The sequence below is a fragment of the Pygocentrus nattereri genome, chromosome 21, assembly GCF_015220715.1.
Source record: "Pygocentrus nattereri isolate fPygNat1 chromosome 21, fPygNat1.pri, whole genome shotgun sequence".
Lineage (NCBI taxonomy): Eukaryota > Metazoa > Chordata > Actinopteri > Characiformes > Serrasalmidae > Pygocentrus > Pygocentrus nattereri.
Genome location: NC_051231.1, coordinates 29899403 through 30043581, shown reverse-complemented (window position 1 = coordinate 30043581; position 144179 = coordinate 29899403). Strand labels below are relative to the sequence as shown.

The 144179-nt window shown below is 41.1% G+C and overlaps 3 protein-coding genes across 4 annotated transcripts in view; 2 read left to right on the top strand and 1 right to left on the bottom strand.

The window, feature by feature from the left end:
• Window positions 1-2857, bottom strand: part of si:dkey-202e22.2 (netrin-4) — a 19993-nt gene extending 17136 nt beyond the window's left edge. For both annotated transcript variants that reach the window (XM_017710491.2, XM_037532414.1), the window contains exon 1: window positions 2453-2857. In XM_017710491.2, the coding sequence (XP_017565980.1) occupies window positions 2453-2510 (58 nt within the window). In that variant the 5' untranslated portion in view covers window positions 2511-2857. The remainder of the gene's footprint in view (window positions 1-2452) is intronic.
• Window positions 2858-24974: 22117 nt separating this feature from the next.
• Window positions 24975-101744, top strand: dnah1 (dynein, axonemal, heavy chain 1). Its single transcript, XM_037532010.1, has 77 exons — window positions 24975-25650; window positions 27104-27176; window positions 27522-27696; window positions 28292-28463; window positions 28698-28830; window positions 29021-29191; window positions 29286-29520; window positions 30353-30510; window positions 31449-31660; window positions 32507-32805; window positions 32993-33143; window positions 34600-34793; window positions 36121-36346; window positions 36544-36663; window positions 37450-37532; window positions 38533-38674; window positions 39059-39214; window positions 40007-40205; window positions 40786-41039; window positions 41926-42138; window positions 43525-43689; window positions 44162-44283; window positions 44784-44889; window positions 46152-46331; window positions 46498-46638; window positions 47379-47542; window positions 47691-47804; window positions 48058-48246; window positions 48656-48761; window positions 50863-50976; window positions 51664-51813; window positions 51928-52014; window positions 52483-52669; window positions 52823-52914; window positions 54094-54248; window positions 55725-55902; window positions 55985-56179; window positions 57062-57181; window positions 57314-57472; window positions 59127-59231; window positions 60546-60686; window positions 61190-61350; window positions 61567-61724; window positions 62819-62992; window positions 64640-64818; window positions 64913-65143; window positions 66483-66679; window positions 69188-69323; window positions 69873-70081; window positions 71159-71330; window positions 71451-71642; window positions 72330-72440; window positions 72531-72716; window positions 73384-73575; window positions 73715-73882; window positions 74111-74302; window positions 74802-74933; window positions 76131-76256; window positions 76859-76978; window positions 77763-77912; window positions 78304-78464; window positions 80029-80254; window positions 80763-80958; window positions 81626-81777; window positions 83256-83452; window positions 83621-83765; window positions 85055-85213; window positions 89273-89404; window positions 89878-90048; window positions 90985-91164; window positions 92915-93091; window positions 94069-94239; window positions 95404-95534; window positions 96352-96496; window positions 97288-97494; window positions 100138-100372; window positions 101516-101744. The coding sequence occupies exons 1-77, from the start codon at window positions 25456-25458 to the stop codon at window positions 101635-101637; spliced, it is 12624 nt and encodes a 4207-aa protein (XP_037387907.1). The 5' UTR covers window positions 24975-25455; the 3' UTR covers window positions 101638-101744.
• Window positions 101745-104970: 3226 nt separating this feature from the next.
• The window catches only part of mapkapk3 (MAPK activated protein kinase 3), a 62365-nt gene continuing 23156 nt past the window's right edge, over window positions 104971-144179 (top strand). Inside the window, exons 1-2 of the mRNA XM_017711266.2 lie at window positions 104971-105558; window positions 140137-140276. Coding sequence (XP_017566755.2) covers window positions 105271-105558; window positions 140137-140276 — 428 coding nt within the window. The 5' untranslated portion in view covers window positions 104971-105270. The remainder of the gene's footprint in view (window positions 105559-140136; window positions 140277-144179) is intronic.

The window sequence follows — 144179 nt, the reverse complement described above, 5'->3', positions numbered from 1 at the left end:
TCTGTCACAGTCCATTTCAGCTCTCAGCTCGACCTGCAGGAGCTTCAATACAAAGAACTTGTCTAAGGTACGTGAACCTTTAAGTGCTCTAATACACTTTTCTCCAATCGTCCACGCTCCAGTGTTGCTATGGAGACGGTTGGAGATTGGTTCACAGTGTGATGGTAGGAACCAGACGTCTGAAGAGTTTCATACGCCTCTAAAAGCTCCCCCACAGAAAGTTATTACAAGATGTGGTTACTAATCCACTGCTTGGACCCTCAGACATTGTATTGAGATAGTTTACAGGTTTGCCTGACATACGTTTGTCATGGAGAGGTGCATGTAGGGTGTTCTAAGGCAAAACTGTCCCCAAAGAAAACGGATTTTTCAACAATCGCACCATCGTCAACATTACATATAAAACCTCAGAAGACCTGTAGGCTCACTGGTGGTTTTGGACAGTTGGCTGTATTTGCGTTGTGGACATGGTGACCCCTGGGCTGTTCAGCCCTGACAAAACACTGATGTAGAAAACCAGTGGTGCGCTCAACCCTCAGCTGAGAAGGCCGTTCTTGACGTCCTTTTGCAAGAGTTGTTGGAGCCCAATTAAAAAAAACTTTACAATAAAATACTTACACAACGGATTTTATTGCTGTGTACACCAAGCTGTAGAGGACTTTAGAGTCCATTGTGTGCACCGCCTTTTTAATATGGCAGGGTTAATATGCACAGCCCTACTGATTGGCTAACACATCTGAAACACCCATCAAACGGGTGAAAACGTACCTCGAAGCCTGCTGCACATATCGGAAACATATCGGTTGACTCGGAAACCACGATGCAGAACGCTTTGAGACCGAACCTGCCCCCTTTTTCCAGTACCACCACTATAAATGAGTCTGAATCTTACACCAAACCACACCCAGTAACTGTGTTTACATGTCGTCGGCTGAATTTGAATTTTGACGAACTTTTTAAAAATGGGTGAAAATCCCCTTTAAGGCACAAAATCTTATCGTATGTAATGAGGTTATGTAAATGGCCTAAAGTGCCTTATTCTCCAGGGTATATTTTGGTTTGTTCCTCTTAATTTACATGACTAAATCATAAATTATTCATGAAATAAATGTCAATTTTAATTTTATGTTGTTGTTTTTTTTTAAAGCTCCCTTCAAATGAACAGACCATGTGTTTTATGATCACACATATCGCTACAATTCACTGCTGAAAGCCAAAAATCTCAAACGCTCTTTGTGTTATTTTATAAAAATCATTATTACAGAGCAGATCACTGAAGAGACGCCGTCTGTTTATAGTTTAGAGCCCAGATTTGGGGAAAAACGGGTCGACTTTCAGTAGAAAAACAAAGTTCAGCTTCTTTTATTATAAGGGTTTAAAATGACGTCACCGTCTATTAGACTGGAGAGAAGAACTACAGCCTCACACGACGTCCAGCTTCTGAATGGAGCTTATGAACGTTATGAAGAACATGGCCAAGTGCGCTTTGGACCCACCGGTGGTCTCAAGGAGTTCAGACTTCAGAGGTTCGTTGTTATAGAAGGGCTTTCTTGAGCTGAGACTTTTATTTTAGAGACCTTGAGTTTTGTTCTGATAATAAAAGATACAATTAACCCACATGTGCACAAAGACGCAATTTAGCATGATGCTAAATGCTACAGAATTGATTTAAATCATTTGGATTTCCTATTGCTTTGTTAAAACAAACAGTGGTCCCTTTTTGAGCAAAAGACTGACCAAGTGATTAAAGACTTTTCAGCCATGTGACATATGAGATCACAGGAGCATTCCACCAATTTTTCAAATGCTCTGCAAATTTCCATGGTTGGAGTGTAAACAAAGACATTAAGAGTGTTGAAACTTACCAACCCGGACTTCTTTACAGTCTTTATGGTGGTGGTGACTGAAACCAGGGGGGGTGATGTTTACAATGCAAGCATGGCCATTTTATTTATTTGCCAAAACAACAAATAAACCTTCATGTCTTCTGAGTTTCTGAGTTTTAGGTAATGTTAATAAGAGCAAAACAGCGGTAAGTCTATCATATCGCTGCCGTCGGATGAAACCTTCTATCTCCAAAATGACAACTTTACAGGAGAAGGAAAAAACATACTCTTCCTTTAATGTGAGTCAATGGAACCAGACGACTTTCCAAGGCTTTTTGGGTCATTTCTGTTGGTCCCTTCATCATGAAATTTACACACAGTATATAGGACCATGGGTATTTTCAAATTATGTTAAAAACTAAAAACTATATATTATATATGCATTGGCCTCTCCAACATGACTGAATGGATTTTGAAAAAGGCATTCAACTCTTCAGACGTCTGGTTCCTATCACCACCACTGTGGCATTTTCTCTAAACCTCAACCGTTTAACTACACAGCAACACTGACCCACATTCACAGCGCCTGTCCATCCGTCCACTCTCTCTCTCTCTCTCTCGCTCACCTGTCACACCGTGCAGGAGGGAGGCCACGGTCAGCATCGCCAGAGCCGGACGCTTCATGTTTAGGACTCAAAGTCACCCAGAGATCCGCTTCCAGCAGCAGCAGCAGGCGGTCTGCGTCCATTCCTCCCTCATTGTTTAATCACCCGCTCGGCTCTCTGTCCCTCCCGCTGCCCCCCCACAGCACACCTCACCACACGCACCTGTCAGAAAACCTCGGCAGCAGAAACCGATGGTTTTCCTTCACCGTCGACCTTTAGAGACACATACCGCTCGGTTGTTGTTTACCTGCTGCTCCCGTAGAGCGACTACTTAATCGGTTAAGGTCAGAAATAAGAGCCTCGTCCGGATCCGCGGCCGCCTCTACCCGCTTTGTGCTGCTCCAGCAGAACGACCGACTTTTTGTTTTGGTTTCTTGCCCCGCTTTCTCACTAAACCACGCCCCCAAACGCCCTCGTTCAATGCGATTGGTCAGGGTGCCGTTGCTAAGCTGTGATTGGTCCAGGTGCTGTTGGTGAGCTGTGATTGGTCAATGTCCACCGTTCGCTTTCACAGACCAACGCTGGAAATCACGTGTTGATGCTCCATATCGAGGCGTGATTTTACACGATTTAATCATTTTTTAAATTTTTAATCACTTGTATCACCACGTTTAATACACACGTTTAGCCCAAAACGTTCTCAAAACAACGGCTCAGCCTCCAGGCAGCATATCCACAACCGTTTTCTCTGACAGTGTGGAGCCCCTGAGGTGACATAGTGCTTATTGGTAGTAATACCACTGAAAAAGAGACCAGAATTAGCTATTGGTCACCTGTTCAACCATTACGATCCTTTGCATTGTGATATCACCCCATCAAAAAAGCCAAAACGCGTTACAAAACCACCAGGAACCAGCAGAATCACGGAATTTCCTGTGGATTTTTCCAGCAGGGAAGGCACAGCCGGAGATGAATATATCAAGGCCGTAGCTTAGTATATATAGAGTTAAGTTTCTTGCGGACAAGTGTATAAGCAGCCTCAATAAAGTAATTTGTGGCCTCAATGTCAAGAGTTGAGGCCTCAATGTAGTGAATTGTGTCCTCAGTATAATTTGTGGCCTCAATATACTGATTTGTGGCCTCAATATACTGATTCATGGCCTCAATATAGTAATTTGTGGCCTTAATATACTGATTTATATCCTAAATATAGTAATTTGTGGCCTCAATATAAAGAGTTGCGGCCTCAATGTAGTGATTTGTGTCCTCAGTATAATAATTTGTGGCCTCAGTATAGTAAATCACGGCCTCAATATAGTGATTTGTGGCCTCAATATACAAATTCGTGGCATCAATATAGTAATTTGTGGCCTAAATATACTGATTTATATCCTCAATATAGTAATCTGTGGCCTCACTATATTAATTCGTACCATCAACATTCTGTGGTGCCGGCAGTGAACTTTGGAAGGTTTGGGCCAACTAATAGAGCAGAGTGGAGCACTTAGAGGACTCCCAGAATGCCATATGCCTTTCCACAGGCTGTATTTAATTCAATTTAATTGCTAAATGTTGTTATTAGTTGTAATATGTGTTAATGGTTGTGCTTTGTCATGTCCTTTGTGGCACTTAGCTAGGTGTTAGAAGTGCCTATAAATTGAAAATTAACTTGTGGCCTCAATATATTAACTTGTGGCCAAGCCTTATTAACAACAATCACCATGTCTCCTTAGGGGCTCCATATAAGAGTTTTCTGTGAAGCAGGTTTTAGAGGTTTCTATCATGATGTCTGGTTCCTATCACCACCACCGCGACTTGTTTCTCTACAACACTGCATTTCACACCAAGCTACTCTGAATGACTTTGTTTACATCTTAAGCGTGTAATTATGCAGAGGTTGTGAGAAATCAGAGGAATTCCACTTTAAGCCATTTGCTGTAGGTTACAATAAACCAAGTCACCATTGTAGGCCAGTGGAGATTCCTTGACTGCCAGAATATTTGGTTCTGAGCGACTGTGACTAAACTACTCTGTCGCACAGGTGGAAATGAGTGGTTCTCCTCTCATCTGGCTGGCTAAATGGGTTTTCATTCGACCAGCACTGCAGTAAACCTCTTCTGAGCGTTTAAAAAAAGTCCCAATGCTCTGCTTGATGCTGAGGAAACATCAGCACATTCCAGACCCCCCGCACGCTCCCCACCACTCAGCACACGCTCTGTGGTTCTCCAATTTTATGGTTTAATGTAAAAGCAAGTGGCACGGAACGTTCTAGTAAAGTCACTTCAAAGCCGTTTTACGCCTGACAGAATACAGACAAAACAGAATGAGGCAAATGTGCCTTTTTTTGGTTCTTGTTTTTAAACTTAAAACTTTTAAACTTAACTTGCGTCCTGAGAGCTTTGCTTGTAACAGACGTGTCCAGCTGCCTGTTAGAATTTAAGAGAGATTCTTGTGTTCACTGCTTTCGCCCCAGTGTGTGGTGCTTTACGTTCCAGCTGTTGTGGGCCACAGCCACGCTGTTCATACGCGGAGTCTTCCTCTAACACCTCGCTCTCTGACTCAGCTCGTGTCTGACTCACTCGCTCTCTCTAGACCCTCTACAATAAGAGTCCTTAGCAAAATAAACCCAGTGAATGAATAAATGCTGAAGATTACGCACAAATTAACACGCAAACCATTTCTCAAACGCACTACAACACACACACAAACCACACACAAATACCTCTAGAAGAGCACCAACAATAGAAGAAGTAGGACATTGAAGAAGACACATTTAACCATTGCTACAGCTTTTGTAGACTCACCTCTCACAGCGGTGCTGCAGAAGTTCCTCGAGCTAGATTCTCCAATGTAAAGACTAAGAAAACACCCTTCTGATGATGTATCTTGTATCTTGTTGCTGCCAGGTGGCTGAAAATCACCTCTATCTTCATTAACCTCCGTGTAAGTGACTACGCTAGCTGGCAGGATTTCTTTATCACTGCAGACTGGAGAAGAAAACACAGAACTGCCTTCTTTGCTATATTGAAAAGAAGCTCAGAGATCACGCAGAAGCACATCAGATACATATTTGCCACATTTCACTGGCAGAAAAGGTGATGCTACATCTCTTACATCTGGTAAACTCGAGTATCATCTGGACTCTCCAATGCAACTTTGTTCGAATGTAACTTCGCCCTGCTGGACCGCAGCATGAGCCTCCGCTAATTAATAGCTACATTATATGAAACCCTTAAGGTCACACAGTAATTATTTTTTAACAAGGTGTGGCCACTAATTGATGTATTGAGGCCATAAATTACTATATTCAGGCCATGAATGACTATATATGGGGGCCACAAGTTTCTCATAACTCAATATAGTAATTTGTGGCCTCAATATAGTGATCTGTGACTTTAATATAGTAATTCCTGGCCTCAATATAGTAATTTGTGGCCTCAATATACTGATTTGTGGCCTCAATATAATGATTCCTGGCCTCAATATAGTAATCTGTGGCCTCAATATACTGATTTGTGGCCTCAATATAGTAATTTGTGGCCTCAATATACTGATTTGTATACTGATTTGTGGCCTCAGTATACTGATATATGGCCTCAGTATAGGAATTTGTGGCCTCAATATACTGATTTGTGGCCTCAATATAGTAATTTGTTGCCTCAATATACTGATTTGTGGCCTCAGTATAGTAATTTGTGGCCTCAATATACTGATTTGTGGCCTCAATATACTGATTTGTGGCCTCAATATAGTGATTTGTGGCCTCAATATACTGATTTGTGGCCTCAATATAGTAATTTGTGGCCTCAATATACACTGTTCAAAAAAATAAAGGGAGCACTCAAATAACACATCCTAGATCTGAATGAATGAAATATTCTCATTGAATACTTTGTTCTGTACAAAGTTGAATGTGCTGACAACAAAATCACACAAAAATCATCAATGGAAATCTAATTTATTAACCAATGGAGGCCTGGATTGGGGGTCACACACACAATTAAAGTGGAAAAACACACGACAGGCTGATCCAACTTTGATGTAATGTCCTTAAAACAAGTCAAAATGAGGCTCAGTATTGTGTGTGGCCTCCACGTGCCTGTATGACCTCCCTACAACGCCTGGGCATGCTCCTGATGAGGTGGCGGATGGCTCCTGATGGATCTCCTCCCAGACCTGGACTAAAGCATCCGCCAACTCCTGGACAGTCTGTGGTGCAACATGGCGTTGGTGGATGGAGCGAGACATGATGTCCCAGATGTGCTCAATCGGATTCAGGTCTGGGGAACGGGCGGGCCAGTCCATAGCTTCAATGCCTTCACCTTGCAGGAACTGCTGACACACTCCAGCCACATGAGGTCTAGCATTGTCCTGCATTAGGAGGAACCCAGGGCCAACCGCACCAGCATATGGTCTCAGAAGGGGTCTGAGGATCTCATCTCGGTACCTAATGGCAGTCAGGCTACCTCTGGCGAGCACATGGAGGGCTGTGCGGCCCTCCAAAGAAATGCCACCCCACACCATTACTGACCCACTGCCAAACCGCTCATGTTCCTCCTTGCACAAAGGCGGAGGTAGCGGTCCTGCTGCTGGGTTGTTGCCCTCCTACAGCCTCCTCCACGTCTCCTGGTGTACTGGCCTCTCTCCTGGTAGCACCTCCAGCATCTGGACTCTACGCTGACAGACACAGCAAACCTTCTTGCCACAGTTCTCATTGATGTGCCGTCCTGGATGAGCTGCACTACCAGAGCCACTTGTGTGGTTTGTAGAGTCCGTCTCATGAACCACGAGTGTGAAAGCACCACCAACATTCAAAAGTGACCAAAACATCAGCCAGAAAGCAGAAAGGTACTGAGAAGTGGTCTGTGGTCCCACCTGCAGAACCACTCCTTTATTGAGTGTGTCTTGCTAATTGCCAATAATTTCCACCTGTTGTCTGTTCCATTTGCATAACAGCTGTGAGATTGATTGTCAGTGTTGCTTCCTAAGTGGACAGTTTGATTTCACAGAAGTTTGATTTACTTGGAGTTATATTGTGTTGTTTAAGTGTTCCCTTTATTTTTTTGAGCAGTGTAGTAATTTGTGGCCTTAGTATCCTGATTTGTGGCCTCAATATAGTAATTTGTGGCCTCAGTATAGTAATTTGTGGCCTCAGTATACTTGTTTGTGGCCTCAATATAGTAATTTGTGGCCTCAGTATAGTAATTTGTGGCCTCAGTATACTGATTTATGGCCTCAGTATAGTAATCCGTCTTGGATGATAGCCTCTGGTCTATTAGCCATAAACCAAACTGATTATTTGATGTCTATCAGAAAACATTCTATATAAACGTAAATCCTTCATTTCATAGTTTTTTCCTTTCTAAAACCCCACAGATCTCCGGCTGCCCCCCCCCCCTCTGTGCTGAGTTTAAAACTCGTTTTCTTTTTTTTTTTTTCACTTCTAGATCTGCTCTTTATTAATTCCCTCTGCCGCCATGTTTTTTCAGCTTTCCTCCGTCTCTCCAGCGCTCTGCCTGACGTCTGGCTCCTCTCCAGACCTTAAACCATACAGAGAGCTTTCCTTCATCTTTACCCACGCTGCCCTGCTTACTTCCGCTGCCCCACAGGCTGCGTGTGTGACCGGAGTCTTTATGGCTGATCGTATTAATCCCACTGATGGCAAATCAGCTGTTAATTTTCCATATTTCCAGATGTGACCGCCTCTTTGGGGTCTGGTTTACAGGCTGTCAGTGCATTTTGACAGCAAATCAAAGGAGAAGAGGGATTTTGCCTGGGGTGGGGGTGGGGGTGGTGGGGTTGGTCTGGGGTTCTTTTATAGTGTTTGAATGTGTGAGTGCTTGAGATTGAGACAAGATGTTCAGATAACCCGAAATATAACCAAATGTGCAGCTCCTTTTCTTCTGTCAGCAGAACTCTGAAACATAGATGATATAATGTTCAAGAACATCAAGTTTATACATGTAAATCACAGGTTTCTTTGTTGGTTGGATGGCGTCGGTCGTATGGAACACGTGGAACCGGACTGCGCTCCAGTTTCACACCATCGGTCATATTGCTAATGTATTGTACTGGATTGTCGTTCCATGCTTCTCCCACAAGCATGTTGCTTCTAAACATTTATGTTGGGGAATCATGAGTTCGATCCCTTCCCTAAGCGGGAGTGACGACCCTTCCTCTCCTTCCATCACTCCACACAATGCTAGCCAGGGCATCTGTTAGCCGATGCAACAGAAATAGGAGTTAATGTTCTCCTCCAAGCGTGTTGAGCTCGCCAATGACATTGCATCAGCAGCAGCTTTTGAGGAAAAGACGTGGTGACAGCGAGGGTTGTGCACCGGACCCCTTCCCCAAGTGGATGAATCTGATGATAGTCAGCGCATTCAAAGAGAACTCTGTGTGTTCTGAGGATGGCAGTGAATTTTCTGCAGTTGTCATCAAATCTTCTTCAACATTTGTGTTGATTTTGCGCTTGAGGTCTAAACATCAACCCACACTTTTTAAATGATTATTTCAGGCTTTACAAAAATGTCTATATTTTGTCATGTTTATGCCACTTCTTTCACAATTTCCATATATAGCAGTGCTCTAAATGTCCACAACATGAAAAAGAGTGTATTTGTGGACAGAGCATGGATAGGTCAAATGCAGCAACTGCTATAAAGTCACTTTTGGGGATTTGAAGCCGTAACCTGAGCACTTCAACATGGTCCTAAAACTAGAACCGGAGCCAGAGAAATAGAGGTCACTCTGTTTTACGAGATAAGCTCTATGTGAGATAATCTCAGCTCTGTAATATGATTATAGACTTACTGTCCACTTTATTAGAAACACCTGCCTTATGAGTCCATTATGTAGGTGTACAGTTGCAGACTGCAGCTCATCTGTTGTTGCGCAATTTATCAGCCACATTCATCATTGGGCAGTTTCTGAGCTGCTGTCCAGGTATTATATAGGTGGCGGTCCATTCTCAGCACATCAGAGACGCTGATGTATGTGCGAGTGTAGAGAGGCACAGCGGCATCACTGCTAGGTTGAGAGAGGCCTACCAACCAAAAAATGATTTATGTATTTATTTATATTTAGATATTGTATTTATAGATTTATTTCTAAGCTGATTGAATTTAATTGTGTTAGACTCGTTCAATTTTTCCACTAAATCCTATTAGGAGGCCGTGCACATCTGCATCAGCTGGCGTGGAGGACATGAATCGGCTCCATTTATTTTCACAATCTCCTGCCATCCTTTGTTATACAGAGCAACTGCAAGGAAACAGTGATATGCATGAACTTAATTTGTGTTTTTAAGGTTTTTGACCACATATTAATGTTTCATTTCGCTTATTTTGAGAGATACTCTAGACAAACACCAGCGAACTAGCTAGCTAGCATCCTTGCTAGGTCTGTCGTCATGGTAATGGGTACAAAAGGTGGATCAAATAAACAGTGGGAGGGATTTATTGTGTAGCAGAATATAAAGTTGTATTCCATTAACATTCAAATCAGCTGCTCTTGCTTTTTGCAACTGTAGGTGACCTCGACATGTTAGCATGGCATGAAGTGACTGTTAGCGTTAGCTGGCTAACTGGCATGAGAGCTGCACCTCAATAGGAACGTTGTGCACATAAACATCTGCTTTAATTAGCAGTTCAGTCGGGAGTGAAAGGAAATTCTAAAGCAGGGAATTTGAGCTGAAATATATAAAGTTCTGTTTATTTCTTTCACATTAGACTTTAAAGTTTACACGTATCTGGAATGAGCCTCAAATACTGTTTAATACATTTACATTATTTGGCTGATGCTCTTCTCCAGAGCGACTTACAATTCTATCGTTTTATACAGGCAGGCGAAGGTGGTGTTAGGAGTCTTGCCCAAGGTCTCTTAGTGGTATAGTGTAGGGTGCTTGAACCCCAGTCTACAACATAGAAGGCAGAGGTGTTACCCACTACACTATCCAACCACAATAATACAGTTTGGACGACAGTAAATGTTTGTGATTTGAACATGTTTTGTCATTTAATACATTTACACAGTCTACGCAACTGTTCTATGAATACAGAAGGCACTATTGACTCTTTAGACATACATCAACATGATGTAAAAGGATCGCATAAGTCCTACAAGCACTTCTAATTTAAGCCTTATTTAATTCATTCAGGTTTATTGAACATGATGGAGAAACATGCATAATAATACATTTTTTTTACCTTATATTTATGTATTTAAATTGAATGGAAAAGGGACATGTCATTAAAATGCAAAAGTTTTACCTTGTGGGCTTCGGTATTTTTTGAGTGTATGCACCAACAGATGAGCTCTAACTATACACCAGCAAAGCAGAGCTACGAGGAGGGGGTTTCTAACAAAGTGGGCAGTAAATATATGTGGTTGTTTGTGACGGTGTCTGTTTGTGTAGACTCATTACTGAATATCATGCTGCTGCTGTGCCTTCGCTCTTCAGGTGAAACAAGTTAAAAAGCTATAAAACTTTTTCCAATAAAACTTGCCAGCGTATATATTTAGCTGCTGGGTTCGTTCTGAGAGTGAAGCCCATTTGAAGAGTTAATTGAAGTGGTGGCAATTGTGTGCGATTTATCGTGCAGGGAAAGCAGCTGGGATTATACCAGACCCCGTGCACTAAATGTTTCAACAGCTCATTACAGTAACGGCGCAAAAACAGCCTCAGCAAACGACTGTACCCCTGTACAGCATCTCTCAGAGGACGTAAAATGGACTTTTTCACTGATTAAATATGCATTTCTAACTCATAGAAATGATAGGATGTGCATTTCGGTATCTGCAATAGTCATTTCAATGTGTTGATGTTTGTTTCATAGCTTTTATTACGGTGTAAATTCAATAGAGAAGATGTCATGTGGTGCAACAACGGATTAATAAAAAATAATAATATTTAAAGTCTTTAACAGCTACTGAGAACGTTTATAAACTGGTCTTTATGCTAGGAAACCCCAGTATAGACCCTTGTCATTGAACTCATTTTCAAATAAATAAACATTATCACAAAAACAGCACGTTTTAATGGCTGCCCTGGGGTCACACCGCCTGACTTAAACTAAAATGGCCTAACTATGACTCAAACGACAGGTTTTTCACTATTTCTGAAAGGGGTGCTGACCTAGGCGTTGCAGGATGAGGGTCACTTCTTATGATCCCATACCTGCCTACGTTTTTGTCACGATTGGCCCCTCCCAGTCCTGTCCATGTGTTCACGTTTTGGTTTAGCCCCATCGTTTCATGACTCCGCCCCTGACTGTCTCCACCTGTTTGGTGGTTGGTGGTTGTGGTTGGTTAGTGTAGTGGGTAACACCTCTGACTTCTACACTGTAGACTGGGGTTCAATCCCTGACCAGGGCAAGCACCCTACACTATACCAATAAGGGTCCTTGGGCAAGACTCCTAACACCACCTTGGCCTGCCTGTGTAAAATGATCAAACTGTAAGTCGCTCTGGATAAGAGCGTCAGCCAAATGCCGTAAATGTAAATGTTTTCCACCTGTCCCTCGTTTTCCATTGTATTTAAGCCCTGTGTTTGCCCCTTGTCTTTGTTGCTTGAATCTCTGTCTGTGTTGGCAGTGTTTGATTCTTGTTTGAGGCTCTGGGTTCTTTATTGTCATGTCTGTCCCGCGATCTCTACGTGTTGGCTATATGAACCTGGACCGTTCTGACCGTGACCCTGGATTTGCCCTTAATAAATCTCGCTTAGCTCCGCATATGCGTCCGCCTCCTCGCTCCACGCTGCAGTTTTTAATAGCGAGTCTTTTGTTGTTGGTTGTGCCACATGACATTTGAGCAAATCAGAATTACAGATAAGTCCTTTACTTTTGTACTTTTAAGGTTGCCTTATTTGACAATATGACATTAAAGCTTTCAAATTTCAAATCCTGCTTAATCTTTTGCCTAATTTGCATTTATAGTTGGACGGTCGCACCATGTGACATTTTAGACTTTGAGTGGCTTACATGCCTTCATTTTATTTTGAAGGACTGAAAATGCATCCGCATCAAGAATGCCTTATTATCTCACCCCAAAGTGTCAGCTAGAGGGGTATAAAGCCCTGTTGCTAGGGTTTGTTAACGAGTCTTGGCTTGTTTGTAAGTTTCTAAGAGGAAAAAACTTGAATTGGTGCAGAATGTTTGTGTTATGTGGTATTAAGGGGATCTAAACACAGCAGCCATTGCTTGTACTGTTTGAAGGGGAATTCCACCCATTTTTCAATAATATGATTTTTCAATAGTATTTTTTCAATAACATGATGAATAATTACATCGTTAGGATGTATGTATGACTGAAGGACTTAAGATGCGAGTCGCCCTCAGTGGTTTGATTCGAAATGCTCCATTCGAGCTAAACTTACCAAGTCAGAACTGTTCGCAGTGGTGGTGATAGGAACCAGACGCCTGAAGAGTTTAAAGGTCCCTCACAGACAGTTATTACGACTTGGGTGCCTGATGTCAGTTACATTGCTTTATGGTATTTTTGAGATTAGCTTTCACCATAAAACACATCCATGGTGGAGAGGTACATGCAGGGCATTGCACTGCAAAATAGAGAAGCCATTTCTTCATATTTTTCACTGCTGTTATCACTGTTTCCTATGAAAACAAGACACGTGTAGGTTCACTGGTGTGGTAAATAAAATATCTATACTGTGTTGAAGTCACAGAAACGCCTGGTTCCATTCACCACCACTGTAAAGAAACCCGAGTCTGTACGTTTCTCTACAACAAACCACTTCATTTCAAACAACTGTGTGTGAGTGTGTATGTTTGTGTGTGTTAGTGTGTGTTGGGGGGGTGGGTGGGGGTGGTGTTGGGGTGATTTGTGCGTGCGTGTGTGTGAGAAACTCCCATGCAGATGTCTTTTTGTGTGAGTGGGTAATATGTTCGGTGCCCTGCTTTGATCTGAGAGAATGAACGACACAGATTAAGCTGTCAGACTGACCACTGCTGATAGAGTCCAGATGAAGCGCTGTGACAAGCGGCTGCCCCTGCGGAGAAAACGCAGGCAGATTTGCCAGAGAAATCCACTTTAAGTATATCTGTGTGTTTATTTTCAGTACCTTGTGCAATATACAGTCGTGTGCAAAAGTCCGGGAGCGCCCTTTATTTCACTCATTTCCAGACACAACAGCCGTTAAGTACAAGTTTTTCATTTTGCAGCATCAGGAAAAAAGAAGAGACCGATTTAATGGAGAACTGAGCATATCTTACGGAAGCCTTAACAACTAAATATAATATATCGAGCAAATATATACATGCAAAACTTCACTGGAAAGATTTCTTTGAAATCCTACAAAAGGCACAGGAAGCAGAATTCACGCATTAGTAGAATGGATTCGCATCTAGAATGGATCAAACTGCTGCAAAAAGTGTTGCAACAGCCTTAGTAACCACCTGGGACACCATAGCTATTGCCTGGCAACACCATAGAAGACCTCAGCAATGCCCTAGCAACATCTTAGCAACCATCTGGGTTGCCATAACAACAGCCAAGTAACACAATAGCAATCACCTGTGAGGCCATACCTATGGCCTGGTAACACTTTAACAACCACCTGGGATAGCAAAGCAAAGGCCAAGCAACAACTTAGCAACCACCTGGGATAAGAAAAGCAATAGCCTAGCATAACTTAGCAACCACCTGGGATAACACAGCAATAGCCTAACAACACCTTAGCAACCACCTGGGATAACACAGCAATAGCCTAACAACACCTTAGCAACCACCTGGGATAACACAGCAAAAGCCTTACAACTCCTTAGCAACCACCTAGGATACATCGCAAAGGCCAAGCAGCAACTTTTATACTGTTAATTTTTGTGAAGGATATAGTTTATATTTTTACCTTATTGTTTACTTTTTAGTGTTATATATATTGTCTATAAAGTACCAAGTAACAAATTGTAAAAACCTTCTTATGTAATCAGTAACAAGGTTAATTACTTGCTCGTTAACTCTCTTCTTGTTACTTCTTTACTTCTTTTGTTTTGTTTGTTTTTTCCTTGAGTGCCTTGCTATCCCTTAACACTATAACATATTTTACCCACAGCCGAGTAACACCATAGCTTTTTATATTTTTTGAGATCCAGTTTTGGAAACGTTGACTTTCTTCTTCCTCCTGCAAGTAGATTATGTTATATTTGACCCCCAGAAGCGTGAAAATGGTCTACAGGCTACTAAGGAGGAGTCTGCATAGGGCAGACCTACCGAGGACCCACCCTACCTCGGCTGCAGCCTAGGCTTTGTTCTTGAGTGCATTCCCACATTTCTATAGTAGCTCATGCTCATATTGCGTGTCTGTGTGGATGGTATCATGTGTGTTTGTGCTTCATTCATAAACACTTGCACATGTGCTGGCAACTTCCAGCTAACTTCAACTCAATTAGCTTTTCAGAGGCACAAACGAGAAGAATGTTTTAATTGTCTTCAATGCTCTATTAACCCAGAACCCACACTGTACAGCCTGCTAAAGCTTCACTCACGCACACTGACGCGTTCCCACAGCCTCCGAACAATTTAGATAATAACAAGGCGGCCTCATGAAGGAAGTAATACGGCTCAGCGTCACTGATGGGGAGGAAAAAATGATTTTCAATTTTCAAACTTTCTGCGTGACTAAGTGGTTAAGATGCACACAAAGTCGTCTAGGATGGTTTGACATGAAATTTGCAAGAGATTCATGAGAAACTTACTGAGTCACAACGGTTCACAGTGGTGGCGGTAGAAGACTTTAATGCCTCTAAAAGCTCCCTCACAGAAACTATTCCATAAAACGGTTATTAATCCCTGCCTGATACCTGAGATTGAGATTTTGGACCAAAACCTGATGAGATTTTGTTGCTAAACCTAAGAGCAGCATCTGTCAGTCCCCAGCAATGCTGCTGTGCCTGATACACTCGTATATGCACAAGGTCCTCGATCATACCGAGCTGCTGCGCTGAGAGTGGTTCACCACCCACTTAACAGCCTGACAGATGGGCTACAGTCAGTAACTATAAACCTACAAACCGCACCTGCACTGATCCTACGTCCAAAAATACGTAGACACCTGCTCATCCAGCGTTTTCTTCCGAAATCAAGGTTATTAATAGGAAGTTTGCCCCCCTTTTTGCTGCAGTAGCAGCTTCGACTCTTCAGGACAGGCTTTACACTAGATGTACATTGCTATGTGGATTTGATTGCCTTCAGCCCCAAGAGCATTAGTGAGGTACTGATGTTGGATGATCAGTTCTGGATCATTCCAACTCATCCCAAAGGAACTGGATGGAGCTCCATAACTCCAGAGAATGCAGTTCCATTGCTCCACAGCCATTAGTATACTCCTCTTACTGATGGTTGTGAGAAGACTGTGAGAAGCAGAAAATGCAACCATCCTCTAAGACTGAGCTTTGGAGGTGTGAAAAGTATCCCTGCAGATTTCTTTGGACAGCTGAAAGTGAGTCTCCTGAAAGGAATGGAAGCTGTAAGAAAGGTAAAGTTTGGGCTCACTGAAAATCTGATATTATACTTTTAAATGATATGATATTAGCTGCACGTTATATAAACACACTAAATAAACTGTACAAAAGATGGAAGGTTTGGCAGCAGGACATCAGACAAGAGATGTAACAATAAACGCGTTTTCTCAATGATGGTAAAAGCCCCTAAAACGTCAGCCATTGAAATTTGTAGAAATACGGCCTTTTACTGTAATTTAACAGATTGACTGCTTCAACTGGTTATTCAGACTTACAGTATTTCACCATAATAATACCAGAAAGTGTCTGTGAAATGAAAGTGATCATGTGATTTCGTGAATTAACATTCAGTTTCTGTAAATGAATGACAGCAGTGTTAAAATACAGTAAATCGCTGCTGTTGGAAGATAACCTCGTATCACCATTTTTCGTCGTTTTTCAGTTTTTGACATAATCTGAAAATACCTGTTGACGTTTATATTGTATGCAAATTTCATGAGGAATGGACCCAAAGAAATGGCCCAAAATTACTTGGAAAAAAGTCTGGTTCCATTGACTTCCATGAAAAGTAAAGTAGGTTTTTTCCTTCTCCTGTAAAGTTACTATTTCGGAGATGCGAGGTTTTGTTCCAACAACAGCGATATGTTTGATTTATTTACATGCATTTAACCTTTAAAACGAGTACTTTTTTCAGTGTATATAAGTGTCTACATGTAATAACAGTAAAAAAAGCCAAATTCTAACCCAACTAAAATTTTAACCTCTATATCCAAAGAGAGATGGTGACTAGGCTTTAGCAGTGCTGCCTCAAGGTGGTTCCTCAAGCTACCAGAGCTTCAGAGGGTTAATGTTTTTAAATCCAAATGTAAACTTTACTTTTTACAAAGGCCTGTAGTTTTACATTTACATTTACAGCATTTTGCTGATGCTCTTATCCAGAGCGACTTACAGTTTGATCATTTTACACAGGTAGGCCAAGGTGGTGTTAGGAGTCTTGCCCAAGGACCCTTATTGGTGTAGTGTAGTGTGCTTGCCCTGTAGTTAATTAATAATTGTGCAATTGTGGCTTTTTCTGTAACTCAACTTTAATTTTTAAATGTTGTGTAGCATTTCTGTGCTTGGGTGCTTTGAAAGGAGCTTGACGTGGAACATTAACCGTGCTTTTGTAGAAATCACTGTATCGCTGCTGTCGGGACAAAACCTTCCACTGACTTTCCATTGAAGAGTAAAGTGTGTTTTTTCCTTCTCTTCTTACCATTTTGGAGATTTTTTTGGAATTTTTGTTCCTACAACAGCCATATTTTTCTGCAACTTACACTGTGACCCAGACCTGATTTTCGTCAAAGTCAGGCCATCGTACCTCTTTTCTCCTTTGCTTTTATAGGTTCTATGTTCTTTAACACACGTTTCTGTTCCACTTTTAAAATGAATGCAAAGGAGAAGCCACGAAAGAGACCAAAAACACCTGGAACTGAGGCCTGCCCTCCATCTCTACCCATCTAAACCTCTCTCCTTTACAAGATTCATGCCCACTGTCCACCTGGTGTCCACCCTGACCTCATGTCCACTTCAACTTCTCAGAAGTCACAGGCTCACAGTTAATGCTCAACCCATCACAGGCCTCTTTGGCCTGCGCTCCTCTTTCATTCACTCATAAAACACACACTGCCTTGGTGTGGTGACACTGAGGTGACACTTGCTGGCCTGATGGTGTATTGCTTTCACTCATTAACTGGGATAGATGATGGTCATATACCACCGCTGGCATGCTTAGCCTTTGCCCAAGGCCCCTCGGAATGCATTTGAACGAGCCTCTCACAATCCACCTCCACGTTTAACTCATTAGCTAATGGGTCCTGAGCCAAAGAGGGAAGGTAATCGCTTTTGTCAGTTTGTGAATTGTTTGGAATGAATAAGAACGAAGGCATGAGGCCCACCTGTTATTTGACTTCAAGAAAGAGCAACAGCTGCCCTTTGATATTTCGCAGGAGACCCAGCATCCTTTGTGTTTCAAAGCCAAACATATGCGGCAAAAATTGATTTGCTGAGTTTTTTACATTTTTTTAATTAGAAACAACTGCGTTCACTAATTGGAGCTGTCGTTCCTTAATTTATTGTACAGAACTTGGATTAATAAGTCCCACAGCAAATACATTAACACTGACTCAAATGGGTCCAGGCATAAACCGTCTGACTGAACTCAGTAATTGAGCAGTTTATTACCTGACTTATTCAGATTACTGAGATGGATTATAAAAGTAACATTTATGTCATTCAATATGTTCCTATGGTGCATCAAAAAGATTCAGAATGCGTTGTATTTCAAGCTATATGTCCTAAAATTTGATTAATTGGGTTTATTGATTTTTTTTATATAAGAATCAACTGCTTTGACAAACTGGAGTTGTCATTTTTCAATTTTTTTAAAGCAAAAGATTAAATTAACTGGAGATATGAGGCTTTCAATGTCAGTTAAAGGTTGATTAGTGTAGTGGGTAACACCTCTGCCTTCTATACTGTAGACTGGGGTTCAAGTGCCCTACACTATACCAATAAGAGTCCTTGGGCAAGACTCCTAACACCACCTTGGCCTACCTGTGTAAAATGAGCTAATTGTAAGTTGCTCTGGATAAGAGTGTCAGCCAAATGCATTAATGTAAATATAATGTAATAACTAACACTAGAAGTCAATAGCCACCCAAGCCTTGTCTGTACATATATCCCCAAATCTTCTCACAACCTCCTCAAACTACATCCAGATCTTTTCTGTACATAAAGCTTCAAAACTTCCCTCAACCTGCTCAAACCACATCCAGGTCTTCATTAAGATTGCAGGCGTACTGTGTGCTGGGGCTATGAAGATGAATTCCATGCTGCTCTGAACTGGTCCAAGCTCCTTTATGCTGGTCTAGTGTGGGTCTGGTCCTTGTTTGAAGCATATTTCAAACATAATTGCGCTTGAAAATGGTAAATAAAAATGTCTGAACAAGTCAAATATTTTCATAGTTAACAATAATTTAAGTTAACTGCTGAATTGCTGAACGTGACTTAGCTGACGGATGTTTGAGGTAAATCTGAATATTTTGAACTATTAATTTAATTTAGAGAACTTGACTTGGATGGGTCCAGGCTGTCCATTTAAACAAACTCCATTTTCTCCACTGCTTGGACGCTACTTCAGGAAATATTATTGCAACGTTTGGCTGTTTATCACTGGCCTTCAGTCACAGGTGACCCATGCAAGCTACTCTAATACCATGCACACCTTTAGCAGCAATGCTGCCATTAAGCACTCAGCCTAGTTTTACTGAGCTGTATGTAAAATAGTACGTAAAGCTGTATGACCTGGGGGCTTAGCAGCTTCATATTATTCCAGACCCTTTTCACAGTTACCTCTAATCCCCCCAAAAAACAGGCCACATCTGGGGTTCATGAGGGGCTAAAGTTAGAAGCACATGCGACTCTCATTACCGTAAAATAGGAGCCACGCTCAAGCAGGCGTGACCCCCACAGCCACTGCAACGCGCTGTAAAAACGAAAATGTGAGGGGGATGAAGGGGAGAAAGGGAGGAGGAGGGGCTTTCGTGTGAATGAAAGGGTGAGAGAGATGAGTGAGTGAGTGAGTGAGTGAGTGAGTGAGTGAGTGAGTGAGTGAGTGAGTGAGTGTGTTTTGTTATTTTCCTCATTTCTTTGGGCGCTTGTAAAGGCCTGGCTGCCGAATGTGGATTCATTGAATTTCTTCTGTCAGGCAGGATAAACAAGAGAGAAACAGAGAGAAACAGAAGGCTCCAGGAGGCTCTCACTGGTTCTAATGAAGCCCACCCTTGCACAGAATTGTTAATGTGTTGTCCATCCAGCCTGATCTAGTCCATCTCCAGCAATTGCTGTATAATAAACAATGGAATTTATACAATGACATGCTGGAAGAGCAGGATGCCAGGCTGAGCAGTTGCTGCACCTAGACGCTACCATTTTGCAATAATAGGAATTACAGTTGTCTGGGGCAGATCTAGCAGGGCATAAACCTTAAAAACTGAATTGTGGCAGAGGTGGGATCCTATGACAGTGTCATGTTTAAAGTCACTGAGCACCTCAGTGTTTCTCTATGGAGCTTAGCAATGAATTAGCAATGAATGTGGCTCAAATATCTGTACTCAATAATTAGGAGAGGTGTCCACATACTTTTGGCCATGTAGTGTACCTGTACACTCTCGATAAGGATGATTCTTTAAGGATTCTTTAATAAAGACAATGTTTAGATGTAAATAAATAAATATATATATACATACACACACACACACACACACACACACATATATATATATATATATATATATATATATATATATATATATATATATATATATATATATATATATATAACTTGCTGAAATAGTTTTTTGCATGATGACATTTTTCTTCAGATTGATGGAGAATGTGTTTAGATAGAACCTCTTTGAAAGGGATTCTATATAGCACCAAAAGTGTTCTACTTTTACAATGTCAAGTACAATAGAAGGACCCTTTTAGGGGCTATATAGAACTAAGAAGAAGGTTCAAGAAGATTGTAGATAGAACCATCTATAGCACATTCTCCATCAATCTGAAGAATTCTTTCACCATGCAAAGAACCCTTTAATCATGCAAATGGCTCTTTGAGTGTTCATGGTTCTTTTTAGAACTTTCTTTACAAAAGAACCCATGAAGAGTGTGGTATATATAGCATCAAAAAGGGTTCTTCTACTGTTACAAGCTTGACATTGTAGCAATAGCAGAATCCTAGGTGGTGGCTTTAGTCATGTCCAAGAGTTTGTGCACCCCCGGTCAAATGTTGTTGTGTAAAGTGAAAATAAGTGAACACATCCCCTAGAGAGAGCAAACTTTTCCATATTTTAATGCGCAATAACTGTTCATTTGCTGAATTTAACGTATTAAAAAAGCAAAAAATATAAAATGCGGCCTGTGCAAAAGACGGTAGCTTTTATGTTTTAGTTTTAAATGTTTTATAATATTTATCCGTGCAGGATAAATGGGGTAAACTGTGGGTAAACTTGAGCAGTATGTGGTTTTGGACGCAGCCCTAAGACTGACTGCAGGCTTGTGCAGCCATTTCTGCAGCTTCGTCCCAGCACATTGACCCACATCTCTGGACACATCTCATCAGTAAGGTCAAACACCTGTCACTAATTCATGACTAATAGCCTACAGCTCAGTTTGAACTGTACAGATTGCACTTCAGATAAAGGCGTCCCAGTGGACTGGCTCTCTTGTTCTCTGCAGCAGATCAGAGCAGGTCTGGCCTTGAGGCTGAGTGAGGTCAGCATTAGGGCTAAGATGAGAGACGTGCCAGTCATGTAGCGGAACACTCTGAAGTCCCGCGGTGCAGTGTGACGGAGATGGGAAAAGACTTTAATTGACAAAAAGATGCAGGAAAAATAAGACGTTTGGAATGACTGCACATCATCTAATCCTTCCTGTGGCCTACAGCACTGCAATGTTCCTCAAAGCCATTCTTGGAGGGCTATGGTGGGCTGGCCTATGCACTAGGCTAAGGTAGGGCCCCCATGAGCCAAGGGTTATGTGAAAACATACATTACATATACTGCATGCCACATGCTAAAAGGCCATAATATGAAATCTGTGTTTTACTGTTTGATTGTGACTTTTAATTTGAAAGGACAACTATTTGACCAGGAACTCTTATTATAATGCTATTATTACCATACATTCCAACTATACATTGGGGGCAGTTGTGGGCTGGAGGTTAGGGAACCGGCCCTATAACCAGAAGGTTGCCGGTTCAATTCTCAGTGCTGACAGTACATGACTGAGGTGTCCTTGAGCAAGACACCTAACCCCCAACTGCTCCCCAGGCGCCGTGGATAGGGCTGCCCACCACTCTGAGCAAGTATGCTCACTGGCCCCTAGTGTGTGTGTGTGTGTGTGTGTGTGTGTGTGTGTGTGTGTGTGTGTGTGGTGTTTCACTGCACAGGTGGATTAAATGCGGAGGTGAAATTTCCCTGCTGTGGGACTAATAAGTATCACAATTGAAATTTTATTAATATAACTGTGTAAAATTTGATGCTAATATCATGGAAAAACTATTTTTCCTTGCTTTTTTGACATGAATTAGATTTATGTGATATGTAGACATTGTCATGTTTCAAAACATAACGATGCTGCAAAATCCTGTTTTGAATTCATTGTTTTTGTGATGACATGAAAGGACGAAGGATATGAAATGGATAAAATATCACATTTTAGCATATTAGCAGTTAGCCTAGCATATATGGGCACAGCAATGTGACCGCTAAACAAAGTGACCGCTGGGCCCTGATTGGTGCTCTGGCTTTGCGCTTCTTTCGTTTTGACATGTTACGTTTTTATACACACAGAAACCAAAAGGAACAACAGATTTCTCAAAATGTAGGAGGAAAAAGTCGGATATTAGACTAAAAAGTCGCCCAAAATGGAAAAAACTTCAGTACAGATACACAAAAAAACTACTTAAGTACAGAAACTAATTACTTGTACTTCCACCACTGCATACAGTCATCGGTCATATCACTAATGTTAACTGGCTAGAATGTCATTGGAATTCCTTGAATTTTGCGAAACAGAAACCAACTTCTAGGACTGAACTTTGGAGATGTGGAAAACAATACCGCTCTCATTTTCAAGCAAGACAATGTTTCTGAAATGCTAATGTAATCGAAGCACTCATTACTGCCTGTTAGTTCCTGCATCTGGAGCACAGTGTATGACTTCCAGCAGGGCAGCCCACCTCTAAACCTCTGGCATTATAGCAGTGACAGGGACATAAATCACTGACTGTAGCTTTAAGCATGAGTGCATTAGGGATAATAAAGCAACTGTTGGTATAGCACAGCCCCGAGTCTGTACTCATTAGCTCTGTAAACTCCTGTCAACTCGGCCTACGTCTCTCATCTGGCTTCTCCGCCCTCTAATGATCTCTCTGTCACGTCTCTTTCCACTTCTTTGAAGTGATGAGAGTCACAAGCTACATTCAAAGTCAAAAGGCATATTAGGTGCTTCGTTTTGAATTTCACACAAATGCTTGACCCTTCACCTTAACCGACTCTGACCTTTGGTGTGCAGTGATGCACTTGCCTGTGAGTGACACGTGAGCTCAGACACGTGAAGGATCTCACTGAGCACGCTCGGGACGATGTGCAGGAGTACAGTGATGAGTGAGATAATGGGTTATTAGGTGCGCCATGCCTGTGATCTCCTACAGGAACTTGGCCTGGATTCTGTGACCCTTTGACCTAAGAGTGTGGGGATTCAGGACCCTGAGGGTCGGCGAGGATCGGCCTCCGGAGCAGATTTGTGGAGGAGAAGGCAGGGCAGGGAGGAAAATTGATGGAGAAAGTATTCCATTATGTTTCCATGTTAACCATTATTACTGCCATTAAAGTCATTATCATTCATCCTAATGTCAGAACATAAATGCCACTTTCAAAGGTTTTCAGATGTCAAGTCTGCATGTCTCACATGCTTTCCAGAGAATAACAGCCACAGAGGGACTGGAATCTAATTGCATTGCAGGAGGGAAAATAGAAGTAGCCAATCAGATCACAGGTTGGGGAAGTTCGACAAGCCAGTCAGACTGCCGGATGGGGAGGTTCAACAAGCCAATCAGATTGCAGGAAGACAAATTAAAGTAGCCACCTAATCTGCATTAGGACAAACTGAACTAGTCAGTCAGATCACAGCACAGCAAACTCAGCACCGGAGGGATGTTAAAACTAGCCAATCAAATCACAGGCAGTAAAGTTCAACTAATGTTCAGATCACTGTGCTATCCAATCATAGCGCAAAAGTGAATGTTCTGCTAGCCAATCAGATTGCAAGAGCAAAAATTCAAGTAGCCTGTTAGTTTGCAGGAGGGAAAATGTAACTAGCCAATCAGATCACAGCACGGAAAGCTCAGCACAGGAGTGATGGTTTAACTAGTTAATCAAATCCCAGGAAGTAAATTGATAGGGCCACGCTAATTCATTTCGCTGACTTGATGACAACTCCATCTTTTCTAGAAAGTGGACTCCAAGGGCTCCCAAGTCCTGCAACTGTCTAAACGTGGCCCTATCAAAAGGAGAACGTGAGTTTGATCCCTGGTGATGCTACAGCCGTCCGTAGCCGGGAGTCCAAGAGAGCACAACTGGCCTCGCTCTCTCTGGGTGGGTAGGATGGCCCCCCTTCTCCTCCCATCACTCAACGCGAGGCATCTGTTAGCTGATGTAGCAGACATGGCGGTTGACGCTTTCCTCCAAGTGCGTTTGGCTGTCTCGTGACATTGCGTGACAATCATGCCTTCTTTGGGCTAAATGAACAACACTTCAGCTACCCCTACAAACCTTTGGGTTGTCAATACCATCCTGAACCCCCCTCCTTTGGAAATGATAACTGTTCTTGAACCCCCCTCCTTTGGGCATGGTACTGTCCTGAGCCCCCTCTTTTGGGAATTGCAACTGTACTGAAGCCCCCCTAATTTGGGAATGATACTGTCCTGAACACCCCTCCTTTGGGAATTTTAACTGTCCCGAATCCCCCTCCTTGGGAATGACAACTGTCTTGAATCCCCCTCCTTTGGCAATAACTATCCTGAATCCACCTTATTTGGGAATGATAACTATCCTGAACTCCCCTCTTTTGGGAATGATAACTATCCTGAACTCCCTGCATTTGGCAATGATAACTATCCTGAACCCACCTTATTTGGGAATGATAACTATCCTGAACTCCCCTCATTTTGGAATGATAACTATCCTGAACTCCCCTCATTTGGGAATGATACTGTCCAGAACACCCCTCCTTTGGGAATTTAAACTGTCTTGAATCCCCTCCTTTGGGAATGATAACTGTCCTGAACACCCCTCCTTTGGGAATGATAACTATCCTGAACCCCCCTCATTTGGGAAGGATAACTATCCTGAACCCCCCAAATTTAGGAATGATAACTATCCTGAACACCCCTCCTTTGGGAATGGTACTGCCCTAACGACCGTTGCCGCGTCCCATAGTTACCGCTTGGACGCGGAGATTTCAGAAAGACAGTAAAGTTCATACCAGGCTCGGCTAACCACTTTATTTACAGCTGAACAGAGGTAGGCTTTCAGTCCGCTCGAAAATAAAAGGTTTTTCCATGTCATATTTATGATTGTGACTTTCAAAAAATATTCAGGTTAATTAATTTAGCGTTATTGTATCGTATTATTCAGCGTTCAGCTGTAGTTACGTTACCGTTTGGCTAACGTGCTAACTTAGTGTTCCCTTTGACGAGCGAAGCTTATTCGCCGGCTTCTTGTTCAGGTGTTCCCGTTCCACCTTAAATGGTACAGCAGTTTTACATACTGGCGCCTCAAAATTCGAGCAAGAAGCAAGAAGCTGGCGAGTAGGAAGCCAACTTCAGCATATTTTACTCCCAGACGTTTAGCTACATTGACTAAAGTCGTGCTAACTGGCTGAGAGGCTCGCTAGCAGTGCCAGGCTGTCTGACAGGCTTGCTGTTTGTACTATGAGACGATGGAGGCGAGACAGGGGCACCAAAGCTATGCCAGAGAAGCTGGTGTGTTCTTGCCCCACCCGCCCGGTAACGTCAGACCGACCCCGCCGCTGAGCCGCAGGAACAAACGGCCCCCCGTGAGGAAATGTCCCACCCTAGAGCAGAAGGGCTTCTACTCAGAGCTTCTCAGCTCAGCAGCCAAACCACATGTGCAGGTAAAAGAGGAGAAAAACGTCCACAAACTCCAGCTGCCTCATCTTTCCCTCATACCTCAGCCTTTTTTCTGTCTCCTCTTTCTCTCTCAATCACCTGCACATCAAAGGGCAAGTCCACCAACTTTTTAAATTTTCTGTTTAATTGAATGGCTCAAGGGGAATTCCACCAGGTTTTGCGTTATGACACTGATCCATAGTAAATCATTCCGAGTGGTTTGATGTGAATCAGTTCATTGTACAGACTCCGATTTCTTTACAGTGATGGAATGTCTACAGCACAAATATAGGCATTTCATTTACCATCCAAAGCACTAGTGAACCGTCATGTGTCTTCTGAGTTTTTATGTGTAATGGTGATGACGGTGTAAAATCTGGAGATAGATAAGTTTGAAAAATACGTTTTCTTTGGGAACTATTTTGCCTCACAACACCCTGCATGTACACCTCTGCCATGAGTGGATTCAATTAAATGGATTGAGGAAACTTTTTAGGGCAGAACTTTATTACAAAACTGTTGAAAATCAAGCCTCGGCCCAGAAGGATAAACAGCTTGGAAAATGTGTGTGTGTTGAAAAATCTGTGTCTTCTGCATCAGGCAGTGTTTTCATAATTGTTTCATGCAATAACTTTCTCTGATGGAGCTTTTAGAGGTGGACGTCTGGTTCCTATCACCACCACTGTGAACAATTCTGACTCGGTAAGTTTCCCACACCAAACCACTCTGAATGACTTTGTTTCTGTTCCCCTTTAAGAATAAGTGACCCTTATTTGTCCCACAACGGGGAAATTTCAGCTCTGCATTTAACCCATCCGTGAAGTGAAACACCACATACACACACACTAGGGGGCAGTGACCACACTTGCCCAGAGCGGTGGGCAGCCCAATCCACAGTGACTGGGGAGCATTTGGGGGTTAGGTGTCTTGCTCAAGGGCACCACAGTGATGTTGGCTCTGGGGATCGAACTGGCGACCTTCCGGTCACGAGGCTGGTTCCCTAACTGCCCCAAGATGTAAAAGAGTTTACTGCTTTTAAAAGCCTGGATTACACAAAATGGTTATAAATATGCTGCCTGATGTCTGAGACATTGTTTTGCAGTAGTTTTAAAATACAGGTTTTATTTTAAATATATAATTGTTATTAGTGTCATTATTATAATTTGTACTTTATAATAAAACTGATCTGATTCGAGGCTTGCTTGTCTTTTATGCCGTTGCATATGTAAAGCACTTTGAATGACCTCAGTTTACAAAAGGTGCTTTACACATAAACCTGCCTGAAATCTGGGTCTACAGTGAACCATTTCACATCAAACTCTGCATGTCTTTGTTTACATCTCAGCCACTGAAACTGTGGCAGATATCCGGAAAGAATGGTGGAATTTCCCTTTAACTAAACCTTAATCTATGTTCCTTGCCTAGAAATCCTGATGACTTACAGTTTCTTGTCTGTAGTCCTGCACACAGGGACCAGACACTGAGCAGAGTTTGCTGTGCCAGGCTGGCTATGATTCACACACCCCTAAAGGTAAAACTGTTCAGGTTTTCATTCTGTATGCAGAGAGGTAGCATATTAAATGCCAGTTTCAGGCCAGGATTCCCCTTCAAATCACCCATACAGCTTAACATCTATGTTGGCCCAAATTAGTCAAGCATCTGTGCGTGAGTGATGTTCTGGTTTTAATTATGCTCATTTGATATTATAATAATTAAAAATGTTAATTTAAAAAAAACATACATAATAATTTAGATTGTTAATGAATTTTAAGTTTCAGTTTCCGGGATTGCAGGTAAATTACAGTAAAATGGATACAGTTTTGGAGAGAGCCCATTTCAGTCAGTCATGGTTTTTCTTTTTTTTTCTTTACCCCAGCAAGCACTTTTCAGACACCCGCTGACCTGTTCAGCATCATTGAGAAGGACAAGCATGGGCCAACCACTCAGATCCTGCAGCAGTCGGACTTCTCCTCAGGAGGCTTCATGGCTAAAGTACAGTTACCCTACAGTTGCTCACCTGGCCAGCAGCCACGCAACATTGAGATCGAGAGGTGAGAAAAAGGAGCAAACAATGGGTGATTATGGATGAAGTGCAGATCTCTCCAACAACCATTTGATTCTAAATGTTTTATTTGGGGAGTTTGCATGTTCTCCCTGTATCTGCGTGGGTTTCCTCCGGGTTCTCCGGTTTCCTGCCTACAGTCCAAAGACATGCAGTCGGGTCAGTTGGACATGCTACATCGCCCCTAGCTGTGAGTGTGTGAGTGAATGTGTCTGTCTGTCTGTCTGCCCTGCGATGGACTGCCGACCTGATGACAGCTGGGATAGACTCCAGCACCTCCCGCGACCAAGAAGGAGAAGCGGCTTAGAAGATGGGAGCTCTGAGGGAGCGTTTCTTCACACGTCTGGTTCCTATCACCACCACTGTGAACAATTCTGACTATAAATTTGTCTTGAATGGAACATTTCACATCAAACCACTCTGGCTGACTTTGTTTGAATCTTAACAGTTTAATCATGAAGAAAGTTTCAAAAATTAGTGTGATTCCCCTTTAAGTCACCGTTTTGTATATAAAAATTTATTTCAGTAATCGTTGTTTTTTCCTTGTGCACTAAGGGTGATGTGCTATGTTACTGAATTTCCAGACGGCGGCGGGAATATCTAAAATTAGACATCACTCAGCTCCTGGCTGAGCTTGGTATCGACTCCAGCCAGCTGGTATCCAGGGAACTGAGCTCGGAGGATCACCCAGAGAACTCCTGTCCACCTGTGGCTAAGAAACCTTGCCCACCAGTTTCTAACTACCTTCCTCTGGAGGTGAGATCTACCACTGTAGACACTGTAGTAGATAGCTTATTATGCATGTCCAAGCATGAGGCAGGCTGTCTTTTTTTAGCCATTAATGCCTTTCCACAGTAGTATAAAATGCAGTCTGTCTTTTTGGGACGTTTAGGTGACTTAAGCAGTATATTTTTTTATAGTAACAGTAACAATGAAGGAATATATTTACATTTAAATGTGTATAAATATACTACTGTGCTTTTTTTGTAGATATTTGACAATGAGGAGTTTGACTGCCGGACACCAGAGGACTGGCTGGCTTTGGGCTTTGAGCCAGGGTCAAAAGACCGCAAACCCGTCCCAGCCAAGGCCCTTCTACCAAGCAGTGACTTCATCTTACCTGGTATAAAGCTTTCTAAAACCCCGAGAATATACCAAGAACAACTGTAGTACCATTATACTGACATACAGCATAAAGCTGCATCTATGTAGTTTTAACAATGTATAGAAGTAGAACTCTCTTTCTATCACCTGAGATAGCTCAAGGAGCTCTGCTTCTCATTCGCTTTTCTTTTTTGATTGTTCTAATGTAGAGGAGGAGAAGAGTTTGGCTCCAGAGTATTCGTGGCAGTCTGTGGGGGTCCTGGACTACTGCCCAGAGAAGAAGCAGTACCTGGTGCAAAAGGCAGATCCACATGGTCAGATCAGAGACAGTAAGGGCAAACATGTGATTGGAGCACCGAATAACAAAGGAAAGTGTCAGAGTGCAAATGAATATTTCATTATGCACAATGTGTACAAAATGTGTGCAACTGTCTCAAACGTCTCCATCTACTCATCCTCTAGGTCCACCAATAGCTGGTCAGTTTTGGGTTTGGCGGGTCAGGCTGATGTTTTTGGCTGAGGACCCACGCCTCTTTGCTCAGAGGGTCCAGTTTGCCTGCAGCTTTAGGAGAACCACAGAGGCCCTGCTGCTATACCATCTCTCTGTGGACTGCATGCCATCATGGAGTGGGACACCTACCATGCCGCCCAAAAGCCTCCAGCACATCAAAGCCCTCGCCCTCAGCACGCCAGGCCTCAGACTTCCACGGTACCAGACATGGATATAGAAGAAATAGAGCTAATAAATGGCCTTTTCACAGTAGCCATGAAGTGCAGTTTATACCTGTTTTGGAGGTCCCTAATTTTTCACTATGCATTTTGTCAAAAGTCAAAAAGTCAAAAGTAACAGGACACCGTTTTATTTTATTTTATTTTTTATGCTGTCATAAGCCTCCACGATGTGGTGCTAAAGGTGGTGTTTGTTGTGGATTTTCTCAGCATACACAATTTGTTTGAGTTGACCCCAGATATAAAAGTTGATAATAAAATAAATAAAAATAAAATAAATAAAGTAAAATAAAACGGTGTCCTGTGACTTTTGACTCACCCTGTATTTTAATGAATTTTTATTAGCATTCATGTCAACATTTATACGTCTTTTATTGTGGCAGCTGTGCTTGATTTTTTGATATGAAGAAAGCTGCATTTGTCTGTTTTATCTCTGCATGGCCGTTTTTGTGGAGAGGTGTGAATCATTTTCACAGGAGTGGGTTCTCACCCATCTCCTTTCACGTTAGCAGTTACACATTTCCACCAGAGAGGTCTCCAAATCCTCAGATATTACATAGTGTAGCTTAAAGAAACACAAGCAAATAAAACATTGGCACATTTCATTAAATAACACCGCAAATTATTATAATAATTATATATATATATATATATATAAAATTGAATACATGCAAAAGGAAAATGCCAGGAAAAACCTTAATCACTGTAAATCAGTGCAGCTTTTAACAGTTAACAGATATTATCAGTGTGATGTGGTTCCCTCTGTGTGTGTGTGTGTGTGTGTGTGTGTGTGTGTGCGTATTTAAAACCAGACTGCAGGAGTGTGTGAAACGTCTGGAGGAGGAGGTTCATCTTGAATACATTCGCACTATGAACCGAATCAGCTTCGACAGGCTCGTACAGGACAACCCTGAGGAGTTCTCCTACATCACTGTGCCTCAGGAAGAACCAGAGAGAGTTCCCCTCAAAGGTATGATAGGTAGTAAGTATGGGAACAGCATAAAGAACATACAGTACTAACAAATCTAAATTTGCAGTTGAGATTATTCAAATCATGAGAAGCAGGAAATGCAATCAATTCCTAAGACTGAACTTTGGAGAAGTGGAAAAATATCCCTGCAGAAGTCTTCAGAAAAGAATGGAAGTTGTGGTAAAGACAAAGGATGACACATCGAACACCCAAAACACTCATGTCATATTTATTTGTTGAGGGCTCTGTGTAATTTTCTGGTAAATATGTTTATTGTTTTGTTATCCTGATGTTAAAACTGAATAACCTAATGGCCATTTTGGTTGGAAATTAAATAAAAGAGAGGTGGTCTCTGACTTTTGCACAGTACAATACTGTACAGTATGGAATACTACCTTTCATATATTTAGAATCCCTTGTCATATTAACACGTTTAAGTATTTTATATATAACAATAACTTATACACTGCAGATTTAAATACTGTTATTGTAAACTTAACACCCAAAATATATTTTGTTATTCAGTCATTTAAGGTCACTTGCAATAATAAGAAGTCACTAATGATAAATAAAATACTGTAATTGTCAAATTATCTGTATTGAGATTGGATCACCCCTTTTGAAATACAAAGCATTCTGGATATTCGTTTTATTAGAACTTAATTCTCGATGTTATGCAGCTTTCTCAGTCATTTAAAGCTCTGCTGCTTGTTCTAGAGATATCAAAAATGTTTATTCATTTATAGTGTCCTACAAATTATTTGTGTAGGACTGTGGTCACTTTATACATCTAACCAACGCAACCAGATCAGCTTCATATTATTGAAAACATTGATTCCAAGCTTTTAAAGTCTTATTCCAAACTTTTGAATGGTAGTGTACTTGTACATGTGTCGCCCACTGAGAACCCATGGCTGGTATACGCTCTCTAACCCCAGGTTCGGTGGCTGTTCCAGACTACCTGTTTGAAAAGAACCGTGCTGCTTTTGCCTTTAACTCCCTGCTCACCAAGCCGGAGGTCATCTCTGCTCTGTCCAAAGTCAGAGCAGAGTGCGACAGAGTGGCTTCGATGAGCCTCTTTCATGTCACCTTCACCAAACCCCTACGCCTGGAGGAGTTTGAGCTGGCACAGTCACAGACCCACACACAGGTAATGTGCTGGCAGCTTATTATTGCTTATACAAATGGACAGAGTCTGGACAATTGGACAGAGTGCTGACAGCATGGACAGAAGTTAGACTTCAGGATAACTGCTACTATTATTTGTATTATTTTTAGCAACGTTACAGACTCTTTTTATAGTCGAGTTTTATAGATAACAGTATGAGCAAGACTATTTGACATTACTTAACTCCTGAAATTGAAATGGTGTATTATTGCTGTCTAGCTCATGGGCAGTTTTGATCCTGGCTCGGTTTACCTTTCTGCTGAGGTAAATAAATAGTAGGCTTGGAATTAGGAGCCAATTCTAACCTAACAACATGAATCTACCTAGACCAAACCTGCCTTATGTCAACAGTCTGGTGGAGCTGGTGGAGGTGGTGTAAGGGTGTGGGGAATGTTCTTCTGGCACACTTTGGGATCGTTAGTACCAAACAATCTTCACTTGAAAAGCATAGCCTAATTGAGTGCTGTTGCCGACCATGTGATGACCACCATCCATTCGTGGGCAAAATTTATCATCTTCTAACGGCCACGTCCAGCATGGTAACGCACCAAATGACAAAGCAAAAGCCGTCCAAATTGTTTTCATGGACATGACAATAAGTTTGGTATTTTTAAGTGGGCGTCATAATTATCAGAATCCAATAGAACACCTCAGGGATTTGGTAGAACTGAAGTGCACCTGAATGTTTCCAACATCATGGGTAATCCACGCCATTAAGAATAGCTTCTTCCCACACAACTGAATGTAAAACACATGCTGTGCTCTGAGCTTATAGCCTTCCACTAACTGCTCTATTGGTGATTCTTCTTTCTCTCCCTCCTTCCACAGGTGCAGCTCTTCCTGAAGGACTCTTGGGTAACGACTCTGTGTAACGGGATCTGCTCCAGTCTGAGGGATGTCGGGGCCGGCTGGTTTTGCCTGAAAGAGTCTCGCTGGGAGGTGTACCATATGTCCAAGATGTGCCGTCTGATGGCATCAATACGCTACAGCCTACAAGACTCGCTACGTTTCCTTGTGCAGGACTCACTGGCCAGCCTGGCTCAGCTGCTGCTGGACGCCTGCCACAATGTGCTACACTGCCCCTCTGACCTCACCTGGGGCTCCAACCTCATCAACAGCCCATACAAGTCAGTCAAATTTCAGAGGAGAGCAGAAAACTGCTTCTCAAGCTGTGTTCACTCTACATAAAGTGTCAGAAATCACTTTTTTGCCTGAATATGACCCCAGTCTTGTTTTTTAAGAGCTGGGGAAACACCAAAATCTTTACCAAACGCTTTACATTAAATGTGAGTTTATATAATGACTGGTTTACAGGCCAAAGAAGAACCCGCTGTTCCTGGTGGACCTGGTGCTCGATCAGACTGGAGTACATTATAGCACCCCGCTGGAGAGCTTTGAGATGTCCATTGTTAACCTTCTGGACAAAGGGATCCTGTGCACTCATAACATCCCTCAGCTGGACAAGGTTAAATAGACCTAATCACATTAACTGCTGCCCTGTCAACTTTATATTTATATGGTAACATAATAAAAATCTACAGTATTGGTGTCTGTCTTGAGGGATCTGACCATAAGTGGACAGTGAGCTATAAAGCTGTTAACATCTGGCATTTCCATGCATCTCAAATGAGTCTCCAGTGACCACTCATGGTTGGATTTTGCTGTTGGAAGAAGGGTACTGCCCACATTTTACTAGATCACATAGATAGCTTATACAACTTAAATAAAACACAGGGATGCAGGTTGGGATGCTTTAGCGTTCACATAATAATTGTAACGTGGTCAAAGCAGAACCAGACTGAAGTTGATGTAGGCATCATAAAGCAAAATAGTCCCCAAAGAAACAGCATTAAATATAAAATAGTCCCCAAAAAACATTACATATGAAAACTTTAGATAGGTTTTAGATAATACAACCCCAATTCCAATTAAGTTGGGACGTTGTGTAAAACATAAATAAAAACAGAATTCGATGATTTGCAAATCCTTTTCAACCTATAATCAATTGAATACACTACAAAGACAACATATTTAATGTTCAAACGGATAAACTTTATTGTTTTACATCAAGCAAGAATGGAAAAGAATTCCACCTACAAAGCTTCAACAATCAGTGTCCTCAGTTCCCAAACGCTTAGTGAGTGTTGTTAAAAGGAAAGGTGATGTAACACAGTGGTAAACACGCCCCTGTCCCAACTTCTTTGGAACATGTTGCAGGCATAAAATTCAAAATGAGTGAATATTTGCAAAAAACAATAAAGTTTATCCGTTTGAACATTAAATATCTCGTCTTTGTAGTGTATTCAGTTGAATATAGGTTGAAAAGGATTTGCAAATCATCATATTGTTTTTATTTATGTTTTACACAATGTCCCAACTTCATTGGAATTGGGGTTGTAACTAAAAAACTTGTGTTGCAGACATTGTGATCCTTGGTTCCTATCATCGCCACTGTTTCTCTACAATGAGCCATTTCACATCAAATCACTTTGAATGATTTTGTTTACATCTCAACCACTGAATTATTGTAATATTGTTGATCATTGTTATATTAATGGTGGAATTCCCCTTTAAGAGCGGTCCAACGACTTTCTATTCTTCCCATTATATCAAAAACCTGACTGCAAAAGGCTTGAGGGTTCCTACTAGTGAGTCCCCAATGAATGGAGCTAAAAAATGTAATTAAATGTTTTTCAGGTTTTGTGCAAGAGGACACTAGTGAGTGCTGTTTGTTTGGCAGGCTGCTTATTGTTTGGCTGCCCATTGGAGTGGTTTTCACTCACTAACAGAAATACTATGTGATGTTCTGTGTTCATTGGTCTGTATAAAAAGCATTAATCAATTACAAATTAAAACAGTTCAGAATGATTCAGTCTCTCACTTCCGCTATCTCGACATGTCTGTGTCTCTTTCTCTATCAGTTTGTTATGAAGAATTTGTTCATCAGTGGCGTTCCTCTGCTGGAGTCGGTGGGTCTGTATGAGCCGGCAGTGAGAGAGCTGAGAGAGAGAGTGAGTCTCGCCCTGCACCAGGCTACCATTCCTCTCCGAGCCTACGCCCGAGAATACGAATGCCACCTCGAGCTGCACAACTCTGACATCAGCACCTTTCTGATGTACACTTGCCTAAATATCTCTTTTATTTTACATTGTAGCAGCATTTTAAAGGATGCATATCACCTGAAACTGAATTTTACTTGCTTTTTTTACTTCTTTTTACTTTCTTCAGGCCCCTAGTGAGCCCTTTAATCAAAAACATTTAAAGGGCCCATCTCCTACTTTTTTTCTTGCCTTTTATAGTTTTCCTTGAGGTCCACTTATAAAGTTTAAGTGGTTTTGTGTACCAAAATCTGCCATAATTCATTTTACATGACAATTTCCAACCTTAGAAGCAGACTGTTTTTTGTTACTGTGGCTTTGGGACTAATATATGTAAATGAGCTCAGTTGTGACTGGCTGTCCTATATTTTGGCTTAGTCAAAAAGGACACTGGGCTGAAACACTCCTTATAACTTCAGCAAGAAAGGGCCAAGGCTAAATTGCTGTAGGCCATATGGGTATATGTAATGAAGTGATACATGAACGTGAATTGGTTTTTATGATCTCACAAAAACCATTAATTAAAAAAAGTTGTTGTGCAGGTTAATTTGCATGGAACTCATGACATGGGGAGTGTATGGTACACTCTGAAACTATACAAGCTCTTTAAACGTTGCTTCTGGGAACTAAGCAAAGTTAACAGGTTGTCCTGTGCAGATTAGTGCTCTCTGAATGAGGCGCATTATAGAGGAACCAATTAGAACGGAAGTAATTTACATGTGTCACTTTTAAAGGCACAGTAACAAATAATCTGTTTAATTCTGCTAGATTGAGAGGTTGAAACATCATGTGAAAAATGAATTTTTGGGACATAAACTCACATAAAAGTGAAATTTTAGGGAAAATAGATACTAGAAAAATGTAGAATATGCCTTGTTAAGCTCTCTCTTGTGCTGCATTCTTAAAAATGATGGTTCTTTAAGGGTTATTTAGTAAAGAAAAAGGTTCTACATAGAACCATGAATATTTAGAGAACCCTTTGCATGAATAAATGTTTTTTTGGGTTGCTAAAGGGATCTTCAGACTGATAAAGAATGTACTGTAGATGGTTCTTTTTAAAAAATGGGCTCTATATAACACCGAAAAGTGTACTTCTATTGTTACGATGTTATGCCTGTAACAGTAGAACTTATTTGGTGCTCTTTCAAAAATGTTCCATATAGAACCGTATAAGGCACATTCTCCATCAATCAGAAGAACTTTTAAGTATGCAGAAAGTTCTTTAAGGGGTTATGGTTCTATACAGAACCATTTTCTTTACTAAGGAACCCTTGAAGAACCATCTTTTTTGTGTACTGTTATGAGCGTTACTACATTGGCACCATTGTCTTTGTGATTCTCCAGGCATCACAGTGAGGAAAACACCACCCCTGTGGAAGTGAAGCGGGAGGTGGAGAGGCACCTGAAGGAGAAAGAGATTTTGGATCAGTCTCTCCCCTCATCCATCGTCATCGGGCCCTTCATGGTCAGCGTAGAGGCCGTGCGACAGAGCCTGTCCAAGAAACGCCGCGCCTTGGCCAACGCCGTGCTGGACCGCCTCGCTCTGAAGCTCCGCAAGCAAGTGGAGGAGGTAAGTCACTCCAGTAAAGTGACTACTGCACAGTTTAACCCTTAGATGTCGCAGTTTCTGCATGATAAATGTATTGATGATAGCTGTTGCTGATTGTTTTGGCATAACTGGACAACTAATGCATTAATCAGAATGTTGGCTGTTTTATCAGACATTTGAAATTGTGGACCTACTTATAGAACTCCTGTGTGTTTCAGGCGTGTGAGGAGTGTAAAGCCATCAGCAGGAAGCTGTACGAGAAGCCTAACAGCATTGAGGAGCTGACAGAGCAGAGGGAGTGGATGAAGCAGATCCCAGATCAGCTAAAGGCTCAGGAAGTAAAATACCATTCCACAAAGTCCAGATGTTTTCTTTAATCTCAGGACAACAGCAGCATTTAAAGGGGAACTCTACAGATTTTTTACATTTCTGAATAATTCACTTGGAAATGTGATGTCATTCAGAGTGGTTTGGTGTGAAATGGTTCATTTTAGATGAACTTACAGACTCAGATTTCTTTACATTGAATGTGATAGGAACCAGGAGTACAACAATGTCTGCAGCCATTTTATTAACTATCTAGAACCACCACTGGACCTACAGGTGTCATTGAGTTTTTTCAGGATATGTTGATGATGGAACAGTAGTCTTAAATCTGAGAAGATAAGCTTTTGGGGACGGTTTTTGAATGGATTACAATAAAGTGATTAAAATGAAAACACTTTAAGCCAAAACCTTATTACAAAATGATCATAAAACAATGTGTCAGACACCAGGAAGCATATATCTGACTATTTCATGTTCTGTGATGGAGAGGCAATAAACTCTTCAGACATCTGGTTCCTATCTCCACCACTGTGAACCATCCTGACTCGGCAAAGTTCTCTGGAACAGAGCGTTTCACACCAGATCAATCTGAATTACTTTGTCTCTGTCATTTAATTATTTAGCATTTCGTGTTTAGTTCCCCTTCAAGTTACTCTTTTCATTACTTGATGTCATACCCCAAGTATGTAAGCAATAACTGTGAAAAAATATTTGATGGTTTTTGTCTTTTAATGCCAGTTTGCTTTCCATAACATATTTCCTCCTCTCTTTCTCCCACTGCTGAACCACTTGGGCAGGAAGTTTTGGTCAAAGCCATGTCTGACTATGAGCTGATAGATGAGTTTTTCTACAATCTGTCCAATGAGGATTTCAATGCGAAGTAAGTTGAGCAGCATCTTTGTCTTAATTGAACCATCACCTGCTGCCAGGCCTGGAATACCCCTGCACAGTGGGACCTGGCTGATATGAACATTTTTTTGGCCCACACTGAGACCAATTTTAACAGGGCTGAAAATACTGATAATATTAGCCAGAGTAATCTTATATTTATACTTCAGATTTTATTTTTATATTCCAGTTTAAGAGTGATTATCTGCCAGATTAGTTATCCGTTGTCACTTATCAATTGTCAAACATTCAACTCGAAGAAACAGTAACAGCAGAAGTCCCATTCGGTCAAAGCGTGGACATTTTCAAAAAACAGGAATATAAACCTGAAGACTTAAACTATAATAAATCACAAAAACTTAAGTAAATATACCAAATTATGTATCTACAGCAAAGATTTGGGACTATTGATCACTAGAGTTTGATAGCAGCTTCCCAGCCCCAGTGCTAAACTACAGAAGTGCACGTACATTTGGTATATGTAGAAAACTATGTAGTATTGTGGGTGGATATTTGAATGATGAGTTACGTATGTTAGGCACTGCAGCGGCACAACTATCTAAGGTTTCTAATTTGTTCTGTCACCAGGAGGTGACGATGTACAAATCCCAGCAATGTTGAGACCTAAAAAGTGCTAATTATTGCCAATATTTTGGTCAATACCAAAAAAAAAACCGCTGGCCATCAATATCAGCCCATATTATCGGTTTGCTGATGTATCGGACAGGCCCTCCTGCACAATTGTATGTTTGTCTCACTGTAGCACACCTTGTTTGAGAGCCTGATAAAGGTATGTAAAGCCTGGCCTATCATAGCTCCTGCTGTTTGTCTAGCAGGTTTTTAAAGGTCCTAACTGGTCATAGCATAGATCTTTTCTTAAAAAGACAACAATAAACTGAAAACAAATAAAATAATAATACCTCAAACAAAGGTAGTCTGGTACTAGATCAGCCTGTGTGTATTAAATAATAATGTGTTTGTGTTGTGTGGAGGTGGACTGCGATGGCCTGGCCCCATAAGATCCTCACGCAGATGGAACATGTGCAAACGCAGCATGTGGAGGATGAGGAACGCTTCCACAAGATCCAGCTGGTCGACCAGAACAATTTCCAGGAGCGCTTGGAATCCTTACAGGTCAGAGTTTCTCTCAGGTCACCTGTGGTCATCCGCAGTCATGAGAGACAGTTTGTTGTAGTACATAAGATACATTCTGGGCAGCTTGGATATCCAAGGTAAAGTCTGATTTGACTAAAAAGAGAATTGGCACCTGTGTTTTGTTGTGTTGCTACACAAAGGCATTTGATTCAGCTCATCTGAATAATTATACCTATTATATATGTTCAGAAAAATGGACCGTGACAGATTTAATCATGATAATTATAACATATCCATGTATTGCTCAACCCTGACATTTGAATACTCGTCTTCAGCCCAACAGCCTCCTCTTCACCTAGTGGTGATGTGAGGTATGGCATCACATTCTTTGCTAAAGAGCCTCTGCGTGTGTTTGTGTTTCAGATGCTGGTCGCAGGCTTTGCTGCCTACACAGATTTCAATCGAGCACACGAGGTGGCGAACGAAGTGCGTCGTGTTGGAAAGCAGCTGAAGGAAGCTCAGGCGATGGCACAGGTTTACAACAACCGTGAACGCCTCTTCAGCATCCCTGTCACCAACGTATGTGTCTAATGCACATCCCACAACCAAACCAGTGTAGTGCATTACACATCAAATTCTATTACTATTCTCTCTCCTGTCTCAAAGAGAACTTTCATCAGTAGTCCAAACTATGTGTGTTTGTTAAAAGCCTGACCGATATATTGACCAGTAATTTGGCTCCAGGTTATTCTAATGCGCATGACAAATACTAAAGAACCAACTTAAGAAAATAAAAGGACTAAAATTGAATGCTTTCTTAATGTTTTTTGGTCATACATACAGTGATGACTTGTTAAATAATTGAAAATAAGCTTGGATGGTTTCTTTGATTTTAAATGGATTTTTTGTAATTGAAATTTTTGTAATTTTTCAGTTAAGCTACCAAATTATCATTACCACAACACAGTAATACGATTACTTTGTATTCGCTGAATTTAACATTTAAACAAAATCATAAATGGCCTGTGCAAAGTTCATTTCAAAATTAACAAAAGAAATGAAAGAACTAGAAATTAAGAAATGAAATATTAACATAATAACTTAGAAAATCAACAAAAATATGTAATTTGGCTCTGCAACAGATGCTCTTTCAGTCATTCAGACATTCAGACACCTAGTGTCTCTGATTTCCAAGCACATTTGAAACAACTTGAATTGATTTAGAAAATATTAAATAAAAATAAGCAATAAACAATTAGAATAACAACACCCACCAAAACAGAAGTAGGTGGTTTATTTTAAATTAAAAATCTTGGACTAACATACTGTATGACATCTATGGAATTATTTCTTTTTATTTCCCTTGTCCAGTATGAGCGTTTGCAGAAGCTTAGCCGAGACTTCCAGCCATTCAGGGACCTGTGGACAACCACCTCTGATTGGCTACGGTGGCACGAGAGTTGGATGAACGATCCATTGTCCACTATCGACCCAGAACAGCTGGAGCGTAACGTCAACGATGCCTATAAGACCATGCACAAGTGTGTCAAACTGTTCAAAGATATACCAGGTGAGTAAAACATCAACATAAGGCAATCAGTGGGGAAAAAGATGGTCATCTCGTTGTCACAGTGGTCATCTTGTCTTATTTCTGTTCTTCTCTCCACTCGAGAGTTATTATAGTTTTAAAATTTTAATTACAATTAAGTTTTTATATTTATTTCATTTTCTTTTTTTATTTTAAGTTTACTTCTGGCAACTTTTAAGCGCATTAATAGTTTTAACTTCTTAAGTTTTTAATTTCTGAAAAGTGAAAGTTTTAGTTTAGTTTTTTATTTACTTCTAGTTGTAGTTTTTAATACTGTGACAAACACTGTGATCGTGATTTTAAAACAACAGCAGACTGAGTTCAGTTCAGCCCCAGAGTTCCTTAAAGACCAAGATCCATTTCTAAACACTCAGAAGCTGAAAGAAACGTTTTTTTCTCAGCAATTCTGTTTCATTTTAGTTAGTTTTATAGTGGACATTATAGCTTTGATTTAGTTTCCCTGTTTTAGAAAACTGTCATTTTTATTTTTATTATTATTTAGTAGTTAGTTTGCTAGTTTTTGTTTTAGTAATAGTTTTAGTTGACTATAACCCCCTCCCAGCCTGTCAGGATGTGGCAGCCTACATCCGTGGTGTCATCGAGGATTTCCGTCCAAACATACCGCTGATCCAGGGCCTGCGGAACCCGGGCATGCGCAGCCGTCACTGGGCGCTGCTGTCCGAGTGCATCCACATGAACGTGAAGCCCAAAGCCAACCTCACGTTCTCCCGCTGCCTGGAGCTTGGCCTGCAGCAGCACGTGGATGAGATCGCCCACGTCGCTGAGGTGGCCAGCAAAGAGTACGCCATTGAGCAGGTGCGGCACATAATGGACAGGTTTTGGTGTGATCTACGTAGTGGACAGTGGAAAGGCTTACACCACTGTAATGTGTTACTGGCTGGTTGACCTGCTTTCTCTCTAAATTGGATCAAACTAGTTCAGAATGCAGCATCCCTGAGCTCCAACATATCTTTCTGATCTGTTGAAGCATTATAGCCCACCCAGACCACTTTGCTCAGCTGAGGCAGGCTTATTATAAACTCCTACGACAAATTTCTTGTATGGCTTCTGAACTCAAACCACTTGCTGTTGGAACAAAACCTCGTGTCTCCAAAATAGTAACTTTATAGGAGAAGGAAAAAACATATTTTACTTTTAATGTAAGTCAATGAAAACAGAATTTCTTTCCAAGTTATTTTGGCTTGTTTCTTTTAGTCCTTTCTTCATGAAACTTACACACAATGTAAAGGAAAACAGACGTTTCAAACAACAGAAATGGAGATACGAGGTTTTGTCCTGACAGCAGCAATATAGTATTAGGAATGCAAGCTCGATAGGTGTTTAAATCCAGAATAAAAACATATTTATTTAGACTATCTGTGGTATGCAAAAGTTTGGGTGCCCTGGTCAAATAACATTTGGCTGTTTTCACACTTTTCCACATTTTTTTGCTGAATATACCATATTAGACAAAAAATAAACATAAAATGTGGCCTGTGCAAAAAATTGCGTATTTAAGTTTGTTCCCTTTAGAGGATGTGCTAACTTGACAATATGTAAATTATCCAGGTGTGTTTAAACTTTTCCACGACTGTATATTGACCTAGATTAGAAATGATTTCACTTGTCTAAGGAAGTGATGAAATCCATAATGTTGAGAACAGTAGAAATGAAGCACTTCTGTCGGCGTATTTGTGATCAGGCTCTGGACAAGATGCAACACGAGTGGTCCTCGGTGATGTTTGAGGTGTTGCCGTATAAGGAGACGGGCACCTACATCCTGAAGAGTCCTGACGAGGCCTCCCAGTTGCTGGATGACCACATCGTGATGACTCAAAGCATGTCCTTTTCTCCATACAAGAAGCCATTTGAGGAAAGGATCAGTAGCTGGGAGAGCAAGCTGAGGATGACCCAGGTAGATGCTTCTATATCGAACTTTTTGAAAAGGTTTCTTTGTAGCACTTAAACTGTATAGAAGGGTTCTTCTTTTGCTGCAGTGTAAGGCTTGTTACAAGAGAAGAACCCATTTTGGTGCGATATAGAACCCTATATAGAACCCGTTTTATTTTTTAGTTATTTTAAAACAGTTTGCAAACCTTGTATCTCCACAATGGTAACTTTACAGGAGAAGGAAAAAAGTATACTTTATTTTCAATGGAAGTCAGTGGAACGTTAATTTTTTTCCAAGTCATTTCAGGCTGTTTTTTTTTTTCCTTTTTATTTCCATTCATCGTGAAATTTACACACAATGTAACGGGCAACAGATATTTTAAAATTTTATATATATATATATATATATATATATATATATATATTCAAAAACTGGAAAACATCAGAAATAGAGATACAAGGTATTCATCCGACAACCGTGAAACCACAAACATGGCATTGTAACGGTGGGTAGCGAGGAGGCGGACGCATATGCGGAGATAAGCAACTTTTATTAAGGGCAATTCTAGGGTCGTGGTCACATGACAGTCCAGGTTCAGGTAGCCTATACTAAGAGCAGGAGGGACAGACATGACAAAGCACACAGAAATCCAAACTATACAAACAGCACGTCAGAACAGGCTTACAAACAATTCAAACATCAAACAAACATCAAACAAACATCAAACAAACATCAAACAAACATCAAACAAACATCAAACAGTACAATCAAACAACAAAGACCAGCCCAGACCAGGGCAAACACAGGGCTTAAATACAAGCCGGGATAACGAGGGACAGGTGGGAAACAGGTGGAAACAATCAGGGGCGGAGTCACAAAACAAGGGGGCAGGATTATGAAAACCAAAACAAAAAAGCACATGGACTACCAGGAAGAAAACACAACACGAGCACATGGTGAGTGGCCGGAGCCAAGCGTGATAGGCACTACTGAAGTGAGTTAACCACTAGTGATTAGAGCCCACTCCTGCAAAGCCGGTTTGCTGGATCGCTGACAACATTAGACCCCTGAAATGGGGTGATGGCCTGAAGTGTCTGCTGCAGAATAGAGAAAAGCAAAGAAAAGATAACAGGCTCAATTTATCCCCATCAGAAAGCCTTTAAAAGGGACCAAACATATTTAAATGGGACCAAAAATGTGTCAGTGACCAATCAGGTCCATACTCCGCCTCCTGATTTCACTGCCAATCACACATGCCCTTTGTAAAGACCAGGTTTCATTTAAACCTATTTTCTTATTAACTATAGCTAGGCTTAGCCTTTGTCACAGCTGTAATAGTCACTCAGAATAAAAGCATCTGCCAAATGAATAAATTTGTGTATGCAATTATTTATCGCCCCCTACTGGCAGGATGTGCTGGAGGAGTGGCTGACATGTCAGCGCTCCTGGCTCTACCTGGAGCCGATCTTCAGCTCGGACGACATCAACAGGCAGCTGCCCCTGGAAGGGAGGAGGTATCAGACTATGGAGCGCACCTGGAGGAAGGTGATGAAGGCTGCTAACGACAACAGACAGGTGAGCTAGGGCTCTGGTTCTAACACCACTTAATTCCAAATTAAAGGGTAGATTTGTGTGTAAATGTGCATTCAGTGGAGGGGAGGGGTCAATGTGTCTCTGAATGTATGTTTCTCATATGTATGTAATATGTATTGAATGTATTGAGTATGTATTAACCCCTTTTAAACTAAAGGAAATCATGAGTGATTCCAGACTTTCATGGTTTCTTCTCAGAACTACATAATTTACATTAGTTTGGTAGTATTTACTGAATCATTTATAGTGCATACATACATGGTACATACTGGATGATAAGCGTTGTGATTAATAAAAGAACAGGCCATACAGCAGAGTGATGTTCGACTGACCACCTCAGCGCTCCACATGCCTCCCTGTGTAACATGACTAAATCATAAGTCGCTCTGGATAAAAACGTCTGACAAACGCCATAAATGTAAACATTGGTTTATGTGTCATGTCCCATGAACAGGTGATTGAACTGTGCCCGGACCCTCGTCTGCTGGACAGCCTGCGAGACTGTAACAAGCTCTTGGAGCAGGTGCAGAAAGGGCTGAGTGAATACCTGGAGACCAAACGTGGAGCCTTCCCCAGGTCAGCAAACCACTTACTGGGGATTCTGTTACCTAGCTATGTATTAGACTTGGCTCACTATCTTATACGGAAATATATAGGGTTTAATTATAATCAGGTGAAGTTTAGAGTCAGTACTCAAATTAAACATTCATCAAGTAGTATAGCATATGATCACTGTCGGTTCAAAATCTCTGAAGCTCCAAACCTTTGAGAAGAAAAAGCCCCATTGATTTTAAAGTATGTTAATGTAATGAGAATTTTGAGCCACTTCTATTGGTTCGTCCATCACGAAATGTGCGCATAATAAAAATGCAAATCAGCAATGTACAGTAAATTATTGTAATGAGAAGGACACTATGTATTATACTGCATAATGGCCTGCGTCAAACGGCAACTTAATTTTATGATTATTTATAAATGTGTTGTATATGTATGAGCACGTCCCTCACAAAGGTATCTACAACACTTTTTCTGCACTGACTGAATTTTGATATTGTGATTTCTTCCCTGGCTATTAGGTTCTATTTTCTGTCTGACGATGAGCTTTTGGAGATTCTCTCTCAGACCAAAGACCCAACAGCAGTGCAGCCTCACCTGCGCAAATGCTTTGAGAACATCGCCCGGGTCAGTCCACATACGTTCTCATTAATACTCACACAGAACCCAGTTATTCTGGTTTAGAATATCTGTAAACAGTACCTTCAACAGTTTCAGGGATTGGCGTTTTCATTTGGTATTCGACTTTGTAATACGTTATTCACAAAATATACAATAATGGAATTACTTTCTTTTTTATTATTAAAACATATTCCAATCGTCCCCTTAAAAAAGAGACTCTCAGCATCTCTTTAGTGTGATACTGTATTAAACCCAGTCCACAAATTCATAGTAGGTGATATGTAGCTTGAAATTTACAGGTGTCAGTCTAAAGTCTTTAAGATAAATGAACAAAAACTAATCATATTTCACCTTATACCTTATAGCTAGTTGAAACAGGGAGCGAGGAGGCGGACACATATGCGGAGATTTTTATTTTGGGCAAATCCAGGGTCATAGTCTAAACAGTCCAGGGTCATAGAGCCAACACGGATTGATCGGGGGGCAGATATGACAGAAACCAGAATCCAACGTACAAAGAGTACATGCAGAACAAACAACACTACATAGACCAGTACAAAGACCAGCGACCAGACCGGGGAAAACACAGGCTTTAAATACATGAGGAACAGGCGGGAACACAGGTGGAAACAATCAGGGGTGGAGTCATGAAACAAGGGGGCTGGACTAAAAAAACAAAACAAAGAACAAGTGGGCTAAACCAAAAGACAACACGAACACATGGACAGGACTGGGAGGGGCCAATCGTGACACTAGTGCAGAAATCAATATGTTTATGAAGAGTTAGCTGATACCAATGTAATACATTTACTAAATGATGATGAAAATTGTATTACATTTAATCTGAGTGTAAAATGAATTTGGGCTTATGGTTTGTCTGCACTTTTCTGTGGCCCTTCCTGTGTTCTGTCACTGGGCTTTGTACTATCTGCTAACCAGTGTCAGAGACCCAGCTTCTTGTCTAGCGTGCTTTAGCCTTTAGCTGGCTGCAGTAGTCTTTTCTATGCTGAAGTAAACAGAAAAGAATCCCTGATTAAAAAATAACATACAGGCTCTTCAGTGCCCTCTGGTGGAGTAAAGAGTTCAACATTTCATGGTTCATCAATATGAGAATGTGTAATGCTAGAGAGAAGCTAATCAGCCTATACAAGCCTATATGTTCTAATTTGCTATTTGATTTTTAAACTTTTACATTTTTTAATATTTTGAACTATTTCAATACCCGGCAATTCTGACTCTACACTGTGTTTGTGTTGCATATCGCACAGCTTCGTTTCCAGCCGGACCTTCAGATTACTCATATGTACTCTGCAGAAGGAGAGGAAGTCAAGCTCTTCCTCCCTGTGTGGCCTTCTGGGAATGTGGAGGACTGGCTATGTGATGTGGAGAAGTCCATGAAGCTCAGTCTGCGGGACTGCATCGACCGATCCCTCAGGGTATACACAGAGGTCAGTCTGCCAATGCCATGCCAGCTTTGTTATGTATGAAATTCAAAGTTTCAGCTTTATACTTCTTGTGTTTTATTTTCCAGCTTTTATCTGTGCACTAGGGCAATTTGAATACATTTGCACATCCACAGCCAAACGTCACTTGCATATTTTTGCTTCTGTGAAGGAACCTCGCACAAAGTGGGTGCTGTCGTGGCCGGGGCAGGTGGTGATCGCGGGGTGCCAAACGTTCTGGACCATGGAAGTTTCTGAGGCTCTGGAGAGGGGAGACCTGGCTGAGAGCCTTTACCCTCAGCTCCAGATCCAGGTACAGACCAGACTACTCATTAATCAAAATTGTTTTTCAGCGTGGAGAAGCACAAACATGCAACAGATTGATTTAGGGTGACCAACAAGATCTTGACTCGCAGCAGAAATTGCTTACCAGTCATGCAACTTTCCATTGTCCATATGTAACAAGGGTGTCCAGTCATAATTCCACCTGGACAAAAGTTGACAAAAGAGTAAAATGATGCTTCTTGCCAGGAAATAGAATGGGAAAATCCCAGAAAAAATGGGAACGTTTGATGCAAATATAGAGCAGAGCAGTTGCAACAGCCCTCTTGTATGATGTTCTTTGACTGTTGATTATTAGCTGGCATATTTTTGGCGCAGTGATGACCCTCAACCCATCCCTGCTCTTTGGATGCTCCTTCTATACTCCGGCACGATTGCATCACCTGTGTAAAATGCTTTTTCCACTATGTCTAAACACAAATACATCTAAATAAATGTCTAAACAAAATAGTACAAAGTGAATTTACTAATCACTTCTGTCTGTTTTTATTTGTATTTACATACTTTCCCAAATTTGTTGGAATAGAGGTTTGTAATATTTCTTAATATTACTTGTTAAAGCTTTGCATGACTTCAATTCTTTTAAGAGTATAACATATAGCTGATAGTAAAACATGTTTGCTGAGAAATGTAATGGAGATCATAGCCTGCTATTTTTGGCTTTGATGAAGTTGGTTGATGAATCATGTACATGTGTGTGTTTGTGCGTAGCTGAGTGATCTGGTGCAGCTGGTGCGGGGTCGCCTGTCGAAGATGCAGCGTGCTGTTCTCTCCGCACTCATCGTGATTGAGGTGCACGCTAAGGATGTGGCTGCCAAACTGGTGGACGAGGGAGTGGCTAGTGTAAATGACTTTGAATGGATCAGCCAGCTCAGGTCAGGAGAACCTAACATGCTTTGCAGTGCACTGACACAGAGGTTTTTAGTTACAGCTAATGTTGAAAACGACTCCACTGTTATGATTTGACAGGATACAGAATAAGCAGTGTCTTCCCAAAGTAACTGGGCACTGTCATTTTTGTAGATATTACTGGGCAAGAGATGACTTGTACATCAGGGCGGTGAACGCCGAATTTCTCTATGGCTACGAGTATCTGGGTAACTCTGGGCGCCTTGTCATCACTCCATTGACGGACCGGTAAAATTATGAAAATAAATCACCATGGCAACCACACATAATAGCCACTTTATCAACATGTATTTCTGCTTAATTGTATGTATTAAAGTGCCGCTCCAAAAGAGATTTCAAAATTTAATTCCAAGCTTTCATGCTGTTGTAGGTTTTATTTAAATGAAGTTCTTAAAGACACCAGTGTATTTTATAATAATAATAATTACAAAATCATCCCTCCGACTCATAATCCATCATCCATTCCCCTTCTCTCCTACAGTTGTTATCTGACCCTGACGGGTGCTCTGCACCTGAAGTTTGGAGGAGCACCAGCAGGTCCGGCAGGCACAGGGAAGACCGAGACCACCAAAGACCTGGGCAAAGCACTGGCCATCCAGACGGTCGTTTTCAACTGCTCTGATCAGCTCGACTTCCTCGCCATGGGAAAGTTTCTCAAGGGTCTGGCTAGGTGAGACACACATTAGGCATTTGAGACATTGATTTACTCCTTAAACTGCATCTCCCTCTATGTTGCCTCACTTCAGTTCCACACTCTTATAACTACACACAGTGAAAAAGCGGTTCATGATTTAATTGTCAAGTGGTTGCACCAAAACAAAATATCTTATATTGACACAGTCTTTAATTTTGACTGCATTGACAGTCTGTTGTAGTCTAAAAATGCTAAAATGTGTTTTCTTTTAAATGATGACCCATAATGATCACCCATTAGTGAGATGCACTGTGCTGCGCTGGTGATTGTCGGCAAATAAGTGTTGATGTTGTGTGTAGATGTACTATATGTGTGTGTGTGTGTGTGTGTGTGTGTGTGTGTGTGTGTGTGTGTGTGTGTGCATGTTGTGTGTGTGTGCTTGCAGTTCTGGAGCCTGGGCATGTTTTGATGAATTTAACCGTATTGATGTGGAGGTGCTGTCCGTGGTGGCTCAACAGATTACTACCATTCAGAAAGCCCAGCAACAACGAGTGAGTTAGCACATACACATTCACTAATGGAAAACATTCACAACTATTTAAATAGCAAATTGTAATAGTGAAGTGTCAAAATGCAATCGTAAAGTGTTAAACTCATACAGTGAAAAGTCAAATTGTAATACTGAAGAGACACATTTTCATAGTGAAGTGTTAAATTATAATAATGAAATAGTGAGAAGTGAAGTCAAACAGTTTTAGTGAGGTATTAACTTGTAATAGTGAATAGTAAAAGTCAGCTTACAGTAATAAAGTGTCAGACTGTAATAGTGAAGTGTCAAATTGTAACAGTGAAGTGTAAAGCTGGAAGTGTGAATAGGGAAGGGTCAAATTGTAATAGTGATGTGATAAATTGTAATTGTGAATAGTGAAGTCTCACACCGTAATAGTGAGGTGTTAAAGTGTAATAGTGAGTAGTAAAGACTCAAATATTATTATGATAATAAATAGTGAAGAGACACAATGTAATAGTGAAGTGCCTAACTGTAATTGTAGTGAGAAGTCAAGCTTCACAGTGAAGTGTTAAACTAATAGTGAGTAGTGAAGAGTCACATTGTAATTGTGAAGTACTAAGCTGTGATATTCAGTAGTGAAGAGTCAAACTGTAATAGTGAAGTGCTAAACTGTAATAGTAAGTAGTGAAGTCATGCTGTAACATTGAAGCGCTAAACTGTAATAGTAAGTAGTGAAGACTCATATTGTAATAGTGAAGTGCTAAACTAATAGTGAGTAGTGAAGAGTCATATTGTAATAGTGAAGTGCTGAACTAATAGTGAGTATTGAAGAATCATATTGTAATAGTGAAGTGCTAAACTGTAATAGTGAGTAGTGAGTAGTCAAACTGTAACAGTGAAGTGTTAAACTGTAATAATGAGTAGTGAAGAGTAATATTGTAATAGTGAAGTGCTAAACTAATAGTGAGTAGTGAAGAGTCATATTGTAATAATGAAGTGCTAAACTAATAGTGAGTATTGAAGAATCATATTGTAATAGTGAAGTGCTAAACTGTAATAGTGAGTAGTGAGGAGTCAAACTGTAACAGTGAAGTGTTAAACTGTAATAATGAGTAGTGAAGAGTAATATTGTAATAGTGAAGTGCTAAACTAATAGTGAGTAGTGAAGAATCATATTGTAATAGTGAAGTGCTAAACTGTAATAGTGAGTAGTGAGGAGTCAAACTGTAACAGTGAAGTGTTAAACTGTAATAATGAGTAGTGAAGAGTCATATTGTAATAGTGAAGTGCTAAACTAATAGTGAGCAGTGAAGATTCAAACTGTAACAGTGAAGTTTTAAAGTGTAATAGTGAGTAGTGAAGAGTCACATTGTAATAGTGAAGTGCTAAACTGTAATAGTGAGTAGTTAATAGTCAAACTGTAATAGTAAAGTATAATAGCGAGTAGTGAAGAGTCAAACTGTAACAGTGAAGTTTTAAAGTGTAATAGTGAGTAGTGAAGAGTCACATTGTAATAGTGAAGTGCTAAACTGTAATAGTGAGTAGTGAATAGTCAAACTGTAATAGTAAAGTATAATAGCGAGTAATGAAGAGTCAAACTGTAACAGTGAAGTTTTAAAGTGTAATAGTGAGTAGTGAAGAATCACATTGTAATAGTAAAGTATAATAGTGAGTAGTGAAGAGTAAAATTGAAATATGGGAGTGTTAAATTCTAACAATAAATAGTGAAAAGTCGCATTGTAATAGTGAAGTGTTAAACTGTAATAGTGAGTAGTGGATAATCAAATTGTAATTGTGAGGCGTTAATCTGTAAAAGTGAGTAGTGAAGAGTCTGTTGAAGTATGAAATTGTAATATTAAATAGTGAAGAGGTGGGTATGGTGTAGTGGGTAACTCCTCTGCCTTTTACAATGTAGACTGGGGTTTAATCCCTGCCTGGGTAAGCACCCTACACTATACCAATAAGAGTCCTTGGGCAAGACTCCTAACACTGCTTTCACCTACCTGTGTAAAAATCATCAGATTGTAATTCACACTGGATAGAAGTGTCTACCAAATGCCATACATGTAAATTAAGAGTCAAATTGTAATAGAGAAGTGGTGTGTGTGTGTGTGTGTGTGTGTGTGTGTGTGTGTGTTTAGGCAGAGAGGTTTGTGTTTGAAGGAGCAGAGATCCCGCTGGTTCCTTCTTGTGCTGTTTTCATCACTATGAACCCAGGCTATGCTGGCCGAACTGAACTGCCTGACAACTTAAAGGTGAACTTCCACCATGAGCCCAGAACAGCTACATTTAATGCATAATCGATTTAGACTATTCAAATGACTTAATTGCTTATTTGCTTCTTCTGTGAACTGACCAAAGCCATTGTACTATTAGATTAATTGCAAGAGCATCAGGAGCAGAGGTGTGTGGTGACTAGTTACATTTATTCAAGTACATGTACTTTTACAAAATAGTGATGGATTTATACTCTCCTGAGTGTTTTCAGACCATAAAACTTTTACTTCTTTTACTACGTTTATTTGTGAATTAAATAATTACCTTTTACTCATAATGGGTGACAACATCTGTACTGTTTTGCGGTTGGTCACACCTGACTTTGGAGTTATAGCTTCTTCTTTTAGACCAAAATTAGATAAATAGAGGCTAACACTTTCAGTTCAAATGCTGACAGATGCTGGATGTGCTCAGACATTCCACTGCAGTTCTATATGTTACTCAGTACTTAAGTAGTTTTTTGACCGAATACTTTTGTGCTTCTACTCTGGTTGTTTATTGGGAATTTCCTTTTACTTCAGTATTTCTATAACTCAAATATTAGTATATTTACTTGAGTTTAGGATTAGGCTACTCTACTCACCTCTGATCCAGATTTAGCACCATTTCAGTCAATGCATTGTTAAAACTATGGTGCATTAGTATCATTAAGCCTTGTCTTTCAGGCTCTGTTCCGTCCTGTTGCCATGATGGTCCCAGACTATGCCATGATCGCTGAGATTTCTCTGTACTCGTTTGGCTTCAGTGATGCCAAAGTGCTTTCCAAAAAGATCACCAGCACCTTCAAGCTGTCCTCTGAGCAGCTCAGCTCTCAGGTTGGATCTTCTCAGTTTACTCCATAATGCACATAGAGTTGAAACACCAATGCAAGCACTAGATATTGTTCCTTTAATGTGATGTGTACATGCATTGTTCTCTGTGTCGGGCAGGATCACTATGACTTTGGCATGAGAGCTGTGAAAACTGTGATTTCTGCTGCAGGAAACCTAAAGAGAGAAAACCCTGACATGAACGAGGTGAGTATGAACTTATTGAATTTATGCCACAAAAACAAGTCAATTGTAATTTATTTAAAGGGGATTTCCACAACGATAAAAATATCTGCATAATTCAGCTGCTAGGATGTCACAGACATTCAGATTAGTTTGTTGTGAAATGGTGCTTTTTAGAGAAAATTGCTTCCTCAGATTTGTGTACAGTGGTGGTGATGGGAACCAGGGGTTGTGATGTATACAACACAAATACAGCTGTTTTATTTATATCCGAAAATAACCCGGACAAGCCCGTCTTAAGTAAATAAAATAAAAATAATTAACTAAAATAATTGCATAATTAAAAAATATATGAATATAACCAGCTGTCCAAAGTGTTGAGTTTAAGTTCTACTTCACTGAATTTATGCATCAAGCAGTGTTTTTCAACAACAAGGGAAACCCCTTAGCTCCTGTCTGGGCGAGCTTTAAAGCAGGTGTCTCCTTCTCCAGGAGCTGATCTGTCTGCGTGCTATAAGAGATGTAAACGTGCCCAAGTTCCTGCAGGACGACCTCAAGCTCTTCAACGGCATAGTGTCAGACCTCTTCCCCAAAACCCGTGAGGAGCCCATCGACTACGGCACTCTGGAGGAGTCAATCCGCAATGTCTGCAATGACAAGTGCCTCAAAGACGTGGACGGTGAGATCAGGATGCTGTCTGGTTCCAGGGAGAAGCTTCGGTCAGAGCTTGCTGCCAGTAGTAGAGCTGTTTATGCTGTTTATGCTGCAGCAACAACCGATGCCCTTATACGATAGATGCATATGCTCTCTGTGTTTTGTTGCTTGTTTCCAGGCTACATTACAAAGATTATTCAGCTGTATGAGACCACAGTGGTGAGGCATGGCCTGATGCTGGTGGGGCCGTCTGGCTCAGGTAAAACGAAGGTGAGGACAGATACAATCATACAAATAGTTTTTAAAATAACACATTAAACTACCACTACATCTGTTGAAACATGCTACCTTGCATCATATAGTGGTGCTGCATTAGTCTGTAGAGTGAGATCTTTCGTCATAAAGGCCTGGAATGCCGTCTTCTGATGATGCAGCTTGAAGGTAGTATAGGTATAACTTTAATAACTGTAAGTCGTTGTTAGACTCACTGTTTCCTTTGTGATTTTGTTTTATGACAGGTAAACGTTACGCCAGTGCTAGCTTGGTTGTGTTTATTAGCCTGTAGATCAGTAGCTAGGTTAGCAGTCAGGATTGGCTGACATCACAGAGGTGTGTGATATGTTTGCATAATGCATGCTGGGTATTGTAGTGAGAGAACACTGAGGAATGAAAACAAGAAAACTATATAAAATCTTAAATTGCTATTATTATTATTATTATTATTATTATTATATTTCTCATTGTGCACACACTGTTGGCAGTGTAAGTATTTCTTCCTGTGTGGTAGTGGAGGTGCTTTTAGATTTAGTGCCATAATTAAAAACAGTCAAGTAGCTTTTAAAAACGTATCAAATCAGCATCAGTCGATACTTAAGGCTTCTATATCGATATTAAACAATAAAAAATGACATTGTGCCAATTTATAATTGTCCATTTTGAAGGGGTGCCCTAACATAGTGTTCTATTGCAGTGATTTTTAAATCTGTGTAATGTTAATATTGTTTATACACTCCCATTACCCATATGGTAAGTATAATAGTGTTCTATATAGTGTTAGTGATATTTTAATAGCTAATAGTGATTAGGGACCGTTTGTGTTCTCTATAATAGTGCTCTATGTAGTGTTCCAGTGTAGGACATAGTGATTAGGGGACCATTTCTTTTTACTGTTCACTATCTTGATTCTCTCCATGGGTGAGTCTGATTGTAGTTCTTATCTGTTTGCAATATTCATATTTATCTTGCTCATATTTTTCTTTACTTTCAAACAAAAAGACATGCTTATGACTCTTCATTTTAATTTTAATACTCTCTTTTGCTTGTACAGTGAGGTGCTAACATCATATTACGGTGTCTTCGCTATAAACTGATCACTGACCACACTGTTTGGTGTCAGCATTAAGTGGTCACTAACCCCTAACTAAGCTTCATGTCTTTTGTGTCTGTCAGTGCTATGAGGTGCTGGCAGCAGCGGTGACAGCTCTGCAGGGTCAGCCCTCGGTCAGCGGTGGAGTGTATGAGGCTGTACAGACCTATGTCCTCAATCCTAAGTCCATCACCATGGGGCAGCTCTATGGAGAGTTTGACCTGCTGACCCATGAATGGTGAGTGGATCTGGTGAGCTTTTCACATAGAATCTTAATTGTAGACAGGAGTGAAGATATGGTGATGTAACATTGGTGTGTGGTTATTTTGAGTAAAAATACACTGCCTGTCAAAAGTTTGATTGATATTTACAGACATAAATTATTCAGTATACAGTCCATCCCCTGTGCTGTGGTGAAAGATTCAAGATTCAAGCAATGGTTTGCATGGATATGCCTGTAGCTTACATAGGAATACAGTAAAACTTTTATTTTTCTGCTTTCTGGTCACTGTTTTCGGATTAAACTGTACAGCACATATATTTTGATTCGCTTCATCGCAAAAATGACACTGCTGTCAGATGAGGATGAGACAGATGAATAGCTGTGCTTCAGCTACACAGTGGTTTATGGTACCCTTTAGTTGGCTACAGTAGTCTGTTGCCTTCATTAGACTAAACAGACTTCTACGTCTACACAATAGTAAGTACCCCAAACTGTTGCCCAAAGTTGGAAGCATATATTTGTCTAAAATGTCTGTGTATGCTGTGACATTAACGTTACTCTTCACTGGAACTAAGTGGTCGAGCTAAACCCTGAAAAACAGCCCCAGCCCGTTATCCCTCTCCCCCTGTCTTTACTATTGCCATGATGCATTCTGGTTCTCCTGGCATCCACCAAACCCAGATTCATCCAAGAAACTGGTAGAAATTGTGTGATTCATTACAACAGAGAGGACATTTCCACAGCTCCAGAAACCAGTGGCAGCCTGCTTTAGACTACTCCAGCCGACATTTGGCATTAAGCTTGTGTTTAGCTGTTCAGCCATGAAAACCAATTTCTCGAAGATCCTGACACACAGTTCTTATGCTGATATTGCTTCCAGATGCAATTTGGAACTCTGTTGTTAGAGCTGCTTTAGCACTAGGGGCCTCACTCTGCAGATTTGCATGGTCTCCCGCTTCATGGCTGAGCTGTTGTAGCTCCTCGATGTTTTCATTTCATAGTAGTAGCACTTACATTTGACAGGGGCAGATCTAGCATGGCAGAAATGTCACAAACTTACTTGTAGCAGAGGTGGAGTCCATCGACGGTGCCACGTTTGAAGTCACTGAGATTTTCAGTATGACCCATTCTACTGCCAGTGTTTGTCTATGGAGATTGCATGACTATGTGCTTGATTATATTCACCTGTTAGTGATATGTGTAGCTAAAACGCCTGAACTCAATAATCAGGAGGGGTTTCTGCATAATTTTGGCCATATAATGTTTCTCATCGTTCCATTAATGTTAGCGATTAAAGCTGATTTGCCTATTAAAAATTGTCTTTTACTATCTGCTTTCATGACTACTTGAAATTTTTTTTTAATTCTCACCCTTTTTTATTTGATACCTGACGTTTACACATTTTGCACAACCCGTGTATAATTTGTACAAGAAAAACTAGTTTCATGATTAAATTAATGTTTATGCCTCTGGCTCTGGCTGTGTGAGCAGGACAGACGGTATTCTGTCCTCTCTAATCCGCGTTGGAGCTGCTGCGATGGACGAGGAGAAGAAGTGGTACGTGTTTGATGGGCCGGTGGATGCAGTGTGGATTGAGAACATGAACACAGTGCTGGATGACAATAAAAAGCTGTGTTTGAGTTCAGGGGAGATCATTAAACTCAGTGATGTGAGTTCACACTTATTAACCCTTGTCTTCGTTTGTGAGCATGAGCATGCTTATTATGCTTAGGCTGTGTCCCTGTCCACAGGTGATGACTCTGATGTTTGAGGTGCAGGACCTTGCCGTGGCCTCCCCTGCCACAGTGTCCCGCTGTGGGATGGTGTATTTGGAGCCCAGTATTCTGGGTCTCTCTCCGTTCACTGAGTGCTGGTTACGTACCATCCCCACCCCATTGCAGCCATATGCTCAGCAGCTGGACTCACTATTTACCCAATTCCTACAGGTCAGCATGAATGTTGTAAAGCACTGATGGATAATTTCACACCCAGAGACTAAACATAGTGATAAACAAGAGGGTGGGCCCAGGCTTATGTGGTTTATTTCAATAATCATATGCCTCAAATAGAAAAAAAACATGTCAAGTATGTGTATACTGCAGTCAAAACAGCCTGCAAGTGTAAGTTATTAATTTAAAAGAGTAGATTAGATTTAAGGAAGGAGAAACTCAATGCAAAAAAGTGAAAAACAGAGTTTCCAATACTGGAGGTCAAAGAATTATTAAAAGATGTAAAGAAAATTGGACTCCTAACAACAGGTAAACACCAAAACTGTCCCCATCAGATAAACAGCACTTATAGTCATCTTTGAGAAAGAGGAGGAAATCAAGCTGCTTCAGATCTGAAAACATCCACAGGTGTTTCTGTCCATCCTTCCACTGTGAGAAGACCACTCAATGATAAGGGTAAGAAGCCCTTACCGAGAAAGGGAAATAGACAAAAAAGAAGAAACCAAACAAAGAAGCTGCTGGTGTTCTCAGAACGATGGATTGGTCACCCCAGAGTCCAGACCTCAGCTTCTAAGACTTTGGAGGTGTTTGGGAGAAAAAAAAAAAACCCATTTGAAAACTGAAAGCGAGTCTCTGCAGAAGAACAGAAGCTGTAATAAAGACAGGGTGGACACTTTAAATACCTAAACATTTTATACTCTATTTAACTGTTGAGGCGTTTATATCATTTGCTGTATGTATGTATGTTTCTGCTTTTTTCATGAGTGTGAAAAAGCTTGTATTTTACTTAATGGCTGCTTTTACTGGAAATTAAACTTAAGGTGGTCTCTGACTTCTGGACAGTGCTGAGTTTGAGTGTGTTTATATGTGTCTGCACAGGACTCTATCACGTTTGTGCGAAAGTCAGTGACAGAAGTGATCACATCTATGGACAGTAACCTGACCTGCTCTCTGCTCAAGCTGCTGGACTGCTTCTTCCAGCCCTTTATTCCACGAGAGGTCAGACACAGCAGGACATCACAAAGCACACAGATTGTGGTTTTAATTCTAACTAATTAGCACATTTTTGATCTTGATCATTTATTATGTGTGTCTGTTATCAATGTGTTATGTATGTACATATGTGTGTAGGGAGAAAGACCTCCTCTTCAGGAGAAGCTGGATCGTGTTTGTGAGCTCATTGAGCCGTGGTTCATCTTCTCTCTCATATGGAGTGTGGGGAGCACCGGAGACGCCGCCAGCCGCCAGCGCTTCAGCACCTGGTTCAGGGCTAAGATGGCCCAGGAGAAGGTACTCAACCCAAGCAGTTCATTTTAAGCATTTAAGGGGAATTCCATAAAATCTTCTTCTTTTATGGAATCGAATCGTTGAGGTGTAATCACTGCCACTAAGAGTAGCTTGAAGTGCTCCGTTCTCAAAAAACTTGCAGCGGAAGAATCGTTTGCAGTCGTGGTGATAGGAACCAGACGTCTGAAGTGTTTAAACCCTCTGAAATTGTAATGGGGAGGTACATACAGAGCATATTTAACGTCCCAAATTTTTTTTTTCCAGATTTGTAGTTTTGAATAGTAAATAAAATAGGTGTATTTACATTTTAGACATTATGACCCATTGTCCCCACCACTGTAAAGAAATCTCAGTCGGTCAGTTTCTTTACAATGAACATCACATCAAATCACTCTGAATGACTTTTTTATATACAAGAAGTTGAATTTTGTAGAAAAATCAGTGGAATTCCCCTTCAATATTATCCCCTGCAACATGTTCACAACACCTAACTCACCAGTTGTAACTGAACTCTTCTTTTAATTTAGAGACTATTATAACAGTTTTTTGTGTTTGCAATGGCAGCTGTAAGTTTTAATTTAAGGGGCCCATGGCCGATTCCATATATGAGTACTAAGCTGAAAAAGCAGCCTGTTTCAAATTCATTGTTTTTGTGATGTCACAAAATTTGGTGCATTTACATTTATCTGCCTAGTCAGCCAGCAAGTGGTTAAGCCCCAGCTATTAATGCTTCAGTTATAAGTGTAACATGACAGAAACAGCCAGACGCTTACGATAAAAACAAGAACTGAGGCTTTACTTGAAAAGGGTTTGACAAGAATCAGAGTCGGTGAACAGGCGGTGGTCAAATCCAGAAAGCCCAATACAGAGAATGACAAACATAACGGAACAGTATCAGGCAACCAGATCCAAAGGGGCAAAGACAGGAAGTCCAAAATACAATATCATATCATATATAATAAAAGGCAATATCACAGACAGAAATGCTCAGTAGCTCTCCAGAGAGAAGCAATACGAAGCAAAGGACCTATACTAAAGCCTGGGCTTAGATACTAAGCTAGATCTAGTCATATGATACACATGAAAGGTGAAACAGGTTATTGTTTGAAGTGAACGGTGATTGATAGGTTGAGGAGGTTCATCAGTCATGCGATCTCCCAAAGAGTTCTGGGAAATGGAGTCTTTGGGAATGTCAGAGCTGGAGGGATGCGTGCCAGTAAGAAATGTTTTAATCTGTGCTGCTTTCTGATTAAGGCACAATACAAGGCAGCTGGTCACAACAGGGACTTACATGATTGGTAAAAAACTGTTTCACTCTAAGGGATAAAGAGAGGTTAGAGAATGGTAATGTTAAAATGAATTATGATTGAATTATGATTTTTGGTACACGTATGTCATGAAAGGACCTCAGGGGATGAAATAAATAAAAGAAAAATGTAGGATAGTCCCTTTACTGTTGGTGAATCTAAAGGGGAAGGATCCTAATAAAAGTAGACGTGAAACCCAGTCAGATCACTGCGGTTGTCATTCTGTAATAAATTTGATTAAATTGCTTTTTTTTCAGATAGACTTCAAAACGAATGCTAGGCACCTGTGTTCAGAGAGGGTCAGTAGGGTCCTTTACAGCTGTAGTAATGTTGGTGTGTTTGTTGTGCAGATACAGCTGTGTTTCCCGGAGGAGGGGCTGGTGTATGATTATCAGCTGGATGATGGAGGCATCAGCAACCTGAGTGAGGAAGAGGAGGATGCCAAAGGGAGAAAGGTGCAGACTACTGTTGTTTAAATGGGTTTGAGATGTAAAGAAATATTCGGACAAATGTTTTGACATCATTAGTTAATCAAGTTAATCAGGCTTGATATACAGAAACTATTAGAATTAGAATTTACAACCATGTGTTTGCACACTGTGAAATTAGACCTCTGCATTTAACCCATCTGTGCAGTGAAACACCCACATACACGCACACTAGTGAACACACACACTAGGGGGCAGTGAGCACACTTGCCCGGAGCGGTGGGCAGCCCTATCCACGGCACCCGGGGAGCAATCGGGGGTTAGGTGTCTTGCTCAAGAGCACTTCAGTCATGGACTGTCAGCCAAGGGGATCAAACCGGCAACCTTCCGGTCACAGAGCTGGTTCCCTAACCTCCAGCCCACGACTGCCCCCTACTATAAATTGTTTGGTAACTACTATGAACCTAATGTGTAAGTGGAGAGAAATGAAATGTGGGTCATATGCATGCGTTTGCAGTTTAAAGGGAAGTTCCACCTTTTTTGTTTCTTCATAATCTAAAGCTTGAGATGTAAACATAGTCACTCAGAGTGGTTTGATGATCATTGTAGAAAAACTTGCTGAGTCAAATTTCTTTACAGTGGTGGTGATGGGAACCAGGGGTCACAACTTCTACAATGTAAATATAGCCATGCAGAACCTCCAGCGAATCTACACGTCTTCTGAGTTTTTGTAACTTGATGATGGTAAAATAGTGATAAGTCACAAAAAAAGTTTTCTTTGGGTCTGTGTACATGTGCCTGGTTTATTTAGCCCTCCTGTTATCTTCAGATTTATTAGCATCTTTATCATTGGACCCCAGCAAATTAAACCTGGAGTAAAAGATTATAATTAAAAATCTTAGTGATGTTTATATGTCAGGTACTTAGTTTTTTCTTTGCAAAAAAATGACGTCAGTGATTTATTTCATTTATTTAAAGACATTAAACACTAAATTGGGGCCAAATTGACCCCAAAGATAATAGGAGGGTAAAAAAAACCTTTGGTTATTAAAACAGTGTCTCACAAATGGGTGAAAATTTTCATAACCACTTCATCTAGTACTTTAGTGTGTTGCATTTACAGACATTAAATGTACTAGATGTCAGGTTTCTATCAGAACCACAGTGAACAATTCTGAGTATGTTTCTCTAGAATGGCGCAGTTCACATCAAGCCACTCTGAATGACTTTGTTTGCCCATTTTATTGTGCAGAAATTTAGAAAAATTGGTGAATTTCCCCTTCAATCAGTTATTCTGTTGATTTGTTGATTAATGAAATAACATTTACTGTATATTTTAAGGTGCAATGGGTCAACTGGATGAAATACGCTGCGGATGTTGTCATCACCCCAGAAACCAATTATTCTGACATCATCGTGCCCACTGCGGACACCGTGCGCATGTCCTTCTTGATGGACATGCTTCTGTCCAATAAGAAGCCGGTATATAGTCCCATTTTGTACTAATATCTGCACATTTTTGGGACATTTTTCCTCAGATGTTGTATGTAGATCAGTTTATCTGTCAATAATTAAAAAAAATCTCAGGTTAAAATTTTTATATAGTATTCGAAATGACTAAATAAATAAAGGCCATAGTAGTTTTTTTTTCTTCTCCGCATTGGCTTTCAGTGAATGGATTAGCTTTGCATATCTTTGCTGTAGGGACAAAACCTCCTATCTCTGTTTTGTGGCTTTTGCTTTTTGACATTAAAATCACCTGCTGCCCTTCACATTGTGTCGTAATGCCATGATCAGTGGACCAATCCAAATTCCCCAAACTTACTTGGTATAAATAATTTCTCTGTTAACTTCCTAAGAATGTTTTTGCCTCTCCTTTTTGAAGAATTGAGGTTTTGTTCAGACAAGGAAACGTTCTTATTTAGATTGGCTTATAACATGATCCTGCAACAATTTCTTTCTGTCTAAACTGAATGGTGTTTCAGGTGCTGTGTGTTGGGCCGACAGGCACCGGGAAGACCCTCACGGTGTCTGACAAGCTGCTAAAGAACATGCCAGCCGAGTACATCACACATTTCCTCATGTTCTCCGCTCGCACCTCTGCTAACCAGACACAGGATTACATCGACAGCAAGCTGGACAAGAGGTAGGCTGGGTTTGCCTTAATTGTGACGACAGGCTTTCTCAAACTTATTATTAAACTAAGCTTTCTGACTGCTTCCATTTATCAATCAGATATTTTCCCTTTCCCCCAGAAGTCCTTCTCAGTATGTTGCCTCTCTTAGGATCTGAAACATGCCTTTTTGTCCATTATCTGTTGTCATGATGATACTGGTCATAACTATCATGTTACGCATACCAGGCGGAAGGGCGTGTTTGGTCCTCCGTTGGGAAAATACTTTATCTTCTTCATCGATGACCTGAACATGCCTATGCTGGAGACGTATGGAGCCCAACCACCAATCGAGCTCCTGCGCCAGTGGATGGACCACGGTGGCTGGTACGACAGAAAGCAAATAGGTGGGTATCCTGTCTCACTGTGAAAACAAACTATGACTTACAGACACATATATATTCCTTAAGGGTGGGCGATACAACAAAAACAGTCACAATACTTAAAGACATTTTCATGATACAAGATGTGTATCACAGTATTTTCACATACAGGTATGTACAATTAGAGCCACATTTAAAAACTGGCAGTAATAAAAAGCTCGACATATTACCCTATTGAACTACATTCATGTTTAATGTCACATATGCATACAATCTTGCATGTACTGTACATGCACATTCACTCACAGTAAACCCCTTAAATGGCCAAGACCCACCGGCACACACTTCTAAGAATAACTCATTCAGTTTGCACTGTAGAGCAAGTAGTTACTAAGTAATAAGCTTTAGTTTGTAATAAGCCTGGGATTGTAAGGAGTTAAAGTGCCCATATCATGGAAAGGGTTTGATGTGGAATGTAAATGTTAAAGTTCCAATGTGGACTGTTCCCACCCCAGTCCATGCAGCCCATATATGCAAACTAAGCTGCAAAAACATTCGATTCGAAATTCATCATGGCTGTGATGTCACCACCATGATGAGAATTTTTCAAAGACAATAAATGTGTTTTTTTCACAACCAAAAACACCCCTTTCACATTTTTTAACCAAAGTTATTTTTTTCCTGACAGTCCTGTGGATTTTAGTCCAAACTCAACAATTTGTTCTATAAACTGCTTTTTGAATGAGGCACTGTGTAGGCCAGCCAGTCAGAACAGAGGTTATTTGCATGTATCTGTCTTAAAGGCACAGTAACAAAATCAGCTTGTTTAATTCTAAGGGATAAAGAGAAGATGGAAAATGGTTGTATAAAAATAAAAATGGAATAAAATGCAAGACAAATGTAAAACATGGGCATTTTAACTCTGTTTAGCCATGTAGGAAAGCACATCAAGCTAGACATGATCTATTTTATCATGCTGTATCTCTACTTTTGCACAAATCTAGGCATTTTAAGAAAATGTGCTCATTTAGTTTAACCAGATGAATTGACTGAGCACGCATTCTCTTTTGCTTGGAAGTTAGAGGAGTCAGACTAATGTGAGTATCTCTGTTCTCCAGGAACATTTAAGCAGTTGGTGGACATCAATTTTGCGTGTGCCATGGGCCCCCCCGGCGGTGGCAGGAACCCCATCACACAGCGCTTCACACGCCACTTCAACTTCCTCTCCTTCACTGAGATGGAGGACTCCAGCAAGAGGAGAATCTTCTCCACCATCCTGGGCAACTGGATGGGTGAGTTGAGGGCATGTTTAGAGCGTCTTAGTTAAGAGGGGAGTGTTTCAGTCCATTTCAGTGCCCTTTTTGGGGGGGATGATACTGTACAATGCACTGGTCAGTGTCTGTTTCTTTAAATGTATTTGGAGTGGTACAACACAAGCATGGGTGGCACAAGAAGACATTCAATTTGTTTACTGGTTAATCACCTCAAACCTGCAAGGTTCTTTCATGAATTTCCATGGAAAACAAAATGCAAGTTTAACTTAAGCAATCATGCAAAATTTCAGCTATGTTCATGTTCCAGATGTTAAATGTTGTTTTGCTTTCTTTCTTTTCTTTTGCAGATGGCAACATTAGTAAAAAGGAGCCAGGCAGTAAGTTAGAGCATAGGGAGTGAGATGAGACCCAGTGCCCCAACTAAATCATGAGTGGGATTTCAGAAAACAGCTAATAAAATAAATAAATAAAAATCCAGTTTAATACAGAGTGAGGAATATATGGTAGGTCTGTCCTACATTCAGGAGAGAGTTTACAGCAAATCTTATATAAGAAAATATTTACAGCAAATCACCAAAGATCTATCCAATTCTGCTGATTTATCTTCCTGCAGCCTACAGTACAGCTGATACAGAGTGATGCACTGCACGTTAATCCATGTAGTCTTTATACCAGGCACGAGCTGCTACTACTCCTTTAGTTCCATGTTTTGCAGCCACTGTAGAAGCAACCACAAACTAGTGGGTTTAGTGGGACATGATGATTAGTCGGTGGTGCTTCGCCCCACTAAGTGATCCCCTGACACTGGGCATGGATGACTGTATATAACAAAGACAGCGAGAGAAAGGGAGAGAGACAGAGGAAAGGAGTCAGAGAAATTTCTGCGTAGTTCAATGAGTTGAGATGTAAACAAAGTCACTTGGAGTGTTTTGATGTGAAATGGTTAATTGTGTAGAAAATACTGACTTTTATTTACCACCCAGAAGAACGAATAAACCTCACATCTTCTGAGTTTTTATATGTAGTGAAGAATCAGAAAAAATATGATTTCTTTGTGGACTTTCTCCATACATCATCCTGCATGTACCTCTCTGCTATTAATGCACTTAAAACTTATACAGTTTCGGCCAGAACCCTCTCAAAACTGTCATCACATAATGTCTCAGGCTTGAGGCAGCACATTCATAACCATTATTTTAAGTGGCACAAATCTGATTATTTGCCCTAATGTGACTCAGATCTGACATTTTCAGAGCTGCACGGACAAATCTGATCTTTTAAAATCCAGCCTGAGCCACTTTTGGTCCTAGATTGTTCGATTCGTGGCCATGTAGCCTTAATGCTGATGACAGATTTGAATCAGTTAATGAGATCGATCTCGGAGAGATCAGATTTGAGCAATAAGTTGGATTTGAGCAGCGAGGCTTGTAATGTGAATGTAGCTTTGATGTCACCACCATTGTGAACAATTCTGGTTTTGTCTGTTTCTCTAGAACAGAGCATTTGACTCATTTCACTCTGAATGACTTGTTCACATCTTAATCATGTAATTATCGATTCCTCCTCAACATCTGGTTGTTGGTTATTAGCAGTTTTGACTTAGACTCTTTCAGATTAATGAACAAGAAATGCCAGTACTCTCTTTCTTCCATCTGTTTTTTCCAGAAAAGGTTCCTCATCTGTTTCCACTGAACGAGCCTCTGGTGGACGCCACCATTAAAGTTTACTCCACCATCACCAGTGGTCTCCTGCCCACCCCTACCAAGTCCCACTACACTTTTAACCTGCGTGACCTCTCCAAGGTCTTCCAGGGCCTGCTCATGGCTGAGGCTGGGAAGATAGAGGTCTGTAACCAAGACAGAATGGTATTGAAAAACACATTGCATATGGCTTATGCATTTACAGTGATAAGCATTGCTGCCTGTGTGGTTCCCTCAGGATAAAGTCCAGCTGCTGCAGCTGTGGTACCACGAGAGCTGCCGTGTGTTCCAGGACCGGCTGGTCAGTGCCGAGGACAGAGACTGGTTTGACCAGCTCCTCCAGCAGTATATCCAGGAGTTTGGCTGCAGCTTTCAGGAGGTTGTGCCCCACCAGCCGCTCCTCTTTGGAGACTTCATGGTCCCTGGAACTGACAGCAAAGTCTACCAGCTTATTGAGGACAGAGAGAAGGTGGAGTGGCTTCACTGTCTGCTTTATTTAAACATCTGCTCTTCATCTATTACTGTGTACATTACAGGCAAAAAGTCCAGAAGACAGCAGTGATTTTTTTTTAGAGTTTTAAAAAGTCAGCAAGGCAAGTTTCCAACAGCTGACATAACACACTGACATCTACACTAAGATGTTTCTTCAAGGGTTCTTTAGTAAAGTACTTGTAATTGGTTCTGTGTAGAACCTTGAACACTCAAAGGACCCAAAGCATGATCGAAAGAATTCTTTGCGCCATGGTTTCTTCAGATTGATTGAGAATTTTGTCTACAATTCTATGGAACCTTTTTGAAAAGGGTTCTGTGTAGCACCATAAAGGGTTCTGCTGTTGTTACAAGCTTGACATTGTAATAATAGAAGAACCTTTTTTGTGCTATAAAGAACACTTTGCATCTACAGCACATTCTTGGTCAATCTGAAGAACGCTTTCACGATGCAAAAAACCATTTCATAATGTAAAGGGTTCTTTGAGTGTTTATAGATCTATATAGAACCATTTTCTTTACTAACGCACCCTTGAAGAACCAGCTTTTTAAGTGTAGTTTAAAGCAGTTTTAATTCAGAGTTTACTGTTCCATCACTGGCTGTGATTAGATGCAAAGATTTTTGCCTATTCCGAATGAATGCATTCCGATTACAGATTCAGACTGAGGTGTTTATGCTCACTCTATTCAACAACCCGATGGAAAAACGCCCTTCACATGTCCTTATTAAAGAAGGCCGAGAGGAAGCCGTCGTGTTCTGGGACACATAAGCTTTACGTCTGTCCCACCGCCGTCTTTTAAAGCTCAGAGCATAAACTTTGTCTCCTCTGTAGACCAGTTTCTGCTCCCGACGTGTTGAATGGTGTAAACTTTTACACGTTCAATCGGATAGAAATTGTCTTCGGAATGGAGTAGACCATGTAAACTAAGACGTACTCTATTCCAATTGAGCTATTAGTCAAGTTATTAACGGATCATTAGTCTGCATGTAAACGGGAATAATGATGGCAAGCCATCCTGGCCCAGATGCAGCAAAACAGGCCCAAACCGTGATGCTGCCACCACCGTGTTTCACAGATGGCATAAGTTATTTATTCTGGAATGCAGTGTTTTCCTTTCTCTAAACATAACGCTTCTCATTTAAATCAAAATTATTCTCATCCATCAAAACATTTTTCCAACAGTAATAATAATGAAAGAAGTATTAGTACTCAAGGAAAGAAGGAAAAAAACATGCTAGAATGTGTGTATGCACTGCTTTGAGTAGCCCTGTAAAGGCTGACTCTCCCCCCATCTCTCTGTCTCTCTCTCTCCTGCAGCTGGCACGGGTGATGGAGGAGTATATGGAGGACTATAATCAGGTCAGCACCACTAAGATGAAGCTGGTGCTCTTCATGGACGCCATCCAGCACGTGTGTCGAATCAGCCGGATCCTTCGGCAGCCGCTGGGGAACGCTCTTCTGCTGGGGGTCGGAGGCAGTGGACGCCAGTCCCTCACCAAACTCGCCACACACATGTAAGACACACACACACACCTCTCCACAGTAGGACCGGGCTGTTTAAATGGTTCTGCTATGGAGTCTGTGGAACGGGGGGCTCGACAGCGTTGCAGCTATCTAATCGTTGGCCCTATCGTCAGGATATCTTGAGTTTTACCCCGCCTGAAGTCCTACGTAGATGATTCCCATCTGCATTAGTCCTGAATTAAAATGACTGAGACTTTATTTGGCTTGATTTTATTTGGCTTTATTTTCAATATCTGACTCTGCACACTCTGCTGTTTCTGTAACCTACAAGAAAGCAATTTACACGTTGTTCACATGTTTAGTTGCGTCTGTTTAGAACTACTTTAAACTTTATACATTTTCGATGCTTTGCTGCTACATATTTTTATATGCTCATTAAATGATTGTTTTCATTTTATGTTAATTGATTGGCAGGATTTCTCTACATATATGCGTTGTCCCATTCCTGGCCACGCTAGGCTGGTTAACTGTCCAATCCTACACGACACTGAAAATACTTTTCGATTTTGACAAAGTCAAAATCTTGAGAAAATAAAGCACTATGGTGACCTAACAAGTCACATTTTGAACATTAAACGGAGGAATAAAAACTATTTTTCCTTTCTACCGGGCAGAAGCAGGCTTTCATACAAAGCTCTGTCTGTTTCCATTTACTTGGAAATTGTTAGTAACCCATTGGCTGTAAGTGTTAGTAGACACTCTTAGTAAATCTGCCCCCAACCAAGATGCTGTGGTGTTGTAGCTCCAACGCAAAACTAAAGAAACAGGTTTCAAACACCAGTCATTTCTTGGTTGATTGTCTACATTAAGGATGAGGGAGAAATTTTGATGAGGTGATTTGGTGGAGTAATTTTTGCCATAACCATTCCTAGAAACATTGGCCAAGCCTAGTCAGCACACTTACTAATCTAGAGTCAGACCACTTATGCGGTTACAAGAGGACCCCCATTGTGTAACCTCAGCGCAGAAGCATATTGACCACACAGTATGAAGCAGACCATACTATCATTATGAAGTTCTATATCTGAGCATGCAGAGTCCACAGCCAGTCATTATGCTGAGTACAAAGCTGTTCGTGTGAAATTGAAGCCATCAGTGAGTTTCATTATGAGTCATAAATAATATAAAGCAGTGCAACCGAAGGAGTGCAGTTCAGAGACCTTACAATGTGGGCACACATGTTGAACATTAAAGGTGGCATCTGACAGGACCCTCATGAGCACAAAGACACCCCCCTCCATGCATACTATCAACTTATACCACACAGGAAATAGATTTTTCTCAGCCTCTCCCACCACATTACAGACATGTGGTGGGGTCAGTGTTCAGGAATGGGGCAGCTTAGCATGAACATATCTGCTATTATACTGCCAACATTGAGTACAAAAGCTAGAGTGAATTAGAGGCTTTCTGTACCTCTAATTTACTGAGGTTCTTCTGTTAGGATTGAAGTTATCTAGAACTGAACGTTCATGGTCCACAGATGTGCAGTTAGTTACATTATTTCAACAGCAAATGCCTAAACTCGCATTTAAAGCACAGCTTAATGCATTTAAATGCATTTAAAACACCACTTACAATGTTCTGGTTGTTATTTTTGGACAACGTTTAAAAACGGCGACTTCTTTTTACATCATATAAACATTTCATGACGAATGCACCAGAAATAGTTCCAAAAGACTTGGAATAAAAAATAATTGGCATTACAGTAAAAGGAAATTCCACCGTTTTTTCTACATTTCTGCAGAGTGGTTTGGTATGAAGTGTTTCTTTGTAGAGAAACTTGCCAATTCTGATTTCTTTTTGTTGGTGGTGATGGGAACCAAGAGTTAATGTCTATGTATATAGCCATTTTATTTACTATCCAAAACCACCAGTGAAAACACCATCTGGGTTTCCATGAGTAGTGATGATGGTGATGGTGACAAATCTGTCATAAATCGGAAAAAAATAAAGTTTCTTTGGGTAAATTTTTCCCTTACGCGTGCCTCTCTTCCATAAAAGGGTTGTAAAAATACATTTCTGGGTAAAAGCTCATCTCAAAACTATTGTAAAACAGTACCTCTGACTTCAGGCAGTGTATTCCTAACCATTTCATATAATAGCTGATAGCTTTAAAGGCGTTGGATGGTTCCTGTCACCACCGCTGTGAACAATTCTGTCTTGTTAAGTTTCCTTAGAACAGATCATTTTACACCAAAACACTCCGAATGTGTGTTTAATTAAGCATTAAATTGTTGTAGAAATTTTGAAATGATGGTGGAATTCCCCCTCGACACACAATCATATTGAGAACATTTTTTCTACTCTTAATATTTCAATTTTTGGAGAAAGATGATACATTATTTATGTGAAAAAGGGCTAGAAGGCACATTGCTAATTAGAAATCTTTATGGGTATCTGCTGTCAGAGTGATGCTTGACTGATGTGTTGTTTTTCTGTCATGTTGTTCTGTTGTTGCTGTTGTTGTTATTGTTGTTTTCACGTTGCCTCATTAGATCTGACTACGAGTGCTTCCAGATTGAGCTGTCTAAGAACTATGGAACAGCAGAATGGAGGGAGGACATTAAGAGCATCATGATGAAGGCCGGTCTGCAAAACGTTCAGATCACGTTCCTGTTTGTCGATACGCAGGTGAGATTAACATCATCACTCCTGTGGATACATCATCAACACACAAGTGAGACAGCTGAGATTAGCTCTTACAAGCCTACAGGTATTCTTGTCCCTGTGGTGTATATCTAATGAACATTGTGTGCTTATTTATTGTTATTAGCTGCGTAATGAATTACATTTATAAGCAGTTTAAATTCTGTATTAATAGCTTTGTATTTGTATACAGTCAATGGCAAAATGTGAACAAACACAATATTTTTATCAAAGTTAAATCATAATATATCTTATACTTACAAACACTTGATTAATCATTTTATGCAATAACATTCTGTAAGTGGACCTTTTAGAGGCATTAAACTCTATCAGACATCTGGTTCCTATCACCACCACTGTAAACAATTCTGGCTCGGCAAATGTCTCTAGAATGAAGCATTTCACACCAAACCACTCTGAATGACTTTGTTTATATTTTAACCATTTAATTGTGCAGAAATTTTGAAAAAGTGGTGGAATTCCCCTTTAAGTGCTTTCGAACACACAGATTCTTTTTTGGTTGCTGGCTTTCAGATTAAGAGCGAGTCGTTCCTGGAGGACATTAATAACATCCTCAACTCGGGCGACGTGCCGAATCTGTACACTGGAGAGGAGCAGGACAGAATCCTGACTGCTATGAAGCCTGTGGTGCAGGACCTCGCCCAGCAGCCCACCAAAGCCAATCTCATGGCTGCCTACGTCAAGAGAGTCCGGAGCAACATCCACACCGTGCTGTGCATGAGGTCAGAAAAAAAGCCCACAGAGTGCAGTTAGAGTGCAGTTGTAGCTGTTCATTTTGAGGTCTCTACTTAAAGGAACAGTTCAGTTAAAACTGAAATTTGTAAAATTTCCACCTGAGACATTATCACATATCATAGCACATGTTTGGTGTCTGAGGTCTGCTTGCTTAGTTTTGTACTGAAAGTACAGGGCTAATGTAGCTGATAAGGAAAGCGGAGGAAGCTTATATCCACAGACAATCATGGTGCTAACTGCATGGCTAAATTATCACACACTTGCCTCACACTGCATAGAATTGTCAGGTAATCTCAAATAGACTTGCTAACTTGGTTTCTGACACTATATAATGCATCATTATCCATACAAATGGGAAAAACAAGCTATAAATATGGTAAAATTCCGCTTTAAAATGCTGGTCAGATCAATCTGAGAACTGTCTGGGTGGGGTCCTAATATTCTAATGAGCATGTGTGATTGACATCCCTCAGTCCAATATTTCCATCCTGCTACATCGCTGCAGCAGATTGAAACACAACAGTGCAAGCAGATATAAATGAGTGAAATGAGCTCTACCTATGCAGATCACCCTCGCTGTGTCCATGACTCACTTGAAAACATTATTTATTATTATATAATAATGAATATTATTTATTATTCATGTATTGTAAACAGCATTTATATAACAACGTCTTATTCATGATGGACAGACAGACAATAGATGGGTGACAGCTAGACAGTTGAGTAAACTTGATAGCTCTTTTATGACTGCCAGGTTAGCTTTCGCTTGGTGGTTTGCTTTTTCTCTCTAACAGAGTAAAATTGTAGTGAAGTAGTATTTTGTTAAAGCGTTGTGAGGACAAGCCTCATCCACCTTGTGATTGGTTTGGGCACTGCTTACTTAAGCGATACCCAAGATTAGGAGTGCCCAGTTTACGTCGTAAGAAGAGAATTTTTTTGTGAGCATTGCATTCACAGGACATATTATGTATGCACCCACAAAAGCAAGATTAACCTACTTTGAAAAGAATACCTGGATTTAGTTTTACTCAGGCTTTTAAGTTTTGTACTTTTCCTTGCAGTCCGATAGGGGAGGTTTTCCGAGCGAGGCTTCGCCAGTTCCCCTCTCTGGTCACCTGCTGCACCATCGACTGGTTCAGTGCCTGGCCACAGGAGGCACTGCAGTCTGTGGCAGTGTCCTTCCTCAACGAACTTCCCGAGCTGGAGGCCAGCCCTGCTGCCCTCAATGGCCTGGTGAGGGAAAGTGTGCATGCTTGTGTGTGTGAGCGCACAAAACATACAGCAAGTAGACTATAAACTTATTAATGTGTTACTCAGCTGTTGATTTCTGTGTATGTATACCTGTGTTTCTAGACAGTGATGTGCATGGAGATCCACCAGATGGTGGCCCGTAAGTGTGAGCAGTACCGAACTGAACTCTCACGCTACAACTACGTCACACCAAAGAGCTACCTGGAGCTGCTCAGCATCTTCTCTGCTCTGATTGGCCACAAAAAGCAGGAACTGCACGGGGCTCGTCAGCGCATGAAGACCGGTCTGGACAAGGTGAGAGGGAGAAAAGGTTTTGGAATGCTTAGAGATTTTTAACCCCAGATGCTTGGGATCCTTGACCACTGTTCTCCTCTGTAACACATCCACTCACTCACGTGTAGCAGGCCGAATATTCTCCTCAGGGGGGGCTGTTAACACTCAAATAGCTTTTGGGGTTTCATTTCATATGAGCAGTGCTTCTCATCAGCGTAATTATGGCTATGTTCACATTACCAGGTTGAAGTGGCACAAATCCGATTTTTTGCCCCTAATGTCACTCAGATCTGATGTTTTCAGGGCTGTGTGGACACATGTGGTCCTACATCGGATACCTATCTGATTTGTTGCCATGCGACCTTAATGTGAGTGTCCAGATCGGAATTCATGTGCTTTCTTTCCACTGCCCTTGCGCCATCATCCAGTGTTACCATGGCAGCAGCGCTGAACAGGAGCGAAAGCCTGTAAACGCTGGAAAAGAAATGCATGTCACCTTTTTTGCCTTCGTCTCGCTCTAATAATGAACACATGAGAGCTAAGGGTTAATTATTTTCACAGTGAAGGCTCGTTCTGCTTGTTAGTCTGTTTGCTGATGATGACAGATTTGAGTCACTTACTCTTTTGGCTAACATCTATTTTGGTGATTTGGCTGTTTGTGTGTGTGTGTGTGTGTGTGTGTGTGTGTGTGTGTGTGTGTGTGCGCAGCTCTTGAGCACAGCTGAGGACGTGAGTAAGATGCAGGAGGAGCTGGAGACCATGCGGCCTCTCCTGGAAGAAGCAGCCAGAGACACTGTCATCACTATGGAGAAAATCAAGGCATTACTCACACACTTCTATTTCAACACATCCACCTTAAACATGGAAAAGCATGACCAAAGGTCATTGTACATCTGCATGTTTGTTTAGGAAGACACAGTGGTTGCGGAGGAGACTCGTGTTGCAGTGCAGGCTGAGGAAGCCAAAGCATCTGAGAAGGCTAGGGTAGCCGGAGCCATGGCTGCAGATGCCCAGAAAGATCTAGATGAAGCACTGCCCGCACTGGATGCTGCGCTGACCAGCCTAAAATCCCTCAACAAGAACGATGTCATTGAGGTGAAGTCAAACATTTGAGCAGGGAGACATCAGTGGTTACACGGAGGAGTAGATGAACACCCAAATATTGTGCTTTAAGTCCAGTATGAATTGTGCACACATGGCTGAATCCAAAGCGGCTCTTCGTTAGACGTACTGTGCTGTGTTTAGATACAGTAGCCATTATTTTAAGACCTACGTGCTGCACTATGTAGGGAGAAGGGAGCCGTTTGAGATTCTGATTAAAACAGTTTACAGCAGTGTTGCGTCACCTCACCTGAATACTGCACACTGATTGTGACCGATTCTGACCGATTCTGATACTGACCGATTCTGATACTGGCTGTTTCTGATACTGGCCGTTTCTGATACTGGCCGTTTCTGATACTGGCCGTTTCTGTTGTAAAATGTGAATTTGCAATGGACGATAACGGCTTTTGTGACAAAACATACTTAGGGTTCGGAATGCACTGTGTGTTAAGAATAACTCACCACAGATGGCTCCTTATTTTAAATTATGGTGTTTTATTTGCAAATTAAAGCACCAGTTTCAGTCATTTTCACTCATTTTGAGTACTGACACAGAAAAGTTCCATATTTGCACTTTTATAAATTGGTACCAATCGACATTTGCAGTATAGTACAGTATTTTTCTCATAGTCTTGCGTGTCTGTGCGGTGTTGTTCAGGTGAGGGCGATGCAGAGGCCTCCTCAGGGAGTGAAGCTGGTCATTGAGGCGGTCTGCATTATGAAAGGCATCAAGCCTAAGAAAGTGGCCGGAGAAAAGCCTGGCACCAAAGTGGATGACTACTGGGAGCCCGGCAAGGGTCTTCTGCAGGACCCCGGCAAATTCCTGGAGGGTCTCTTCAAGTTTGACAAGGTCAAAGTTACACTTACACGCATATTTTAAACTGAGTTCACAATAAACCTCCTCAGAGACCTGTTTAGACCACTAATACAAAGAAGTACAGGTGAAAATGTTGCTCGTTTAATTATTACTTGTCAAATGTTTTCTACAGGACAATATCCCAGACTCTGTGATCAAGCTGGTGCAGCCCTACATAGACAACGAGGAGTTCCAGCCAGCCTCCATAGCCAAAGTATCCAAAGCCTGCACGTCCATCTGTCAGTGGGTGCGAGCCATGCATGTCTACCATTTTGTGGCCAAAGCTGTTGAGCCCAAACGGGTAAGAACTTTTGTTTTTTCATGCCACCATATAGCATGAAGCAACTAAGTTAGGGACCTAGTTCTTGTGCGGCCTGCTAAAGATCTGATTTAGACACAGCACTCAGCACCATGCTGCCCCCTGCAGCACAGAAATCAAAATTGCAGCATTTGTGTCACTATTGAAAAAGGCTGCTTGACAATGATGTTGTGTAAACATTAATGTGCGTTGGCATTTGTGTGAGAGTAGCAGGCGCTTGCTGAGGCTCAGGAGGACCTGGCTGTAACACAGCGTATTCTGGATGAGGCCAAAAAGAAGCTGGCGGCGGTGGAGGAGGGCATTGCCGCACTACAAGCTAAATATCATGACTGCCTGGCCAAACGGGATGAACTGGACAGCAAGTGCCAGCTGTGTGAGGGCAGACTGATCAGAGCAGACAAGGTGAGTGGTGCCTAATCTGCCTATACCACCTACACAACATTCACCTGTTCAAATCACATGTACAACAAACACTTATCCAAGTTTCTCTCACAGCATATATCCGTCCACATTATTTGTACAACATATACCTGTGCGAATCTCCCACACAGCATTCCATGTCCAGATCACCTGTATGGCATACAGCTGTCCATATTACCTGTGCAGCACACACCTCTCTGTGTGTAGACAGGTATATGTACAACATATACTTGTCTAAAACACCTGTACAAAAAGCATTTGTCCAAATCACCGTATAGCTGTCCATTTCACTCATACAACATGTATGAGTGAATAGATGTATAGCTGTCCATCTTCATGTGCATAACTCTACAGATCCCCTGTACAATGTCACTTTTGTAAGTCAGTACACAGAAATACAAATACATAAACAAACTGTGTAGCATGTACCTGTATGAAGTATTATTATCAGTGTTTATCCACAAATGTACGTGTGTTGTAGCTGATTGGTGGGCTGGCTGATGAGAAAGTGCGCTGGAGCGAGGCAGTGCAGCATTTGGAGTATCTGGTGGATAATGTATCTGGAGACGTGCTGATGTCTGCAGGATATGTAGCTTACCTCGGACCCTTTACTGTGAGTAGACACATGGCCTGTGTCCGTGTGTTTTTTTGTGTATGCATGTGCATGTGCAAGCCTGTGGGTGTTTCTGATGCATCATTCAAAAGTGGCACCACAGGGGCAGTCGTGGGCGCTCCGGGCAAGTGTGCTCACTGCCCCCTAGTGTGTGTGTTCACTAGTGTGTATGTGGTGTTTCACTTCATGGATGGGTTAAATGCAGAGGTGGAATTTCCACGGTTGTGGGATCAAAAAAGTATCATGTAATCTTAACTTAATCTCCAAAAGCGATGGGTCAAAATGTATTCGTTCTGAAAAAAGGTGTGCAAGTGCAGCTGCAAAATTCAAAACGAAAACTGGGTCATTGGCTAACAAACTAAACCTACCTTTCAGCACTACGTGAGCAGTGTCAGTGTTTCAAACCTGCAGGTTCATGGGGTTCTGCCACTTTTTAAAGGGGGAGGAGATTTTGTCAGAGAGTTTGAATGAGCAGATAACTGTGCGCCCTGAGATTTGGCCACGGCTTTTGCAATGCAAATATTAATTTTATTAGAACTTAATTCTCATTGGTTACAACGTTCTCAGTTATTAAGAAGCATCTACAGCTCTGTTTGTTTTAGAAAAAAATATTTTATTTTTACAGCTTTCTGCAAATTATTTGTGACCTTTACATTTTTGAGAACAATAGACTTCATTTACCAACCATTTCCCCAAATGTCTTCTTAAAACCCATTTATGCAGTTTTTAGAAGGTTGTATTGGATTCCTGGCCCAGGATGACTGTGGTGTCACCAGGGACCGAATTTACCACGAGCATAACAGTAAAATTAAATCAGAAACAAATGCAGCTGGTAGGCTAAGTAGCTAACAGGTCGCTATGAACTTTGCTATGAAGTTAGTAGAAAATGGATAATGACAAGTGTCTTTCTGCAACAAAAAAAAGTATATTAGTATTCACACAGATGTTTTTTATTCATGTATTTAAGTGTGAAAATTAAACATACCTTATTTTTTGATGTAGAGAGGCAAGTAAGCTAACAAACAGCATGTGTCTTCCCTTTTAAACCTTTCAGAATGCCGAGCTGGAAACTTTCAGGAGCGAATGTTTCAGGGCACAGTGAACAATTTGGGCTTAAGGAGACCCTAGAAAATGGTAGATTCCCTGAACTCGTAGCTATTTGAGCCACACCTTATGTCTGTTTTTTGCGTTCCTCAGGGCGAGTACAGGGCAGCGATGGTCGAGGAGTGGCTGCGTGGCTTTAAGGAGCAGCAGGTCCCTCACACGGCTGAACCTAACCTCATCAACATTCTCGGAGACAAAGTCAAGATCCGCTCCTGGCAGGTCACAAACAAACACACATGTTCCTAAATAACATTCAGTTAATCTTCCTCTTACACAGAGCTCGAATTCCATTATCAAACCCATGATCTCCTGAAACGCCACTTGGGAGCACCTGAAATCATTTAGGTTTCTGTGTCCAAAAGTGTTTAACACGCTGTACAACAGATGTGGTGTTTTAAGTTTAAAAAGTAAGTAGAATGGGTGACTTAAACTTCTAGGTTCACTGAACATCAGATAAGAAGTTTACATAGCAGAATGTAAGACACAGATTATGTTTCTGATAACTGCCTATTTGTTGTTCAGTTAACTCAAAATGTTATGTAATACACAAATAAATTAAAGTGTAATTACAAACCATGAAAATTTATGTTCATGTGTTTTTAGTACTAGGACAGGTTATGATGGACTAACGAACATTTTAAACCAATATTTCTCAAAGTCTTTGTTCAGGTCCCAAAAATGCTACATAGGTCAACAAATTGAAGTTGAATTTTTTTACAGTGCACAGTACCGAGAAAGATGAGTTTGCCATTGCTGTACTACTGAAGTGTTTTTCCTGTCCTGCTGTCTTTGTATGTGTCCCTGTGTGTGTGTATGTATAGATCTCAGGGCTGCCGAAGGATAATCTCTCTGTTGAGAATGGTGTCATCAGTCAGTACTCACAGCGCTGGTCTCTGTTCATTGACCCTCAGGGCCAGGCCAACAAGTGGATTAAGAACATGGTAATAGCTAAAATGAATGAATATCCATCCCCATCACATCACAACTATATATATATATATATATATATATATATATATATATATATATATATATATATATATATATATATATATATGTGTATATATATATAGTATGTGTACACATACTATATTTCCAAAAGTTTTCACTCACCCATCCAAATTATTGAATTCAGGTGTTCCAATCACTTCCATGGCCACAGGATAAAACCAAGCCCCTAGGCCTGCAGACTGCTTCTACAGACATTAGTGAAAGAATGGGTCGCTCTCAGGAGCTCAGTGAATTCCAGTGTGGTACTGTGATCGGATGCCACCTGTGCAGCAAGTCCAGTCGTGAAATTTCCTCACTACTAAATATTCCACAGTCAACTGTCAGTGGGATTATAACAAAGTGGAAGAGATTGGGAACGACAGCAACTCAGCCACGAAGTGGTCGGCCACGTAAAATGACAGAGCGGGGTCAGCGGATGCTGAGGGGTATTCCCATAAACACACTCCTAACCCTTGTGGAAAGCCTTCCCAGAAGAGTTGAAGCTGTTATAGCTGCAAAGGGTGGACATTGTATTAAACCCTATGGATTAAGAATGGGATGTCACTCGAGTTCATATGCGTGTGAAGGCAGACGATGAATACTTTTGGCAATATAGTGTGTATATTATATATATATATATATATATGTGTGTATGTGTGTGTGTGTGTGTGTGTGTGTGTGTGTGTGTGTGTGTGTGTGTGTATATATCCATTGTTGGGCTCTTTCTTTCTGCAGGAGCGTGATAATGGATTGGATGTGATGAAGCTGAGTGACCGAGACTTCCTGCGAAGTTTGGAAAACGCTATTCGCTTCGGAAAGCCCTGCCTGCTGGAGAACGTGGGAGAGGAGCTGGACCCAGCACTGGACCCTGTTTTGCTGAGACAGGTACACACCTCCTTTAATAACTCCATTTGGCTTCTTTTTTCACCCCTGCTCTGTAAGACCTGCACAAATCCAAATTCTAAAGGCAGAAATGTTCCCTGTACATCAATGAAGCTTCTCCATATGCAAAAGGAAAAAAATAATAAAAGAATTTTATCTTTGACAGATAGACAGTTGGCAGAAAGGTAGACAATTAGCAAAAAGACACCTGACAAGCTGAAGACACTCCACAAATTCAGTGCTGGATCTAAAACATCATAAATGTCAACATTCTTCACAGCAGAGTATTAGTTTAATGAGGAGAAATCATTTTCAGCAACATCACTGTTTATTCCTGAAAGATGATTCTGGTTCAGTTTCAGTGATTGTGCTAATGTGTGTATGTATTGCTCAGACATATAAGCAGCAGGGCAGTACAGTACTGAAGCTGGGAGATGCTGTTATTCCCTATCACGATGACTTCAAGATGTACATCACCACCAAACTGCCCAATCCTCACTATTCACCTGAGATATCCACCAAGGTCACTCTCATCAACTTCACACTGTCACCCAGGTACAGTGCAACTGTTCGTTGATTGACGGCTGACTGATAAACAGCGCTGTCTTATGCACCAAAGTACACTGATTAAAACCATTTTACCTGTTAAAACACTAAATGGCATAATAATAAGCACAAGCAAACATGAAGACAGTTAAAGCAACAAGAATTATTATTTTGAAAAAAGTAGACAACAAAGTTTTGCCAAGATTTACTACTTAGCTTTTCTAATCGAATTTTCTCAGGTTCCTAAAACTTTTGTACAGTATTATGTTTAGTAAATGATGTTAAACTTATGGCATAACTTTTGCACATAACAGGTTTTTTTTCAACACGTTATATTCAGCAAGTTAACAGTAATTGTGCTTAGACGTGTAGAGGAGTGGAGGCCTCTGTAGAGGATCTGTTAACTTATTTTCTCTGTGGAAATCATGAAAATGCATAATTTAATCAGGGGCACCTAAATTTTGCATATAACTATATGCATATGACTATAACCATATGACTATATGAATAATGAAGGTCTTAAATGCACAAATTGACAGAAAAATGGTCCCACAACACCTATATATATACTATATACACTATAACTATATACATTTATTTAGTCAGTGGTGTCTACGTGTAGCCACTTCCTAACAATCAGTCAAGTTTCAAAAAATTTGACCACTGGGGGGTGCTATTCATAAAAATAAACCTATTATTACATGTTTTTACTACATTATTACAAATTTGACAGCCAACTCACGTGAATCAATTGTAGTACGTTATGCCAAACAATTTTGCAAATGCATGTTATTACAAAACTGCACAGTCTTTAGTAATCGTTCGAAAACTATACTTTTTGAACTAGTCTCTACTCAGTCTTGGTGAAATTGGGCTAGAATAACTCTTTGGCCTCTCTATGTAAATAATTATCAAAAACATGTTGAATTTTCTACTCAGTGTCGTGTGGATCACTCAATTAATTACTGCGGTCATTGTATTGCTAGCTTGATTTGCTATAACTCAATAGTCATTGGTCAGATCCTCTCCAAACTATGAGTACTTTTACAAGTTGACACTCTAACGGTGTCATCCTTTTTTGGTCCAGATTGGACTTAAGGTGGCACTTCAGCAGTCAAGAACACTTACAAACCAATAAAAATGCTATTATAATGTTATTACAAGGTCTACTGACATACAGTTGGTGGCATTTGACTCCATTCACTCACATAAACAACTTTCTAATTACATGTTATGTCAAAAATTTTACTGTTAAAGACTTATTATACAAAGGTCAAAAGGTCAATCTGACCAAAATTTGGTAAACATCTTTGGATATGATCCCTGATCAATAATCATACCATAATGAGGCCTTTTGACTAATTCTGACCCACTTTCACTGAGCTCCTCACTCCAAAAGTGCCCCTTTTGAGTACATTAGACCTCTCTATGGCCTACCTCAAATCAAAGGATTAAAGGATTGACACCCTCTTGTTCTACAAACCCATGTATATCAGTACATATGAATGTCAACCCATTTTATGGTCAAAGACCTCTGCTCCTTGTTTATGGCAACTGTAATTGTGGTGTCCAGTGGATTGGAGGACCAGCTGCTGGGCCGGGTGGTAGCAGAAGAGAGGCCTGATCTAGAAGAGGCGAAGAACCAGCTGATTGTGAGTAACGCCCACATGAAGCAGGAGCTGAAGGAGATCGAGGATCAGATCCTGCTCCGCCTCAGCTCGTCTGAGGGAAACCCTGTGGACGATGAGGAGCTCATCCGTGTGCTTGGTGCCTCCAAGCTAAAAGCTGGAGAGATCCAGGTCAGTCCACAAAATACAGTGAAGCTACAGCCTAAACCATTTCATTATTTCACCTAGGCAGCCATCCAAAGTCACAATGATTTCTCGATGGCCGCGTGAGGTCACTAATTAAACTGTGGCTTATTATCCAGTAACTACTGTGTATTCATCTGTAAGTACTATGAAACCAGTATTTAAGGTAGATATGTTCTATCAAAGCAGAATCCACTGATGTTTCAAAAAATCCAATTAAATGGCCGAGATGTTAACAGAGTTATTCAGAGTGGTTTGGTGTGAAATGCTGTTCTAGAGAAACTTGCAGAGTCAGAATTGTTCACAGTGATGGTGATAGGAACCAGATGTCCATCTCTAAAAACTCAAGATCAGTTCCTTTCAGTTCTGAATCTCAGATTTTTTCCAATTTCTCATTTAAAAAGCATTGTAATGTGTCCTGTAGGTAGGATTAGGGGCGACCTGTGTAAGCATGTGCTCAGCTGTGTATTCATAATGATGTAATGGACCATGACAGGCTAAAGTGATGGTGGCAGAGGAGACGGAGCGGGACATTGACGCAACACGGCTGGAGTACGTCCCAGTAGCTGTACGTGCCCAGATCCTTTTCTTCTGTGTGTCTGACCTGTCCAATGTTGACCCCATGTACCAGTACTCACTGGAGTGGTTCCTGGGCATCTTCATGGCTGGCATTGCTAACTCGGACCGGGCAGGTAGAGTTCTCCCCCTATATTTAACATCATCACTATCACTGAGAGTGCCGTTATGAAGCTTATTCAGTACTTAACCCTTGTGTGGTGTAGATGTTTTAGTTACTCAGTGGTCTGGTGAACACCCCACATTATTGTTATTTTAAATCAATATAGCCATAATAATTAATGTAAACATACCAGGCAGGTGTTTAAAATATCACAAGTAGCTGTGTAGGGTTCTCCTTAAGGCCATGTAGGTGGAGAACAGAGTGAAGGGACAAAGCACCTCCACACCTTTATTCCCTGCGGGTTCACCCCAACACCACATGTGTAATATAAATGTGCAATATAATAGTGTGAAGTTACTGAAAATATGTTATTTTATATGTTCTTCACAGAAAATGTGCAAAGGCCAGAGAATCTGGGGTTGAAATAATAATTAATCGCATCCTTTTTTTATTTTGGTAAACATTTAAAATGGTCCCACAGACCTGAACACCACACAAAGGCAGCATCATTGACTACATTAATATTTTTCCAGTATACACTATGCCACTCATGTGATTCTTATGCTAATATTAATTCACCAAAACTGTCTCAGGTGTGCTTTGTAAGTGTTCTTGGTTGCGACCCACTGTAACAGCTTGTCCCTTCTTTTTCTTGTCCTTTTTCCTGTTTCCCTCCACAGACACAGTGGAGCAGCGCATCATCAACATTAATGAATATTTCACCTTCAGTCTCTACAGCAACGTTTGCCGCAGCCTGTTCGAAAAACACAAGCTAATGTTCGCCTTCCTGTTGTGTGCACGCATCATGATGAATGAAAACAAGATAGACATGGTGATCTATCTATCTATCTATCTATCTATCTATCTATCTATCTATCTATCTATCTATCTATCTATCTATCTATCTATCTATCTATCTATCTATCTATCTATCTCTCTATCTACACTGTATTTCCAAAAGTATTCACTCACCCATCTAAATCATTGAATTCAGGTGTTCCAATCACTTCCATGGCCACAGGTGTATAAAACCAAGCCCCTAGGCCTGCAGACTGCTTCTACAGACATTAGTGAAAGAATGGGTCGCTCTCAGGAGCTCAATGAATTCCAGCGTGGTGCCGTGATCGGACGCCACCTGTGCAACAAGTCCAGTCGTGAAATTTCCTCACTACTAAATATTCCACAGTCAACTGTCAGCGGTATTATAGCAAAGTTGAAGAGATTGGGAACGACAGCAACTCAGCCACGAAGTGGTCGGCCACGTAAAATGACAAAGCGGGGTCAGCGGGTGCTGAGGGGCATAGTGCACAGAGGTCACCAACTTTCTGCAGAGTCAATCACTACAGACCTCCAAACTTCATGTGGCCTCAAGAACAGTGTAGAGAGCTTCATGGAATGGGTTTCCATGGCCAAGCTGCTGCATCCAGACCTTACATCACCAAGTGCAATGCAAAGCGTCAAATGCAATGGTGTAAAGCGCCACCACTGGACTCCTGAGCAGTGGAGACGTGTCCTCTGGAGTGACCAATCACGCTTCTCCGTCTGGGAATCCGATGGACGAGTCTGGGTTTGACGGTTGCCAGGAGACGGTACTTGTCTGACTGCATTGTGCCAAGTGTGAAGTTTGGTGGAGGGGGGATCATGGTGTGGGGTTGTTTTTCAGGAGTTGGGCTCGGCCCCTTAGTTCCAGTGAAAGGAACTCTTAATGCTTCAGCAGACCAAGAGATTTTGGACAATTTCATGCTCCCAACTTTGCGGGAACAGTTTGGGGACGGCCCCTTCCTGCTCCAACATGACTGCGCACCAGTGCACAAAGCAGGTCCATAAAGACACGGATGAGCGAGTTTGGTGTGATAGAACTTGACTGGCCTGCACAGAGTCCTGACCTCAACCTGATAGAACACCTTTGGGATGAATTAGAGCGGAGACTGTGAGCCAGGCCTTTTCGTCCATCCATCCATCTATCTATGGGTTGCCCCTATTATATTCAACTTTTATTGAACTGACTGCTTATTTTTCTATTCCAGGCTACTTATGCAACTGTGTCTGGTGCACTAATGCACATTGTTTAAATCTTTTTGTACAGAAGATTCTTCCCACTGAAAGTTTAATTAAGGAAGGCTAAAGTAGTCCAGTGGGCACGGGGGCCTCATATCCAAAGAAATTATTTAAAAGCTTATGCAAAATTAAATATTTGTTAAAGCATTTGCTTGTTCCAGGCTTTGAGGCCTGCAGTTCATCTCTGTTTTTAATTGTTTGTCAAACAAGTATCCAAGCTGACATGGCCTAATCAGAGTGCCCTGTCTCCAGGCTGAATGGCAATACATGCTGTCTGGAGGAACGGCCCATCAGCAGCTCCCCAACCCATCGTCCAGCTGGTTATCAGAGCGAGCATGGCAGGAGCTGCTGGCTCTCAGTGAGCTGCCTAACTTCAAAGGCCTGGCAGACACCTTCTTCAAACATGAGCCTGAATACAAGAGGATCTTTGACAGCAGCCGGCCACACCAGTAACCTCACACACACATACACAGACTCTTATACATATGATGGTTTATGGTTTACATATATATATATATATATATATATATATATATATATATATATATATATATATATATATATATATAAACATACTGTATGTATGTGTTTATGTATGTGTCTGTATGTGTGTACAGAGAGCCCCTCCCAGGTGAGTGGGTCACTAAGCTGGACAGCTTCCAGCGGCTGCTGGTGCTGCGCTGTTTGCGTGTAGATCGCCTCACACACGGCCTGCAGGACTTCGTGTCTGCGCAGCTGGGTCAGCGCTTCATCGAGCCTCAGGTATCACAGCACTGCAGCTAGCCTGCATACATGAGTTTATCTCTCAGCAACCACTGGAAAAAGTCTTTAAATTATTAGAGTTATTGTTATTATTTCGCTGTAGGTAGAGCCGCATAATTACTTGACAATTTACATAATGAGTTACATTTAAACTCAGTTTACTTTCTGCTTGTTTGTTTCGATGTAAAAAAAGACAAAAACATATAAAAAATGACTATAAATGACCAAAAATAGACTATAAACTTAATCAAACTCAAATCAAACTCTTTCTCTGCCTGCAAGCACATGTAGTATAAATGAAAAGTTTCACTTTCAAGAGACAACAGAATCACTTAAGAGTAAGAAATCATTCATATAAGATTACAACTTACTGTGTAATTTCAGTAATTGAAATTGTTAATTACAGTATAGTATTGATCATTTTATTCAATTCCTAAATTTGCTTGGAAGAGGAGGATTTGCAGGATGAAGGGAGACATTTCTCCCTTCCTGCAGGCACTTCCCTCCAGTAGAAGATTCAGGGCTATCAACGCCAGTACAGTGACCACAGTCATTAAGCATTAACTTTAAATGAAACTTGCATAGACCCCTTACTGTGACCCACAACTCCGCTCTGTGCCATAATGCATCTTTGCACAGCTGTACAAATGTTCAAATCACTGTAATATACTGTAAATAATAGCTGATGTTTCCTCAATGTTTACTTTCCTCAATGTTTCATAATCTGACCTCATGCAGGACTGTGCAAAAGTCTTAGGCACCCAAGACACATTTTCAAAATCTATTTATTTGTGTAGTTTGTTTATATCCTGAGAAAAGTGGTAATACTTAAATAAACAAAATTTATAGAATATATATATATATATATATATATATATATTACATACATGTGTGCGCTCACTAAGACGAAGTACTCATGTGTGTAACATACTTGGGTAAAATAAATTCTGATTCAAAAATTTAAATTAAACTATTAAATAAAGCCTAAAAATATATGTTGGGTAGTAGTTTGTAATATTTAAATACACACTCTAGAGGTTATTATTGTATAAAGATGAACACAAATCGATGAACACGGTCATTAAAAACGTTTGAGCGTTAGTGTGCGTGGGATGCTGTTAGTAAACTATAAGCTCTGCTTGGTGCTGTTTCAGTAATTCCTGAAGGGGGCATTAAAGCACTTTTTTTGTCCCAGACTGCTTCAGCAGTCTCTCTTAGTCTAAAGCCGTTGAAAAGCAGCTGTTCTCAGTGACAAACTCTCACCCCTCATTTGTCTCTTTCTCTTTCAGACGTCTGACCTGTCTGTTGTCTTTAAGGAGTCTTCTCCATCCACTCCCCTCATTTTTGTGCTGTCCCCTGGCACTGACCCCGCCGCCGACCTCTACAAGTTTGCTGATGTTATGAAGTTCTCCAAAAAAATGAGTGCCATCTCGCTGGGCCAGGGCCAGGTCAGAGGGAAGGGGCTTCTGGGAAAACACACACACACACACAAACACATTTTCTAAGCCGCTTCTCCCTCAGGGTTGCGGGGTGCGGTTGGGGGGAGGGGGAGGGGGGGGGGGTTGTTCATGGGGCGGATTCTGGGAAAACAGTAAAACAATAAACATATAACTTCACAATATATTAAACAAACAGGATGCACTGTATTTACTTGATATTCACAAGAATAAAATATATTAAATGGACACGTTTCTGGCCAAAATTGATGTAATTCTTCTGTTATTTTATTCATGTGGACTAAAAAAATCAAGTAAATTCAATTCTGTCCTTTTTTTTAATGTGCTCATATTCCAAGTGCAGTTTGGTAACCCGGGTTGTCATTCATTCTAGGTTACAATATGCTCTGAAATTACACATGTATTTGATTTCCCGCCTTAATATTTAATTACAAAGTTTAAGCTGTTCAGTATCTACTAGGAAACTTATATAAAGTTTGGTATTAAAGTAAAGAATTGAAGTATTTAAAGTTGGCCCATGAGGACATTTAATTTGGCCCACCAGAAAGTTTCTCTGACCTCACCTCCTCTCCTAAGAAGAAAACAGGCATATTTTATACCTAATAACTATATAAGTTATTTTCTTTTTAAATTGTATTTCTTGAGTATTTTAGCAATAAAACAGAGCGTAATATTTAAAAAAAACTAACATGAACATATTATTATTATTATTATTATTAACATTATATTATATTAATATATATATATATATAATTATATATATTATATTAATATTAACATATTATTATATTAACACTAACATAGTGTAATATTCTTTACAAGCTCAGTTTGAAACCCACCAACCTACACACAAAGATTGTTCTGGAAATGGTTCGATATAGAACCATGAACACTTAAAGAACCCTTTGCATTGTGAAAAGGGTTCTATATAGCACCAAAAACAGCTCTTCTATTGTAACAAGCTTGACACTGTACCCATAAAAGAACCCTTTTTGTCGCTATATAGAACAGTTCTATATAGAATAATTTTCTTTACTAAAGAACCCTTGAAGAACCGTCTTTTTTAAGAGTGTTCCTACAGTATTTGGATACTGTTTTGTCAATTTGCCCCTTGGCTACTGCACTTTGGCTCCCAACATAAAAAAAAGGTTGGGTACCCCTTCTGCATATAATGCTACAGGGGCTTTGAGAGTCGTCTAGTCTTCGTCCCGCAGGTAAGACCCCCTCAGAAGCACATCTTTGGCATGACTGGAATTTTCCCTGCATCCCAGTAGAGTTCCATGTAATAAAACCATCTTTTTCCACCCTGCTGCTAATTATCAGTCTACTCTGAGCCTCCCTATCAGTCGCTGTGCTGTAGGTCACCTCCTACAGAGCTGCTACATTCTAGCACAAGGACAGTGATATTGGCATTCAGTCACGTCTCTGAGGTCATACCTATTAGTGCTGACCTGGGATCAGGTTTCCACTTTCATGTCCTAGTGAATGCGATGACTCAGCCTGAGGAAGGTGGTCTTTGAAACACGTAGATGTTCTAGTGTTGGCAGATGGGCTTGAAATGTTCCAGAAGAAGAGCAGACGAGTCAAATGAAGAAGTGTGAATGAGGAAGAACATACTAGAGATTCCCTACATTCATACACGGATACAACACTTCAGCCTGAAGTCTAGGTTTGGCACTGGGCTTCACCCTTAGACCGTGTCAGGATGTAGATGAACTCTGGGCAGAATAGTGGTCCTACTTAAAACCTGTATGAAATATAAAAACACATAGAGTTATAAACAAATATTAGTTGAGCCGCCTTAAAAGCTGTTGTGAATTACTCAACATACATTAGGACGGCATGTCAATTGAATTTAGTAATAATTAACGAATTGTTATGGAGATGTGCTAAATATGCATTATGATGCATTATATTATGTAATGATCGTTATGTTATCTGCCAACAATTGCCTACTGTTAACAAACTATAGTGCGTGGTGGTAAAAATATTTGCAATTATTATAATAATTATTATAATTCATTATAAATAAAGTTGTTTATGGAATGTTAGTGTTTTATCAAAGCAAAAAGCCACACAAGACATTATAGTGATTTTACCACCATTAACAGGGTTTAAGGTTGGGTTCATATTTAGGCCCAAGATTTCAACCCCTACCCCTTTGTAACTCAGTTCCAATGGGTTAGGGTGACACTCGAAAACAAGGGGTAGGGGTAAAAAGAAGAAATGGGCTTGGGCCTTCATTTTTTTCTGATTGTTAATGTCTCAGGTTGCTGATTCCGCTGTTACTAAGCAACAATAGTGTAGTAACTGTCAATCAACTGTGAAAGCCAAGTGTAGTGCTGCTAGTGAAAACTGGAAAACTGAAGGCCTTTAACTGAAGGCCTGCCATCCTTTCAACCTGGCTGAACAGTGCAGAAAAAGCTAAGCTACTTTACTGCTTGGAATTTTTCCACCTCTGGGCACCAAACAAAACTTTTTTTTTTTTTTTTTTTAATCATCTTTTTGATTTCTTTTAAAGTGAAGTTGAAAAATGTTATCATTTATTTAACTTTTACTTTAAAAATTTACCTCTATTTTTCATCTGTTCTTCGTTAAAAAATGTTTTTGCTAGTTTTTCGCCGTTCCTAATCCCAGCAATAGCGCAGCTAAAAAATTTACACCGAATTTTGTCTTTTTTTTTGTGGGGTTTACCCAATTTTTCTCCCCAATTTAGTCGTCTCCAGTCCCACCCACTAGTTAGGACTCCCCCAATCACACGACACTACCAGTGCTGGGAGGGTGAAGGCAGCACAGGCTTCCTCCGCGACCTGTGGAACCAGCCACCGCTTCCTTTTGACCTGCCACTCACGCGACGTCACAGGACAGCCGAACGCAGTCAGAGGAAAGAGGAAAGCGCCGACCGCCAGATCTGTTACATCACCTAACAGACGCTCTGACCAGCATCACGCTGAGTGATGGGGGGAGAGGGGGGGGGCCATCCTACCCACCCAGAGAGGGCGAGACCAGTCCTGCTCTATTGGACTCCCGGCTACGGACGGCTGCAGCATCACCAGGGATCAAACTCACGATCTCCTGATGATGCGGCCAACGCTTAGACGGTTGTGCAACTCAGGAGCCCCAAATTATGTGTCTTTTGAATGCATCATGTGTTATATTGCTTCAAAGATTTATTTCAGACTGAGCTTTCGTTAACCAAGCCCAAACTCTATCGTAATGTAGTATCCATTGCTTTGTGTATTTCATCTGTCCTACTTTGTTTTTCCTGCCGTGCACTTTGGGACATGCTCATGATGTTCTTCATCTGCTATCATGGTCTCAATCTCAAAGCTTCTGATTCTGTTCTGACTCTAGACTGTTTCTGCTTGCTCTGTTTGTTCTATCTGCGGTTGTGTTGTCTGCGCTGAATGTCATATCTGACTTGTTATTTCAGCAGCATGGCTTTGTTTGTCGTTGATGTGTGATTATTTGGAGGCCTTCACAAACTTTTTTTTTTCCGGGAAACATGAACATTTTTCACTGTTGACTGGAATGTTTTGTAGGGGAACTGACAAAACGAGTGTTCATGTAAACTCAGGTTGACGCAGGTGAAAACAAATGACAGTGACATTTGAGATGTTTCAGGGTTTTTTAATCAGTTTTTTGTTCATAGTTTGTTGGATTTGGGGTTCCTTGGAAGTTTTTGGATTTTGGGGATCCTTCCTCACACTCATTTCGGTTAACGTGAGCTGTTTACCGTTGGAAAGAGTAGAAGATAAACCTTCAGGATTACAGCTCATGTACTCACAGCATCAGAATGGCTCATTTAAATTCATTACTCTATGACAACACTTTTAATGTGGACACTAGATCTTAGTGATAGCTTTCTTTTAAACTGCTTCCGTAGTGTTGAATAATTCACTGTGGTGTCTTTGAGGATGAGTGTCAAGAGGATTTAGTTGTTGATGATGTTGTGTGAGTGTTTGAGAGTCTATAGGCTAAGGCTGTGGTGCTTTTTCTTCTTATTATTGTATTATATGTAAATGTCTGTAACTTGTGTTTGCGTTTAAGGGTCCCTGGGCTGAAGCAATGATGAACAGTGCGATGGAAAGAGGGCAGTGGGTGTTCTTTCAAAACTGCCACCTTGCGCCCAGCTGGATGCCCTCTTTAGAGAGACTCATCGAGAATATTGACCCTGACAAGGTCTGCTATACCACACACACACAAACACACCTCCTTGTTTCTGAGGGTCCTGACCACTGAAGTACAGGTTAAAAGGGGGCTAACAAAGATAACTTCTGAATGGGACGTGCTGTGCTGTAGTTTAGTTCGTCTTAGAACCTAGACTGATCTTCTGAGCCAACTGACAGGCCAGGCCACCTGGTATTCTACTCCTTGTGGCACATTATTTCATAGACACCATGACTACTCAATATATATATATATATATATATATATATATATATATATATATATATATATATATACGTGAGTAACATTCAGTCCATTAGCGGAGCAGCTAGACATTTGTTTAATTGCAGAGCTAAATGCACCCAAATTCCCCAGACAGCACTGAGAGCTCCGTCTCATATCAGTCAGTGCATAGCTGTGTATTTGTCTGTCTTTGTTTATCCAGCTATCGTGTGTGATTTTGTATGAATGTGTGTGCATCACAGGTCCATCGGGATTTCCGTCTGTGGCTGACCAGCCTCCCCAGCAACAAGTTCCCCGTGTCCATCTTACAGAATGGCTCTAAAATGACCATTGAGCCACCACGGGGCATCAAGGCCAACCTGCTCAAAACCTACCTGAGCCTAAACGATGACTTCATCAACTCCTGCTCCAAGGTGCTGTAAACGCATACAACACCATCGAAAAATGGAATTTACACAGATTCCCTCTCTTACTGCAAATGTAGTCTATCAGCCAAGAAATGTTCAGTGTCTGTTTTACTCCACACTGTCACTTTAAAGCCTCACATGTGAGGCCCTTTATGTAAACTAAGGTAAACTGACCATTTGTTTACTTCTTGTGATGTTTTTCGCTGGTAAACAATTCAGTAAAATAAATACAGCAGGATTCATGGGATTCATCTGATCATCTCTCTCTTGTTCATGTTTTTCTTCTCTTTCTGTCTGTCACTCTCTTTCTCTGTCTTTTTCTGTATGTCTCTCTGACTCTCTCTGTTTGTCTCTCTGTTTATCTCACTGTCTGTCTCATTCTTTCTCTGTCTGTCTGTCTCTCTTTTTCTGCCTCTGTCTCTTTTCTCTCTCTCTCTCTCTCTCTCTCTCTCTCTCTCTCTCCCTGTCTCTCTGTTCCCCTCCTCTCTCTCTCTCTCTCTCCCTCTCCCTCTCCCTCTCTCTGTCTTTATCTATCTGTCTTTCTTTCTTTCTCTTTCTCTCTCTTCCCTTCCCCTCCTCTCTATCTCTCTCTGCCTCTCTGTCTGTTTCTCTTTGCCTCTCTCTGCTTCTCTCCCTCGATCTATCTCATTATTTCTCTATCTGTCTGTTTCTATCTTTCTTTGTTTGTCTCTTTTTCTGCCTCTCTCCCTCTTTTTCTCTCTCTTTCTCCCTGTCTCTCTGCCCCTCTCTCTCTCTCTCTCTCTCTCTGTCCCCTCTGTCTGTCTCTATATCTTTGTCTGTCTGTATGTCTCTGTCTCCCTTTCTCTGTCTGTCTGTCTCTCTTTGTCTGTCTGTATCTATCCCTCCCTCTCTCTGTCTTTATCTGTCTCTTTCTGTCTCTCTCTCTCTCTCTCTCTCTCTCTCTCTCTCTCTCTCTCACAGAGCGCAGAGTTTAAGTCTCTGTTACTGTCTCTGTGTCTTTTCCATGGAAACGCTATCGAGCGCAGGAAGTTCGGCCCACTGGGCTTCAACATCCCCTACGAGTTTACAGACGGAGACTTGCGCATCTGCATCAGCCAGCTCAAGATGTTCCTCGACGAGTACCAGGATGTCCCTTACAAGGCATACAAACACACAGAGACTTTCATGTGCACATAATTGACATTCAGAATTACTCTTATTTTATTCAACAAGTTATAGATGTGCGTACAAAAAACAAGACACTTGTAGGTGTTTGAGAATCAACTATTTTAGAGAACAAAAAGAAGCAGTAATTATCTGTAGTAAATTCTTGTCAAGTTACTGCCCTCAAATACGAGCCATTCTTCATTGGCTGTACAGCTTTCTTGGGTATTTTAGGATCATTTACGTCTCTGATCATCATTTTCAACACATTTTAAATTTACTATAGGAGCACTTCACCCAAAATGAAAAGTGCAACCATCAGTGCATCTGCATTTGCTTGTCTGCATCCTGCTATGGTGCCACAGTAGTCTCTTGTGGTGAGATTGGGAAAACCCCCTTCTGATGATGTCACTTGAAGGTGGGAGGAAACTGTAACTGCTTTAGGGTGGATTTTTTGCAGAGGAAGGCAAGATGGCTAATATTACTGCTTGGAAGCTAAATATTTTATTGCTGTTGCATAACTGCAGTAACTGTCTTTACACCATCCAATCATTGGAGGGAATAGATTATTTGAATAACAGAAGGACAACAAGCTCACAAGGTAGCTACTTGGCTAGATGACGTACCTCAGTTTGGCTTTTCTCTGGCGGAAAAGATAAAAATGTGCCTCTGTTGTCTGTTTTGTGCTGAATAAAGACAGAATCACGGTTTTCTGTAGGATTTTGTGAGATGACCCAGGTAAGAGGTACACTAATGCTAGCATATTTGTATTTATTAGCCTATAATATAGGCTCATATCTATATATCTATATATATATATATATATATATATATATATATATATATATATATATATATATATATATAATAAAGGGAATGGTCTGTATAGAACCATGCACACTCAACAAACTCTTTACCTGATCAAAGGGTTCCTTGCATTGTGAAGGACTCCTGGCATTGATGGAGAGTGTGTCTTATATGGTTCTATATAGAATCTGAAAAAAGGTTCTATTTAGCACCAAAAAGGGTTCTTATATTGTCACAGGCTTGACATCATAACAATAGATGAACCTTACTGTTGTTACATAGAACCGTTCTCAAAAACGTTCTATATAGAACCATTTATATACAGCACATTCTCCATCAATCTGAGGAACCATTTAACGATCTAAATGACCCTTAGTAAAGAAAATTGTTCTATATAGAGCCATGAACACACAAAGGATCCCTCGAAGAATCAAGAAGTTTTTAAGAATGTAGCAATAAGGATTGGTTGACACCACAGAGATTCCCAGGGGTTGTCCGATGTATTTGTGTAATGCGTGCTGGATATTGTAGGGAGAGAACGTTGAAAAATGAAAACAGTATAAAATTGTAATTGTGTCAAATCGAGGGATAAAATGCTGCATAACAGAAAACTGCATAGCACATCAAATAACGTATTTAAAGTCTAGTTTAGGAAAAATTCTTGTTTCTTCCTTCTTCATAGCTTTTTCTCCTTCTGCCTATACGCAGCCAGATTTAGAAGAAAAACAAGAAGAGAAACAAACAACTCGGCATTCCTGTTTGCTCAGAGCGATGTGACTATCACAGAGAGCAAAAACATCCAAAAACAAATAACACATACAAAGAGACCAAAAATCTTTCTGTTTCTGGCTTTTTGAATGTGTTGCCAGTGATCTTTACTTTGCATGTAACTTTGCTGTTAATAAATTAAGCTAAACTGAAGTTTGTTGTCTCTCTTTAGGTGCTGAAATACACTGCTGGGGAGATTAACTATGGTGGTCGCGTAACAGATGACTGGGACCGCCGCTGCATCATGAACGTGTTGGAGGATTTCTACTGTCCAGCAGTGCTAAACCTGGACCACATCTACTCCCCCTCTGGAGAGTACCGGCAGATCAGCACTGAGCTGGACATCAAGGTGACGGTCCAGCATCAGCTAGCATTTACTTTACATTTATACTGTCAAATGCCACTTTGTTATAAATCCCTATTTTGAACTACCCATAACTGGCCACTTTATTAGAAACAATGCCCTTGTACTTCCAAACTGACCTCTTTATTACAAACACCTACCTTGTCCTTCTACTCACTGGACACTTTATTATAAACACCTTGTATTTCCACACACTGACAACCTTATTAGAAACACCCACCTTGTGCTTACACTCACTGGCCACGTTTTTCAAAACACAAATCTTGTAATTGCACTCACTGGCCACTTTATTAGAAACACCTGCCTTATACTACAATTTGCTGGTCATTTTATTAGAAGCATCTACCCTGTGTTTCCACTCACTGGCCACTTTATTAGAAACACCTGCCTTATACTACAATTTGCTGGTCATTTTATTAGAAGCATCTACCCTGTGTTTCCACTCACTGGCCACTTTATTAGAAACACCTGCCTTATACTACAATTTGCTGGTCATTTTATTAGAAGCATCTACCCTGTGTTTCCACTCACTGGCCACTTCATTAGAAACACCTACCTTATACTTCCACACACTTCCCACCTTATTAAAAACATCTACCTTGTGCTTCCACCCACTGGCCAATGTATTAGAATCATCTACGTTGTGCTTCCACTTACTAGCTACACCATTAGAAACACCTACCTTGTATTTGCACTCGTCATTTTGTGAGCTCCACAGTTTATCACCCCATTCGTCACTGGTCAGTTTATGTAAATATAAGTGTATTTAAATAGTATTACAGAAGCCAGAAAACAGTAAAAAAGTAGTAATGTTAGGCCTCTAAGGGTTAGCTTGACTGATGTTTCGCATCAAACTCTGAGGTGTAGTAGATTAGCAGAACATTTAAGGGGTTTTTTACCACTAAAATGTGTGATACGTGATGCATGATGTGAGGAGTGTTCTGTGGTGGCTGTTTGTGCAGGGCTATCTGTCATATATCCGAGGTTTACCCATTAACGACTCACCCGAAATCTTCGGCCTGCACGACAACGCCAACATCAGCTTCGCCCAGAATGAAACATTTGCCCTGCTGGGAGCGGTTCTCCAACTGCAGCCCAGAGCAGCGTCCAGTGGGGGAAAGGCCAGAGAGGAGGTACTGAACAACCTGGGGGTCACGCACTGTGTCATATTTACAAGCCTGGCTTTGTACAGTATACAGTGCCAGTCAAAAGTCTGGACACACCTGACTGAATGTATGTTTTGCTTTATCTTAGCTTTAAACACTTGGGATTTGTTTCTAAAACAAATATTGAAGTGAAGTCGATGCCTATGTGTGAATTTCTTTCCAAAACAAAAAGAAAATCCTGTAAAAAACTATTTTAGTGCCCCCACCACAATAAATAGTTGTCAGCTAATTTTCAGAATGCCAAAGCTGCATCAATGCAAAAGGGGGCTACTTTGGAGAATCTTTGATTAGAATTCACATTTTGATTCGTTTAACACATTTCATACATTAATGTCTTTATGTAAAAGTCTCTATATTTATGAATATAAATGTCCAACTTTTGCCTGGGATTTTATGGGAATGTGACTTTAATAGGCCCATGCCATGGAAAATAGAATTTTCTTCACTTTTCTTGAGTCTGATTTAGTCTGTAAACATTGTGAAAGTTTCAAAATGTACATTCACCCAGACCACATAGTCCATATGTGCAAACTATGCTGCTAAAACAAGCCATTTTCAATTCACTAAAACCACTAAAAATCACTAAAACCAATGCATTTGCATATATTCTCCAGTTGCGGCATCTTAGCCCTAACCAGTCATACTGAATGAAAAGCTTGGACTGCTTTTTGAATGAGGTGCAATACAAGGCAGCCAATCAGAACAGCCGTCATTTACATATCAGTCTTGAAGGCACAGTAATGAAAACTACTTGTATGATTACAAGGGATAAAGAGAGGTCAAGAAATGGTCAAGTAAAAATAAATTATGAATGTTTTTGTACCTAATCCCACACAAAGCCCCGAGGAACCCTCCTGGGGAAAAAAGTAAAGTACAAGAAAAATGCCCTTAAAGGGATCGTTTGTGGGTTTGTTTGTTTGTTTTTTTTTATCGGTCTGTTTATTCATGAAACAAATCGGGTCTTAAAACAAATAGGATTCCTTTAATTAGCCAACCTTAATTAAGCTGTAATTTTAGAGTGATCTTCACTTAGAGAGTTGCTCCACAAAATCTCATTAAAGCTGAATCGAGAGTGAGGAAGGAAGGAAAGAGATAAGTGTGAAGTTCCTGCTTCATCTGCTCTCCCTGCAGATAGTGGAGGAGATTGTGGCAGGGATTGTGGAGAAAATTCCCAACTCCATCAACGTGCAGGAAGTCACTACCAAATATCCAGTGATGTATGAGGAGTCTATGAACACTGTGCTGATTCAAGAGGTTATCAGGTGTGTGCCCTACGTAAAAGTTAATACTTGTGTTTTTCATACAGTATTTCAATTAAAAACTCTGCACTATGTGCAATGCCATTAAATGGATGTGAGTGTGAGATGTAAGACCATCACACTTAAACATGGAAATATGGACATCTAAACAGCTCCTTACTGCACCACCAGCACTACTCACCAGTACAGCCCCTCAGATTAAAGCCTTCTGACAAATAAACAGCTCCTTACTGTACAACCAGAACTACTGACCAGTACAGCCCCTCAGATTAAAGCCTTCTGACAAATAAACAGCTCCTTACTGCACCACCAGAACTACTGACCAGTACAGCCCCTCAGATTAAAGCCTACTGATATATAAACTCCTCCTTCCTGCACCACCAGAACTATGGGCCATTATAGCCCCTCAGATTAAAGCCTGCTGATATATAAACAGCTCCTTACTGTACAACCAGAACTACTGACCAGTACAGCCCCTCAGATTAAAGCCTTCTGACCTATAAACAGCTCCTTACTGCACCACCAGAACTACTGACCAGTACAGCCCCTCAGATTAAAGCCTACTGATATATAAACTCCTCCTTCCTGCACCACCAGAACTATGGGCCATTATAGCCCCTCAGATTAAAGCCTGCTGATATATAAACAGCTCCTTACTGTACAACCAGAACTACTGACCAGTACAGCCCCTCAGATTAAAGCCTTCTGACCTATAAACAGCTCCTTACTGTACAACCAGAACTACTGACCAGTACAGTCCCTCAGATTAAAGTCTATTGACCAGCCCCCCCTCCCTCTCTCTCTCTCTCTTCTCTGTCAGGTATAATACGTTGTTAGCAGTGATCTCTCAGAGTCTCAGTGATCTAGTGAAGGCTCTGAAAGGTTTGGTGGTGATGTCATCAGAGCTGGAGCTCATGGCCAACAGCCTGTTCATCAATGCCGTTCCAGAAATGTGGAAGGCCAAGGCAAGAATCTGTCCTCCTCACTCTTTATCAGTCTCTCTCTCTCTGTCTCTCTCTCTCTCTCTCTCTCTCTCTCTCTCTCTCTCTCTCTCTCTCTCTCTCTCTCTGTCTCTCTCACCCAGTCCTTCTTGTAAGATAACTAGAAAGCTGGAACATTTATTGAATGTGTGAAATTCTTCTTTGTTGTTAAGAATAAAACATCTAGTGTTTTGTCTGCAGTGATGAGGCCTGTGGGAATAGGAGCAATTATTTTACATTGTATTAACCCTTAGATCTCTATTTAGAGTTACTATTGTTGTTTTGCAACACTATTTGCTCTTTAATTGCATAATTAATTCTCCAAAGTGGAACAACTGTCCAAGCGTTGAGTCTTAAGCCCAGAATGCAGTATGGATTGAGAGTTTAGAATCAGCAGTTTCAGTAAAAATTGACTGCCAGTTTTGATTGAGCTACAAGTGAGAAATCATCAGTATAAAATTAAAACATACTTCAGAGAGTTGAACTGCAGTGTTAAATTGCTGCAGTAGTAATATTTCGTCTTAAATTATGACCATGTCATGTTATAAAACAAAGAATTTACACTGTATAAAAGTTATGGCAGATTTAATATTGTATATTTTATATTTTCCAATATGTTATGAAATTGTGCACTTAAATTAGAAAAATGTCATGTGTAAGTTGCCTGTAGGGAATATATTAATCTATCTGTTTGCTTTTCATTCTTACATTAAATGGCATGATGATGCACCTGTAACCCTGACCTTTCTGCACAAAGATTATTCTTTACCTTGCAGGCGTACCCGTCTCTGAAGCCACTGGCATCCTGGGTGTCAGACCTGGTGCAGCGGATCAGTTTCCTGAAGGGCTGGATCTCCAATGGCATTCCCGCTGTGTTCTGGATCAGCGGATTCTTCTTCCCGCAGGCCTTCCTGACTGGCACGCTGCAAAACTTTGCCCGCCGCTCCGTCCTCTCCATCGACACCATCACCTTTGGCTTTAAGGTCAAGTAGCAACCCTTTAATCCCTTCAAAGCTGAAGAGTCTAAGGGTCTGTATGTGGGTCCACTCTTCTCAGTAGTTATTACAAAAAGATCTTAGGGATCTAAGGTTCTGAAGTCAATAACACCATCATATAGTGAGTTTAGAAAGTCACTTAAAGGAATAGTTAAATTAACATGCTGCAAATTAGTCGATCAGCCAAAACGTTTGATATCTGATCTGTGCTTCTTTAGTTTACAACAGGAGATGCTGGACTAGCATTGCTAACAAACACTGGACTTAGGCTTATGACTTTTAAGTCTTAACAGATTTCTAGAATGGAGAGCGTCACAAACTTAACATCAGTTTCTTGTCTTTTTGTCGTGAGGGCACTCACACTGAACGCCAAGGCAAAGAGAGAGTATAACACACATAATGAGTTTGGGCTACGCATAAGAACTCAAACTCCCAGATCTCCTCAGAGAACACTACACACAGAAAGAGCTGCAATTACTGAACCTGTTTGTGCTTTCATGCTCAGGGAAAGCGCAAACAGGGGATTAATATGTGGCGAGAAGCGCTGATCCTGTGAGAGCTGGAAAAAAATTTCACTACAAACTGGCAGCTGAGCTGAAATTGTACAGAGACTGACCTCACTTTTGGATCCATACATTATAAACATGATAACGGCTCTTATTTGCCTATACGCAGCTCCTCTGTCTCCTCGCTCTCTGCTGTTCAGATGGTGTGCACGAGTGTCTCTTGCCTGTTTCTCCACTTTTCTAGCTCTCTGATTGGCTATTGTTTGAATCATTCACTGAGTTCACTTCCAACCCACTCACACTACAAGACTCATGAACGTAAATATCAAATGTTGATAATATCGGAAGGTCTTAGATGACTTCAGAGTTTGATCAGAGGGCTAAAGATCCACTCATTTCTTGGGGCAGTCGTGGGCTGGAGGTTAGGGAACTGGCCCTATGAGTGGAAGGTTGCCGGTTCAAAGCCCAAGGCCGACAGCACAAGCCTGAGGTGTCCTTGAGCAGGACACCTAACCCCCAGTTGCTCCCCAGGTGCTGTGGATTGGGCTCACTGCCCCCTAGTGTGTGTGTGTCTATTCACTAGTGTGTATGTGGTGTTTCACTTCACGGATGGGTTAAATGCAGAGGTGGATTTTCCCTGTTTGTGGGATAAAAAAAGTATCACTTAACTTCTCTCACACTACCAGATCATCTATGCCATCATTTGCTTCTGAATGAGCTTCCAACCTAGAAAATTCCGTTGTGAAAATTAGTCGCAAAGGGCAAATCAGGGTTAAAATCGGGCAAAAATTGTCTGTCACCAGTTTCATCTCTGTAAATACACGCCCAAAAATATCTCTCAAACTGCTCTAAACGCTTCCAGAGCTTTCTTTCTTTCTCAAACCTCTCAGCATAGGAACTTGCTTACATAGCTTTTTGGTAGTTTTTTGCAGCAAATAAATTCCGATTTCGGCATGTATTATGAAGATGAGATTGGTGACAGTCTAAAATGAGTGGCTGGTAGCAACTTTAGCCTAGCATGTCCTGTGCTAAACAGAAGCACGTCTTGGCGGATCAACTGCGGTAAGTGATAAATCAGGTCAGTTTGATTTTTCACCGAACTGTTCCTTTCATGAGGGTGGCACGTTGTCGCCTCACAGCAAGAAAGTCCTGGGTTCGGTTCCCCGGCCGGGTGAACAGGGTCCTCTCTGTGTGGAGTTTGCATGTCCTCCCCGTCTCTGCGTGGGTTTCCTCCCGCAGTCCAAAGACATGCAGTCAGGCCAATTGGAAATATCAAATTGACGCTAGGTGAGTGTGTGTATGCCTCTGTTTGTGTGTGTCTGCCCTGTGATGGACTGGTGACCTGCCCTGGGTGTTTTCCGCCCAACGAGCACCGGGATAGACTCCAGCACCCCCTGCAACCCAGGAGGATAAGCAGCATAGAAGATGAATGAAGAAATATTTCTTTCACTATTGTTATATTACTATGAATTTAGGTCACCTGGAGTTAGTAGTTGCTGAGTTATTCATAGTAGCTATTGGTTAATAAACCTTAAAGTGGGAGATCATAACACATCTTTCTCCTATACAGTGAAACGTGGTATCAGGGAGGGTCTCTGAGGTAGCTGAGCATTTTCACTCCATGATAGGTGGGGACGGTGAGAGGGTATCGGACCAGAGAACAAAATTCTCTTATCAGAAGACTGACCTGCTTGTAACGAAATCTGAAAATATTCCTTTAAAGTTTCCATTTCTCACAAGGAAACATCGTTTCCACCCACATGGATGAAAAGAATATCTGCTGCATGTTTTTTTAAGTAGAGTAAGACTGAGAGTTAATATCTTGTACCTGTGCACTAGGAAAGCACTCTAATTCTACATTATCGACCTAATATCCCTACCGATAGAGTTACCCACAACCCAGGCTACTGGTGGGGGCTCAGCGCTGACAGTGATATCCTCCAGCTCATCAAGATGGTTTGCTGTCATTGAAATTAGGTTCGGGCAATAGAGGAAAGTTGAGGTTTCTATTGTGTTTCTTTCTCTGGAATATGAAGGCATTGCTACTGTTGATGGATCAGCTGCCGTTACTGGCATCACTGAATAAGCCAAATGTTTAAGCGCCCATTTCCATTGACTCCTCCAGGTGATGAAGGAGCCGGCAGCGGAGTTGAAGGAGCGGCCCGAGTCAGGCTGCTTCATCCACGGTCTGTTCCTGGAGGGGGCACGCTGGGACACGAATACCGGCCTGCTGACCGAGTCACGGCCCAAAGAGCTCTACACTGAGATGGCTGTCATCTGGATGGTCCCTGTGCCCAACCGCAAACCTCCGCAATCAGGGGTCTACAACTGCCCCATATACAAAACCCTCACTCGTGCTGGTGAGCTGCTGTGTGCGCGTGTGTGTGTGTGTGTGTGTGTGTGTGTGTGTGTAGGTAAGAGCAGAGCAGTGTACAGTTTCAGCGCTATAGGCTTTCATTATGAAACCTGTCACTGCTTTCTTCTGCCTGAGTTGTGTTACTGTGAGCTGCACTGCAAGTTCTCAATGATTCATGACTCTCTTCGTTTTGGCATCTCGTCACTGACGTCCTGTGTTTTATTTTCTTTCTGGCTCACTCTCTCCATCAATTTCTTTTTTTTTATCATTTTCTCCTTTTTTCTTCTTCTTTCATTATTTTCTGTCTTTCCCTCCATCCCTCTTTCTCTTTCAATGGTTTTGCTTCTCTCTCCCTGTTCTCTCGCTCTCTTTTCTTTTTTCTGCTTTTATGTTTTCTTTCTCTTTCTGTTCCTCTTTGTCTCTCCCCCTCTCTGTCTGTCTCCTTCCCTTTTTTCACTCCCTTCCTTTCTTATCCTTTCTTTTCTCTCTTTCTTGATCTACCTCCTTTTTCTGTCATCCTTTGTCTCTCTTTGTTTTTTCCTCTCTCCTGTCCTTTCTCTCCCTCTTTTGTCCCTTCTTCGTCCCTACCTCTTTCGGTCACTCTTCTTTTCTCTCCTTTTCTTCTCTCCTTTGCTTTCTCTCTTTTCCTCATTTATTCTCTCACTCTCTCTCTTTCTCTTTTTCTCTCTCCCTCTTTTTCCTGTTGCTCTCTTTCCCTCTCTCGCTTGCTTTCTCTTTCGCTCCTTTCTTCTACCCTTTTTCTCTCTCCCTTTCTCTTCATCTTTGTCTCCTCCTCCTCCTTTTCTTTCCCTTTTTTTCTAACCTTCCGCTTTCTCTCTCCATTTTTTCCCTCTCATCTCTTTCTGACCTTTTTCTCTCTCCCTACCTTTTTGCTCTTGCCCTCATTTTGTCCCTCTTTCTTCTCTCTCTTTTTCTTCCTGCTTTACTTTCCATCTCTATTAACTTTCTCCCTTCTTTTCTCTTCTTCCTTCCTCCCCCTATCTCCATATGGTTTTCTCTCCCTTTCTTTTTTTCTCACTCTTCCTTTCGCTCACTGTTTTTCCTCCCTGGCTTTTCTCCTCTGCTTACTTTTTTTCCCATTTTTTTTCTCTCTCCCTCCTTCTCTCTCTCTCTCTCTCTGTAACAGGAACTCTGTCCACCACGGGTCACTCTACTAACTATGTGATTGCAGTGGAGCTGCCAACTGACCAAAGCCAGCGGCACTGGATCAAGCAAGGCGTGGCGCTAATATGTGCACTGGACTACTGAACACTGTCGTTCTCACGCAGACACACGTTCACAGAAGTGCAGAAGGAAGTGCCCTTTAAAAACACTTCACCGTTTAAAGCTCTCGCTGATTAAACATGTCAAACTAAGTGTGTTTTATTGACAACATTTTCTCACACTTACAAGCTCTCAGTCAGAACCTCTGGCTGGATTATCCTGCCTGTGTCAGCGTCCGTCTCTGTCCTCCTGTGTGGTCTGTCTAAGAAGCATCATCCTTCTTTGTCATTAAGTGGAGGTGGTGGTGATAGTATGATCTAGTAGTAGAGCATCAAGGCCTTGGCTGTGTTGCGTGAGCTTCAAGTTGCCTCATCTGTAGATAATCCAGTGACCTGAATGACTGAGAACATTCGTAGGCCAATGCTACACATTCGTAAATATTTATCCTAGATGATCATTTAATTATAAACTGCTGTAATTAAAGGTGAAAAGGCATGACCATGCAGCTCAGTGCCTGGTCATCGTTTTGTGTGCGCTGTTGCTTTAAGAGACTGAAGTCTATGTGGAAAGTAAGGGGACTGACGCAAGGGCGCCTGGTTTTTTACCCCTACACCCGTATTGCGACAAAGTCCCGCCCCCTGTACTGGGATTGGCTACAAGCGTCCCCCTTCCTGACCTCGGATTGGCTAGAAGTTCATACTCACAAGCAATCCGCCTTGATATTTCACACTTCTCAAAAGTTTGGAATCATTTGTCATATTAATATTTTTGTCATTTTATATACAATAAAACATATTTTTTGATGTTTTATTCAACATTTTAAGAATTCTCTAAAGAGCAAGTAAATGAAAACGTACCGTGATTATCTATGTACAATCATTTTTGCCAGGTTCTGTACCTGGAAATGTAATGAATTTGTTTGGTTTTAACTTTATTCTGTATATTATACAGATTCCTCAGACGTTTTAGACTCTCTTACAGCTCTGTTCATCAGTCTGGACACATTTAAAATTTCTTTATTTTTCACTTGCAGCTTTGTAGAGTCCTACTAATCAAATGCAACCTGTGCTAGAATCATTTTATGCACTTGTCTGCAACCAAATTGTTTTTATATTTTTTAAACAGTGGTTCCAAACTTTAGAACAGTAGTTTATACATCGTACTAGCACACGTGTGTCAGGCTCCAGTCCTCGCGGGCCAGAGCTCTGCAGACTTCAGCTCACTGCCTCATTAAACGCACCTGATTCAGCTCATCAGATGAGGGTAAACGCTAAGGCTAAAGGCCTGGAAGGTCCCCAGTGTAACATGCCTGCAGCAGGAAAAGCTGCTGTTTATGAGCAGATTAAGTGGAGTAGCCTAAAGCCACAATCAGGTAAAATTTCTGTTCCTTTAGTGAAATAAACGGGGAATTCCACCCATTTTTCAAAAAGGGTGAACGAATAAGTGATCAAGACGTAAACAATGTCATTCAGAGCGGTTTGGTGTGAAATAATTAATTCTACTGAAACTTACGGAGTCAGAATTGTTCACAGTGGTGGTGATGGGGACCAGAAATCTTTTAACCCCACACCTGTATTGCGACCAACCCCCTGCGCTGGCTTTGGCTACAAGTGTCTCGCTTCATAGAAGTTTATACTCACAAGCAATCCACCTTGATATTTCACACTTCTCAAAAGTTTGGAATCATTTGCGCATTAATATTTTTGTCATTTTATATACAATCATATATAAAAATGTTATTATTTTTAGGCGTTTTATTAAATATAATACATAAAAAAGTAGAAATCTGTGGAGTTCAGTGTCTCTAAAGCTACATTACAGAACGTTAATGGAAAGATTATAAATAAACTGCCTGATGTCTGTTTTATGATGTATCTTTTCAGATGTACTACTGTTTACCCCATAAACAATACATATAAATACTGAGTTGGACACCTGTTGCTTTGGATAATAAATACAATGGCCATAATGTTCTAACAGGTGGTGTCTACGATAAACCATTTCATATCAAATCACTCTGAATGATGCCTCAAAACTGAGCTATACAGACATTTTGACAAATCGATGGAATTCCACTTGAAATACTGAGTTCCCTTAAGAGCTGCAGTGGTACATCCAGCATGTATACAAAGAACTTGCGTTTTCTTCTTCTCTAAGTGAAACAGTTAAAAGTAGGTTACTTTTCTTGTGAACAGGCTTGAATAATATGGAGAGCAATTCATGCCAAATTGAAAATTAATCAGTGGAAAAATATGAAATGCAATGCACACAATGTCACTTTTCTACAAATAACAGGCAGAATGAGTGCCTGAAGGAAAAGCAAAACTCTACAATGCTGTCATGCGGTTTGATCTCTTTTTTGGTACTTTAAACATATTTGGCTCATTGAAACGCAACCAAAACAGTGAAATGCAATGCGCACATGAAATTGCATTTAAAGAGTAACATGCATGAAACAGGCCAAAATGAAAAGTAAAAGATCCATTACACTGATTTACCCCCTTAAATGGCAAGGGCCCACCAAAGTTTGCACTGAAGTCCCTGTTGGTACTGAATAATAAGTATATAATAATATAATGATAGCTTATTATATACTATTAGTATTCTATTAATAGTATAAAATTAGCCTGAGATTTTAAGGAGCTAAAAATACTGCACAGTGGAAATCAATACCTGTGTCTTCATTATATTTTAAGGATTGTGTTTAATTCTGACACCAATGCAGCATTTCATATTTATAGTGTAAAAACCTCAAGTACTGTTTTTCAGTACACACTTTAAAAAGATGGTTCATCAGGGGTTAATTAGTAAAGAAAATGGTTCTATATAGAACCATGAACTCTCATAGAACCCTTTGCATGATTTAAGGGTCCTTTGCGTCGTGAAATGGTTTCGGATTGACGGAGAACGTGCTGTATACGAGAATGAATCCATTTAGCACCAAAAAAGCTTATTCTATTATGTCAAGCTTAACATCGTAACACTACGAGAACCCTATTTGGGGGCGAAATGGAACCCTTTCCAAGAAAGTTCGATGTAGAACCATCTACAGCACGTTCTCCATCAATCTGAATCACCTTTTCACAATGCAGAGAACCCTGTAATCATGCAAACTGTTTTCTAAATGTTCGTGGTTCTATATGAAACCATTTCTTGACTAAAGAACCATCTTTCTATAGAGTGTAAAGAGGTCAAGTGAACGTGAAAAGAGTGTAATCGAAGTTCATTCACTTCATTTTCACACGTACTCTGCATGTCACTCCCTCTGCTAGTGAGTTGGCCGGGGAAACGTCTGGCCAATCACAGCGCAGGAGGCGGGGCTTGCCGGAAAACGGGTGGGGGGGGCGCTCGCAGCGGTGATCGCATGGTAAAGGCAGACAGGGGCAGGACGGGGGCAAAAGGATGAGTGTGACGGGAACAGCGTGCAGCTCTCGGTGACTTTTCCCATAGGAATAGGCTGCGGCTGAAAGAGGTTTTCATGACTTTCTGAGCTGGAGATTTGAATTCCTCTAACCGGCGTCTGCGAGGACTCGGACTCAAAGTTCCGTTCGGCGTAACTTTGTAGGTTTCCGTGTTTCCGTGGCTGGTTTGGGGAGCGCGTCTGTCCGTCTGGTTCGCTCGGTGTCCATTTCTGTTGCTTTGCTGTGGAGAAGCGCGGACTGACCGAGCTGGACGAACATGCTCCAGAATGGAAAGGCCAGAGAGGAGAAGCCCGAGACGGACGAAGCCAAGCCAGAAGCTCCAAACGACACGACGAGTGAGAGCGAAGCGGCCAAACCGGGCACGGACAGCGGCCCCACTCACTTCCCCATGCCGCCCCCCGTGCCGGGCTGCCCCAAACTGGACATCAAGCGCCACGCCGTGACGGACGACTACAAGGTGTCCAGCCAGGTGCTGGGATTGGGCATCAACGGCAAAGTGCTGGAGTGCTTCAACAAGAAAACGGGAGAGAAGTGCGCGCTGAAGGTGAACTGACCTCCACAGAGTTCCTCACTTCACTTCTCCAAGGGTTCTTTAGCCAGGTTCGGTTCCATTATTCAGCCATATGATGCTCTGCATGGCGGAATGGTTCTTCAGGTTGATGGAGAACTCTGTATAGCACCACAAAGGTACTTCTGTTGTTACAAGTTTGACACTGTAACAGTAGAAGAACCCATTCTGGTGCTGTATGGAACCAAAAGCTTCTGTACAGAACCATATACAGCCCTTTCTATGTCAATCTGAAGAACCATTTTACCATGCAAAGAACCGTTTAAGCGTGAAATGATTCTAGAGACCATGGTTCTAGGTAGAACCAAGAACCCTTGAAGAACCATATTTTTTAAGATTGTAGCTTACCTGTGTTGGGGATGGATCGTGGTCTCAGGGGGCTTCTGGGCACAAGTGGGAACATGCACACACACACGCACACACACACACGCACACACACACACATTCTCTCGGACAGCAACACCAGAACCATAGCAACAAATCTGGAAAACGGCTTTAATAAACAGCTCCAGTTTGTTTATGTGTGTTTTGAACCTGGCTTGACAAAATGAAAACAAGACCAGCTCTCAATGTGCCGTAGCCCTTTACTGGCTGCAGTTATGTTTCTGTGGGGGTAGGTGTGTGTGTGTGTGTGTGTGTGTGTGTGTGTGTGTGAGTGTGTGTGTGGTGGGGTCAGTTTGAATTATTTTTAAAATGGTGGGAGGGTTCGAGCTGGGGGTCATTTATTTCATTTTTCAGTCACCGCCAATTCAGGGGCTTTTCATTCATCTAGTTTCTGCATCGCCTGGCCTTTGGACCACCTCAGGGCTTGTTGTGTGACCCCGCCCAAGGCCTCTGGGCACTGGCCCCACTGGTCCAGTCGGTAATCTGTCCATGGTTGGAAATGGCTCCAGCAGATAGATGAGACTTTTCAAAGAGGTCTTCATTTCTTACACTTACACAGTATAAATAAAAACATAAACATCATTATCAACCCCTTGAGAAGCTTCATGACACATTCCTGTCATGCTCTCATTGGATGTCTCTCTCTCTTGAGTGTAGATCGATTACAGAGCCCTGCGTTCCTTCTTAATAAAAATAATGTTTGGCCCCAACTTACTATACATGGGAAGGATCCTAAAGTGTGGCCATGACATGTTGTTGTCATTGTTAAGTCATGGAAGCAAGACAGTTAAGTCATTCTCATGTCTTACTATGTCATGGCCAGGCGTCAGGATCCTGTTCACCCACACATTAGATTTATTTAGAATTCCCCAGTAGGCCTCTGTGTTAGATAGACAGGTAGGTAATGAGATAGACAGGTAGGTAGTGAGATAGACAGGTAGGTGGTGAGATAGACAGGTAGGTAGTGAGATAGACAGGTAGGTAGTGAGATATACAGGGCAATAATTCCTAAGTTAGATTCCTGCCAGAAAATAAAAGCAAGACAAAGCCTGTCGCTTGCTGCCGCGAGTACACTGCCATGTCTACTTTCATGCAATTTGAATTATAAAATGATGCTTTTCTCTGAATCTGACTTTGGTTAATGATCATCGAGTAGGGCTCAAGATTTAGGGACAATGTCTAATTGCGATTTTTTTTGACCAGTATCGCAAATGCACTATAAATTTCAATGGTTAGCTATAAAGTGTAATGTTCAGGCCTGTTTTTTAGGCCAAGAAGTTCAAAATATTCACTTTTTATGCTTGAGGCTTGATCCCTGAATGTAGCTTGCTAGACTTCCAGTAAGTTATGATTGTGATGTCACAACACGTGGACGTTTAGTTGGATCTGATTGGTCTAACTCGTATACTCGTATATGCAGTTCACAAGCTCTGTGTTATGATGAGGTTAAATGTCCCCATTTAAAATGATGGACAATGTTTTTGATAATGTAGGCTGTGATTTCTTTGAAAATTGGAGCTCTTGGATTTTGAAAACTTTGCTCTCTTAAAACGCAATTTGGATAGAAAAATGATTAATCTTTCAGCTCTGTCACCGAGTTATTGTAAGATTTGGTGGAGAGCTACTGAAAGACCCAAAGTGTCCGCACCAGATTAATGAAAAAGTAAAGCTAAATTCATGAATCATAAACATCACCCTCAAATTACCCCAATTGCAGAGCACACAGAAGCAATCCGGCCTTATTTCAGAGACCTGCACATTGAATAAATGAGAACAACAAAAGCAGCTTCAAAAATCTCCCGACTTGAGGGCGTTTTCAAGTACTTGCCGGATACTTGTGGATGGATCGTTAGATCCTGCAATGGAGCTCTTAAGCCGTAGCATTGATCATTTCAGGCGGGTCCCAGCTGACCTGTGCTTGAAAACATAGTGTGATGTCAATGTCCCAGAGGCAGGAACTTCTTGTTGGTGTGTAGTAAAATGTTCAGCCCTTGCGGTGCTATGGACCAGCTGTTTCTCGTTTCAGCTGTTTTGCTCCTGCGTCTAACTAATCATGAGCGGGTGAGTGGATTATTCTTAGGTGTACGCATTTGATTATTGCCTTCCTTAAAGACACACGGCATCTTCATCCCCAGCGCTTACACAGGTGCCTGCCGTGGTGCTGCACTTGGTGTTAGATTTTCTACGCCATCCTCCTTTGAGCTGCTCAGTCCATGTCACTGAAGACTTGTGATTATCTCAGCTAAACATGTTAACAGCTCTGTGCTGAGGTGGAGTCTGGATGGCTTTGGTGTCACACATGAAGTTGGCTTCCTTCACCAATAAGCAGAAGACTCAGTGCTTCATGTTGTGCCCAGTCCAGGCCCTGAGCCTCGTACTCTCTCTGGAGTATATTTATGTCCTGGCCAGTGCTGAAAGGTCATTTGTTGGTGGACGTTACATTTGCATGTACTTCTGGACTTCTCCCAGTTCTATAGAGTCAGCGTGGACTGCAGTCTAAGTTTAGCCCAGTTCACTCCAGTCACATTCTTCGTGACTATTGGTGGGCTATTCGAGATGCACTGTGCTTTGCGTAGGCACTTGTGGTCAGGAGGAACAAACCAGTACCACAGTCTGTAGCGCTTGCAACTAGCCACATTCCTGACCGATGTTGTAAATGAGTCAAGTGTCTATTTCCATCATGGATCCTCTGCAGTGACATGGATTTATATTATAAACACCCCTCATGTGTAGTTGCTCTGCTCTTCTGCCATAGGACACAAGAGGGAGTGTGCTTTCTTGGAAAACATAACAGTCCTGCAAAAAGAGTAAAGAAGCCTGAAGATTGTATCAAGTGTGCTTTGCTGAAAGCATTTTAGCAAAATAGCCTTTGCATATTCCCCCTGGGGGGCGGCACGGTGGCGTGGTGGGTAGCGCTGTCGCCTCACAGCAAGGAGGGCCTGGGTTCGATTCCCCTGCCAGGTGACCGGGTCCTCGCTGTGTGGAGTTTGCAAGTTCTCCCCGTGTCTGCGTGGGTTTCCTCCGGGTTCTCCGGTTTCCTCCCACAGTCCGAAGACATGCAGTCAGGCCAATTGGACATGCTAAAGTGCCCCTAGGTCTGTCTGTCTGTCTGTCTGTCTGTCTGTCTGTCTGTCTTTTTTTTTTGAGGTAACTTGTTAAACTTTTGGTGCTGGATTGCAGCGTAAGCAAGCTATTAAGCAACATAAGGCTCCGTAGCCACCAGGGGGCCCCCCAAGAAACATTTATTCTGGTTGGAGAAAGCAAAGACGGTTTTCTGTAGTCACACTGTAAAAACATGACTAACACTGTTGATTTAAAATGATAGTTTGAGTTGTGCTGTGTGGCACGTCTGGCCTGCTATCTAATACCGTCCAGTCTCAAACGCCACAGAACAGGTTGGATTTCGGTTTTCTGTCCAACATCAGCCCCTCGACTTCTACCCTCTCAGACATTAGTTTTTATCATCGATATTTGTTTCAGCAGAACAACATTTAGATAAAATCAAGCCTGTACTGTGGTGTGTGGCTCTGTTTGAGTCTGTGGCCTGTTCGCTAAGCTAATGTTAAACTAGCCAATCAGGCTACACATCCAAACACGGCAGAGCAGATTCAGGTTTGTTTTTATTTCACTCCAACGTCAGTCACATAGCTTGTACTCTCTCAGACATTAGTTTGTCTCAGCTATATTTGTTTCAGCAGAGCAGCAGTTAGTCAGAATCAAGCCTGCACTGTGGAGAGTGGCTATGTAGCTAACTCACTAAGCTAATTTTAAGATAGCCAATCCGGCAATCCGACTCCACAGAACAAGTTTCATTTCGCCTTTCTGTCCCTTCAGCAGTCGCTTGACTTTACTCCCTCAGATTTTAATTATTGTCAGCGAAATTTGTGTCTGTGCCTTAGTTAGCTACCCTGATAGCAAGAGGATAGTGGACCAGGGCGCGTTTCCAGGGCGGCCCACCGGTGGTTAAGCAGAGTATTATTCGGGCAGTCGTGGACTGGAGGTTAGGGAACTGGCCCGGTTTGATCCCCAGCACCGACAGTCCACAACTGAGGTGTCCTTGAGCAAGACACCTAACCCCCAACTGCTCCCTGGGCGCCGTGGAAAGGGCTGCCCACCGCTCTGTGCAAGTGTGTGTATTCACTAGTGTGTATGTGGTGTTTCACTTCATGGATGGGTTAAATGCGGAGGTGGAATTTCCCCGTTTGTGGGATTAAAAAAGTATAAATTATTATTATTATTATTATTAAAATTCCACTTATCCTTACTCATTTTTCCCCTCACAATCCAATTAGCTGATTTTTCCTTCTTTTCTTTACTTATACCTTGTAAATTAGTTTAGTAAATAATTTTAATATAGCACAGTGACAATATTTCCTATAAAATAATTTTGTATTAGGCCTTGTCAAGATTTATTTCTCTCTTTCATTTGTAATATTTGTCTTAGTTTATTTTCTAAAATAAAAGTCTCTGTGCGTTTAAAATCTGTTTGGGTGGATTAAAAACTAGTTCAAACTTGTATGCATGACAGTGATCTTGGTGGTCCGAGGGTGGACCAGCAGTGGCGAACAGTAAGTGGGGTGCCGACCTTATCAAGCCAGATATATGCTTGCTATTAGATTCATTCATTGTTTCATAGATGGATTGATATTTATCGAATGATAGATTAAAAATGATGTCCCCTTGGTTATACCAAACACGGTGTAATATTCTGAAGACTCAAGCTGCAGCGTGAAGGAAATCTTTCTCGATGCTCAGCACTGAACAGTAGTAGTAGAAAGATATTCTGTTATCAGGAATAACAGCTTAGATAGAACCTTCTCAGCTAATCAGATCGTCTCAGTGGAACCAGCTGTATAAGTGTGTGTGTGTGTGATAGTATCTGTATGAATGATGTGCACGTGTTTGAGTGTGTGGTGTTTGTGAGATGTGTCCGTCTGTGGCTTGGCTGACTTTGCAGCTGTGCTCTGTGTTCCTGGAAGACGTGAGGAGGCTTTTTGGGTCACTAGATCCCGTGCGGTCCTTACACGGGCCCGCGATGACTTTCTGGTTGCGCAGTGGAAACACGTCAACGTGAGGCCGCGCGAGGCTGGATTTAGTGCCGGCTGTAATCCAACAATCCGAGAAGATCAGATGGAGGGGTGTCTGGGGTGCATCTGTATGAGCGTGGACGGCATTTTTTCCACAAATGGCTAGCAAAACATCAGGCATTACACATTTCTGAGGTTGTTCCCCCCTTTTTATAGTCTCTATCTTTTATTTCTTACAACAAAAGTACACAATACTTTGCTGTTTATAGGTCGGGTTAGGTTTAATGTTACAGTTATGGATCGGGATTGCTTTGGGGAGAAGTTTAGGGGTAAGCTTCAGGTCAGAGAGGTTTAATTACACTCAATGCCCACAGTCCTAAAAAATAAAGGTGCAGAAGTGGTTCTTTTGAGCAGAACTACCTTTTCTGAAGGAAACATTTAGTGAAGAGTTTTTTTTACAGTACTGTATTTGTGAATGAGGTGTGTGAGTATGAAAACGTTTAAAGCTTCACTATGCAAGATGGTTTTGTCCAATTAATAATAAAAAAAGCATTACTGTAAGTTAAAGTCGTGACTGAATAATTAAGAGACTTCTCCTCTGGTTCGGTAGTATGGTTCTAGAAACAAAGCGTTATTCGGTACAGAGTTTTTACAATATGTCAGTTTTTAAAGCTACACTATGTACGTGTTGGGGATTTGGAGACCTCTCTGGTGCAAATGTGTAATTGCATGCAATGTGTGGAAGATCATTTGGTAGCGCTATGAAATGTTCTTCCACACATTGACTTCACATGTAGAGACTTAAAAAAAGAAGTTCCCACTCTGCCTAAAATGCAAAATGAATACTGGCAGCCTCAGAAGATCTCAAGTAGTTCTCAAAACCCACGCTACAAAATGTTCCTCCTCATGTTACGTGCAGTTACACATTTCCACCAGAGAGATCTCTAAATCCCCAACACATACATAGTGTAGCTTTAACGAACCTTGACATAGTATTAAAGCTCTGTAGCATATAGTGGTTTCTTTCAAGAATCGTACTATTGAGCCAGATGAGAATTCAACATTTCTGCCTAATTAAATGGTTCAAATGTAAACCGTGTTGTTTATATCTGAGGTATTAAACGTCTGAAGCGTTTAGTGCTGCTCTATCACAGAAAATTATTATATTAAATAGTTACAAATATGTTGCCTGATCTCTGAGATCTGACATTGTTTTGCGATACAAAATTTTGGCCTAAAATAATATATTTTTAAGTATTCATGGCAGAGATAGACCTGTTTAGGGTGTTGCAGAGCAAAATCATCCCCAAACTAGTTTAGAAACACTAGTTTACCATCAACGTTACAAATAAAATGGCTACATTTACGCTATAGACATCATGAGCCCTGGTTCCCATCGCCACCTCTGTAAAGAAATGAGTCCGTTTCTTCACAATGAACCATATCGTTGCTGTCCAGTGAAAGCCATATATCTCCATTTTGTCGATTTTTATTTTTCCACAATATTTCAACAAACCAGCTGTCCTTTGTTGTGTGAAAATTTCATGATGAATGGATGAATAGAAATGCTCTAAAATCACTTAGAATAAACTCATTTTACATTGACTTACATTGAAAGGTGAGCGTGTTTTTGCCCTCTCCTGTAAAGTTACTATTTCGGAGATACTTGGTTTTCTCTTGGTAATTTCTCTAAAGGAAGCTTTTTATTTAAGAGTGTGGTCCTCACAAATGAAACAGTATGTGTGCGTGAGGAAGTAAGCTTATAAAGAGATATGAACCAGGTATAGATAACAGTGCTACAGAGATAAAGCGTTAGAAGTGGAAAGAGAGACAGCGGGACGAGAACAGTACCTTTAACTGACAAAGCACCTGTCAACCACTTCACGGCCTTCGTGCAGGGTGGTTCTAGGAACCAATCAATATTTCTGTTAGAATTTAATGAGCTTAACTCAGAAGGTGTAGGAGGTGGATATTAAGCAGACTGAGCCACAAGTAGCCCAGCTAATAGATTCTCATTCAAGAGGATTCAACAGGGAAACAAATGCCAGTTTAAGGTGACCTGATTAACTGTGACTGACATAGTTTCCCTTTCATCTGGGACCAGTTTGGCCGACTGTTTTCTAAAGGTTTTATGGGATTTATGTAAGGGTAGCCTCAATTTGCAGCCGACAAAGCCAGTCTGAATAAACAAAGCCTCAGTTATGTAATTGGCCCTCCTATGTGGGGAAGCAACATTGTCAGATACAAGCCATTCTTTTTCTTCTAGCCAGTCAAATAGTCCTGGCACCAGTTGTCATATTTAGTTACTGTAAATATGAGTTCCTGACCTTAAGCTTGCTTCCTGTGAACATCCCTCAAGTCACAATTGCAAGTGGAAGCTTTGGAAACAAATTTGATCCCCGAGTTTAAGACTTGTCAGTAACATTTACTCTTTCAGAGGACGGAACTGCTTAGGGGTCAGTGGTAGCTAATTCTTTATTTTTCCAAATACGTGCTGACCAACTGTGATAGAAGCGTACATGAACAGATATAAGAAAACTTTAGCTAAAATAAATATGGGTTTGTTAGGAGGATGAACACATCAGTAGGACAAAAGCACGCAGAGCAACACATTTGAGAACATGTTTATTATCCCAAAAATAGCCAAAGAACTGGTAGGTTTTTGTTTCGAGTATTGGCGTCTGCCTCTTCAGATGAGCTAACACTAACACTACAGCTAACTGGTACAAAACTGAATGTTGGAGGGTTAGTTTGTAAGAAAAATCTCAGTGTTACTGTCATGCAATTGCCTTCTTTCTTGAAATACATTTAAATTCATTTCTGAAAATTCGTAAACCTTTTTTTATTTCTCTCACTGCCTGCTTCAGTCCACTGCTGCTAAATTTATCAGTATAACTGATAACTGATCATTGATTTATCAGTCTACTCAGGCTTTAGCAGCGCTCAGTAACACTGAGATTAATAACTGATCATCACATTGATTTATCAGTCTACTCAGGCTTTAGCAGAGCTCAGTAACACTGAGATTAATAACTGATCATCACATTGATTTATCAGTCTACTCAGGCTTTAGCAGAGCTCAGTAACACTGAGATTAATAACTGATCATCACATTGATTTATCAGTCTACTCAGGCTTTAGCAGAGCTCAGTAACACTGAGATTAATAACTGATCACCACATTGATTTATCAGTCTACTCAGGCTTTAGCAGAGCTCAGTAACACTGAGATTAATAACCGATCACATTGATTTATCAGTCTACTCAGGCTTTAGCAGAGCTCAGTAACACTGAGATTAATAACCGATCACATTGATTTATCAGTCTACTCAGGCTTTAGCAGAGCTCAGTAACACTGAGATTAATAACTGATCATTGATTTATCAGTCTACTCAGGCTTTAGCAGAGCTCAGTAACACTGAGATTAATAACTGATCATCACATTGATTTATCAGTCTACTCAGGCTTTAGCTGAGCTCAGTAACACTGAGATTAATAACTGATCGTCACATTGATTTATCAGTCTACTCAGGCTTTAGCTGAGCTCAGTAACACTGAGATTAATAACTGATCATCACATTGATTTATCAGTCTACTCAGGCTTTAGCAGAGCTCAGTAACACTGAGATTAATAACTGATCACATTGATTTATCAGTCTACTCAGGCTTTAGCAGAGCTCAGTAACACTGAGATTAATAACTGATCACATTGATTTATCAGTCTACTCAGGCTTTAGCAGAGCTCAGTAACACTGAGATTAATAACCGATCACATTGATTTATCAGTCTACTCAGGCTTTAGCAGAGCTCAGTAACGCTGAGATTAATAACTGATCACATTGATTTATCAGTCTACTCAGGCTTTAGCAGAGCTCAGTAACACTGAGATTAATAACTGATCATTACATTGATTTATCAGTCTACTCAGGCTTTAGCAGAGCTCAGTAACGCTGAGATTAATAACCGATCACATTGATTTATCAGTCTACTCAGGCTTTAGCAGAGCTCAGTAACGCTGAGATTAATAACTGATCACATTGATTTATCAGTCTACTCAGGCTTTAGCAGAGCTCAGTAACACTGAGATTAATAACTGATCACATTGATTTATCAGTCTACTCAGGCTTTAGCAGAGCTCAGTAACGCTGAGATTAATAACTGATTATCACATTGATTTATCAGTCTACTCAGGCTTTAGCAGAGCTCAGTAACACTGAGATTAATAACTGATTATCACATTGATTTATCAGGCCAGCTAACTAGCTAACCATGTTTGAGACTAGAGAGCACTGTAACACACACCCTAGGCAAATGTAATTTGCAAGTTTTGGCAGTTGCTATTTTTCCAGTGTAAGTTCCTCAGTTAAATTTAAAGAGGAACTAAGCAATGTCTTCATGTCCGGAGGTCTAACTGCAGAGCCTTTAAAAGAAGAGGCCTCAAACTTACTTCCTACAACCCTGAAAAGCCCTGAAAACAAAACAGAAACCAGATGCACCCCACCCTCTTTTGGCTTTGTTGACAATGAATGGGCAAAAACTGCTAACTTTTCCCTTCACGTTTGCTTTAATACACTAAAATACAGCCTCATTTCTTCTGATTTAAACTTTGTGGTGGGCAAGGATTCCTCAAATCGTTATCTTGGTAACAGGAAATTCCTCTGGCCACGTGGGCATCTGTTGGTGTTTTCCTTCAAGTGTGTGGAACTGTCCAATGATGTTAGTCATTAGTGGTAGTTAAAAAAGGATGTGGTGGTGCTTCACATGTCTTGCTTGGTACCATTGTGTAGTTGGGGTGGGGGGGTCTCCTAGCTAGTGGTTGGAACTGGCTATGAGTACATTTGGGGAAAAATCCAATGAAAAAAAAGTTAAATTACACCCGTCAACAGTTCCTGGGCCCCTTTATGACCTCGCCCACTTCGACTCACCACTCGGATACGCACCACACAAGTGCCCACTCGCGACAGAAGCAGAGGAGGGGACGCCGAGGAGAGCAGAGGAACATTCAAACAGAACACGATCATCCTCAACCTGGTTAGCTTAGCTCACTGAAGCTAGATTGCTAAGCATTCACGGGATTTGGCAGACACTCTTATTCAGAGCGACTTACACAGGTAGGCAGTGTTAGGAGTCTTGCCCAAGGACTCTTTATTGGTATAGTGTAGGGTGTTTACCCAGTCAGGGATTGAATCCCAGTCTATGGCATAGAAGACAGAGGTGTTATCCACTACTTTACCCCAAGCATTTCAAACTAGCTCACTGCTGTAGCTTGTAAACAGCCTAATCTGCCATTTTTTGGGTTGGCAAAGGCAAGTTTGTCAGATTGCAGCGATTTCTGTCCACACATGCGTTCACTCGATCTCTCATCCTGACGAGGGCTCAGCTTATAAACCTCACTATAAAAGCTATGAAAGCAGTACAACAGCCTTACGCAATACAAAAGCCAATACAACAGGGAGTCGAGGGCTTGTTAAAACTAGTATTATAACGGGCGGCTAAAGTCTGACATCATTATACTTAATTCCCACACAGACTGTCCACTTCATTAAGTACACCTCCTTGTCCATCTTATCAGCTCAACTTACCACATAGTAGGAACACTGTAGTTCTACAGTTACAGACTGTAGTCCGTCTGTTTCTCTGTATACTTTGTTAGCCCCTTTTACCCTGTTCTTCAGTGGTCAGGACCACCACAGGTATTATTTGGGTGGTGGATCATTCTCAGCACTGCAGTAACACTGATGTGGTGGTGTGTTAGTGTGTGTTGTGCTGGTATAAGTGGATCAGACAGCAGTGCTGCTGGAGTTTTTAAACACCTCAGTGTCACTGCTGGACTGAGAATAGTCCACCAAGCAAAAATATCCAGCCGACAGCATCCTGTGACCTCAGGACTAGAGGATGACCAACACAAACTGGGCAGCATGAGATGATCTACAAGGTGGACCAGCAAGGTACAGCAAGGTATCTTTGTAGTAATAGTGATTTTGCAATGTATAACGAGTTGCTGTAGTGAATAATTTTCTTCTAGTGGTTTAGATGTGAAGTAGGAGTCACTGCTGTCGTCTCTCGGCCTACACAATCCTGTGGAAGGTGGCTTGATTTAGACTGTGGGAAATAGTCGCTTCTGCTGTGTGGAAACACCACAGACACTGTACCCTTTGTCCTCCTAAACACTTCCCCTTCTGCTAAACGTAGATGCTTGTTTTACTGGTGTAAACAGGTCGAACTTTATAGTTAAGCTTGTATTGTTTTGCGTCCCCCATTCACTGTGATTTACTGAAAGTATCACTGCTGATTTTCGCTACATGAAATTTACTTAAATATCATCGGGTTCTGTAACCCCTTAAATGACCAGGGTCCACCAGTAGGTCCAGTTTTATCACACACCTTTATATTCTAAGAGTAGCTCAGCCAGTTTGCATTGAAGTCCCTGTAGTTACTGAACAATAAGCCTTAGTATGTAATAGGATTGAGATTTTAAGGTGATAAACTTTAAGAAAAGGTTTGTAAATCTCATTTACATCCATCGAAAGGTTCTTTGGGGAACCAAAAGTGGTACCTAGTGAAAAAGCCAATTCGTTTGACAGGGAAGCCTTCCTCTGTGAAGGCGTAGCGAACTTTATGCCCGGTGAACCTTGGAAGCCAATCGAAAACAGAAACTGCTCCTCAGTCAGCATACGGTTCAAAAAGCAGTAGCCCTCTAGCCAACATCAGCTCTTCACTGAACCACTACATTCTCTCCAAAGTCACAGCAGGACTGGCATAATCGCCTGATTTTTGCTCCGCTCTGGCAAAGAATAACGCAAGACGCAAAAATCCAGTGTGACCACTACTTTATTATATGTCATTATACGCAATGTGTTTAATGAAATGTGCCAGTGAGACTCCCTGAACTCTGGACTTTATCAGAGGATATGAAAACGTGACCGATCCTCCTGCTCAAGGCTGCCTGTCCAAACAGGTGCCCAATTATAAATCAAGCGCCTGTCATTGCAAACCACAGTGACCTACTCCGTTCAACTGACCACAACATGATGATAGAGCAGGTGTATTCTTAACCCCTTAAACCCGAAACAACCCATATTTAGGTCAACACTTCCAGTTCCTCACTCTCATAACTACATAACCTACACATTACATTTATACTGGTCACCAACTCTTTTATAGTAGCCCTTCATTTAAAGGGTTAAATGAAATAATAAGCATAGTTTATGGAGTTAAGCTGAATAATTAGCCTATATAATAATAAGTGATCAGCACAGTTGAAGGGGTTGAACTGAAAGTGAATAATAAGCCTGTAGTTTAAGGGGTTAAACTTAATAATGTGTCTGGATTTTATGGAGTTAAACCAAAACTGGCTCACAGAGTAATCCAACACTCTACGCTACTATAGCACCACAGTGGTTTGTTTGATTGCTCTGTTTTTGGCTGCGTATTATCAGGGAACACACTGTTTTAAGACGCCACAAGCGTGGGTTGCTATGACACCTGAATGAACCTGTCCTGCGATTCATTCATTTACAGCTGCTGTAATTTATAACCCAATTTCCCCCACACCGCTTTTAATCACACGGCGCAGCAGTGATGGGAGAGCTCTGCAGACTCACTGTAAACCCTGGTAGTGTTTTAATTAAGTAGACTAACGTGCAGGAGACTAATACTAACTGTAATGGACGTGTACAGATTTAATCCACTGGGCGAAGCTGGAGGGAAGCCATCCTTTTAATCTAATTCAGTCGGTTAGATCATGATTTTATCTTACTGGACTTGACCGTCTGCCAGAGTGAGCGAGTGCGTGTGACAGCTTAATCGAACCTCAGAGACCAATCGGTCTCCATCATGTGAGACTTCTCTTGGGCGGCCTCTTTATTCAGAACACAAATAAAATTCTGCCCGGCCAGGTCAACTCAATGGTCAACTCAACTCAGCGTCCATTTAAATAGTCATTTGTACCTCAAATTATCATTTCTATTTTAACAATACATTGTGCCTTTCTTCATGCGCTCTCCTGCCTGTGCTAGTATACCCTTTCCGGTCAAGTGTAGGCCTACTGGCCGGCGCACAATTATACGTAACCTCTGCAATTACCTCGCAACAAAAGGCGTAATTAATGCATTCCATTCTTGCAGAATGCCGGCTGTTTCAAACATCAACCGTTTCTATTTCTTTCTTGTAAACAGTGCCTTTCATCATATGTGTGCTTTAACAAATCACAGGCCTTGTATAGCTTGGGCGCTAAGCGTGTTCACGTTCTTCCGCTCTTGTTTCACAAAGCACACAGAACATGCTTGGGAACAGCATCAGGCATATATTTAAAAGGATATGTACATATATGCAAGTAGCAAATATTGGCCATATATATATATATATGCATAATATATGGATCATAGTCGTATGTCTGATAGGTGGGTGAATGTATCCCAGTGCAGTTATACTTGTTCCGTTTTATTATGTCAGGGAACAAAATTTACACGTTTTTTTTCACGTTTTAATGATTTTATTGCCTAGATTAGTGTGCATATATTTAGAGTTTTAGCAGTTGTACTCATTTTCGCTTCACTGGGACGCATGTGGAAGAAACAAATGCATAAAAACCTTATATTTTGTGACATGAAGCTAGTATATGAGTAATATATGCCTTCCATATATGAATATTTTCTATCACATACTGTGATATATCACTATAATCACAAATATAGTAAATATAGTTGCTATATGGCTGAAATGTGTGTCCCATGTTTGAAAATGACAAATTTCGAGGACGTTGGCATATAACATCACATGTTCATAACTTGGATATAAGGGAAATCCATGTACATTCATATGTCATATATTTAAAACCTATATGATACTATACATCGCTGCTGTCGGAACAAAACCTTGCATCTTCATTTTTGTCATTTTTCAGTTTTTGAGATTATGTGAAAGAACTCCTCGTCCTATATATTGTGTGTAAATTTCATGATGAATGGATCAAAATTAATGACCCAAAATGACTTGGAAAGACGTCTGGTTCCATTGACTTACGTTAAAAGTGGAGTATGTTTTTCCCTTCTCCTGTAAAGTTTGTTCCGACAACAGCGATATCTGAAGATCTGTATGAGCTAGCCGTAGTGAGCTAACTAGCCAAACTTTGTGATGTAAACCAGTTTTTGTGAGAAGTCAGAGTATAGTATACTTAATAGTGGACATCATCTTGTTGAACAGTTACTTTGCTTCATATTTCCACAGATAAACACGGAGTGCTGCTCTTCTTTTTTGCTTGTTGCTGGTTGTGCCGCTGTTAGCATGCTTAGCATCATAGCTGTGTAAAACAGAGCAGCAATTTACTACATAAAACCCTGTTTGATCACAGCGAATCTCGTGTCATAGGTTTGAAATATTAAGAGATGGGAGAAATGGGTATGGAATTACGGAAGCGTGGGAAAATAGGACCCTGAGAACACAGGGATGACCCCGGTAACACGTAATGGAAGCTAATCCCAGACCAATTAGCATCTGCCTGCTAAAACCCTCACCCATTCGCTTCAAACCATGTGGAGTTGTTTAGGAATCTCAAACAGACTCGCTCATGTGGTTTTAGACACTCTGTGACATATTGTTATGTATAAAAATGGAATAAGTCCACATTCAGTCCTAAAGATGGCTTCTACTGTTTCTCGCTACGTGAGGTACTCGTATTCTTTTTTTATATACACTGTTCAGCCATAACATTAAAACCACCACCTGGTGTGTTATTGTGTGTTGTGCTGGTACGAGTGGATCAGACACAGCAGTGCTGGAGTTTTTAAACACTCTGTCCACTCACTGTCCACTCTATTAGACACTCTGACCTTGTCAGTCCACTGTTGTCAATATCCTGTTGACCGGATATTTTTGGTTGGTGGACTATTCTCAGTCCAGCAGAGACACTGAGGTGTTTAAAACTTCGTTCAAAGTATCAGAGAAACAGATGAACTACAGTCTGTGATAGTAGAGCTGCAGTGTGCTCCTACATGGTACGTGGAGATGATTAAAAGGACAATGAGTGAAGAAACAAGGATGTGTTTTTAATGTTAGGGCTGACCGGTGTGTATCATATCATTTCAGAAACCACATAACTAAGTTATTTAAGATTTCCTTTCCATCACTTTCCCATCTCCATCATCTGACCACCAGCTAGCACAATGCTACTTGGTCTGGAATTAGCTTCTGCTTCTTGTTTACTACATTAGCCTCGTAGCTTCACTGCAGAAATCACGAAGCAAACTTCAGACACCAGACGTATCTTGGCTGATCAGATACGTGTGGAATAAGGTGGATGTTGTGTAAATTGGAGGTTTTTCCAAGTCAAAAATAATGTCTTTCTCTTTTTTGATCATCCGTGCTTGAAGATGAGCAGCAGACCAGCGGAGGGTTCTTGTTGTGTCTGCTCCCCTGAGACCGGCTGGCTCAGATTGCAGCTTTGTTTTTTGTTCCATGTGGTTTTGCTTTTGTTTCCGGGCGCGTTCTGATTCTGGGTTTCGTCTGGATTCCGGTTTCCGACCAGGCGGATCCTTGTTCCTTCTGAGCAGGGTGTTAGTTCCTTCTCAGCCGGAGTCTCGGTGTCTTTTTTGTCTGGGTGCATTGGAACTCTCTGCTGCGGCTGTGTTTTTGTGTCGTCTCCATACAGAGTGGAGGATTACTTTCCTCCTCCGCGGGGACACAGTGAGAGGACAGAGGGGGCAGAGTGGAGGCTTGAGTGTCAAGATGAAGTGCCAGGTTTTGGTAAAAGCTTCAGAAACTGAGCTCTGAAATCAGGCTTCATCATCTCTTCTGTCAAGGGCCATATTTTGATAGGTGGGGCAGGCGTTAGCACCAGTGCTTTAGCACTTTGAGGAAATTGGCAGTCATTTAATTTGGCCAGTGTTTCATTCTTGTGTTTCATTGCAGTCAATGACCATGGCCTGCATTGCTATCACAACAACGCAGTGCATTTAATTTACTCCCAGGATCTATGAGAGTCACTGCTCAGAGAGCTGCCAGATTCTGCCTGATAAGCACAAAACAAACTCTTATTATGGTGATTGTAACAGTAGTTTCATGCATTTTGTTTTATTTGTTTTATACAACAAATGGATCTTTTGCAACCTCTCCAGCCTTTATCCCGCTTTAATTGTGCCTCTTAAGGTCCTGACTCGGTCTCACTTTATTTGGATAGTCCACTATAGTCCCCTGTAGATCATCTACAGATGTTCAAATTGTTAACAAACTATGTTGAAACTCTGGTCATTCTAAACTGTGGTGGGGTTATGATTTGGACCAGGGTTAGGGCTAGGACCAAGGTGAGGGTTGGGTTTAGGTTTTGGGTTGAGGTTAAGGTTAGGATTTTAGGGTTTAGAGTTAAAGAATCTGATGGTCAATGTAGCAGATATCTGGTTGAATGTAGCTTGAAAGTGAATGAAGTATCTACAGAGCATCTATAGTGGACTCCCCTAAGAAAGTGTTAACTTGAATCAAACGAAAGAGTTTGAGTATAAATGTCATTAACATTAATTAAGACAACATTCGCTTCCCCGTCCATATATGGAAGTTTTCATTCAACTGAATTCTTTTATGAATCTTTTATGGTTTTAAAGAAAATAAAGCCAAATAGGTAAAAAAATAAATGTATGCCAAAAATATATGACTGTAGAAATATAGGGGTTTAATGCAGTGATAGCTTAATGAAATGTGGCCCAGGTGGTCCCCCTCATTCCACAGTCAGGGCTTGAGGTGAGGATTTGGGCCCAGTTAGTGTTCAGCAGGGAAAATCTGACAGGGCAAGCATGAACTCTGATCAGAGCAGGTTATAAACTGGTCGGGCTGAGGTTCGCTGCAGATAAGAAGACTTTTAATGAGCTGTGAACTGAGCCGCTATCCAGCCGGCCGACATCGTAATGCCCTGGCGGTTCACTTTACAGTGAGCTTATTTTAGCCCGGGCGATTATAGCTGTGTCATGCAACACGTGCTCCGGATAAAACATGAGTCATTCGGTGTGCATGGCAAACAAAGAGTCACACACTTGGCATGCTAAAATGCAAACACAGGTGTGTGTGTGTGTGTGTGTGTGTGTGTGTGTGTACATGTGGGATTTGAATGTATTCCCTTTTGAGGCACAAAAGTGTAACGTTTGCTTTTATTGTCTAAAGGAGCCTTTAGACGAAACGTCTTTTCATAGTCGTCTGTACTTTCAAACTGAGTATTTGCATTGAAAATCTGTCAATATTTCCATTAAACTCTATGCAAAAGTGCCGTACGTCAGCTCAGCTGACCAGTTAGTGTTGAGGACAGCCTCTGTCTAGCAGTGGTGGATGAAGTACACAAACCATGTACTTGAGTTAAAGTAGAGATACTCAAAGTAAAATATTCCTCCAGTAAAAGTAGAAGTTCCTCCCTTTAGACCTCCACTTGAGTAGAAGTACAAAAGTATTTACCTTCAAATGTACTTAAGTATCAAAAGTAAAAGTACTAAAAGAGTAATTCTGGCTCTGATCTGGTCCTGTTATCATTTTTATAACCAGACTGGCTTCATGAACTCATTTCAGGTGAAAGTCCTCCAGCGTCTCTCTTGGTAAACCAGTCTTTTAATAGAACGTCATTAATTAGTGACGCTGACGTCTATTAAAATGATCAGAAGCACAAAACACTGAAGGTAAACAGTTTCCATCAGGGAGAACCGAGTGGCTCTGAAATCACTTTTTACACACAAGCAAAGTTTCAGTTTCAGATTTATTTACAACTTAGTTCCAAGTTTAAGTTGAATAAAAACTGGCTTTAAACTCAGGATCACAGATGAGCTCCTTTACTATGTTGATCTGTAGGCGTCTGTTCATAAACATAAACCAGCCCAAACTCATTTACTATAAAATGAAATGGTGTTTGTAGAAATTCAGAAAAAAGCCGCGTCAGTCTCGACTGCATATGTGGACATATTTCTATATTGAGCTCTATTTACACAAAGTTAGGTTAGTTCATCATTTATGTTGAACAGACTCTCCCAAAGTTTTACGCTGCTGCGCTGACGTTGAACCGCGTGCTGCACTGGGTCGGTATGACCAACAGGTCAAAACCAGCTCTAAACAAAGTGACCGCTGGGCCCTGATTGGTGCTCTGGCTTTGCGCTTCTTTTGTTTTGACATGTTACGTTTTTATACACACAGAAACCAAAAGGAACCACAGATTTCTCATTGACTCAGACTGCAGCGTATCAGAAATACAAGCTTTTTAGTTTGGCTAACGAGTGGAGTAATGAAAGTGTTGCTGGGGACTTGCGTGAAGGTTTTACCACGTAAAGCCAAGCTAAGAACAGCAGTCTCTGCCAGGAAATATGTTTCTGTCCTCTTCAACTGAACTAATGCTTTCAATAGTTTCACTTTCTGCAATACTTGTCTAAACTGGAATTTTGCCCTCATACATCCTGTAGTTGGGAGGCCCTGCTCCTCTCCTGGAGATCAACCACCATGCCTTAGTCCACTTTTCCATCACTCCCAGGTTTATTCCACGCCAGCTCCTCCAGGGCCTGTCAGCCGTCATTGTGGATTTCTACAAGCAAGCTCAACCCAAAAAGCTCACCTTAATTTCTAATGCGGGAATGATTTACCAGAAAACTGGTGGATTTACAGTGAAATATTACATTGCATTTATATCCTTGTACAAATATATACAGTCATACTGTAAGCATTTCAACCCAGTAGTTAAAGAGGAGGTACAGAGATTGTTGACATTTCAATTGAGGTTTTGAAGTCTTTCACAGTGGTTTGATATGAAATGGATCACTGAAGGGAAACTTACCGTCTCCGATTTCTTTGCAGTGGCGGTGATAGGAGCCAGGGGCTGTGATGTCAAGTATAAAATAGCAGATATAGCCATTTTGAGTTATGACATGTAACGTTGATAGTGGTCCCACGACCCTGAGGGAGAAGCGTCTTAGAAAATGGATGGATGGATGGATGGATGGATGGATGGATGTTGATGGTGGTAAAAAAGTGACAGATCATGGAAAACATTTTTGGTGCATGTTTTATATCACTCTGCACGACTTTCTTTGCATCTTACTGTTTTAAATATGAAGAATTTTTTTTAAAAATTTGGAAAAAAGGAAAAAAATGAAATTCCTTTAAGATTTTTAGATTTTAAGCATTCCTGGAGCAAACTATAAAGAGCCCGCAGAGTCAAAAATATGTTTAATGGCTTATTATGATTTTCAAGATGGGCACATTTTTTTCCATTTAAATGTTTTCATTGCTAAAAAGCTATATGGTTAAAAAAAAAAAAACATGGTAAGAGTTTCACCGATGCCAGCTTGATTATTATTTAAATTATCTATTAGCCTGTGGCTATGCTACCAGTCAGGATTGGTTGACACTACAGGGATCAGTTGTATGATGTGTTTGCACAATGCATGCTGGGTATTGTAGTTAGAGAACACTGATGAAAGGTAAAATGAAATCGGGTCAGATTGGTGAAGCTGAGGGATTCAGTGCAAAGCTACAGAAAACTGCTTAACACGACTTTTTAGGCCGGAATTTAATGCGATTATGGATCCGCTCTGAGTTTTCCGAACATTTCAGAGCATAACCGTAATCATTAAACGGTAGAGAAAGAGTTAAAAGTGATACTCGCTCTTCCAAATAAAGATGGCTTATGCAGCCTGTGAGAGAGCGAATCTGTCTGTGGTCAGAACTGGCCTTTTGACATCACACAGACAGTATTGGTTCACATCCTGTAACCTGGACGTCCTGCTGACCTCCTGCAAATCTACCATCACGCTGCGGTCCATCCTTCTAACTCACTGATCGTGCGCAGGATGATGGGAAGCAGGTGTGTTTAGACAGCGTTAAGTGAACGTTTGTATTAGACTTCCTGCCCTTCTGCTGTACCCTGCTCTCAGTCTTTTTCATTTGTTCCTCATTAAGGCCTGCGTTTCAAATCAATCAGTCGCCTGGTGGTTTTTTTTTCCTTTCTTTTATAGTGGAGACTATTAAATCATGCGACTCTGCCCAACCTGCAGACTCAGGAAATTAAATGCTGCAATAAACTATACATGGTCAATAATGCCGTGGTGGCAAAAAGGGGCAGAGATCGATACTGAATCACACTCAAGAGTCTTCATTCATATTCATTGTGCACAGTTGCCAGATGTTTGTGACAAAGTCTCACCCCAAAATAGTAAAAAGAGGCCCAAAAATCAGCACCGGTGTCAGAACACAGACTCTAATAAAGTACTAATATTTGGGTGCATGAGAATCAGGTCAAAACCTGGTCTTAGCTTTGTAGCGTAACACGTGGAACTAAACCTGTCTTGGCTGATTGGCTAGATTTCAGAATCAGAATCAGAATCGTTTATTGATCCCAGAGGGAAATTGCAGTTGTTACAGTTGCAACCATTTATGTTACAGAATAAACACTTTAATCATTTAAAACAAAGATAAAGAGAAATTTGCGATATGTACACAAGATTTCAGCTCTTATGAATACAGTAAAGTGGCTGTGACAATAAATATTAAACATCTAGTATCAGGCAGTTCAGATTATTGTACCTCTGAGTTTTTGCACACATAATTATTATTATTACACATATGAACTGTTAGGTACTGAGTTTTGCGCAGATGAACCACGCTTAGTGAATCACACACTGAGGGAGGAGTTAACGTTTGATGGCCACAGGTAAGAATGACCTCCTGTGGCGCCCTGTGGTCATTTCGGTAGAATGAGTCTTGAGCTGAATGAGCTCCTGTGTCTCATCACCGTGTCGTAGAGTGGGTGGGAGCCATTTTACATAAATGTATTTTGCACAAGTCAATGCTGTGTGTGTAGCATTTGCGGTGGTCTGGTCTGCATTATGGTCTCCTAGTCTGAAAACAAGTCTCCGGTTCTGTTTAATGAACTTTCCACTTGCACGTTATCAAACCAATTGCACTAATGAGGAATGCTTCAGGTCTTCCCTACGGCTCTGTACGTTTTCCCATTTGATTGTTGTGGTGTTGTTCGCTGAGTGTGTTTACATGCACTTAATCATCTGATCATTATCAGCTTTCTGCAGTTATATGATTATTCAAGTGGTCATGTAACAGCGTAAGAAATCTGATCAAGTGAGCTGGATTTTCGCTCGGTAATCAGGCTTTACACTGCATGCACCCTTACTCTGATTTCTTTCATTTTTCTCAGTCTATGCATGTGCAAAAAGAGACCGCTGTCCTGGAAACAGCAAGCACGGCACCGACGACATACAACGCGTTAGGACTGCCATCTACATGCTCGACGAAATTAATAATTGAAGTATTCTTCATCTTCTAGATGATGTCTAATTACATTTTCCTGTGAAGTGAGTCAGTGTATATAAAAAAAAAAGCTGAGGCTGAATGCTTTGAATACTTTGCACGAACACAAACCTTATTTTGGTGTTAAAAATAGATTTAAACTGAAAATTTCTAAACAAATCAACACTTGTGCACCCATAAAAAGACCAAAGAGATGTTTTATCTGCTAGGCTTAGTGCAAAATAATAATAAAAAAAAAAAAAAATCTTTAGATGCTTTCAGAAATGCATGCCATCCTGATCAGGCAGAGAAGTTGAGTTTTTATAGCTTATATAGTTCCTAAATTCTTAGGAAGTAAGTGGTTAAACTGGCCATCCCCACCAGCAAAACCGCCTGTCTGTAAGCCGTCTGCAATCGACCCCTCTTTTGGTAAGGGTCTGTATGTGGGTCCACTGTCATAACAGCATAACCTACAAGCTGGTTTCACAGTAGTTGCTGAATGATTCATAGCAGTTTCTGGAAAAAAACTAAGACGAATAATTGAATGATAAAAGTAGGTTCAGTGATGTCAAACTGTATCCCATGTGAGTTTGACTGCACAGCAAGAGGGGCTCAGTTCTATGGGAAAACCACAGATCTTGCAACCCAGTCTATGTGAATCTGGAGCATGTTCCCATGAATACATTTCCTCCTGTAACTAATTCTGGGTACAGTTGTGTTTTAGCCCAGTCTGCTGCAAATATAAAAAGGTGCTTTTCAAAAATTCTGTTTGTCCAGTCTTCATGAAATATTCACACAATATAAAGTGCACCTTTCATTTTCAAAATAACAAGAGAAAAACCAAATAGTAGATGTGGGAGATCCTGTAACAGCGACGATATAGACATTTGTGAATCCTTCTGTAGGCAACCACTGGCTAGGATAAAAGCCAGAATATAAGGGTCATTCGACAGAAACGTCCACTTTTCTATCTCTCCATAGGTGTCACTGGTGTTACTGCACTCACTACATGAGAAAATCTCTGATAACTGGAAGACACAGTGCACTCACCGTGTGCTTTTCTTCATAGATCCTCAGAAAACGAGTAAAAGGAAGTCGAGTGATGTCATCAGTGTGGTTTTTATTTTAAAATAAGAGATTTTTGGTTGCGCAGTAACACCAGTGACACGACTCCCGGGGAACTTTCATTACTATATTTTAAAATATTTATTTGGCATAGATGTTTAGATTAAAAGTGTAAAAAAATGACAGGAAAAAAAATTCTTCAAAACATTTTCTCGGCCTTTACACACGACTGTGACGACGAGGTCTTCTGTGGTGCTTTCAATTCTATATATTTGATTTAAACACACACACACACACACACACACACACACTTATTAAGCCGCTTCTCCCTCAGGGTCGCGGTATGGACTGGCGACCTGTCCAGGGCGTGTCCTGTCCTTCCGCCCAGTGACCGCTGGGATAGGCTCCAGCACAACATACCACCCCCCCAAACCCCCCCACCCCCCCCAACTGCGACCCTGCCTTAAAAGCAAATATTGCTAAATTGAGGCTCAAGAAGATGTAATTAGCTAAAATATAAATTGTAACCTGACGTTTTTTACGTGTAATGTATCTGTAAACGCCAAGGACTCAAAAAAATGTGTAGATTGTGGATCAGGTCTTAGCTTTGTAGCTTTGTAGCATCACAAAGGAAGCAAAGTTTAGTCACCAAGCTTGAATTTTGATTGACTATATTTGGAGAAAGGAATATTTTTCACTGAGCTGCTTTAAAAGTGAAAGCTGTCTCTGGTCTGGGGGTTTTCTGGTCTGTCATAAGGTCCAAGCTAGTCCTGTAAGCCCGACTTCTGCCTATAGGCCCTTTTCACAAGAAACAGAAGTGTGTACATGCTGGTAAAACAAGTTCCGCTATTGCCTTATGGACAGTTATTAACCTTACAAATAGAGGTGTTCATATCACTTCGGCTCACCACAGCAATGTGTCACACTTTATCTGTCACAGTTACCCAGATTTGAATTTGAGGGTGCGTCCAGATTGGTTGGAGAACACCTGACGCATTGCAGTGATTCCAAGCTAAATAAGGGGTAGAAGTGCTTTATGAAAAAAATCCTTGCATTGTGGTGAAAATAACTAACGTTCTGACCAAAACGCCAGATTAGCCACGCTAGCTGCAGATCAGTTTGCGAAAAGCTAAACATGCACACATGCCAGCAGGGGGCGTGTTGAGTCGTCAGGGTACTGGTAGACGTTTTACACAAACACCGGCTCCAGCGAACGAACATCTACTGAGCACTCGTTCTCTAGCCTTTGAGGGAGAAAATGAAAACTGTTCCCCTGGAAGCGGCTGCAGCAGCAACTTTAAAACAAACTGCACGTTAACGCCGGTCAGCAGTAGGGAAACACTGACACAGAGGCTCTCTTCCTCCATATGACCAAGTTTATTCCTTTGTTAACTGCACTCACTCATTTTCCTCTCCTCACTGTCAGCTGACAAACCACTGAATCCAGGATAAGATTGTTTTTGCTTCAGACTCGAACACTTAAGTGAGCTGTACACGCTCTGCTCATCATCAGTGTGATGGTCGTTGCTTTAGCCGAAGCAGTGTTACGCTGTATCTAGAACGTCCAGCAGAAAAAATGCAGAAATGTGAAAAGGGCCTAGGAATAGAGAGTCTAGTGCATTTCGTCCCAATATGAGGCCAAGACTTGCCTACTTTGACACGAAAGGGCCGTTTAACTGAAATGCAAGATAACCGCCCATAAACTAGTGATGCACGACTGGGTTTTCTGGAGTTGACTCTGACTCTCGACTCTTGCTGCTAGAATTGAGTTGACGGCACTTCATTGTAATAGAGCGGTAACAGATATGAAAGCATTCTAAACAAAGTTTACCTAGTTTTTTGAGTCAGAGATTATAGCGCTATCAGATTGACTAATGGGTCAGCACATCTTCCCATCAGCCTGTTTCTTAGGGTTGAACAATCTGGGGAAAGTATCCAGTTGTGATTTTTTTTTGTCCTATGTTGAGATTGCTATTTGAACACAGTTATTTTATTTAATATATATTTTAAAAGATGCTCGGCCCTGTATGTGCCAAAAAGGTCAGCTCGTTTTTTCAGATTTGAAGGTTGATTACTGAATCTCATTTGCCAGGCCGCCAGTTCATGAGCTTTGCGTCATTAGGTTCATTTTCTCCACTTAAAACAGAAAGCTGTGAACAGTGTAGCATCTAATTAAAATTGCACCCCTACTGTTTCACATAATGAGGAGTGAGGGGAAACTCTGAGTGATGTACTGAGAAAATCAGTACTGTTGTACCGTTCTTTTCAATCCATGGCGGTTGGATATTATTGTCTTCACATTCGCCAGCTTCTTATTTAACTTTGCACTTCCACCGTGTACTGATCAGGCATAACATTAGGACCACCTACTTGTTTCTACACTCATTGTCCATTTTATGAACTCCACTTACTATATAGGTGCACTTCGTAGTTCTACAGTTACAGACTGTAGTCCATCTGTTTCTCTGCTGGAGGTTTTCAACACTTCAGTGTCACTGCTGGACTGAGAACAGCCCACCAACCAATAATATCCAGCCAACAGCGTCCTGTGACCCCTGATGAAGGACTAGAAGATGACCAATACAAAACTATGCAGCAGTAGATGAGCTGTCGTCTCTGACTTTACATCAACAAGGTGGACTGACGAGGTATGAGTGTCTAATAGAGTGGACAGTGAGTGGACACTGTGTTTAAAACTCCAGCAGCACTGCTGTGTCTGATCCACTCATACCAGCACAACACACACTAACACACCACCACCACCAGATGAGTGTTTTGAATGATCCACCACCCAAATAGCACCTGCTCTATGAGGGTCCATGGGGGTCCTGACCACTGAAGTACAGGGTAAAAGGGGGTAACAAAGTATCAGAGAAACAGATGGACTACAGTCTGTAACTGTACAACTACAAAGTGCAGCTATACAGTAAGTGGAGCTGATAAGATGGACACTGAGTGTAGAAATAAGGAGGCGGTCATTATGTTATGCCTGATCAGCGTAATTGATGCAGAAGCTGGCAAATAAGATGCCCAATTTAGCTTTATCCTCCTTTCCACAACATTCTGTGAAAATCATTTTCTGGTTTTGTTTTCGTTCCTTGCACTGTTTTAAATCATAGGGTCATATCATAAAAGATGAGTGGGGTGCAGACTCACGACTCTTTCCTGCTGCACACACGCCTCGGTCAACATGTCCCTAGAGCAATTATGACAAGAGTTGGACCGTCGACTCCAAGCATTTAGACACTGAGTCATTGGCCAAGAGTTGACTCCGTCTCCCAGACGTGTTGGAGCCGAAAAATCAATTCTTTTGGAAACGACTCCCCATCAGTACCACAAGCTGCTGTTTTTGTCTAGTGTGTAGGGGCAGCTGATTCTCATACCGTGCTACAAAAACAAACTAAAAGGCTCTGTCACAGCGGTCAGCCACTTACAAAGCCTCATGGAAGTGGTTGGTACGTGTGGGTAGCCGGTCAGAATGGTACTGACAAACCTCTGGTGTGGCCAGCTTAACATGCAGTGGATATTATGTGTGGCATCAACATGTGAGGCTGATGCTCTGAGTTATGACGGTCAAAAAAGATCTCTGGCCACATCTCGCACCACTGGTTGAGTTAGGGTTGTCCTCTTGGTACTAGTGCAAGAAGGGCCTGGGTTCGATTCCGCGCCCAGGCGACCAGGATCCTGTACGTTCCTCATATGTTCTCCCCATGTCGGCGTGGGTTTCCTTCCACAGTCCAGAGATAAGCAGTCAAGCGAATTGGAGATGGTGCATTGCGTCCAGGTGTGAAGGCATGTATGAATATGTATAGCTGCGTTCCAAAGCCGAGGTAAGGTGGGTCCTCGGTAGGACTGTCCTATGAAGATTTCTCCTCCAGTCATAACAAGGCTGCTTAGTGACATCACCAGAAACATCCTGCCTCTTGCAATTGTGGCGCGAAACTTGTGAGGGAACTGGTGAGAGAAGATGGAGCCTGTGATGTTTGTGCTATGGCAGCTGATATGTCAGCAAGCTTATGTAGTACAATAATAATTAGTTGCGTCCTTGAAATCACTCCGAACATAGGCTGCATTTCTAGCCTGTATACGAAGGTTCCTTCGCTTTGGAACCGCCTTCTATGACGTAGCAGCTGAGAAATGCAGCCTAGGCTTTGGAACACAGCCTATTGTCTGTGTGTCTGCCCTGTGATGGACTGGCAACCTGTCCAGGGTGTTTCCTGCCATCCGCTAGGTTAGGCTCCAGCACCTCTCGTGACCTGGGAGGATAAGCTTAGAAATTGGTATTCCTCCCACATACAAACAGGTGTCATCTTGCATTAGGAAGGAATCCTGTTTGTCTTATCCAGAGCTTAACCCACTGTAGGATTGCTGAGCTAGGGTATTCACACGTGCGTATGTCTGTCAGAGGGCGCGTGTGAGCGTGTGTGATGTTACAGTTTCTCAAAATACTGTAGTGATTTTTCATCTTCTGTTTCTGCCTGGGTTAGGTCTGTACAGTGGTGGGCAATATGGCTATTTATATGGATATTTTGCCATTAATATCAGTTGTCGCAACAAAAATTGACAAAAGCAGCCAGATACTTGTTGCAATAGGTCTTTATAAATGCTTATGCAAGTTTATAGCTGCGTTGCAATAGCTAGACTGCATCTGAGGTAGGCTGCATTTCTTGGCTGCTACATCATAGAAGGCCGTTCCAAAGTGAAGGACTTTTCATGTACAGCCTAGAAATGCAGACTATGTTCGATTGATTGATTTTGAGGACACAACTGATGTATCTTTCCAGGCCTTCGGTTACCCGCAGTCCTCTGGTCATGAACGACACAAAGGGAAGAAAAAGGCATCATTAAAATGAAAAACGAAGCTTGTTTTAAAATGTAACTTGTTCATTTACGGCATTTGGCTGACACTCTTATCCAGAGCGATGTACAATTTGATCATTTTACACAGGTAGGCCAAGGCGGTGTTAGGAGTCTTGCCCAAGGACTCTTATTGGTATAGTGTAGGGTGTTTGCCTAGGTGGGGATTGAACCCCAGTCTACAAGGCAGAGGTGTTAACCACTACACTAACCAACCACCTCTAGTATTAGTAGTATTTAGCAAAGACTTGATGGCCTAAGCTTTTCATAACCTTGTTCATGTCCTTGAATTCATCTTTATGACCTTATTAGAGGGCTCGTCCATGTATCGTATTTTAATCTGAAGTACTTGTATATAATGTAGGTTATCGTACTACATAAGCTTGTTGGCGTACCAGCTACCATAGCAACAAACACAATGCAACGGGCTCTCGCCAGTTCCCTCACAAGTTTTGTGTTGCAAGTGCAAGAGGCAGGACCTTTCTGGTGCAGCCTCACTAGGACCATTTGTGTGACCAATAGGCTACTAAGGAGGAGCCTTCATAGAACAGACCTGCCGAAGCACCACCGTACATCGGCTGTAGCCTAGGCTCTGGCATATTGCTGCTGTTGGAAGAAACCCTCGTATCTCCAAAATAACTTTACAGGAGAAGGAAAAAACCTACTTTACTTTTCATGTAAGTCAGTGGAACCAGACATTTTTCCAAGTCATTTTGGGCCGTTTCTTTTGGTCGATTAATCATGGCATTTACACACAGTGTAAAGGGCACCAGGTGTTCTCAAATTAGCTCAAGACCTGAAAAACGGCAAAAATGGAGATACAAGCAGTCGTATGTCAGTTGTTATGAAAAGCTTAGGCCATCAAGTCTTTACCAAATACTATTAATACTAGAGGTGAGACTCATGAACGGTTGTTTTGTTTGTGGCTTTCCTCACTGAATGAACGACTGACCTGAGAAAGGCTGCAGAATGAATCATTAGCTGCTAATGCAGATCCTCAGTCAACAAGTAAAGCACGACTCTTTACCATAAAGAGCTGCCAGCCCTCAATACCGAAACACACACACACACACACCAACTGAGTTTATGATCAACAGAAAGCAGCGTTTAAGTGGGTGGAGGTCAGACTGCATTACACATCAACGCCTCCTCACCTTGTTCACACACAAACAGCTTTGGGCTTTAATTGATACAAATTGCGGTTGTGTACTGTTCGTTTGCTTGTTTGCCTGTAACCGCATGATGAGCAGCAGCCTAATGAAGGTCCGTTGGGGATTCCTCTATGGTAATGCGCCGTCTCTGGGCCATTGTTAGCTGAGATGAATAAGGCCTGGGACGTTGGGTTTTGCCTGTTTAAATAATGGAATTTACATCTTGAAGCTTTTGAGTGTGAAAACGCTACACCATGTTCAGCGCTCACGATTAAACACACACGTTTGTTTTTCTAGCTTGGCAGGGCGTGAGCTCATACATGTGTTATAGATAAGTACCTGTATGTAATGACAATATGTCTGATATGTATTATAAATACAGTACGGTACTGATTTCCAGTCAGAACAGCCGTTAAGTATGAGTTATTCATTATCATTATGTTTAACAGAAAATTACACAAGCTCTCCAACACTAAGCCTAATTCTATCAGTATTTCATTCCGTCAACGTTTTACTTCAGTGCATTCTGCTGCCGCTTTAACTCATCCGTCCATCCTTCCGATCTTAAAGCCAACCAGCTACAGCTGCGTCCTCTCAACTAAGCTTATCTCAAAGATTTTACTGACATTAAGATCTCCTTCAGTGATACGCTAACATTCACACAAGCAACTACACACACACACACACACACACACACACACACACATACCAGCTATATATATATATATGTGTGTGTGTGTGTGTGTGTGTGTGTGTGTGTGTGTGTGTGTGTGTGTAGTTGCTTGTGTGAATGTTAGCGTATAGCGTACAGACTAACATACAGTGGTGTGAAAAAGTGTTTGCCCCCTTCCTCATTTCCTGTTTTTTTGCATGTTTGTCACACTTAAGTGTTTCGGAACATCAAACCAATTTAAACAATAGTCAAGGACAACACAAGTAAACACAAAATGCAATTTGTAAATGAAGGTGTTTATTATTAAAGGAGAAAAAAAATCCAAATCATCATGGCCCTGTGTGAAAAAGTGATTGCCCCCTAAACCTAATAACTGGTTGGGCCACCCTTAGCAGCAACAACTGCAACCAAGCGTTTGCGATAACTTGCAATGAGTCTTTTACAGCGTTCCGGAGGAATTTTGGCCCACTCATCTTTGCAGAATAGTTCTAATTCAGTTACATTAGAGGGTTTTCGAGCATGAACGGCCTTTTTAAGGTCATACCACAACATCTCAATAGGATTCAGGTCAGGACTTTGGCTAGGCCACTCCAAAGTCTTCATTTTGTTTTTCTTCAGCCATTCAGTGGTGGACTTGCTGGTGTGTTTAGGATCATTGTCCTGCTGCAGAACCCAAGTTCGTTTCAGCTTGAGTTCACGAACAGATGGTCGGACATTCTCCTTCAGGATCTTTTGGTAGACAGCAGAATTCATAGTTCCATTTATCACAGCAAGTCTTCCAGGTCCTGACGCAGCAAAACAGCCCCAGACCATCACACTACCACCACCATATTTTACTGTTGGTATAATGTTCTTTTTCTGAAATGCAGTGTTCCTTTTATGCCAGATGTAATGGGACACACACCTTCCAAAGAGTTCCACTTTTGTCTCATCGGTCCACAGAATATTTTCCCAAAAGTGTTGGGGATCATCAAGATGTGTTTTGGAAAAATTGAGACGAGCTTTAATGTTCTTTTTGCTCAGCAGTGGTTTTCTTCTTGGAACTCTGCCATGCAGGCCATTTTTGCCCAGTCTTTTTCTGATGGTGGAGGCATGAACGCTGACCTTAACTGAGGCAAGTGAGGCCTGCAGTTCTTTGGACGTTGTTGTGGGGTCTTTTGTGACCTCTTGGATGAGTCGTCGCTGCGCTCTTGGGGTAATTTTGGGCGGCCGGCCACTCCTGGGAAGGTTCACCACTGTTCCATGTCTTCGCCATTTGTGGATAATGGCTCTCACTGTGGTTCACTGGATTCCCAAAGCTTTGGAAATGGCTTTATAACCCTTTCCAGACTGATAGATCTCAATTACTTTCTTTCTCAATTGTTCCTGAATTTCTTTGGATCTCGGCATGATGTGTAGCTTTTAAGGATCTTTTGGTGGACTTTACTAGTGTTTAAAATGGTTTGATGTTCCGAAACACTTAAGTGTGACAAACATGTGTGTGTGTGTGTGTGTGTGTAATAATGTGTTCCATAAAATATACATATGTTAGTAGATGTAATAAGAATGGTTTAAGTCTAACCCTAAACCGAACCATAATCTTAACCTCAGTAACTAATCAGAAAGTAAAAGGACAGGATGGTTTTGCTGCTCGTGGGTTTGTAGGAGAGCCCTCTTATTTCATGCTCAGAGTTGTGTGGTGATGGATTACGCTCTGCGGCCAAAAATACTCTCTGATGGAAGACATGTGCAATGTCAAGGCCTCACGCCTATTCCTGTCACTTACTGAGGGTGAGGGACTGAGAGAGAGAGAGAGAACTTGAGAAGGAGGGAGGGTCTTTACGAGGAAAAAAGAACTTGAATGAATCACTATAAATGTAATTTTATTCTGCTTATTCCTGGACATGCTTGCTTACTGTTCCAACCATCATAAAATGATAGATACATCTTCCACAATTAAAAAGGAAGGTTCATCAAGGGTTCTTTAGAAAGGCCAATAGTTCTATATAGAACCCAAATCTATTTTATATATATATATCAAGCTTAAGTGATTCTTTGCTTGACAATATAGTTCTTCAGAAAAATGGAGAATGTGTTGTATATCTTGTGTATTGTACTACAGGGGGTTCTGCTATTGTTACAAGAATGACATAGTAACAATAAAAGAACCCTTTTTGGTGATACACTATATTTCCAAAAGTATTCACTCACGCATCCAAATCATTGAATTCAGGTGTTCCAATCACTTCCATGGCCACAGGTGTATAAAACCAAGCACCTAGGCCTGCAAGCACCCAGGCCTATCCGATGGACGAGTCTGGGTTTGGTGGTTCCCAGGAGACGGTATTTGTCTGACTGCATTGTGCCAAGTGTAAAGTTTGGTGGAGGGGGCATTATGGTGTGGGGTTGTTTTTCAGGAGTTGGGCTCGGCCCCTTAGTTCCAGTGAAAGGAACTCTTAAAGCTTCAGCACCAAGAGATTTTGGACAATTTCATGCTCCCAACTTTGTGGGAGCAGTTTGGGGACGGCCCCTTCCTGTTCCAACATGACTGCGCACCAGTGCACAAAGCAGGTCCATAAAGACACGGATGAGTGAGTTTGGTGTGGAAGAACTTGACTGGCCTGCTCAGAGTCCTGACCTCAACCTGATAGAACACCTTTGGGATGAATTAGAGCGGAGACTGTGAGCCAGACCTTCTCGTCCAACATCAGTGTCTGACCTCACAAATGCGCTTCTGGAAGAACGGTCAAAAATTCCTATAAACACAATCCTAACCCTTGTGGAAAGCCTTCCCAGAAGAGTTGAAGCTGTTATAGCTGCAAAGGGCGAGCAGACATCGTATTAAACCGTATGGATTAAGAATGGGATGTGACTCAATTTCATGTGTGTGTAAAGCCAGACGACCAAATACTGTTGGCAGTTTAGTGTATATTAGAAAGATTTTCAAAAAGGCCCTGCATAGAACAATATACAGCCCTTTATCCATCAATCTGAAGAACTTCATCATGCGAAGAACCTTTTAAGCATGAAATTCTCCTACATGGAACTCATGGTCCTAAATATGTAGCGTTTAAATTTGCAGCTTTCATTTCCTTCATTTTATTGCTCTTTTCTGGTTGTAAATCTGATTATTCTCCTTATCACTGGACATGGTTTCTTACTCCTATAGTCATTTTACACCATTAGTGATTAGCTTGACTACCTCAGGCCTACTTCAAGCCACCTTTTCTTCATTTTGCTGCCATTTTGGGTGAATTTCTTGTACTATAGAGGAAAAAGAAGCAGGTACAGCCTCTACGTGATGTTCAGAGAGAATGTGTCCAAGCAGAAACTTTCCCAAACCGCTTCAGTGAACCTAGACAGTTCAGCAGATTGCATAACATGGATGGAAGGCTTTGTATTGTGTTAAAATAGTTGCTCTGTTGAGCAACTGGTTTCCTCTAGTCTCCAACAAAGAGATAAAGGCTCTGTTAGACTCATGGAAACCAGCTCTAATTGACTTTCAGAGGCAGAGAGAACAGAATGAACAGGAAAATGAACATATTGATTGATTTCATGGTATTTCAGCTGCTTGAATCAGAACATTGTGAAACCGATGCAGTTGCCCATGCAAAAAAACATTATAATAAAAAAAAATTACAAGCTAGACAATGGTTTGGAAAAAAAGGGCCACTTGTGGTTTTATGCACTGACCTCTCAGTTTTTGTTACTGTGCCTTTAAGACTGATATATGTAAATGACCTCTGTTCTGATTGGCTGCCATATATTGTGCCTCGCTCAGAAAGGAAATTAGGTGATTAATTGTGATCGTTTTCATTGTTTGACAGCCCTAATAAGTGTGATATATTGAAAATGTATAGGTCTTTATGGTAATATATTGTATTCAGTGTATTAATATGCTGAAGTAAATATGTATATTGTGATGTACTGAAAATATATTTCAATATATTCAATATATTTGAAAATATACTGACAGCACATTGTAGACGTCACAAAAAACAAACCTTATATATCTGAAAATATGACATTTTATAAGAAAAGGGAAAAAAACATTAATGAAATATTATTGCAAGTAATCATTTTTGATTATTTGTATTGATTCTTTCATCATGCAGTGTTCATACAATGTAAAGCACAGCTGGCGTTTTCTAATGCAGCATGAAAGCAATTGAAAAAAGACATTATTTACATGGTTTTGATATGACGAAAAGAAAATATATATATAAACATTATTAATTAATATTCTATGAATTTTGTTTATTCAAATATTACCACTTTTCTCAGGAAATAAACACAAACTACACAAATAAACAGACTTTGAAAATGTGTCTTGGGTGCCTAAGACTTTCATACAGTACAGTACTGTATAATGCAGTTTGGTTGGGAAATATATTTGTTTCTTACTGTATCGATTGATATTGAATTTACTTTGTTTGCACTAATTCATCAGACTTTTCTAGCCCATGTTTAGGGAACGTAATTGGTCAGCTAGAACTAGAACTGCTCAAATCGGTCCTCTGTCCTAAACACTGTAATCATTTCAGTAAGTTTATTTTGTGTAAAGTGTTTTTTTTTAAGTGCCAACTCTGCTTTGAGCTGCTGAAAGCAGACCTATTGTTTACCCCGTAGTTTTTATATGTAGAAAGTTTATTCAAAATCAGAAATAAAACAAAAAACTTCAGAATTCAGCCACTGTGTCTTGGTTTCATGTGTGTAGTGTGTAACTTTACAGGAGAAGGAAAAAACCTACTTTACTTTTAATGGAAGTCTATGGAACCAGAGTTTTTTCCAAGTCATTTTGGGCCGTTTCTCTTGGTCCATATGTCATGAAATTTACACACAGTGTAAAGGAATGGAGTAAAAAATGGTAAAATGGAGATACAAGGTTTTCTTCCGAGAGCAGTGATATGCATAGATATAAAGACATAGTTCATTTTCATTGGGGCATCAATCTGTATGATACAACCTTCATACTTCAGTTCTTCATTTCTTAATGGCCTAAACATCCCTTTACATGGACCCCAACAGAGCTATTTGCTCAAACGGTCATTTCCTGAAAGCCTGCCTCCAAACACAATCAGATAAAGAAAAAAACGCATTCCAGCCTGCTGGATTAATGGAGCTTCATTTTCCCTGCTGACCTCTGTTTCCTCTCCCCGCAGATTCTCTACGACAGCCCGAAGGCTCGGCGCGAGGTGGAACTGCACTGGCGCGTCTCCGGAGGGCCGTATATAGTGCGCATCCTCAGCCTGTACGAAAATATGTACCACGGGAAAAAGTGTCTGCTCATCATCATGGAATGGTGAGGAACTGCCACTGATTCGACTACATTTCCCAGCATGCATCACTCAGCCTTTTATAATGCATTTCCCAGGCCTCAGTCATCAGCAGATGGTCACACGGACAGTAAATGGTTTCAGCCAACTTCCCGTGCATGGGGCCAGTGAGAACTTCTGCCATTTGAAGTTTGCTGTTGAAGGGGAACTAGTACTGGAGATAAACCAGTGTAAATGACCAGCACCTTGTTTCTACGCTCATTGTCCATTTTATCAGCTCCACTTACTGTATAGCTGCACTTTGTAGTTCTACAGTTACAGACTGTAGTCCGTCTGTTTCTCTGTGTACCTTGTTAGCCCCCTTTTACCCTGTTCTTCAGTGGTCAGGACCCCATGGACCCTCACAGAACAGGTATTATCTGGGTGATGGATCATTCTCTGTGGTGGTGTGTTAGTGTGTGTTGCGCTGGTCTGAGTGGATCAGACACAGCAGTGCTGCTGGAGTGTTTACGTTATTTTCCTATATAACATATATATGACCCTTTGTCTTGAAAAGACATAAAAACAAACCTGTATGTGTTACTAATGTGCTACCTGCCCACCCTCAAACCGTTAACTCTATGGTTTCCAATGACACACTTTAGCCAGTGGTCCTAACACACACACACGCATGTGCTAAGCCTCAGGAAGTGAGTTGGACCGGCTGCGCTGGGCCTGTGGTTTACGGTTTACAGCGTTGCACAGTTCAGTGTTTTTCCCTGTAACACGCCGTGTTGAGCTCAGAGGACTTCACGTGTTGCAGAAATCAGAGAGCAGGCTGATAAAAATGATGGTGTTAATTGGATTTTAATGTGTACATCATTTACACATGCATACCATATATTACGTCAGCACAGTCATTGCACAAAGAAGGCAGACTGAAATATGAAATATGTAATAATAGTATTGATGTGATACGTTTTATTCATGCGGAAATAACGTCCACATTGAAATCATTTCAGTGTGAATTCAGCATAGCTCTCATTTCCGATACTGAACTCAGGACTGAACTGTGCAGTGCTTTGTACATTCAGGAAAAACTGTACTGGGCTTTTACAACATGTAGACCAGCCCACCACAAACTCTAGCTGTGTTTTGCTGCTGTTGAAAGAAAACCTTGTATCTCCATTTTTGTTGTTTTTCAGTTTTTGACATAATTTGAAAATGCCTGTTGCCCTTTACACTGTGTGTACATTTCATGATGGATGGACCACAAGAAACGGCCCAAAAAGACTCGGAAAAAACTCTGGTTCCATAGACTTCCATTAAAAGTAAAGTAGGTTTTTTCCTTCTCCTGTAAAGTTACACACTACACACATGAAACCAAGACACAGAGGCTGAATTCTGAAGTTTTTTGTTTTATTTCTGATTTTGAATAAACTTTCTACATATAAAAACTACGGGGTAAACAATAGGTCTGCTTTCAGCAGCTCAACGCAGAGCTGGCACTTAATAAAAAACACTTTACACAAAATAAACTTACTGAAATGATTACAGTGTTTAGGACAGAGGACCGATTTGAGCAGTTCTAGTTCTAGCTGACCAATTACGTTCCCTAAACATGGGCTAGAAAAGTCTGATGAATTAGTGCAAACAAAGTAAATTCAATATCATTCGATACAGTAAGAAACAAATATATTTCCCAACCAAACTGCATTATACAGTACAGTACTGTATGAAAGTCTTAGGCACCCAAGACACATTTTCAAAGTCTGTTTATTTGTGTAGTTTGTGTTTATTTCCTGAGAAAAGTGGTAATATTTGAATAAACAAAATTCATAGAATATTAATTAATAATGTTTATATATATATATATATATATATATATATATATATATATATATAATAAATAGTGATTTTCTGGATGTTGGTGTGTTTGTTTACCCATTTCCAAGCCTCTCCTCCTCGAGGAAGCCCAGTATTATATGTAGTTAAAAAGCAGCTCCTGGTTTGACCAATCAGTGCTCAGTAAATTGAGCTCATGATGTAACTGATCATATTAACGAGTGTCTGTGGCGGCTGTGAAGGTGTCAAAGAAAAATGTGGACCCAAGAAATTCTTGTTACTTTTTTATTTTTTATCTAAAATTTGCTTAGAATCCTAAAACTTTCACACAGCACTGTATATTATCTGTCTATAAGACGGACCAACAGCTCAACTGATAGACACAAACATCAAGTGGTATATGAAAACTGACATGAGAGTCTGTGTGTCAAACGACAGCAAATGAAGAACATCACACATCTGTAAAATATGAAACTGCGTCTGAATAACTACAGCTTCACACACTGTTAATGCCAGTTTCATTAATATACTTATTTATAAGCAAAACACTGACATCTAAAAGATACTAATAAAGTAGAAAATCCCTGTTTTTAGATGTTTTTCGCTCTTTTTCGGTTTAAAAGATGTGTAAACATGGAACAAATTGATAAAATGTAGTGTATTTGTCTTTATTTACTAAACACCGTGTTACAGCTAACCCCGCAGTACGGAGGCTGTACTTAAGCCCAGCTGCACTTACTGTGAGCCTGTCAGCTGCTTCAAAAATGGCACTGTGTTGTAGAAAGAAGACAGTGATTAAAGTAATAGAAGGTTGGATATTGTGATTTACACAAACAGTTCAGTAACCGAAACAAATCATTTTTGCCCTGAAAACACTGTTTGGCACAGATCTCTTTAAAACGCTGATGAATTGTTCTGAAATTTCGCAGGATTCTGTGGCTAGGAAATGCAGTAATGTGGCCAGCAGCTCACACTGCGCTCCCCTGCCCATCTGTGAAGCTTAACACCACATACACACTAGTGAATACACACACACACTACGGGGCAGTGAGCACACTTGCCCAGAGCGGTGGGCAGCCCTATACACAGTGCCCGGGGAGCAATTGGGGGTTAGGTGTCTTGCTCAAGGACACCTCAGTCATGGACTGTCAGCACTGAGGATTGAACCGGATTCTGTTTACAGGGCCAGTTCCCTAACCTCCAGCCCACGACTTCCCCCTAATTTCCCACCTAACTTACTACTTCTTTGTAATATTTACAGTTTGTATTATATCCATTAGTCCATGGTAACCTTCCCAAAACCTCACTGAGAATTCTCCTGACTCTCCCGATTACCTGTTATGTCGTTGCATTGGGCTGCGTTCACGTTACAAGCCGTACTGCTCATTTCTGTTTTTCCCTCTGATTTTTCTGCCTTGGTGGTTCACATTTGTGTGTAAGTGACTCATATTTGTCTCATGTTTAGTGAACACGGCTGTGTTTTGAAACCACCTGCGTTCCCACGTTCTAATCACGAGGGAACTAACAGCACATGCCGCCATCACAAAGATAACATGCTCTAATCAGTTCAGCTGATCATGGGAGGAGGTGAATGCATATCAGGTGCATTAATGTGTCTAACACCAGCATTCAGGTCAGATGGCAACGAATCACATGTGCTTTTGATCTGGAACCAGATAAAAGATGTGGCTCAGATCTGATTCGAAAGGATCTACATTCACACAGAATTAAAAACAAAGATTTTTGCGTTCACGTGGCTCTAAACACGCTAAGCCTGATTAATATGGTTGTTAAGGTGTTGCTAGGTAGTTGTTCTGGTTTCCCAGGTGGTTGTAACCGTGTTGCTAGGCTGTTGCTCTGGTATCCCAGGTGGTTGTTAAGGTGTTGCTAGGCAGTTGCTATGGTTATCTATGATGTTGTAACCGTGTTGCTAGGCTGTTGCTCTGGTATCCCAGGTGGTTGTTAAGGTGTTGCTAGGCAGTTGCTATGTTAGCCTTAGTGTTTGCTAAGGTGTTGCTAGGCTGTTGCCATGGTATCCCAGGTGGTTGCTAAGGTTCACCAAACCAACTTATTTAGCCATTACTCACTGTGGTGTTCTATCAGTT

What these genes read in the sequence shown, in the direction of transcription:
- dnah1 (XM_037532010.1), top strand. Translation starts at nt 25,456, where the DNA reads ATGGAGGCGAGACAGGGGCACCAAAGCTATGCCAGAGAAGCTGGTGTG. An exon ending in CTAAGATGGCCCAGGAGAAG is followed by an intron (nt 57,473 to 59,126) that starts GTACTCAACCCA and finishes TTTGTTGTGCAG; the next exon opens with ATACAGCTGTGTTTCCCGGA. An exon ending in CATCCTGGGCAACTGGATGG is followed by an intron (nt 62,993 to 64,639) that starts GTGAGTTGAGGG and finishes TGTTTTTTCCAG; the next exon opens with AAAAGGTTCCTCATCTGTTT.